This window comes from Amblyomma maculatum, chromosome 1, assembly GCF_055883805.1.
Source record: "Amblyomma maculatum isolate TAMU_Amacu chromosome 1, ASM5588380v1, whole genome shotgun sequence".
Taxonomy (NCBI): domain Eukaryota; kingdom Metazoa; phylum Arthropoda; class Arachnida; order Ixodida; family Ixodidae; genus Amblyomma; species Amblyomma maculatum.
In genome coordinates this window covers 141,953,927-142,071,415 of record NC_139344.1, presented here as the reverse complement: position 1 = coordinate 142,071,415, position 117,489 = coordinate 141,953,927, and the positions used below count along the sequence as shown (strand labels likewise).

The 117,489-nt window shown below is 46.2% G+C and overlaps 2 protein-coding genes across 3 annotated transcripts; one reads left to right on the top strand and one right to left on the bottom strand.

Annotated features, from left to right (window-relative positions):
- Positions 1-8,434: 8,434 nt before the first annotated feature.
- On the top strand, positions 8,435-71,239 carry LOC146204198 (tetratricopeptide repeat protein 5-like). Of its 2 annotated transcripts, XM_084589140.1 has the most exons (11): positions 8,435-8,720; positions 8,849-8,981; positions 19,265-19,482; positions 19,593-19,740; positions 19,827-19,918; positions 26,811-26,864; positions 37,335-37,439; positions 43,478-43,624; positions 51,715-51,884; positions 53,151-53,295; positions 68,810-71,239. In XM_084589140.1, exons 1-11 carry the CDS (start codon positions 8,631-8,633, stop codon positions 68,927-68,929), a joined length of 1,422 nt encoding a protein of 473 aa, XP_084445266.1. In that variant the 5' UTR covers positions 8,435-8,630; the 3' UTR covers positions 68,930-71,239. The 2 variants fall into 2 exon arrangements, with proteins under 2 accessions (XP_084445266.1, XP_084445267.1); XM_084589141.1 differs by lacking the exon at positions 37,335-37,439 and having other exon boundaries at positions 8,436-8,720.
- LOC146204199 (uncharacterized) lies at positions 29,575-33,837 on the bottom strand. The gene is made up of 2 exons (XM_084587536.1): positions 30,817-33,837; positions 29,575-29,748 (listed from the first exon to the last, which is right to left on the bottom strand). The coding sequence occupies exons 1-2, from the start codon at positions 33,835-33,837 to the stop codon at positions 29,575-29,577; spliced, it is 3,195 nt and encodes a 1,064-aa protein (XP_084443662.1).
- Positions 71,240-117,489: the final 46,250 nt, after the last annotated feature.

The following is a 117,489-nucleotide window of genomic DNA, read 5'->3' as shown; positions in this document are numbered from 1 at the left end:
GCTGGTTACTAGCTCTCTTCTGGCGTGGTCAACTGTGGTGGCTACCGCCGCTTTTCTCCCCAGATATGGACTGGCGCCTACGTAGAGTATGTCGCTATTGTTTCTGACGACGTTGTTTTGTATGTGGCGACTTCTCGCTTTTCGTCTTTCGCTGTTGTGTAGGGGGTCCATGTTTTTGGAATTGGAAGGACCTGGTATTCAGCTCTGCCTTCGGGAGTGAGTGTTTTTCTTACGGGTTAGTTTTCTCATCGATGGGTCCCATGATGTTCAGTAGGTGTCTACCAGTCCGACTTTGTTCTAGTCTGTGTTCTTGGCAGACCAGGATTGCTTCGTTGTGTTCTTTGTAGGTGGCCGAGATGCCCATTGCCATAACAGCCTCATTGGATGCAGGACTTGGTAATCCGAGTGCTAGTTTATAAGCTTTCCGAAACTGCGCATCAATTTTCTGTGATTCCGTTCTGGTGACGTTGTGGTACGGGAAGCTATAGGTCCACCGGGGGACTATCATTGCCGTTACTATTCTGATCGTGTCCTTCTCCTTTAACCCTCCGTTCCTGATTGCTATTCTTCGAATCATGCTGCAGACCTGACTGGTTGCCCGAGTTAGTAGCTTGATTGTGTGCGTTCTTTCCCCGTGGCTCTGTAGCCACATACCTAGTATCCTCAAGGTTTTTACTTCTCTGATTTCTTGGTTTTGAAGTCGGATTTGAATCGGCTCTGCCTTGAAGTTTTTCTTGTGGATTCTAATGAACTCTGTTTTTTCGGGGGCGCATTGCATGCCCTTTCTTCTTGCAATTTCTTCAATGCCATCCAGGGCTCTTTGCAATTTGTCTTCCTTTTCTCCCGCTGATCCTGTCGTCGTCCACACCGTAATGTCATAAGCCTAGAGTGCGTGACGAATTCCAAGTATGCTTTCCAATTTCCTCGCTATCGGCACCATGGCCAGGTTAAAGAGAAGGGGCGAGATGACAGATGGAGGAAGGAGTTCTTTCCCAACATTGTTCTCTCCTTCCTCCATGGTTTTTGCAATGCTCATCCAGCAGCTGTTAGCAGTGGCTTCTGCATGACAAGGGGCATGCACACCAATCTGTGGGCTGTGCGTACGATTTCGTAGCTGGCATTTCCTAGAGCTTGGAGCCTGTAGGGGAGTCATGGCAGCCTGAACGGTCTGAACCTGTTGTGATCTCATCTTGCAGGGTAACGAATATGCGTGCAACGTGTCAAGGTAGTTGTGATGCATATAACAGTGAAGGAAACGTAGGTTACGCTTGAAGCAGTAGTACACCAAGATACCCCATTCACATTACCCCGCCGGGGTGGCGCAGTGGTTACGGCGCCCCACTACTGTTCCCAAGGACGCGGCATCGAATCCCGGCCTCAGCGGCCGCTTTTCGATGGAGGCAAAAAGCAAGGCGCCCATGTGCTGTGTGATGTCAGTGCACGTTAAACCCAGGTGGTCGAAATTTCCGGAGTCCTCCACTACGGCGTCTCTCATAGCATGAATCGCTTTGGGACGTTAAACCCAACAAACCAACCAACCAACCCCATTCACATTATATATTACAGGCAAAGGGAATATGGGTTAAGGGAAGCGTTGATGCAGTGTGCGAGTCAGAAATAAGCAAAATTGTGCCGTGCATGAATTCTGAAGTTTCGCATATCGCACTACAGTAACAGCAGGTAGCTTTCGTGAGTGGGCATGTGCATGATTAAACACAATATGAAGGAGGCACTAAACTCGAACTTCTTGAGACATGAAATACTCGCGTAAGGAAAGCCGCCGTCCAACGGTTTTTGGTGGTCGCAAACCGCAGTGGTAAAGGTTCACAGCATATGCAGTGTACTGATACCAAGAGCGCTTGAACTTACATTAGCGGTTTCTGTTGCATACCTTATGAACCTTCCAACTTAAGTGGCATCCTTTACATTCAAAATTCACTCACGTCGCGGTATTCTGTTCTACTTTCCCAGTCAAAAAAATTCAATGGGTCCAATTGGGAATTTCCCAATTGAAATGAATTGGTCAAAAACAAATTGTGTTTTCGCCACCCATTGCGCCTGACCATTTGATATGAATTGGTGCTCCCAATTGGAAATAATTGGTCACCCATGAAGACCAAATGGTTCACCAATTCAACCAAAAATGGTTTGAACTCGCATAGCTTGAAAAAAAAAGAATGGAGATGCAATTTCAGTGTTTTCTGTCCAGAAGTTATAGGGGAGCCGACTTTTATGCAAGTGGAATGAAATTACAAGTTTTTAGAGAAATCATGAGAGACAAGCATGCATCACACACAAGGAATTAACACAGATTCAATGTATATATCCACAGGATACTTTGCAGACTTATATACTCCATTCTTTGAACAGTGCTGCTGGGACCAGTGACACATCTCTGTTATTCAGAGTTAACTTATTTAATTACTCCTGCACTTACAGTGGGCATGATATAATCAATCAATAAGGTTAAGCAGTATGTACTTTTTATAAGAACTTAAATTTTTCACTGTTGTCTCTTTATAGAGGTATGTATATCTGTGCACATCACAGTCAAGGATATCACTGACTTGACTTTCCCAATTGGGAATGTTTACTTAAGACCAATTAGAGCCAATTGGAAGCCCAGTTGAAAGCCCAATTTGTTTCAAATGTGCGTCCCAATTGGGAGCAAAGGAATCCCAATTGGGATTGAAATAACCCATTGGGCTTCCCATTAGCCTAATGGGTTTATTCGGATGCCCCATTGGTTTCTTCACTCTCAATTGGGACGCCCAATTGGTTTATTCATTCCCAATTGGGTGTCACGAAACCAACTGGGCACCCCAATTGAGATTGAAGAAACCTATTGGGCTTCCCAATTGGGAGTGAAGAAACCAGTTGGGTTGGACAAACCATTTGGGATTGGCAGAACCAATTCAGTCTGACTGGTCGTCCCAATTGGACCTGTTGATTTCTTTTGACTGGGTTGAGCACTAGTAATGGACAGTTGATACCGTAACGCTTGCGCACTCTCTGTTTTTATTGTGTGACTGGTTAATTGCCAGAAAGACAAGCACTATCAGAATGAAGAATACTCAGTAAATCACTGCGCGAAATAAGCTGACTTTTAAAGGGTCAAAAATGAGTTCACATTTATATAACTATATAGCTTTTGCACAAAACAAAAACATCTGTATAGGGAGTAGTTACAATAACTCATAATGCACTGAGCATACATAATGCTCATAATCCATATTAAAACCCATTCGCAGCACGAATAAAACGACAGGAAGAAAACACACACGACAGGGCGAATGCTGCACTTCCAACTAAAGTTTATTATGAAAAAACAAAGCTTAAGTACAGAGCTACTAGCACCACCTTTGGTTCACTCGGTGCACTACTAAGATAGTGTACAGCATTCCACTCACCTGTAATCGTGTGTACATAGGTCAAACTGGACGCTGTTTTAATCAGGGAGCAAAAGAACACCACGATCAGGTGAAAGAAGGAAAAGGCACCAATCTCGCAATTCACTGCCAAGACTGTAAGTGCAAACCCATTTTTTGGAAAACTAAGTTTCTTGGGCGGGGAAGGGATAAGGTAGAAAGAGAAATAATTGAGGCATATCACATCAGAAAAGCAGGCGATCAATGTGTCAGCACCCCATCCCTCTATCTACATGATAATGAAGTGGCTTTTTTAGACACACATGTTTGACTGTCAGAAGGTGATAGTAGCTCTGTACTTAAGCTTGGTTTTTTCATAATAAACTTTAGTTGGAAGTGCAGCATTCGTCCTGTCGTGTGTGTTTTCTTCCTGTCGTTGTTTTATTCGTGCTGCGAATGGGTTTTAATATGGATCATTACCAACTGGCCCAAACATCGGCGTTAATGCTCATAATGTGATGCAATTTTTTTAATGACTGAAATATTTGTTTGTGGAATGCCATGGTACATATACAGGCCTCCACAATTGGCTTGTGGAAGTGCCCAGCAGCATGAGAAGTCTGAACATATGCCACACTCAATTTACAAGCAAAGTAAAACTAGGGAATAGGAAGAAGGAAAAATAAAAAGGAAAAAAAAAGAACTCAAGTTTAGAACAGGCATCACGTTCTTCTAGCTGCTTCAAGAGAACATTTGTTGGCAAATCATTCAAAGCCGTTGGCACATGGAAAGCATGGACAGGTTCGCCATATCTTGTCCACACGAAGAAGTACTTTGCTTTGGGCTAGTTGGTTCATGGTTGAAGTGGATTATGAAGACGGCGCGAAAGGGACGAGGACAAGGAAGGAACACCAAGTGTTCCTTCCTTGTCCTCGTCCCTTTCGCGCCGTCTTAATAATCCACTTCAACTTGTCCACACGGTGGACAAAATAAAACAGTCATGGGGTTGTGATTGTTCGAGCACGGACATATAGGGAGGCGGAATTCCTTATTTTTCCAATACTTAAGAATAACACTTTCTTATGTAATAGTGTGAACGAGGTATACGAGAGCACAAAAAAAAGCAGTAATTGTTGGTAATTGGCATATCTACAGCAGAGCACAAATTATAGATTTTAGAAAATGATAAACCTTGTTGCATGAGTACAAGTTAAAACAAATTCCATATCGGAGCACACTGTACATCAATGCATGTACTATTGTTTTTCCTGCATTAATTAGGTAGAATGCATCAATAGGATATAGCAAACAAGCTATTCGGGCAGCTTATCACAAACATTAGCCAGATGACTGCTTGGAAGGTATGAAACAAAAAAAAGTAGGCCATATTATTGCACTGCAGAGAATGAAGAAGCAGGCTAGTGACGGGGATAAGTTTCAGTGGATCATGGAAGCATACTAATTCAGTTTTATTTTGATTGGTAAAAATTAGGTTTCAATGCCAACTCACAAACAACAGTTGCTCTGCCAATTTGCAATCCAGCCACATCTTGATTATAATTAATGCCACGGGATACTGAAAGCACATCATCTCATACTTGAAAACTTCATTGTGAAGAATGACGACTGAGATCGTTAAGTTGAATAAAAGGTTGCTAAAATCTATCTCGGAAATTATAATGACCAGCTGCCTGAGCTTGCTTTAAATATTTCCAATTACTACTACTTTGGTGTGCAAATAATTCTCAAGGAAAGCTGTGAAGTTTATGAAGCAATACATCATTGTAATGAAGATGAAGGAGTAGTACAGGCGATGCATGCACACACGTGCGCCTGAAAGAGAAATATAGAACACCTTGTTGCTGCATTACATGTACATGTTGCTTCCTGAATTTTGTGATAACATTTTGAGGACACAGGTGTCTGTTTAAAGGACCTTGACATGGCCTTATTACATCCATCATGAGCATGGCAAGTCTCTAGTAGCTCCCACCACTGTCCACGTCTTCTAGTCCACCTGCTGTCAGTAGGCGCAATTGGAGCTGACATTCTGGAACTGCATAGTGGTGTCGAGTGGTTCTACACTAGCCGTACACCTACGGAAGGCTATCCTGCTTAATTTCATTGGCAGTGTAGGTCAGAGATTCTGCACCTCACTGCCGTCATCTACTCCAACACCCCTGGCTATGTCCTTGATGACAAAGTACCGCTTCCTGACGAGTTTGATGAGGCGTTGTTTGTCCCAGAGGCTCACTATATATCGTCTGTGAATGTGATCTCCACCACTTTGAAGCTTTCAAGAAAGGTAGCCAATTGTAATGCTGTAACAAGTCAAGCTTTCTTTCAACAACTCAACATCTACTTCCTGGTTTGTTGATAGCACCACACTGTGGCAACAAAAAGCTACACTGAAAAATAGAGTAATCAGACAAGATTTGCTCAGGATTGAACGGAAGTTTCTTTTTCTGTTTTTAGGGAGCCCCCAGCATCTCTGGTTTTTCGCTCGTCTTTACTTTTTTAAGGATCTCATTACCATAGTGACCCACTGATGGGCTGTCGCATCGCCTAAAATATGTAGGACATGGGTATGATCTGGAAGTGGTGCTCTTCGCGCCCATCAAATTAGGTAGCATTTCTGAAAAGGTCGACAAAAATTTAAAGATCAAGATTTACCAAGCGTAAGCAGCAGGAGATGCCAGGTTAAGCATGCGATACGGTTCCTTTCATGTACAGGTGTTGCACATAATGCACACCCTTTGTCAAAAGTTTACAGCCGATGGTGTCTACTTCTGAGCCATACTACGTGGCTTGTAATGCATTCCCAGATTTTCAGACTTGCTGAAGGCAAGAAGATTTTTCGTCCTACCCTCTCCATGGCTAGGACTTCCACCATTGTTAAAGAACTCATAATATATGGCCTAAAAACAAACCCTCGAGACTCTAAACATTTGACAAAGGTTATACCTTTCACATGTGGGAGAAATTACATTGGCCAAACAGGTAAATATGTGAACATATGGCTACAAGACCACCAACAGTTTCTCGGATAAATATTTATCCGCTATCTTATCACTGCACCATAATACATGAGCAGAAATATCTGTTCGTTCTTGGTACAAACATTGACATGTTCTAGGCATGCAGGCACAAATTAGAGGCCCAAAATGTCGACATGTGGTGAAACATTGATAGTGGTTTCTATTCGAATGTCAAGAAGCACATTCAAGTATTCAGCTACAATGTGCTGTTCTTTTTCCAGCACACGAGTTGCCTATCACATATGGAACCAGATGGGAAGGCTAGCAGATGCAAGTCATCTACAGTCTTTTTGATACTTCAATTTGGAGGTCTAAAGGTAGTAAGCAAAGTGATGGCAAAGTTTATGTGTGAATATGAATTTCTAGCAATTCACTACTTGTAAAGGCTATGTTCAATGAATTCAAAATCTGATCACTCGTGCCATCCTGACAAAAATTCTATGCATGATAAGTTTACTACAGTTGTCTTTTCTTGACCGCGTCTATTTTCGCGCTATTCATTTCGAATAATGCAGTGTTCAGTGTGAATCTCCCAATACAATTCATATTTTTGTATACCTACAATTGCCGCAATCAACATCCTTGAAAGCTTGTAAGGTGAATAGTATAATAAAGAAATGTTATTGTTCGCAGTGCAAATGGTCTTGTGTTTTACTTTGTTATCACAGTCACAGCCTGGCAAGATTGCAGGGAACAGCAGGTAAAGGATATAGGTGAATGTGTGTGACATAATAGTAGGCTTGAGAGTGGAAGTTGCTGTGATGATGGTCGTAGCTTAAGTGGAGCTGTTTTTAATGTTGCAATGCTGGCAAAATGTGGGTGACAAGAAAAGCTTACAAAACAGACCTGCTGGCTGAACATTAGCAGCTCTTTGCAGCTGCATAAATTGTTTCTTTCAAATATGTTGCTACCTTTGTCAAAATGTCATGCTGGCTACAAATTAAGATCATTATGAGCCAACTAATCTATTCATGGCTACCTTTTCAAACAGTTACAATTAAGATTTGCTTTAGTACAGAAGCAAGCCCCAGCATTACCAAGAACGCAGGGCACACAAGGCTGACATGGAGGACGCACTGTTTTGTATTCACAGAGATGTACGTAAGCTTGAAGTACACATAGTTTTTCACTCAATGGAAGGAGCCAGGTCATAACACTTTGTGGTGAGGGTGCCAATTATATGCAAGTGAGAGGTTGGCCATCATGCAGTGACATGCATTGCAGCTTAAGGGCAATAGTAGGGATGACAGTGCTGGTGATGGAGGCACCACTGGATCAAAATTATGAGCCAATGAGTTGTGACCTGAATAGGTTTGGAGCTCCAGGTGACGTGCATCAAACAGTGATTCACAAATTTGTCAAAAGCTGAGTTCCTAATAGCACTGCGTAAATGCGAGTCAAGCTATGAATTTCAGGCCAGAGTACTCCTTGAAATGAAGTATTGAAATGCTTATCCAGCCACGCAGAAACGTTGGAGTAACAATAAGTGGTGCAATTGTACACCTAAATGAACAAATGCCACATTGCACAGGAGCACATAACATCGGAACTGAGGGAAACTAGACCATGGAGCAGCGGTTGATGATGCTGATCCTACATTTTAGTCTCTCTTCACTAGTGTCCACCTTTGTAAGCAGATGCAAGTCATCTGCTGTGTGTGTGTGTGTGTGTGTGTGTGTGTGTGTGTGTGTGTGTGTGTGTGTGTGTGTGTGTGTGTGTGTGTGTGTGTGTGTGTGTGTGTGTGTGTGTATATATTCGGCTGTGTTCATATGGATAAGTTTCCGAGAAAAAAAAAAAGCGGGGAAGCGCGCTTGGCGCTCACAGACATGGAGGATCTGTTTTCTTTTTTCTTTTTTAATCTCAAAATGCCCACGTGACTTGTTCGGATGTTATTGATGCCGCCCAAACTCTCCTATATGAAAAAGTTAGTAAAACCCTTTCGTAGCTAAAAATATATGTACTGAAAAGTTCACATCAGCGTTTTTGTTTTTCTTTTTTTGTTTATGTGACGTCAGCTAACGTAAAACTCCGCCCATCGACTAACTACGTGAAAGAAACGGGTCCCGAGCTGGGCTGCAAATGACGTCGAGTGTCCTCTCTTTACATATATGTTGCTCTATGGCCTCGCGACTCAAGCCCAAGCGACTTAACATGTCTGTTAGCATTGGTCTGTAATGGCAACGCCTCCTCTAACTAAAGAAGGCGCTAGTAATGGCCTCTAAAAATGGCAGACGACCAAGCGGGGTCTATGGCAGACCCGACACAGCCGCGACCAGAAACTAACACTGATTCATTTTGTTTGCAGTCTGTGAAGGTAATTTTTGTGTTTTTAAATGTAATACCTTACTTGTCGTGCACGCTTTTCTAACAGATGTTCAGTTTGTCTTAATGGAAGTACTTAAGTGGTAAGTGTTTGTTTTGCTGTCGCACATGCTCTTGTAGGAGGCCGTGGACGAGTTGTACACATTTCGAGACAACTATTACATGAAAAATCCGAGTGCCTCTGAAAAGCAGAGAATCGAAGATGTTGAAAAGAAGCTTACAAAGGTGCTGCACGATCTTGACGTCCACGGAGGTGAGTGAATAAGTGGTTCAGTGTTTGGGGCGATTGAGTGTTTGAGAAGGGGGGTGGGGGGTGCAGTCATATTACACAATGTATTACTAGCTCACCGTTTTCCACATATTTATTGAGAACGAATGTCGAATTAAAAATTAGGAGGATGTTTATGCTTATGTTTTGCCTTAATATTAGACTGGGAAGCGTGCGCTTTCATGGGCCCAGCTCTAATGCTCGTAGCTTGGCATCCCGCCTTCGCTTCAGCCGTCTAGCTGCCTCATGAGCCCTGTATACATGAACTCGACAGCACCGGATCGAGTCGGCGCCGAGTAAGCGAGGTCACCATTACTCGTGTCTACATGAACTCGCTTTTTAGCTGATGATGAGTTGAGGCCATTCCCTTTGTAACGGGCGGATACGGCATACATATCCTAGCCGGTTAGACAAAAAAGGAGAAAAAGAAAAAAAGGACAGTGAGTATCGCAGCGGCACGTAGCGTCGAGATTTGAAGTTATGGTGCAAGTTTCTTGCTCTTATTTGATTCCGTTGTGTTTTACTATCGAGAGCTTCGATTATTTTTTTCATCGTTGATGAGGGCTAAAAACACATTCAACTTGCTGAAGCATCTCGCCACTCCGTAGGCTTTTCAATTTTAGAGTTCCCCTTAACTCGACTCCCTGGCTGAACAGCTACATGCTTTTAGTCCCTGTATACATGGGCTCGACAGCACCGTGCCGAGTAAGCGAGGTCACCATTACTCGACCCGGTTGGTGTCTACATGAACTCTCTTTTTAGCGAGCAAGTATCGCAGCAGCGCGTAGCTTCGAGATTTGAAGTTATTGTGTAAGTTTCTTACTCGTATTTGATTTCGTTGCCTTTTACTATCGAGAGGTTCGATTATTATTTTTTATCGTTGATGAGGTCTAAAAAGCATTCAACATTGCTGACGCTCCTCGCCGCTCCGGTGGCTTTTTGATCCCAGAGTAAGCCATAACTCGACTCTCTGACTCGACAGCGTCTACATGCTTTTAGACAAGCGGGTCAAGTGAGTTAACCTACCCCCTGCAAGCGAGTTAACACGACCCACTCTACGCCTATTTTACTCAACCCGACTGCATATACATGAACCTGGCAACTGGTTTTTTTACTCGACAGGCTTACTCTACTCAACTCTGTCGAGTCCATGTATACAGGGCTTTAGACAAGCGAGTTAACCTACCCCCTGAAGCGAGTTAACTCAACCTGCTCTGCTGCCTATTTTACTCGACCCGACTGCGTATACATGAACCCAGCAACTGGTTATTCACTCGACAGGCTTACTCAACTTGACTCTGCCAAGTTCATGTATACAGGGCTTATACATGAACTCGACAGAGTCTGGTCGAGTAAGCCTGTCAAGTGAAAAAACTAGTTGTCGGGTTCATGTATAAGCAGTCTGGTTGAATTAACGCGCTTGGCCCGCTTGTCTAAAAGCATGTAGACGCTGTTGAGTCAGGAGTCGAGTTATAAAGAACTCTGGGATCAAAAAGCTTCTGGCGTGCCTGAGAGTGTTAGCGAAGTTGAATACTCTCTAGCTGTCATCAGTGATAAAAGATAGTAATCGAAGCTCGTGATAGTAAAAGGCAGTGGAATCAAACACAACTGCAGACGCTCTCACAATAACTTCGAATCTCGATGCTAGGCCCCACTGCTATACTTAATTGCTAGAAGCAAGTTCATGTAGATACCAAGCGTGTCAAGTAAGGGTGACCTCGCTGACTCGACTCGGTGCTGTCGAGTTCATGTATACAGGGCTATTGAGCGTTCTTCTCCGCCAGAATTCTCTGTGTTTCGTCTTACGAAGTCTCACTGGTAGTCGAGCACCACCATCATGGGAAGACACGCCCTCAAATGAAGCCTTACACAAGTGCACACATCTGATGCAATGTCAGAAGACGATGCCACTCGAGTACCGTTCACGGGTTCCATCACATGCGGTTAAACTCAGTGACACATGCACGAGATTATTTGTCTACACTACACAGGCTTCATTGACTAATCACCATTCGCTACTCACTAATCAATCAGTCAACCAGTCACACCATCAACCACCTCCAAATCAATGAACCAACGCACTCCACACAAGGCGTTCATCATTTTGCAGCAGGTTTTTTTACTCTAGACATGCAGCTTGCACTAGCACCATCTATCTAAGGAAAGATGTATCATATCAGTCCAGTGGCCACCGCCATGGAGGAGTTGGCTGCACCCAAATGAATGTTTCCCCGGCAGGATTTTGACTCCTCCTTGAAAGCTCCTTCTCAAACTTGGGTATAGCGGCAGCTTTTCAGCACGAGAGCAGTCCGCATATCTCAGCACTCATGGTTGGTCATGTTCAGGACACTTGTGTCGCATCATCAAATGCTGATTTATTAATTCAATGTCATGCTAATAATGGTTGTAATTAGTAATTAGAGCATGCGGCATTGTTTTTAGAAGACCTCTGCATGTGTTCTGCAAGGTTCTTACTGGGTGCCTCAAGTTCTACTGGACATAACATGCTTTCTTTGCTCTAACATGTAGCCACAAATTGCAGTGTCTGGCAGTGCACCTTGTAAAGTGCCACTGGTGCTGTAGCACTGGTTGACTTGTGCTAAACTATGTGGAAGCATCTATGTTACAATCTGATTGCGTGTCTCCAGTATGTCAGGCTTCCATTTGCTGATTCATTTGTAAAACTGATGTGAAAACAACAAAAGTTTCCTTTATCAGTGCTTCAGTGTTTTTCACACTGCTTTTCAATTAGCCCTGTTATCTGTTTTAATTCTGTGCGAAAGCCTGAGGAAAGCATGCTAGCACAGCACATCCTCCTTTCAATCTCATGTGTCTGATCTGTGAGTTAGAATGTGCACCTTTTTGAGCAAAGAAACTTGTTTTTTGTTAGTTTCATGCTGTTCTGTTACGAAGTGCTACCTGCACTGTTGAATCTTCTACTGGTTTATATTTTTCTAATGTACATTGATGCAGTGGTGACGTAGAGGTAGAACATCCGCTTCACACGCAAGAGGACCGTGGTTCGAATTCTGGTGTCGTGCAATTCTCCACCTGTTAAAAAGTCCACCTTTCGATAGAATTGCAACTCAGGTTTGGGGTGTGACCTTAGCTCGGTGACCGCCATAAGCGCACTCCCTCAACAAGGCAAGATTTGGCCACCCTGGTATAGTAATTGGCCACAACCTCCTATGAATACTCCAGTAAACCCCTGGCCCTCAGTTCCCAGTGGCTACGGAGCAACTTACCAAGGTGGCAGTCAGACGTGTGACACAGCAGAGGGTGTTAGGAATTTTTGGCTCTGGACAGGCTGCCATTAGAAACTGAACCTGGCAGCATTTAATGCTAGAACCCGGTCTAGTGAGGCTAGTCTAGCAAGGTTGTTCATGGAACTAGAGGGCGTTAAAGGGTATAGTATAGGGCTTAGTTAAGTTAGGACAGACGAAGCAGCATATAAAGGCTGGCATGTACTGTGCTGCAAAGTTTTAGGGGCTCTTGTCAAGCATATATCTGGTACCAGAGGTAACCATGAGAAACGTCCCAGGCCTCAAAACCGACCACCACCAACTTTTCTGAAAAAACGTTGAGTGCAGAAAAATCTTTTGTTGACTTAAGTTCTATTTGAATTTTCCGCAAAGAAGCAAAAGTTGGTCTCAGAATAAAAAAAAATTAAATCATGCGTGAGTCAATATGCTTTGACAGATATTATTTTAGATATTTTACTTACATCTTCTATGCCACTTCATGAATGAAACAATAGGAATTTTTCATATAGTTTTGGGTCACTAAAATGCAAAAAATGTGGCTTTTTATGAAATTGTTTTACATTCACCTCAATAACACTTCAGCCCAAGCAATTATTTGAAGTTTTCACCAGTTTGTATAGTTAATGCTAATAATAATTTGGGCTCATTGAGTGAAGCCTTTCTTATAGCATGCTCCAAACTTTGCAAAAAGTGACTTTTTCTTGATAATCAGGCTTATATTGGGAATTAAGGTCTTTGAGATAAAAAAAACTCGAGGTGGCTTATTATACACATCACCGTTGTAGCTTTAAACCTAGAAGATTTTATGCAAATAAATTTTGTGATGACTGGAGTAATTATTTTTGAAGTCTATAACCAGCCACAGTGGCAGGCACAGACTGTGACTTCACTGCAGAGCACGAAAGTGTCACCACATAATTTTATGGTTTGTATATGCACCCATGTCCTTTATGCAGCGAGCGTGTGGCTGTGTGGTTCCATGTCACTACAAATACATAGCAAGCGACACATTTTCGTCTGTTCGGCACACCTGATTTTGAGGGATTGGGGCACCCGGGTCAAATCGGCACATCGGTGTGAGCATTTTGCAGTGGCAGTCAGTGACTAGCTTTTCTTAATTTTGTAAAACGTTAAGGTAGGGCAATTTACTTTCCATTTGAGAGCAGAAATAATATGGTGCATTAAAAGGTTTATATTCTCTCATAACAGGCGATTATCCCCTACAAACTTGATTTTTTATTACACTTGTTTCCTTAGCTTTGTTTTCTCATAGTCTCATCTGAACTTTTCAGTGCTTGAATTGTTAGTTTGATACAAAGTAACAAAGTAAGGCCTTCTAAGCAATCATGTGCATTTCTTTACAGGGATTTTTTTAGTCCTTCAGTACTATATGGTTTCAGCCTGAAGTGTTGAAACCTGGTCTTAAGTTAATTTTAAAGGAAGCTCTCTTCTAATTCTTTTTATGTTATTTCTGGCTCTGGCTAATGCAATCTCTTTTAATTTACTCCTGTAATGATATTAGCTTCCCAAGCTTGCACTTGTTGCCACACCTTCCACTGTGCTGCAGGCAGCATCTAATGCACTTTATGCGTAAAGTCCTGAAGAAATTTTATTCTGCCAATAAATTATGGGTTTCCTCAAATAGCAGAGTTTCAAGCATAAATTTTTTGTTCTTTATTCTAATGAACCCCCTGTCAGAAAAGTATCATTTTATACTTCAGGCAGATCTTCTTTGTCGAATCTCAAGTATTGCACTTTGAAAGTTGAACATATTATACGTACAAAATAGTTCAAGGCAGTGTGAAGGTGGCCTTCTCTGCAGCCCTATTTATCTGTCAACTAACTCGGAACTGGCACAAACTGGCTCCAGACTGAATATGCAAACCAAAATATTAAGGGGCGACATGTACGTGTTCTGCAGTGAAGTCACAGTTCTCCAAATCGGATGACCGTGGCTGGTTATGGACTTCGAAAAATTTCTCCTGTAAAACAGGATTTACTCTATATAAGCTGACGTTGATGTACATGCTGATTTATTTCAAGTGTTTTTATCTCGGAAAGTCTTAATTCCTAATACAGGCCTGATTATCACAAAAAAGTCACCTTTTAAGTTTGTAACTAATTATTTTAACATTTGCTACAGCAACCTGTGAAAGTGAAAAAAAAAAAAAATTCTTTCAGCTGAAACATAACCGAGGTTAATGTAAAAATTTCCTAAAACTCATAAGTTATTGTAATTTCAGCAGCCAAACAAAATGAGAAGTTCCCATATTGCTCTATTCATCAAGTGACATGAAACAACATTGCTAGTAAAATATTCTAAAATTTACGTCATTACATATTGTTTCATGCATGATATAAAAATTTGTTTCTGAGACCAACTTTTCCTTCTTTGTGGAAAATTCGAATAGCCCTTCCGTCAACAAAATTTTTCTCAAGAGAAATACTTCAACGAAAGACTTGTCGCACAACTGCCAACACAACTTTTTTTTTTGTGGCCTGGGATGCTTCTCATGCAGTTTTGTGGGTTGTTACAGAAAAAAAGAAATTCATCCCTCAATTCAAGAAAAGAAACGTCCTGAGGAAATATAAAAACTAACTGACACGTGAAATTGTTAAAGCTGTTTACATCTCGGGGGCTTGGGGAAGGTTGCATTAGCACCCCTTCCATCTCACTGTCTGAAAAAGAAATCTCTTTTTCTCTCTGGTTTTATCTGAATTCATCTAGATCTTAGAGGCACCCTTATGTTGCTCTTTCTTATTTTAACTGTACTTATTGTTTCCTCTCGTCCTTTGTACCGTTAATCTTTTAACTGCTTCTTGCTTTCCCATTTTCTAGCAAAATCACGTGCTCAACCCTGTCTTTCCATCTTTTTAATCTTGTCACTCGTGCGCCCTGAACCCTTTTGTTCCATTATTTTTTCACATGTCATTTGTGCTTTATGTCATGAAATTCATTGCCTAGTAAGGTTTTGATAATTTTTCTCCTGTTACCTTTTGATATCCTGGACAATGTTTGATTCCCAGTTCATTCACACAACCTGACTGTCATGTTTCATTGGTTACTCCCCCTTGTGGGCATTTACCTGGTGTGTATAAGTGCAGGTTTTAGTTTCTTCAAATAAAGATGAAAGTTTAGCGCTCTTTCCTATCTGCATTTTCTTCCTGATTGTTTGTGCCGCTGATACAGATGAATGAATGATAATTTCAGAGAAATCATTACTGAGTGCACAGTAGTAGTAGGTGCTAGATAGTTAGACAGGGTACCAGCAAACTATCTGAGGAGACGTAGGATCTGATTAAGAAAACAAACGTCCTGAAGAAATATAAAAACCAACCGATGCATGAAATTGTTGAAACTGTCTAGAGACAGGGTAGAACTGGCAGAGCTATCGACGCTAATCAACAAGCCTAAAGTGTCCGACGTAAGAAAGTATAATATGGATAGAATTGAGCATGCTTTAAAGAACAGTGGTAACCCAAAGACGATCAAAGAAAGCTAGGCATAGGCAGAAATCACATGTACGGGCTAAGAGACAGAGGGCAGTGTCATTACTAATATGGATAATATAGTATAGTCAAAGTAATCGAGGAATTGTATACTGATTTTTATAGTAGCCGAAGTAATCGGGACAATAATGAGAATGGCAGTAATGCAGAGCAGTCAAACGTTCTGCGAGTGATAAAGAACAAAGTGAAGAAAGCTTTAGAAGCTATAAAAAGGGGAAAAGCAGCTGGGGAGGGTCAGGTAACTACAGATTTGTTGAAGGATGGGGAGGATATCGTGCTGCTAGAAAAACTGGCCACTCTGTATACACAATGAATGGTGGCATCGACAGTACCACAATCATGGAAGAATGCTAACATTATCTTAATTCATAAGAAAGGGGGATGCTAAGGGTTTCAAAAATTAGACCGATCAGCTTACTTTTCGTTACATAAAAGGTATTTACTGAGGTAATCACTAATAGAATCGGGATGACCTTAGACTTCAATCAACCAAAGGATCGAGCAGGTTTCCGGAAAGGTACTCTACTATTGATCATATCCATGCTATCAACTGGGTGGTCGAAAAATGCTCAGAATATAACCAGCCCTTGTACATGGTATGCAATGATTATTGCAAATCGGTGTAGATAAGTCGTATGAAAAAGCACTAGAAGGTAGAAGGTATTGGCTGCACATCAATGATAGTCCTGCATAAAGAAAGTAATAAAATTCCTATAAGGAAGAGTGTTAAGCAGGGAGATACAATCTCTCCGGTACTATTCTCCACTTGCTTAGAAGTGTTCAAAGCGTTAGATTGAGAACATTTAGTGTCAGTAAAGAATGCTTAGGTCATTTGAAATTAGCTGATGACATTTTCTTGCTGAGTAGCTCGGGTGACGAATTGCAAAGAATGGTTAGTGACCTAGACAGGCAAAGCAGAACGATAGGCCTAAAACTTAATATGCAGAAAACTAAAGTAATGTTCAATAGCCTCGCCAGGGAACAGCAGTTTGTGCTAGGTAGTGAGGAGCCGGAAAGGTAAGGGAATGCATCTACTTAGGACAGTTAATAACTGCAGATCTGGACCACAAAACAAATAAGATTGGACTGCAGTGCATTCAGCAAATACTATCAGATCTTGAATGGCAGGTTGCCAGTATCCCTCAAGTGGAAAGTATATAATGACTGCATCTTACCGGTGCTGTTACAAAAACACGGGAGGCTAATGAACCAGACCACAAAACAAAGTAACTAGAAGAATAGGATTGGACTGCAACACATTCGGCAAATACTATCGGGCCATGATTGGCAATGGGGCAGAAACACGGAGGCTAACTAAATAAGCACACCTTGCATGATGTAGGGATGGTGAAAGGATCACTCGGCATGTTGCACAGGTCTCTCGCGGGCCGCTCCAGCCATGCTGGCTATGCCCTACAGCTGAATCACAAACGCTTGACAGTATTCACAAGGAGCGTGTCGGTCTTGCTTTCGAGAAATGTGGGATAGTGAATGTGTTTAGAAGTACCGAAAAAGATTTTGTAGAGAAAGATGACTCTCGGCAGATGATACACGTACTGGGTGACAACGATTGTGAAAACTCTGAATCTGAGCGCACTTCCTGGGAGCAAACGCCGCTCACCTGAGTGCGGTGCTAGACGCGAACAGATGCGAGCACAGTGCATGATGGCCGGCAGCTCGTGTGCTGCCGTCCTGCGTCTGAGCTGGAAGCAGCCTTCTGGTTTTGGAAGAGCCAGAGGACCATGTGGCTTCCGCGATTGCCGGGCTTATTGTTAGCTCCTCTTCTCCTCATGGAGCATGAAATTCTCTGATCAAACATGTTGGCATGAGAAGTGTAGTGAACCAGCGCCACGGCACATGAAAGTTTGTGGCACTATTCTATGCTAGGTGTGGGCTTGTGTTGGAAGCTAAAACTCGGAGCATGTACGGTTCGCCAAGCAACTGCAAAATGTAGGGCAAATAAATATTTTTGCTGATCTTTCCTCACTCTCATTGCACGCGGATGAAAGTTTGGTGCATGATAGCCCGAGTTACTTATGTGCCATAAAACTCGACACAACACACATTTCATTGGGATTACCATATTTTCCGATGTATAAGTCACACCTTTGTATAATTCACACCCCTTCCAAACGGCAATGCTTTAGAAAAAAACACAGATAAGTTGCACTGGTGTACAATATGCACATGTAGAAAAATTGTTGAGAATCGACGTTGTGAGAAAGTGCAACGAAACTGGATGCTTGCGACGGCCGCCGCATGTGCCCATATCCCGTGATACCCAGCGCCCACACAGGTGCATGTAGCGTCGAAAGTTTGAACAGTGCTTTCAAAAAAATGTTTTATTTTGGTACATACAGATGGTATATGCACTTACAGATGGCGTTTAGGCAAACCCATAGGAGAAAAGAGAAGAGAGAAGGAAAGGAAGAGGGGCCGGAGCAGCAAGGGAAAATATGCAATGCCAGCTAGGCAGTTGCCTGGTCTTCTTGGTCGACTTCACTGTCCGGAGCTTACTGGCAGCTTTGCGCCAGCCGCGGATAATTTTTTCGCTAACCGCAAATTCAAACTACCTTAGACCGATAACATGCTTCTCGGCAAATTCAACGATGCGCAGGTTGAATTTCGCATCATAACTTTTTCGCCTCGCGGGTGACGCCATGGTTAGCGAAAAATGACACATTTGTGAAGCACGCATGGTGGTGAGGATGAAAAACATTTATTAGTATGAAGACCAAAAGTAAATATGATTACATAGTAGCATTACAGGCAGTCTTCGGGCTGCCAGTTATGGTGTCCAGGCAATGAAGCCGCTACAGCGATCAATGCAATTAAGATGTAGCGGACGGAAAAGACTCTAACGGGAGCGGCTCTAAAATTAAAACTTGTTACTGGAAAGCTACCATTTTTAAATTACCAACACATTTTCCTCCTCTGAAATTAAACTGTCTATAAAAACGTATGAGCTACATTTTATTTTTGCAATTCAATTTGATGTTACTTTTGAGTTCTTTCGAAATGCAATTAATGTGCATGCAGAACATTACGTGCAGTTGTGGTGCATAATTTTCTAGCTCGGGCACATGCCTGCACCGCCCACCTGATATTTTGTCACGTAAAAATTGTACATTTTTGGATTTAACGCCTCGAAGTGATATATGGGCTATGAGCTAATTTGCAGTTGAGGGCTCCCAATTAATTTTAACGACAAGGGTCTCTTAACATGATCGCTTAGCATGCAGACACCTTTTCGGGTGCGGGCCATGCGTAGCTGTCGCTGGCCTGGATTTCTTCCTTGCATTAGTCATATTGGTGGATAAGATGCACTGACGAACTTTACAGGGAAAAAGTAATGCGCCTTATACATCATAAAATATGGTAAGCTCGGGCTCTGTTATCTTCAGTTGCAGGTTTTTGGAAGTAGCCATGGCTCACACTACCCACCCTCTTTTGCACTGGTATTGAAATGGCTGTCTGGCTTGCTTTTTTGAACAGGTGTATCAGAAAAGATTGATCGAGCTATGCTTCAAATGCTGAAAGGAAAAGCACTTAATGTTCGGGAAGATTATGATTCAGAAGCACATGAAGCACTTTCTAAAGCTGTGAAGTTCAACCCAAAATTGGTGGAAGCATGGAATGAGCTTGGAGAATGCTACTGGAAACAAGGGCACATTACCAAAGCACGCAACTGCTTTGAAGGTGTCCTGAAAGTGGTAAGTTGTTTGTTTTTCTTTTTCTGGCATGCTTGGCCCAATATGAAGGCAACATTTTTTTTTTTTTTCAACAATTTGCCTATATTCAAGATTCACGTTTGGCTTTACAGACAAAAGACAAAGTGTCATTGCGAAACATGTCAATGGTTCTTCGACAAGTTGGGGAAACTGAAGAGGAGAGACTTCAGAACATCATTGAAAGTGTTAAAAAAGCAAAAGAAGCTTTAGAACTCGACATTGTCGACGGAAAATCGTGGAGTAAGTTGATACATATCTAGCTAGTCGAAACTCTTCCGACATTTTGACGTTAGTGGTCTGAAACATGTGATCATTTTCTTTTGAAGGTGTGCTTGGCAATGCGTACATGACTGTGTACTTTTCTAGTGCACAAAACATCAAGTCACTGCGGCTAGCTCTGGCAGCGTATTCAAAAGCTGTAAGTATTATTTTTTTCTGTCCTCTGCTTGTCTTAAAAAAAAAAAAAAAGAGTGCCCGTTACTAGAATTTTTAACAAAATAGCTGTCTCCATCTTTTCAGAGTAGCTAGCCTTCAGGTTGAGGCATAAATATGGGTGACAGATATAGTTTGCTGTGATCAGTGCGAGGGACTCCTGGATCTGACATATGTATTAGGTATTTTTTTGTGCTACTCTGTAATAAGGATCCCTTACAAAAGTTCAGTACCATAGACAAAAATGATATCAGACTACTTACTCTCTTCTTGCTTTCAACCTTATTGGCTGTATCACTTTCGCCATCCTCGAAGTCTTTCCAAGACGCAAGCAGCAGAAAGTGGTGAAGTCAAATGCAATGCAACATTAGAGGACGACTATGCTATTCAATGCTATAGGTGTAAAAAGTGCTCTCCTCCTATTGCCACAATTTGCAGTAAATGGGATTGCTAATGTTGAAGCTACAATAACTGGCATTTAAAAAAAAAAGCTTGCTCAAATTTTTCATTTCTTGTTATTAAACAACACAATTAAACATTGTTGCATGTCCTGACATTTGCTTTGGTCTACTGCAGTGCACAAACATCCATGATGCACAGGTTCTATGCTCAACAATACAGAGGAATAATGTAGGTTGCCCTTAGGGGGTTGTTAAATCTCGTTACAAGAGACACTCGGTTATAAGAGACATCTGAAAATGGTTTGGTTGGTTTTTCTATGTCTTCCATGTTATCAACATTGCATACAAGAGACATGGTTACAAGAGACACTCGTTTACTTAGGACAACTTTTTCAGGTCCCTAGAGTAAATTCTTCATTATTTAGAAGAGACACAACCCAGGTGGGCTCGTGCAATGCAGCTGAAATGTAACAACTCGTACGTGATGTACTTAGATTCCCTTAGCTAAATTCTGTTCCATATCAGCATCCTTTTTATTGTATATGTCAGGAACTGATAAGGAGTGCTACCCCATGATTGAGAAGTCAAAACGACCCCCATTGTTTCAGCCACTGGCATCGCATTACTGTCACCTGTGAAGCAAATCAAAATGCATGAATGACATCCAGCATTTTTAACTCCTTGCTGTTAAAATTTGATCACAAGGTGAAAGCTCAGAATCCTGATGTCTTTCTTTTTGTGGACAATGCTTCTTGCAGCACCAAAGTTCTCGTGTTCAAAGCCACCAAAGTTATGTTTAACCTCCAAACTCTCCACCCTACCTTCAACAAATAGACAAAGGCATTATGCACTCTGTCAAGTTGCTGTACAAAACAAGGTTCGTAGAATGCCTGTTGCTCGACAGGCAGCAAGACTGTACAATAGTAATTCATGCGAACTTTGCTGTTCAGGTGATTGCAGATGTCTGGAATAGCCTAAAAAGTGAAGCTGTGAAAAATTGTTTCAGACAAGCAGGCTTTAAATGTGGTGACATTATATAAGAGGGCCCATATATGAATACTGTGGAAAGCTTCCTTGATGATGAAGCTTGGGCGAGCATCGAAGAGACTGCTGAGGTACCAGAATCTTTTGAGGAATTCGTATCTGCAGATGTGGATCTTGTGTGCTCCCGAAGAGCTTACAGACTGTGCATTCTCGCGCAAGTAAATGGCACATAGGCCATGGAGGATGACTACGAGGACATTTCAGAGGAAAAGTGTCAGCACTTGAGGGTGACAAGCATGTAAGAGGGCTTCAAAGGTATTAGAGCTACAGGAAGGCTTGTAAAGTGAAGTGCTTTACCTCCAGAATTTGGGAAGGAATACACTCTTGCACTCACAAAAATACATGCTAGTATGAATAATTTCTTTAAGCTTTCCTGAACAATTTCTTGTTAATACATGTGAATGCATTTATATGCTGATGTGCAGTAAACTGATCAACACAGTGCTTTTAGAATTTTTGGCTACAAGAGACCTTGCTTACAAGAGGCATCTTTTTTGGATCCCTTGAGTGTCTCTTGTAACGAGGTTTTTACTATATATGTGCAGAAATCAGCACCCATGCCAACAGGCTCTCTTTATATATCTACTCAAGTGCACACATGCGGCAGAGAATGCAATGAAAAACTGGCAGGGCACCACTTATGCCCTCCTTTAGGATTATGATGCGACAGCAATAATGGCTCGCATGTGCAGCTCCGCTTGCGGATCGTCGTTATTTCGCACATGTTCATTAGAATACCGTAGTAAGCTACAATCATGTGAAAGGCCACGCGGCATAGATATAAAGCTCAGGTTTAAGCTTTATAAATGTGGCTGCGTAGCCTAGGACTTGCATGTCTTACACAGGATCCAATTAAGTATCCCAGTGGGTTCGATTTCCTTCTTATCTCGTCTCTGAAGGGAGGACCGAGTTAACAGCTCCAGCCATGTCATGTGGTCACGTGATGTCACACAACTCGACAACCAGTGCTTGGTCATGATGCCCACAATTTTTTGCTTGAAATATTTGTTGTCATGGCAGGTGAGATGGCACTTTAGGTGGGTTACAGCATAATAAGTCAAACGTATAATCATAGCAGTGAGTAGTTATGCGTTGAATTGCCAGTGTGAAAGCCGTCCACTTTCCTGCAGCTGCTCAACTTGAACAGAATTTTCTTCCTTAAAGCAAAAATTGTTTAGAGGATACTGCATGACCTGGTTTCTTAGCAATTATTGATAGCTGTTGGGATTCCTTGAGGCAAAGAAGTTTGAGAGTAATTTGGACTGCATTAGAGCCCTTTTAAAGTAAAGTCACTCAGACTGGCAAAAACCTTTACTATATCAGTTGTTGGCAAAGACATGCTCCTGAAGATGCTGTCTGGTAATTAAATGTCTACTTATTGAGCGCATTCTGTTGCTTAGTGAAAAAAAAACACTCTAAAATACCGTTTATCTCTCTCTCTCTCTTATCATCCGTCCTTGTCAATTTTTCAGTCAAGATTTTTTTAAGTGAAGTACCTCTTAAGCATGAAGGCGACGTGACTACAATTACAACTGTGTTTGATTTCATGTGAAAACCAAAGCCTTGCATGAACAAAGTATCATCTTCCATTGTTTCTGTCATTTAACACAACGATGAAGCCTGGCAAACCCACATTGCCGCATCTCCACTTCTTGCCACTGTTGCCTTGTGCTTCATGTTGCACAGTGCTGTGAATGTGCAGCCACCATTTCTTCCCTTCCTTATTTCTCACTGTACTTTCACTCCTTTGCTTTCTCAACGGATGGCGCCGCCTTCCTTCCACATTCACAACCAGCTTTTTTATTTTTTTGACCCCTACGTGCCGCATGCTTTCTCTCGGCTCCAAGACCTACGTAAAGTTGGCTACTCCTCACAGCTGTTGAGCCCAGTGGTAAAGCCATAAAAAAAAAAAACAGAAAAACATTGGGTAATGCTTTTTTTTATTATTATTTCCAAAAAGAAAAGTTTGCTTCGCGATCCTAGGCAGCCCGCATGCGGTGATGTCAGTTCGTGGGAAGTATGTCGTCGTGGCCAGACGAACTTTACTGTAACTGATTTTTATGAAAAATGTCAATATAGATGGGAAAAAATGTGCAGGCCTCTATGGGAGATGAACTGGTACTTCAGTTTCACTTTGCTATCCGAGTCTACTATGGCGATGTTCTACCGTATCAATAGAGTCATGTTTGATATCTTTAGCTGCACTGGCACTACATGGAGTCTGTAGCCAAAGTTGAGGACGATTGGTGTTTTTCGCATATTTGCTATTTTTCCTGCGAACTGATGTGCAGTTCATGACCAAAATTTGTTTTTTTTCTATTCCAACACCTTGCCAATTTCAACAAATTATTTATTGAGCCTGAAATGAAGTGCTGCTTTCTAAATAAATATGAAATTTGTAGAAAGTGTATTTTTATTCTGTGGATTATACTGGAGTATGAAGGAACGTGTGAAGATTCAAGAGAAGTAGAGAATCCTGTTTCATGCAAAATGTATGTTTAAAAAAATTATTTTTTAATGCTAGTATTCGCACCAAGCCTTATATTTCAAGACATATAGAACAATTAGAACCAATTTCTTTTCGCCAAAATTGATAAGGCAGATTACTTTTCTCTTTGTTCACAACTGCAGTCGAGCCCACTTACAACGAATCTGACAGTCATGCTGAATGTATTTGTTGCATCTGAAATTCATAGTCTGTGGACTTCTGCTATTACAGCCAAAAAATGCAAAGGACAAAAGTGATGCTTATTTCTTTAAAGGACTGTTGTGCATGTCTGCATTTACAAAGCAAACCATACCAAGCTTCTTTCTGAGCTTTTGAGTGCAGTCATGCATTCCTGGCCAAGTGCCTTCCTGCAGATGGGGGCTTTAGTGATCTGATAATACTAATAGCAAATATCTCAAACTAGGTTTTGTGAGCTCCCTCTGGACTGCCCCCCCGCCTTACTTCTTCCTTGTCCCACTTCTTGCTGTTTGTATGGACCAGGCACAGGGCACGGTTTGTTGAAACCCATTTCAGGGCAGGCTGATCTTAGCTCGTTCTTCAGTTTTGCACCATCATAACTTAGGCACCGTCCATAGCACAGACCTTGGGCTTTGCACCAAGATGCTGCGCACCGCCAGCTTGTTTACATTTTGATGGGAACACCAGTAGCAGCAACCTGCCGGGTTAACTTGGCAGTGTGCTATCCTGAAGTATATCTAGAGAGCTGATGAAAAGTTGGTAAAGGGGCATGGCACATAAGACGACACATATTTAGGTACGTGCACTTGCCCATGTGGCACCTAAAGGTGTGGGCCACACAGCCGAGCCAAGGAAGAAAAGCCCTCTCATTGGGCATTTTGTCGTGCGTTTCGATGGCGTCGGGAGTGCGGAGTGCAGTTTTGCCGCTGGTGAATTCATTTGCACCGTAAAAACCATATTTATTGAAAAAGAAAAATATACCCAAGTCACTTTGCCACTAGAGCGGTGGGCAGCAGATAACCAGGAAAAGCTGGGCAGGCTGTCAAATGATTATGGGAGCAGCCTAAGCAGTCGAGCCTTGGCTGAGTGTGTGATTGAGGTGAAACATTGCTCTTGTGGCTAGATTTCTGCGTTCTTTTGGATTTAGAGGTCTGAGCTTTAGTGTGAGATAGGCATTTATAAAAAGCTGATTGCCAAGATCCAGAGAGCAAACAAATACTAAAAAATAAAAATTCAGGACAGGTCTACATGTACATTTCAAATCGCCTGACTGTGAGGGCGTGGGTCTCTTAATGCATATTGATGGCTATTGGGGTTTTGTGAGGCAAAAATGTTTGAGAACTCCTGGATTACAGCTTTCCCGGCTACTGCTGGTAGGAAAGTTGTATGAATGCGGCGACAAAGCTACCGGCGGCGAAACGTGTGCAAAGCATTTGGTATAAGTTGGCCTTGTGTAAAGTGCTTGAGGAGTGCATTGGCCTCTAAATAAAGCCACACCTAAGTGTAGCTACTGGTTTCTTGAATCTTGAAAAAAAATTAGTGAGGAAGTTGAGTTGCATAGACCAAAATAAGGTGAGATCTGGCAGTTTCCCTGAAAACCATTGGCTACTTACTGTTTCATTTTGGCGGTGACCAATAGGCGCGCAGCTCAACTATACTACACACAAAGGTGGTGCAGATTGCCTGCGCTCTGACTGGACTCTGTAACAGTGCAGGAGGGAAAGGTGCAGTTGGGAAGGTAACGCATGCTTAGTAACTGGGTGCACAAACAAGGCAAATCCTCGTGACCTTGCATTTATCGCATTTCTTCTTTCATTCTAGACACTTTGCTGAGCCGCCACACTCCTAAGCACTGATTGACCTTGTAGCCTGTCGGGAAGCATTTGGCTAGTGGTTAATTGAAATTAGAATGCCAGATTTTATTGTCTTTAGGGTGACTCTTGCCTTCAATGAGAAGGCGACGGGAGCTAGGAGACGCTCATCAATCAGCGCACTGGCGGGAAGCAAGCTTGTTTGACTGCGGGCGCTTACTCGTTCATTGTAGCAAAGTGCTGCGAACCTTTTTATCTGGGATTCAGTGTGAAAGCCTTAGTCTATATTTTGACAGTAGCACCACTATCGTTCATAAAAAGCAATAGGTCATTATAATTGCAGCCATTAAAAGTGGGCTCGAGTGCACCACAAATGTTTTTAGAAAATTCGAGATGGTCAAGTGCCACACTTGGGACGCTTGAGATGGAAGGACTGATAACCATAACAGATGTGTGTTAGCAAACTTAAACTGTGCTTTTTTCAGGTTTTATCCGCTCTGAGAAAATGTACCAAAAGTGTAGCTTTTTTAAAATGTTCATCAGCATCCTAAATTATCTGTTTTAGTGGGATAAATGGCCACATATCTTTTACAACAACAGTGTAATGTGCGCTAGCATTTATACCAGTACTGGTTTAAGTTATTGAAATCCTTCCTTTCATGGTTTAGTGCTCTGTGAACACTTTGTGTTCACAGAGCACTAAACCATGAGGGAAAAAAATTCAGGTACTATCAATAAAAAAAAAAAGGTTATTAGGTTGTGTTAAAAGATGCACAATTTTGAGGCAGTTGTGTTTTTAAATGTGAATATTACTTCCTAAGAAACAATTTTCATCTTTGGTTTTTGATTTTATATTTTACTGATTGGTCACAGATGTCTTGTTTATCTTGTGACTATATATTTTTATTTAACTTAAATTTTGTCAATTGACAAAATTAAATTAATTTAATCATGTCTTCTCTTCTAGTTGTTGGTTGGGCATCTAACAGTAAAAGCACGTACACATTGTTAGTTGGGCATCTAACAGTAAAAGCATGTACACGTTAGTTTTTAGTGCATTGTTTTGCTTTTGCTAGAAAACAAAAAACTACTCACTTCAGTATTTCTCACCTCTGCCTATCTTCATGGATTTTCTTTGCCATTCTGCCTTTTCAGCTCGAGGATCCACGAATGCAATGCTGCTCTGACCTGTTCCAGAACTGGGCTGTGGTAAGACACACTTAATAGCACTCACACTGTTTGGTTTGACCTCAGTACTAGTGTGGATGCTTTGATGCAGTGGGACTGCAGTGCTCTGTACTTCAATCCATTAATATGCAGTATTAAGTTAGCTGGCACTTCATTTGACTGTCTTCTACAATGCTGATAAACAAGGACAGAAGTAAGGAATGGGCAGAAGGAACATCAACTGCTAACTGAAGTTTGACTCTTCTTACCATTGACTTGCTATGACATATACATCATGAAAGCCAATAACTACCAAAATCAAGGGAAGCATAGAGGAAGTTTTTTTTTTTTTTTTTTTGTGACATTGCTACATGTGCCGTGAGTAGTGGCACTCTTCCACTCTCTCTCTAGAAGGGCTTCAGCCTCAGTGGTTGTTCCGGAAAGTCCCTTCAACACTTTCCTGTCAGTGGTAAAAGTAGGTGTTTTTGAGTGGTGTCATAAATTTTTTTTTCATTTTTACAAAAGCTTGCTTGTTACAGGAGCGTATGGTAGCAAATTGTAGAGGAGGAAATTCTCTGCAGAATGGCATTAGTCACAATTAACCCTTTCGCTGTCACGAACATACCGGTACGTTTTTGCGCTTCCCCCCCATAGTGTCACCAACGTACCGGTACATTCTCTATCATGCATTCAAAACTAGCTGGCGCACTTGGACAGGCTGCGCCACCTGTCAAATCTTTCTACAAGTTATATTTTCGCCCTGCGTTGTGTTGGTACGTATATACTGAAGAGTATGGAGCGACCACGCCCACCCCCGCCACCTTCTTTGCTAGGGGGCGTGGTCGCTCCGCGCACGCTACTCTATCGCGCTAAGTGGTCATGCGGCACACACGTTTCGCAGTGCGTGTGTGCGGTTACGGGTTCAGGGGTTGTTCTGCCATCTGCTGCAGGTTTGCAGGTTTTTATTTTTATTCTGTTAGCGGGTCTGCTAGACGCGCCACGTTTAGGGGCTCGCGCCGTTGCCTCTCCAATAGGTCGACATGTGACTCGATTGCTGCTTTCGCTCTGTCTTGCGCTTGCTTGCGGCTAGCAGCAGCAAAGGAAGTTGTTCTAGCCTCTTTCCATCTCCCTCTGTCTTGATTTCACAACGTGCCATTTATCTTCATTGTGCGGGCCACCAAAAGTGTGCCCTCCGTGCGCGCAGTTACTGACCGCATTCACGGAGGGCACACTTTTCAATGGAGGGACCTTCAACTGCAGACTCGAGTGATGGCTCTTTTGACTATAAATACGAGTCGAGCTCGAATTTAATCTCTCAAGAAGTATCAGCAGTTTTTTTGTTATATTATTCTCATTTATCTAATTTATAATCAGGCTGATAATGATGATGTTGTTAATTAACAACACCTGCAGAACACTGAAATGTGCATATTCCATTGACTATGTTATTTGTATAGCAATCATAATAAAAAGAAATTGCCATGCTCGTTTGTGATATGCTCGTTCCCTGAAACGAAGCCGACACTGGGGATGCGTCACGGCAAGAAACGCCTGACAGCGAAAGGGTTAACATCTTTATTGCATGGGTGATAAAAAAAAGAGATTACCAGAAAAAAATTGCAGTTAAAATTTTAAAAATGCATAAAAGCAGCAAAATTTCTTCACACAAATAAAATATAAAAAAAATTTGAGATATACGTTTTTTAGAACAGGGACCGAGGTAACAATGCTGCAAATTCTAGCTTTCTAAGTCAAGAAAGTTACTTAAGAAAGAAAACATTAGACCATATTAGTTATGTTTCGAAGCCGCTCTCCACGCTGTCACCCGCCGTGCTCGTCCTGAGGGCGACGGTCTGTTCAGCTGTTGGCATTCGAAAGGGTTCTCCTCTCACCCGCCGTGCTCGGTTGCGCTGACCGGCGGTCTGTTGAGTTGTACCTGCTGGGCACCTTGGAGTACTACCCGGAGTCGAACCAGGTTTACAACATCTTTATTGTACTGGTCTCTCCTCTCTCCAAATTACCCCTGACAGCTTGTTAAATAGACTCCCTAAACAAAGCCCCTATCATTGCGCCAATAGGGACGCAGTAAACTCTCTGGGCGGGGCCAATAGGCTCCAGCACAGTTCCTCCTCACTCCCGTCATCCTGTACGCACAACCTCACGCGTGCACATTCCAGAGTTCAAATCCGCTGCCGTGGTCACGTACGTCCTTGCCGGACAGCCCGAGTCCCGTGGGAATGAGCTTCCTGCCCTCCGCGGCTCCTTTACACAAGAGCCCAGCGCGCGCACACACACAAACACACACCTCCACACACCGTGGATGATCTGCGGTTCGAATAGTGCTGCTGACCTTGCCGACGCGGGACATCCGGAGTCGTCTTGCGGGCGGGGTTGCGTCGGCGACTTGAAATCCGCGCCAGCCAGGCGATCCGCGATCCAGGGTCACGGGAAATGAACGAAAAGTCACGCACCGCGCTCCGGCCCTCAAGTGCATGCCCCGCAGCTGCGCTCTCGACGAGCAGGCGCCAGTCCAGAAGCCGACGGTGTGGTATGTCGCGTTGATGAGCGCAACACCTCCCCACCAAGTGTGCTGCATAAGTCTTTATACTGCAGCCACACACAACACACAAGCGAACAACGCGACGCGGCTGGCGTCAGGTTCAATACCCCCCGCCATCCGCGCCCGCACGCAATGACAAAGCCCAAACCATTCTTAGGCCCTTTACCTTTCCCTCGATGCGCTTAGCTCCATTTAGTTGGCCGCCACCAGCCTTGACATAGCATCGGCGTTGGCATGAGTGCCCCTTTTATGTTCGATCGTAAGATTGAACCTTTGGAGAGCGAGAGCCCAGCGAGTTAACTTGGCACTATGCGGGCTGGTAAGCGTAAGGTACTTAAGGGGGTTGTGGTCCGTTACCACACGCACCTGTGCACCAAATAGCCAAGCCTCGAGCTTACTCAGTACCCATATGATCGCGTAGGCTTCCTTCTCGATTGTGGCCCACCGAGTCTGGGTCGGACTGAGCTTCTTGCTTAGAAATGCGATCGGGCGTTCGTTCCCCTCCTCGTCGCACTGTGCGAGACATGCTCCTACGGCGTAGTCGGAGGCATCGGTGGATAGTATAAACTCCTTACTAGGATCTGGTGCATACAGCGATGTCGCGCGCCCTAAACACTCTTTAATGCTCTCGAACGCATTCTGTGCCTCGCTGTCCCAAGGTAGCCGATGAGGGGTCCTCCTTTTCGTCAGGTTAGTCAACGGGAGAACAATACGCGAGTAGTCAGGGACATACTGTCTATAGTAGTTTGCCAACCCGAGAAAACTCCTCAGCTGCCGCTTCATCTGTGGCGGGGGAATCTCCTCAATAGCGCTGACCTTTGCAGGATTCACGCTTTGCTTACCCGATCCTACTATGTGACCAAGAAACTCTACCTCCCCTCTTGCGAATCGGCATTTAGCTGCATTCACAGTGAATCCCGCAGCTGCTACGGAACTTAGAACATTGTCGATGTGCCTCAGATGATCCTCCCACGTCTCGGAAAATATGGCGAGATCATCAATGTAAGCGCAGGAATACTCTCTGTGTGGTGCTAATACCTCGTTAATGATTCGCTGGAACGTGGAGCTAGCGTTCCGAAGCCCGAAAGGCATCACTTTCCAAGCGTATTGCCCGACCGGCGTTACGAACGCCGTCAGTGATTGAGACTGCTCATCTAACGGTATTTGCCAATATCTCCTCAGCATGTCAATGAGGGTGATGTAACGCGCCTTTGCCACCAGAAACAAAAGCTCCGAAGGTATGCTCATGGGGAATGCGTCCGGTTCTGTAACGCTGTTGAGCCTGCGATAGTCGCAGCAGAGCCTTATGCCGCCGTCCTTCTTAGATACACAAACTATGGGATGGGCATGGGCGCTCTCTACCGGAAAAATCAGACCCCACTCACACAGTTCGTTAATCTGCCTTTCCACTTCCTTCCGAAACACCATTGGTACCTTGTACGCATGTCCGGCTACCACTTCAGATCCTGCCTTCAGCCTTATTCTGTGCATGCCAGCGGTGCACTTGCCCGGTTTACTACCAAACACTTGTCCGTGCTTAGCGAGCACCGCGGTCAGCTCCTCCCGTTGCGATTGGGTAAGGTGGCTCAAAGCTTCGCCCGACACGCTACTTCCTTCGTCAGACGGTGTTGGGAATGTGGGCACGTCGCCGAAGTCACTGTCCCCTTCGAAAAATGTGCCTACAACATTAACGCGTGCGTGGTAAGCTCGGAGTTTGTTGGCGTGCACAGCCCGACGTGTGCCGCCTTCCAACTCGATTAGGTAACTGTAGGGCCGCAACCTTTGTACAACTTTGACCGGTCCTATCCACTTTCCCATCAATTTGCCTTGGCCTTCCTTCTCCAACCACAACACTTCGTCCCCTTCCGCGAACTGTTTATCCGTCGCGCGGAGATTGTAGCGATTCGCATACTTTCTCTGAGCATCTGTGCAATTACCTTCAGCTGTTGCATGTGCCTCAGCTAACCGTTTGCGCAGCTCCGAAAGATATTCCTCAGCTGGGATTGTTAGAGAGTCCGGGACGGACCAGTCCCCACTCCACGACTTCTGCAAGATGGAAAGAGGCCCCACTGGCACCCTCCCGTACATCAGCTCAAACGGAGAGCGGCCCGTCGTTTCGTTAGGTACCTCTCTGTATGCCCACAACAGAAATGGAACAAATTTGTCCCAGTCCCTGCCGTGCTCCTCCACAATACGGAATAACATGGATTTGAAGGTACCGTTCCAGCGTTCAACCAGTCCATTGCTCTGCGGGTGGTCAGGCGTGGAGAACCTTGGGCATGTTCCAAGCCTGGACAGCATCTCTCTAGCTAACTGAGCCGTGAAGTTTGTGCCTTGATCACAGCACACCGTTTCCGGTATACCCATGCGTGCAAAGATCTGTAGCAACGCCTCGCACGTAGCCTTCGCTGTCAGCGCGCGCAAGCATACGACCTCTGGCCACCGAGTGTTAACATCAACAACGCACAACGCGTAACGGTGCCCTTGCGCAGACGGTGGTTCAATTGGCCCTATGCAATCAACGTTGATGACTTGAAACGGGCTGTCTGGTCTAGAGAGGGGTGTGATCGGCACACGATCGAGAGTGCGCGCAGGGGCCTTTACCTGGCATGCATGGCATGTACGACAGTGTTGCTTGTCATCTCTGGCCAAGCCTGGCCAGTAAAACGACCCCTTTATTCTCTGAAGCGTTTTACGTTCGCCCAGGTGCCCTGCCCACGCTGAATCATGCGCCAACCTTAAAACCTCCGCGCGCCGTTCTGAAGGTAGTACCAATTGACAACACTCGTGTCCAGCAACTGGCTCTCGATGGAACAGCAGCTCGTCCCGTATAAGCATGCCATGCGAGCCTTCTTTAGCCTGAGCCCATGCTTCTTTTAGCGATTCATCGGCAAGCTGAGCGTTCCGGAACAGCTGCCTTGCTGTCTGGTTCGTTTCGGTTTGGCTGGCAGCAGGCTCCGCCTCGACGACGCACGCCACAGCATCAGCGTGTCCCGTATCTGGCCCGTCTGGTTCATCTGTATCTGATTCCAGAGCTACTAACTCATCTGCTGGTGTTAGTGCTCTCTCCTCGAGAAGCTCATTGTAGTCATCTGGCGTAATCAGTGCATCTACGCCTGCGACTAGCTCATCGGTAAGCGCACACAGCACTCCTCGTTCGGACGGGTTGAACGACACTAGGGGAGCACCCTCCGTTACCTTTAATGGCACGTAAGCCAGCTCGGCGACTACCTCACTCCCAAACGCTCCTCTCAGCTTCAGTGTTGACCCCGCGCCTTCATACTCGCGGCAAAGTGACTTACGAAGGACAGTTACATCGGCACCCGAATCAACCAAAGCTCTGAGCTGCTGACCCGTGCTCTCTATTGTGACAATACGTTTGTCGCCTGCCTCGTTCTGTCGCCTGTCACTCCCTGTCGCCATCTCCTCGCTAACTGGAATTTCCACTCGAGCAACAACCTGTCTTTTGCCTCTGCGACTGCTACTTCCATTTTTTGTTGAGACAGTTTCTTTTCTCGGGCATTCTCTTGCAAAGTGGCCTCTCTCGTGACATTTATAGCACTGTCGCCCGGGACGCCTCTCAGCCGTGCTGCCTCCCAATTGAGATGACGTAGCGGTTCGCTTCTCGGCATGGTGGTTTGCCGTTGCGGACGCAGCTAGTCCTACTGCTGACCTACACCTCCGACTCTCTTCGAAGTTCTCTGCGAGCTCTGCGAGGTCACTAGGTTTGAGAAAACCTTCTTTCTCACTCAAGGCAACGTGTGCTCTTGCATCGGCGCTTAAGCATTCCTTCATTCGGTCTGTCACCGCCAGCTGTTTGAACTCCTCAATGGTGCGCACTTTACAGCTGTCTAGGTAATAGTCGAGATAATTCTCTAGTCGTACGGAGAACTGTTCCCAGGTTTCTCCTGCCTCTTTGCTGCTTGACGAGAATAATCTCTTGTATTCTGCGGCTGACAGTCGCAGTCCGCGAAGAATTTTGTCTTTCAAAGACGCGAAGTTTTTCCTCTCGTCTGCTGATAACCGTACGAGGAGCCCTCGCGCCCTTTCGCTCAGCCTCGGTAAAACCAGTCCGGCCCACCACTCGGTCGGGACGTCGTACGAGCATAAGGTCGCCTCCACCTCCTCAAACCATCCAGGCACTAATTGCTCTTGATTCGGCATTGGTGCCAGGACGCCTTTCAATAGGCTCGCGTATTTTAGCCTTCTATCTTCATCTGTTCCAGCATTCGCCGCGACGGTGCTGCCGCTATCGCTAAGCTCCACGCTCTGTCCATAGCGCAATCGCTCTGTTTCTAGAATCAATTTTTGATTCTCTTTCTGGGCCCCTACAATTTTTAGTTGCAATTGCAGTAGTGCCAACTGCTCTGACGTAGCCTCCACTGCGGAGTCTACCTCATCTTCGCCTGCCTTGCCGGCGGCTGCCAACTCTTCACTCTGATCCCCCTCTGCCATTTTTCCTCCTTCCTTAGCGCAATCGCTCCTCAAAACCCAGGGCTTTGACATAGCATGCGCCCGCAGATGTCAAAGGGGTACTCGCCTGACTGCCGCTGGTGTCCCTTGGGGTGGGTCCCCTTGCGCCGGATTCAAGAAGCTGGGAGCGTCTTCACGAATTGGCTTTCCAAGCGGTTGTCACGGTCAGGCGTCGTCGTTGACGAGGCTCGTAGTGTCGCCGTCGTCGTTCCCGTAGACTCCAGTTCAGCCACAGCAGATCCTGCCGACTGCGCCAGTTATGTTTCGAAGCCGCTCTCCACGCTGTCACCCGCCGTGCTCGTCCTGAGGGCGACGGTCTGTTCAGCTGTTGGCATTCGAAAGGGTTCTCCTCTCACCCGCCGTGCTCGGTTGCGCTGACCGGCGGTCTGTTGAGTTGTACCTGCTGGGCACCTTGGAGTACTACCCGGAGTCGAACCAGGTTTACAACATCTTTATTGTACTGGTCTCTCCTCTCTCCAAATTACCCCTGACAGCTTGTTAAATAGACTCCCTAAACAAAGCCCCTATCATTGCGCCAATAGGGACGCAGTAAACTCTCTGGGCGGGGCCAATAGGCTCCAGCACAGTTCCTCCTCACTCCCGTCATCCTGTACGCACAACCTCACGCGTGCACATTCCAGAGTTCAAATCCGCCGCCGTGGTCACGTACGTCCTTGCCGGACAGCCCGAGTCCCGTGGGAATGAGCTTCCTGCCCTCCGCGGCTCCTTTACACAAGAGCCCAGCGCGCGCACACACACAAACACACACCTCCACACACCGTGGATGATCTGCGGTTCGAATAGTGCTGCTGACCTTGCCGACGCGGGACATCTGGAGTCGTCTTGCGGGCGGGGTTGCGTCGGCGACTTGAAATCCGCGCCAGCCAGGCGATCCGCGATCCAGGGTCACGGGAAATGAACGAAAAGTCACGCACCGCGCTCCGGCCCTCAAGTGCATGCCCCGCAGCTGCGCTCTCGACGAGCAGGCGCCAGTCCAGAAGCCGACGGTGTGGTATGTCGCGTTGATGAGCGCAACAATATTACTATCATGCCACCGCGTGAAACCGTTCTTTGTTGCCATGAAACAGAGATTTGCTGCACATGTTTGACAGAAAACATTAGTTTTTTGTTCCACCTTGCTTTCTTCATAGCACAATTTGCAGTTCTTGTACTTCTCCATTTTTTGAGGCTTGTGCTGCAGACCCTGAGGTTGATCATGAGGCGGAAACAGAGGGCGAACATCGGGGTCTCCAGGTTGTGGCTCACCAAATCCAAGCAGTTGCTCAGCCAATTTTTTTTTTCTCATCTTTTCTGGAGTGACACCTCGCCAAGATCCGTCTTTTTCGCCATAGGAAGGTTTTTTCAAAATATGCATCCACGCATATTTGTTCGTGTTCACGCATATCTCCTTGATGATCTTTGTGGTGAAGAATAGCAGAAAGAAATCGGTGGTTCTGGAGAAGTGCTGTGCTGTGCTGCAGCGCGTAATGTCGAAGTTGACCTCTGGCTCTCTCCTAGGAGAAAACAGGACTCTCTGCGCTGCCGGCGGCAAGTAGTCCTGCCCGAATGACATTGACACCCTGCAGATAACAGTTTTGACCTTCAGAACACTGATTTTTACACATCTGCATGCAGCAAAAGCGAAACTTTTCGAAAGAGAAAACGAAGCTTACCGAGGCATGGTCGTTGACATTCCTGGTCGTTTTCATGTAGTTTCGCTGTAGGTGCTGAAGTCTGAAGAGCTGAATTTGTCTTCCGAGTCATCACTGTTGCTGTTAGCATCCACAGATGAGCACTCAGATACGTCAGTATCCGTGGGAACGGGCCGCTTCTGAGCAGCAGCGACATCGACGTCATTTTGCAAGCAAGGAGTGCCAGTTACGTCACTCCGAAATTATAAGAACAGGCGCGACGCGGTGAAAAAATTAACACCGAAAGTGAAATTGAAAAAAGGGTTGTTCTATTACCCAGTGGATGCCACCACTTGTCAAGAAGCGCTTCGAAAGCGGGAAAATTCTAATCGTGAAACCATCGATAGCGGGTATCGATGGGAATAGGCACGGACAGGAAAGTGTTAAACCTTAAGAGATGCGGCTTCATGCTGTAAAATATTTGATCGGCCTTAGGAAGGGGGTCGCACTGAAATACATAATACTAAGAATAGCAGTACCTGAGCTTTTGAAATATCTTGCCTTGTGCTCCTCCATAGCATAAAAAGCTGTCAACGACCTGTCAGTTCTGACTGTAAACACTTGAAGGCGTCATTGGAATGATCAGCAAAGCCAAAGAGCCTGGATCTGGCAACTTGCTGATAGAAGTATCAGGTAGAACATAGTGGAAAACTCATCCAGGGTTTATCAACTAGTTGAGAACAATCTTAATGTTTCCTGTTTGGAGTGGCACAAGCTAACTTCAAAAACTCGGTGTGCATCTTATTTTTGTTTCTGAACTTGGCAGCACACTAGATATAATGATACGTACATGCTTAGAAGTGAAATGCCTTTATTTTGTCCATAGACTGACACTGAAGAACAACCTGACGTGTTGGCTCAGCTTTTACAGAATTGGGCTGCTGAGCACCATCTGGCATGTTTAAAGGAGCATCGAAATGGTGTCTACTGAGGGTGAAGAAAGCCAGTGATACTGATAGATGATGAATTTTTAATCATCCTCTCTCAAAAATTTTCAATCTAGCTTGTATACGTATACCAGACATATATTCAATAAAAGAAAGTGAATTTTTCCTCTCAACTCGTACACCAGTCCAAGCAAGGGAAAAACAGATTGGTACCGCACTCCACCCTTAAGGGGACAGAGTAGGTCCCATTCCTCCCATGCATTTTAGCCCATGTTTGTGACTCTTTTTGTCATGATTTGCTGGGGTTAGAACATTCATTTTGGTATCATTATAATCAGCAATCTGAGGTAGTAATGCTGAATTAGGATTAAAGGCCTACCAAATTTTAAAGCCAAAATCTGCAATAAATATTCTTTAAATTGAAATTCCCTGCAGTAATTCATATTTCTAGTTCAGTACACTCTTCGTAGTGTTCCCTCAATACTTCTATATTTTTATCTCGCTAGCTCCAATAGTTCCTGAAAAGAAGGGTAGAATGCAGCAAAATTTTATTTTGAAATAATGGCCTTTGAAGTGGAAGAAGGAGCTTCATTACAATATTGAACCCCAGAAATACATGCTACATGCTTACGCATTTTTTGAATAGCCACCAGCCAGGTAGTCACCTCCATTATCAATACTTCTTTTCTGTGCTAGCTGCCTTGCTCTCTAGGCCTACTTAGTGCCCACTCATGTAGCCTTCTCCGCAAAGTATAGTCGCCGCAGGTCAGCTTTGCATAACCACTCGACTGTGAGCCATCAGAAACTCTGAATGATCTCAAATGTCAGCTCAAGCTATATTGCTCTATGTCCGTTTCGATGTTTCGGACCGATTTGCTGAGAAGCCCTCTACACACTGCAGGGAGAGCATGCAAGCAACAACTTGTCATGCAGCGTCTTCAGCCAGCTGCAACTCCCCACCGCATGCTTTACACTCACAGCTTTCGACGATGGCGTGCGAGAGAAGGTCAGTATCAATCAGGCCATAGCCATGGTCGCTAACACTTGCTCTTGCTCCCCCTTTATGGCTAGGCAGTAGAAGAATGAGGCAGAACGGAGCTAAACGAACCACAATTACAGTGAACTAGAGTAAATAGTTTAGCTGACAAGTCTCCGCATGTCCCCGAAGACTTCACCTGTTTTGACCAACTGTCAAGGAATGTAACGCAACTGCGAGTGTAATGCGAGGGGCGACTTTCTATACTGCCCAGTGAGAAAAAAATTAAACCACAAATGTAAAGCGAGATAAGCGCTTGAAAAAGCACCTTTAATAGACATTATGGCCATTGCAATCTAATCAAAAATGCTTATTAGTCTTCATTGTCGAAGGCAGAGTTTTCACTCTCGTCCTCCCAGACGATTTGGAAGCCTTTGCGACCAGGCTCCACATTTAAAAATCGCCTTCCACTACATCCGCCACCCACGTAAGGTAGATTAGTAATTTCTAGCCGTCTAGCTGCTGCAGAATTTTCGATTCCTTCTGCCATCATAATATTCTTTTGAAGTGAGCATCCTACCGTGCACAGGGTGTTGCTATCATGCGAAATGCGATAACAACAGAAGTAACCACGCTAATCCACTGCGAAAGATGTGCCACGCCCCACCTCCCGCCTAACGCGGAGGAGGAAGGGGAATTTGTCTTGCGGAGGCTAGACGACCTCAGGCAGGAGAGTGAAAAAGCTTTGCGAGGGAACGGAAGGAGAGAAGCATGACAAAATTGGGTGATTGCGGTGGCTGTAACTGCGTTATTAGTTACTCTTTTCAAAAACATTTTGCGGCCTTGCGTTCTAGGGGCGAAGTCTCACAGTCACCGAGGAAGAAAATATTTTCGACCGGAGGGTGGACAGTGGGCCTTTAAAGGTGCACTAAAGACACCCAAATATGGTATCAAAATCAAATAAACGGCATTTGGGGACACTGTCGCAGCATATCCGGCAGCAAAAAATCAAATTATTGCTGAGATATTGCGATAAGAAGTTGAGGTTTTTTTTTTTTTGTTCCCGTCGGTCGAATTCAAATTGTTTTCTCCTACTACGTAGTAGGGTAGGATGGCGCACACTATGACGCAAGAGGAGACTCTGTGATTGCTGGTGCGGAAAGCAGAGAATACTTCGCAAGTACTTGCCGAATTATGATCATCATTCGATATACACTTAGGGTAGGCACACCTGTTGCTCTGAGCTCGTATTTCAGGCGCTGCCGGTCCAAAACGAAACTATCCGAGCGCGCATGAAGTGCCTGAGCTGGAACATAACCGAAACTGAAGTGGACGTCTGTGGTGCCACCAAGTATATTTTTATATTTGCCTTGCAACATTTACGTTGTCTTTTTGCCATCGTTTACATGTGATAAAAGCATGCTATCATATTCGAGACAAAACCTACCACCGCATTCAAACGGGTAATGTAATTCGCATTTGTCAGCCTCCGGGATCCCTTGCACGTCACGTGATTTGTAGTTGAGAGTCTCGGCCGTTTCGGCTGTGGCGGCGGTACTTATATTTCTGTTCTTCCTCTTTACTACCTTATAACAGCTCTGTTTTCAGTAAAAGTGGCTTTTTTGTAACCAGGAACTGGTATTCTATCGATGCAAGCCCACTTCATTTTTCTCTTTAGTGTCCCTTTAACCAGGTCACACACTTACCCTCTCTGTAGTCATTCACGATACTGCACTTTGTCCCCAAATTGATAGCTGTACTCTTTCTTTTCACTGGTAACGTCCGATAATCATCGGGCGGATCAGCCATCTTCCGTTTCGGCGGCGATTCAAACGAGATGGAGAAACCATGTGGCCGGGAATGACTTCGACGCAATCAACTTGCACAAACAACCTAATTCGTTGGCAGAACTGCGCAGAATGAGGGGCGAGCGAGCAGATCAATGCTGTCGGCGCGTTGGTGAAGTCCATTCGTGTTTCGGAGGGTGAGGCGGCGCAGAATTATGGGTGCAGCCCATTTGTGTTCTGATTGGTGGAAGGGTGGTCAAAGAAAGGCGCACGAGGTTGGCAATGCAGAGAAGGCCAGAAAACAAGTTCTGTTGTATGAGCGCGCGGAGAAGAGAGTGCAGCAGCTGGAATTTTTTTTTTTTTCAAGGATTTCGCATTTCACTACCTTTTGGCACGAGCACTCAGGAGCCAGACTTTATTGTTATAACCGATGATGCGGCAAAGAGGCATTGTAGTAAGCGGGTTATTTTACCATAGAAAACATACTAAAGTGAACGATTCAGCAGCTTTTCATTGTTGTAACCGACATAATGTTAAAACCGGTATCGTTATAAGTAGACTCGACTGTATTAATGTATTCCCGTTTGTTTTCGTAATCCTTTGTGTGTTATATTCTCCTGCTTTGTATACATTATGAAGGTGTTATGAAGTTCCCTTACATACTGTGAATGCGTAATCATTAAGTACTGCTCTCATGTTTCTGTTGCATGTTTTTTTAACTGCGTTAGACGACTGTTAGCTCGGTTAATGCTTGGTTACATGGTTCTCGCATGTTTTAGTAGATGATTTTGGATTCTATTCATCAAGACCTTTTCATATGTCTTTGCATTATAGCATAAAGTTCAATTGGTAATTATGGTAGCCAAATTAACTAAATAGCTGTGAATAATACAGACCTGTGATTTCAGTGCAATTATACTCGTCATAAGCTATCCAACAATATATGACCTGGTGCTGCAGCATAAAGTTTAATGTTTAATCACAGTCAACTAACAAGAATTCAAGAGCTGCAGTTAGTCCAGTGCAATTATACTCTACATAAGCTATCTTGTGATTAATGACTGCATCTTGTATTGTAAAACTCAGTCTTTAATCACAAAAACTCATTAAATAAGACCAAATAGTTTAGTGCAGTTATACTCAACATAAGGTATCCAACAGTATATGACCTAATGATCTAGGATAAAGTTGAATATAATCAATTAACTAAGTAATTAATGGGCAATAATTTAGACCTACAGTTAGTTCCCCCCCCCCCAGTGCAATCATACTCGATATAAACTACACAGCCACATTCTGTACACACATTTCATGTGGGGCAATGCTATGTATTAAAATTGCCCATTGATCAAATGCATGCACATTCATTTCAATTTTAAAAAGGAGCATTAAATCTGATATAACTTAGCAACAATTAATGTAACAAAGTACAGTTTAATAAACAGGCCTTCAAAACTGGCAATAACCCCATTGATTCTGCCAAATTGAATGACCTCAGTTCATAACATACTATTTTTCTACTTCACTATTCCAATCACTTCGTTCATGCATTGCCTAGTGTTGCAGGGCAATCGCTGTTTGCACAGCTTGCTTGCAAAGCTTTGGAACAGCATTTAGACAGCTTGTTTTTATTAAAATTATGCACGTAGCCACTTTCTCAAAAGCAGCATCTAGCGTTCGAAGGTTCGCACCAATTGGGCAAAATATACTGGAAAAGTATCTTGTCTTCTCTGTTTGCGATAACCTAGAATCATTACCTGAGGGGCAGTCTAACATCCTGTGCTGCCACTACGCCTTCAGAGTGGTTGCCTGCATGGTTGTGCATTAATTGCTTACTTTTTTGTGACTACCAAAGTCGCAAACTGCAAAATAAAGACCAGCACTCACATTATTGTCTCAAACAAATTAATTTCTCGGAAACGCTGCCTTTCTCTCATTGCACGCTAGCTTTCGCTGCCGCTCTGCTGCATCAGTCAGGAGTCTATTTTGACTGCCGCTCCCCCTACACCGGAAGAAGCCCCATCGCCGCGGTAGACGTTCAGTGGAAGCGGAGAGTTTTCTAACTGAACCTGGTTCTAGGGACGCTGCAGTTAGGGACATTTGCGTGACACAGTGCAAGTATTTTTAGGCACTTTTTGGACCCCCTTTCAGGGACCCTTTAGCTTCGGTTGATGGGGCTGCACCTTAATGGACTCAACGTGAAAAGGCTCGTGTTCAGAAATTTTTGTATGCATTAAAGAGCCCCAGGTGTTTGAAGCTAATCTGAAAATCTTTTTATGAGGCATGCCCTTTAGTGCCCAGTATGGTTTTACTATCTAAATATTTGTTAGCCGTTTTGTTAGGGCTGATTGAGCTGCTGATCAGGTTTGTAAAACTGATTGTACTGAGAAAACCAACAAAGCTACTCTTGATAAAATACAGTAAAAGCTCGTTAATTCGAACTTCACGGAACCGGGAAAAAAGTTCGAATTATCGAATGGCCTCGAAAAAACTGACAAGAACTATTTGTATTACTGTAAATGTACCGTATTTATTCGCGTAACGAACCTGCTCGCATAATGAACCCACCCAGCCCCGATTTGTGCCACCGAATCTGAAAAAAAAAAAATAATAATAATAAAGGCGTCAGTCGTTAGCAGGTCCTTCCGTTTCGCGCCCGGTCCGCAGCACATTTCTTAGCAGTGGGCCAAGATGCTGCGCAGCGATAACGGCGTGTTTATCTTTTGACTTTAGCTCCAGCAGGGTGGGGGGAAGCGAACTTGGCAAAGTGCCAGCGCTTGTCCGGTTGTGTAAGCCTCCTTTTCAGTACGTTCGCTTTATCATGCTATGAGCGACTGGGGCGGGCGCGTCTACCGCCACTCCAATAATTGGAACGCGCGATAGTAGCCAGCGGCTTTTGAAGCGAACGGTGCTAAAAGTGGCATCATGATCGCGGCTGACTAAAAGTGGCATCATGATCGGTGCTTCCGTTGACAACTGATAATTGGAAGGACGGACAGTGCTTATCCCTATTTCCAAATTAACAGGGTTGGAATTAACGAGTACTTAGTTACGAGCTACGTTGCGCAGAAGAGAGAGCAGGCAGCCGTCGCGGCCTGACCTTGCCGCGGCCGCCGTCCCCTCCCTCCAACGCCGCCGGCCGCCGCGCCGGTCATGGCGCCGTTTAAGTTTTACCCACTTTTCCATGGTTTTACCTGGTTCCATCTTCTGACCCCGTTATGGACGTGCGCAGCCTTTAACTATGCCTTCCGATCGTGGAAGTGTTTCTTTACTTTCTTTTTTTTTTTTTTTTTTGCCTTGTGATGTGCACCAAGCCGCCCAGACGCGGCGGTGCGTAGTTCGAATTATCCGTAGCGGAACTGACTCGTGTTCGAATTAATGGGCTTTTTTATACACAGATTTCTAAGGAGCTTGGCCGGACCAAGTAGTCTTGTTCGAATTATCCGAAAATTCGAATTAACGAGCTTTCACTGTACTTATTCTCTTCTTTGTTTACAGGCTGCTTACCATGAGCTATCAGACTCAATTTCTCGGTTCCTCAATTGTGTAACTAGAAACGGGATTATCTGTTTCGTACACATTGCTATTACTTTCAATGCAATTTCATTACAAGCCTCATTTGGGGAAAAAATTTGTGAGGGACGCTTTAACTTCTTTATGAATATGACACAATTTTTCGCCCGCAGTACCAACAGTGCCAGATTTTCTGGAGAACGGGGTTTTAATGCTATTACAATAAAACGTGACATCAGTCGCATAATGCAGCAAGCCAAGAGTGACTGTAGACCTTTTAAAAAAAACTTGAAAGTTGCTGCTATGTTAGACACTGAGCTGTGATCGTAGCACTGGAAAAAACTGGCAGTTAAGCCCACTCCACAGCCAGAATAGCCAGTTTCTTTAAGGTCAAGAAAATGTCAATACAGTTCTGTGTATCTTCAATGTGTCTGCGATGGTACTTCTAGACACCTTTGGGAAAATCCTTAACAGCCAGCTGGATGGCCGAGGATGTCTAATTGTGTGCAAACCAATGTGTAGGTGTCTGAAAGCATTACCATGAAAAAATGGCACAAAACTCATTGTACAGGTGTCTGCAGGTTTCAGTGCTATCGCATTGCCAATGCATGATGTAATTAAGTGTTCCTGTGGTTTTGTTGCTTTTAGTATATGTGTAAGACCTGCAGGGCGGTGTGTGTGTTTTAGTGCACAGTCTGTACACAAAAATTTTTGCTGTTGCTGAATGTGTGACATTTTTCAAGCTAAGGTGTCCCATGATGCCAACAGGCCTTGCAGTATGAGGAGGACTACCAGTGTGCCCTGGAGCAACTGGATCGTGCTTGCTGCTTGGAGCCATATTGGACTCAGCCTCGTGAGAAAGCCCAGAATCTGATTGCACACTTGCAAAGGGTAGCCAATGCCATTTCCAATAAGGTATGTTGTCTATCAGAGCAGGGCTCTTGCACTATATATCTGTTGGTACAAAGTGAGTGCAGTACCCCCCCCCCCCCCCCCCCCTAAAAAAAAATAAAAAAGGCGGTTGCATATTTATTCTTGCAAACTGGTACATGAAAGGCCTTTGTTGGAAAGTTGCCCACATGAAGGCAGATAACATACCTTGCAGTTTGTTTTGGCATCTCTCCTCTTTCCAAGCAGCATGGGGAGCTTGTATACTGCTGTGTAAGATGGCTTCAGTGCATGTGCCTCCTCTGTCAGCACATCATTTCTTTGTGGTAGTACCTAACCATTTCTTGCCGTTTGTTCCATGGGTGTAGTGTGACTTGAGCTTAAACGATTTCTACAGATCATTGGGAAATAGTACTGTTACTCAGTACTCAGGTACTTTGGTCATCTAATGAGAAGAGAGGAGTCGCTGGAGAAAGGATTGATGTTGGGAAAGGTTGAGGGTCACCGGAGAAGGGGTAGGCAGCGAACGTGATGGGTAGATGGCATCCTCGAGGCGTTGCAGATGAAGTTATGTGATGTTAGCAAGATAGTGAGAGACCGGAAAGCGTGGCGTGATATGGTCCATAGGGTCACGAAGAGTCGGACACGACTGAACTGAACTGAACTGTTACTCAGGCAGGCAGTGATAGTGTTTGTAGAAGGAAGCACGTCATTATTCTTTGGTACTTGTCACATGTCACTGGTGTTGTCTAATGCGAGTCAACTTGACATAGACCATAAGTAGTTCATATTCAAGAACAAACATTCTTCTTATTCCACTATAAAACCATACCTGGCAACTTGTTTTCTTCTTTTTACCGATGGAAATATGGCAATTTGACTGCTTTTGGAAAAAGCTAGGCTACAGTAATAAAAGCAGCCTGGGCCACTTGGCTAACACCATGTAATTGCACCAATTAGCCCCAATTGAAGCTTTGTTGAGTCAAAATTACAGAATGTGATTTCATTTTTATTTGCTTTTGAAAGTGTGAATTTTTTCAGAAGCTGTTTATGAGTGAGTGCTATCTGGTTTGTTTCCAATGGGCTAATGTCATAGTTGAATGGAGTAAACCGTATAAAGGCAGGACACCATTGAACAGACTCAAAAGAGCACTTGACCCTAGCTTCGTGCTGTGTCGTTTCCCCTCCCCCGTCACCTAAGACTTCCGCTTTCATTCAGCTGTATTCTCGTTGGGCCAACTTCGGGCTCAACTTTCTCAGTCCTTTGCTTATTGGAAAGGCTGTTGTGGCCTAATATGCATTGCATAACAGGCAGCTCGACTGATGTATTGAGTTGTACATGTGGCCATTACAGGCAGTTTGCATTATTTATTGAAGCTTGTAATTGCTAAAAAAGAACTTTCAACAAGTTACGCACTTTCAGAGTCATCTACTGGGCATCTTCTGTGAAGCCTGAATATATCATATCTAGATATTTTAAATTATTGGCTACATGAAACATATTATCCCTTTGAAAATGCTTTGTTAAAGTCTCGCTGTATACCTATCTACACACCGTGCTCCTGCAAATGTCAGTCTTCTGGTGTTCTTTAGTCACTTTTTGCACTCTGCTACTAGTTGGCTGCCCAGCCTTGGGCACCTGCTGGCAGCAGCAACATTGTGAACTATGTGGCGAAGTGAACGTGTCATGTGTTCGTTCAGGGTGGCCTTCAATCTGTTGTGCTAATTGTCCATGCCTCATCAGTGTCATGCAGTGAAGCCAGGCTAACTTCCGAATGTTTAGTGGTGGCCCTTGCCTGGCTTGCCTCACTGCTGAAAGCATATTGGGAACCAAGCATGCTTTACTTTTAATGAGTGATTATATGTATATGCATAGAGTTCTGGTGGCAGGATTAGGGATCTCGCGATAGGCAATGGATAGTTCCAAAGAACCATTCACTGCGGCTTCTAGCACGTTTAGGTCTATGAATGCCTAGTGAGTGGTGTGCTGCTAGTTGGCTGGGAGGGGGCACATTGCCACAAGGAGCATGCCACTAACATTAGTGCAATGCATTTTTGCTTGTAGGCTACAGATAAGCTTATGTATTGTCATTATCATTCAAAGGGACACTGCAATGGTTTTCAAATGTGCCAATACTCTAGATTTTTGAAGTAGAATACAGTCGAACCCGGATATATCGAACTCGAAGGGGATCGCGAAATAGTTCGATATATAGATAATTCGATATACAGAAATCGGCTTGTGATGGCACTTACGATGCGAAGAAACGATACTGTATTTGTCACGTAATCGGCCCACTCGCATAATGAGCCCACCTTCCACTTTTGCACTCAAGAATTTGGAAAAAAAAAAAAAAAAAAATCCGTTAAGGCCAGCTCGCTCACATGCAAGCGATTGAGCGATCTCAGCGACGAGCGGCAGCGACAGAACGAAAAATTTTGAACTTGGAACTACATCCCTCTCACCGCTTGAGCCACCACGGCAGCTCAAAACAAGGTTTCTGTATTACCGTGCCAGAAATCTCGAGCGTTTTCGCTTTGCATGTCGATGGCGCGCGCCACTCCGTCGTCTCATCCACAGCTCATTTCTTGGCAGCGTGCCAACGTCACGGGGCGTTTATCTTTTGATAGCTCCTGCGGTGGCGGGGAGTGAACTTGGCAGAGTGCCCGTGATGGCTTGATTGCACAAGTCTGGTTCGATTATCACGCCGCGCTTGGGACCGGGTGTCATGATCTCAGCTGACCACGCGCTTTCGTTGATGCATACATGCAAGAATAAAGAACTCCCGCAAAAAAGAAAAAAAAGAAATCTTGCTTCTTAACGTTTGCAGCCGCCATATCTTACGCCATGCCGCGCGTACAGCACATCGATAAGAATGGATGACTTTCGCAAAAAAAGAAAAGAGAGAGATCTGCCGCTTCTTAACGTCCGCAGGCGCCATAGCCACGTCAGCTACCGCGCGCAGAGGGTTCGCACACACTGAAGAAAGTGTCAGACGTCTGTCTGAAAACGGGCTGAGCTGTCTTGGCGCAAAAGTAGCGTGTGCTACTGCGAACGAAGGTCTGGGGATAGAGGAAGGAGAGAGATAGCTCGGCAAAAGAATGGGCACACCCATGCACATGGCTTGCAAACGTCATGTGCTGGCGCACGGAAAACGATAACTGCAGATGCGCACGGCGCTGCCCTAGACCAGCCGTCGCCGAACTGTCCCCTCTCATTCCTTCTGCGTGTGGCTTGAAAACGTTAGCAGCAAACGGCCGAGGGTGATGCGATCATCTTTGGGAAAGGTACACTTTCCAGTGCGTGGTGCAGAGTTCGATATATCAAACGATCAGTGAAATTGAGTTCGATATATGACGCGGCTTTCCTATACTTTTACATGGGATTTTCAAGGGGATATTCCGTGAGTTCGATATAACCAAAATTCGATATATCCGGGTTTGACTGTATTTGTTGATCATGTCTGTGAAGTTATTTTTTCGATTATGCATAATGCACTTGCACAATCACCGAGTGAAAGCGCGCAATTCAAATCTTTCGCACCCCACGCGACTGCTACAGAGGAGGAAAGTGGAGAGAACCCTCGCTTCTCGGTCCGTCATGATGTCATTTTGAGGAGCCAGAGGTATTCAGAGCCAACAGAGGAAGCTTTCGGCGTGCGCTGTTCCACGTCTTGTGTGCGTTGCGGACGTACAGAACACTTCTAATTAGTATTGTGCACCTGATACAACACAGCTCTGCATGTGTTCGAGTGCACGAACAGCTGTGGATGCGACGATGTCGTCTTCCTTCGTGTCAAATGCTCGCGGCGCAATGCGACGCTGCTGAGAAGAGAGATAAATTCAAGCCGACCAAGCCGACATTCCACTCGAAACATTTGTGACGACATGCAGTTTATTTCTAAGGAGATTTAAAAGGCTTTGTCAAAAAGGCGTGGCTGAACCATGATGTGGTTCCTTCTATTTCTTTGCACAGAAGAGTCGTGGCAGTTACCATTCCCTGAAACCACGTTTATTAAAGGAAGAAAAGGGAGGTAAGGCTTGTACTTCATAGTTCAATTAGGTTCTGACTATTCAGGTCTCATTTGTGTGTGAACAGTTGCGTTTAGCGTTGATTGCAATCTGTTCACGGAGCGCAATCTCGCTATGGGACAGGCAGACAGCATCGGCGTATGATGCTGTCTGCTGGATATGAATGGATATGACTGGAACGCTGGATATGACTAATCTTCTTTGGCTTCCAAGCACTAGTCAGCTAACTTGCCAACACCCATTGTTATCATGAGATCCTGCGCTACTTAAGCACCTGCTTTGCCGTCCACCCTTGGGTTTTGGTGCCACCATGACGACGGGATACTTAGTATCTTGTTGTTCGGTGTCTGCAGATTTATCTCGTCTCAAGCAGTGCCCAGTTTACGCCTGCCTGAATTGAACAGTCATGGGGCAAGGAAACATGCACAGCAATTACAATCTGCTAGTCAAGCCATTCAATGCTGGATAGGAGTGGTCTTTCTTTGGCTTCCACGCACTTCAGTCAGCCAACTTTCCAACCCTGGTCGTTATCATGTAATCCTGCGCTACTTAAGCACCTGCTTTTCTATCCACCCTTGGGTTTCGGGGCCGCCATGAGGACGGGCTACTTAGTCTCTTGTTGTTCAGCTTCTGCAGATTTATTTCATCTCAAGCAGTGCGTAGTTTACGCCTGCCTGAATTGAATGGTCATGGGACAAGGAAACATGCGCAGCAATCTGCCTTTTGCGGGAGGATGTGGCGCCATCATGTGGGAGGGGCGAGAAACACATTGGACGGCAGTGTAGCAGACGACACGAAAGCCCACTATGCGAAATGGCCACGCCAACACAGGTAGGAAGCGAAAGCTCCGCTCTTTTTTGCCTTTGGGACGGAAACTAGTGACAATGATTGCAGTATCATGTTCACCCAGTATGGGGGAATGTTTGTGTTCTCACAATCCACTCATAACGCATGCATATACTATCTTCGTATTGTAAGATCGTGTAGCGCAGGTTATGGCGCGAACTGTGCTCGACGTGACAGAATGAGACGCTCTCAGCGCGCAGATTCACGACTGACTTAAATTTATTCTTAAAAAAAAAATTGAAAGGAGAGCGCGGAGGCAGAAAGAGTGAGAGGGATTTCAAAGGGCAAAGCAGCTAGGGGTTTGTTGATGCTGCAGAGCTTGATTGAATTGTCTCCTATGACTTACGAGCGACGCATATGCGTGGGGTGTCTTGAGTTACCGAGCACAATGCGGTCACCGCGGGGCCGGCATGGTGCAGTGGGCATCGCTTCCTCCTCGCGTCATCTACAAGCATGCAGCTATAGGTTTTTATCTACGAAGCATGGCAGAGAGGCACTTATCCACACCCCCTGGACAGGGCATTGTCCCGGCCGGAATGCACACCTGCAGGAAACGTGCGGCATTTTTCTGAGAATGGATGATTCAGTGCTGTAGCCGGTTTCTGCCCCCAGAACGGATGTGGTCGCAGTGGTGAAAAGGTTCTTGGTGCACAGAGAATGGTTATTTGTTGTGAAAGGATCCGCAACATTTCTGCCTCTGTAGCGATCTCTGCGGAATCAACGACCTGGTGACACATGTGCATCTCCTACATATCGGATGCGCATGTCGGTCAGGAACCAACGCTGTTCTACGTCCAGTGCGCTCCTCTCCACAAGTGCAAAAGCATGAACCCCCCAGGAGGCTCATTTGTGCCAGGCAGTTTCCTTGCCGTTGCAAACGGTTGGACGAAGACTACCACTTTCAAGCTCCCTAACTAAGTGCAGCTGATTGCATACACCAAAAGAACAAAATCCGAATGCTTTGGCAAGAACAAAGGCAAACTTATAAGGTAAAAAAAAAAATACTATTCGTCGTGCAAGAGTATCAAGTGCGTCATATACTCTGAGCGACAAAAACACGGGTGCTACAGGTATGTATGCATCTAAAGAAAATATCCATGATGAAAAGTACCTATTGCAGTTTGCACCCAGCCTGTAACGCACCAGTGATAGCTACAATGAGGATTTGTTCGGTGCGTGTTTGCCTAATGTGCGGCGGGGCCTGATGGCGATGTATTTTGTCGTTTGTTTTCTTTACGTGCGAAAGGATCGGGTAGCGCAGATATCACAGGCGGCGGCTGTGTGCGCTAGACCGTAATATTTAGCATGTTTTATTGTGACTGCCGCCTGACTAACAAGAAAAAATAATACGGCATTTGTTGTAATGCACCGCCGTTCGCGAGCCTCATGGCCAGCTCAACCACTCTGCTTGCGAACGGCGGTGCATCACAACAAACACTGTATTTCTTTATTCTCGTTAGTGAGGCGGCAGTCGCGATAAAACGTGCTAAATATTATGGTCTAGCGCACATAGCTGCCTGTTGGAAAAGATGGAGATGGAGAAGAAAGCCACCATTATGTGCAGAATTAACTGACGAGAAAATAGTTCGTCAGGTTGTGGCAGATTCGGAAGACTCCAATGTTGAAAATGAGGAGCCTGCGCCGCCTACGAGCGCTGAGTTGACATGAGCGTTGTGCGCGCTTTCATCGGTGTACGGTGCTGACATGACCCTTGTTAAGATCGAGGCGAATATGATCGCATGCAAGCGGAATGCCGTCCAAACAATGATCAAGTTCTTCAAGACACTGCAGCAATAACACCGGCTGCCCTGACAACACATGTATAATAAATCGGCTGTCGGCTGCATACAGTTTTTGAATGTCTCCTTTTCATGCTTTGGCATTTTGGAAGCCTGATACTTTGCCCTTGACCTTTTTGATCCGTGAAATATTCGTAAAATGGTACTCTTGCATGCATTCATTCTTTCAAACTGCCTGGATTTTCGGGCATTCTAGAGGGTCCGAAAAATCGGTTGTTAACTTATATTGAATTTCTTCAGGTGAAACTTTAAAACTGCACTCTTTACCCTCAAAGAAGCATTCTGTCTCACTAATATACACCCTATTCTAGATTATGCATGCCCAATCTGGGACCCACATACGCACAACCTGATTAACAAACTGGAACATATTCAGAACTGCGCCGCATGTTTCGTTACCAGCAATTATAACTTTGACTCCAGCATAACAAATAATAAAGTTGAGCTTGAGTCGCAGCCCCTGTGCCAAAGGAGAAAGTTTCAGAGATTGAAATTTTTCCACAGTGTATGTAATGGTTGCACTGGAACAGACAAAGGTATTTACCTGAAGGCCCCGCACTATGTTTCCTCTAGAAATGATCATCCAAAATAAGTTAGAAAGATTGCTTGCCGCACCAATGTTTTTGCCTCTTCATCTTACCCTTTTACGGTAAACGAATGGAATCGACTGCCCGAAAGTGTAGTCAATGTCCCATCCATCTTTTCCTCAGCCCTGGTTCAAGTGTGTTTTCTGTCAGTTTGTTACATTTTTCACCGCTTATTATGAATTTCAGTGTATATTAGATGCATTATTTCCTATTACTTTTCTTTTTTATGACATACAAGGTTTGTAATCCCCTACAGTAATGCCCCATGGGCGATGTAGGTATATATGCATAAATGAATAATTTGAAACTTCTTTACAGTAATTCTACTAGGATGAACCAAATGTGCAATTCGAATATGCGGGGGTAAAAATGGTGAAGTAATGATTTTGTCATGGCCACTGTTTTACTGCGGAAACCAAAACTTATAAACTCGAATTATAAGTGTTCTAGCGAGAGAAGTTGAATTCTGTATCAGGATCAATGCATACTAACGTATCACTCAGCATTTAAGTGAGAAAGAAATAGAAATGGTGCCTTTATTATAAAGGCACATTGCTGGCAGCCATGTATACTTTCAATATTTTAATCTTGTCATTAGAGGCTTTTAGCCTACCGGAGACATACTAACGTGGACGTATACCGGTTTATTGGGCCCCTACGCAGGGCGCAGTGGCCACACCTTGCACCACCTCTGTCGATGCACGTGCGCAGGAGTTGTCCAGTAAACCGGTATACGTCTACGCTAGTACATATCGGGTAGGCTAAATGTCTCCATTCTCTGCTTTTTTCTGCATGTAGCTTGAAAGTGTGTGGACAGTGAGAAATGCATACAAGTAAACTCTTCTGCCTGCAGGGCAACCTCAAGCCACGCAGGGTCAAGGCCCTCATAAGTGGCTTCAAGGCTCAGCCAATGGCAAATCTTGCGCCAGCAAAGTTGCGGGACCTGAGTCCAGGGAGAAACAGCAACCACGTCCTTTCTGTCAAAGTGGCTTGCAGTGTGGTTTCACAGGAGCGCTTTCCCTTGTAAGGCCTTTGCATGAGCATTACCTTGTGACAGTGTCTAACCTGCTTACAAACATTCTTCATAATATTTTTGTCGAGACTTTTTAAGCATATAGCCTGTTTTGCTCCTATACTTGGCTGCTTCAGTGGAACAATCTCCAAAGCTGAAATTTCTATCCGAGTTGTATGCAGTAGAAAAAAAAAAAAAATGCACCGCGCGAGCACTCTGCGAAGGAATTTAATTGATGCTGGCAGAAATCAGCCAGCTTCCTGGCCTTGTACCTTACACCGCTCAGTTACTGCCACAGCCATATGTGCAGTGTTTCATTTGGTATTTCTAGGAAAGACAGCGGCCACCTGTGACCAAGCTGACACACTTGGTGGCACCACTTTCAGTATGCAGAAACCTGCTACAAGCAAGCACTGAAAGCAGCCTAATGAACTTAACTAGCAGAAAATGGCATGTGCTGCCATCACCATTATGTTGTCATTCTTTATGCCTGCTATATTCGCCTACCATGTCAACTTCTTTTCTGTCTTGTCCCCTGCATAGATTTCTGCGTTCAAAATTCTGCCTTACCAACTAGCCCCTCATCGCTCACTCCTAAAAAAAACATTAAAATGTAATTTTCTTTCTTTTTTCTTTTTTAAAGGATGGACTTCTACATTACTTATATCAGTAAATATCCACATTTTATGAAAAAATATCCTGAGTTTTGTGAAGAAATGCGATTTCCAGTGAACCCTGTGCCAGTGGTCAAAGTACTGCCGAGGTTGACACCCGACAGTCTTGAAGCAAAAAAATGCGACTCTGTGTAGAGCTGCTGGCAAGGGACCCCTCCTGAAAAATGTCTACACCCTGCAAATAAGAACTGTGATCTTGAGAACACACAGAATATCTTGAGGTCAGCGTGCTGCACCGCCAAGGGATCCATAGATGAAAGTAAAACCTGTTGGCTGATGGCTGATTCCTGTTGCTGTTCTGGGTTGGTTTGACACAGTTTCACTGTCTATGATAAACAAGCACTGTTCTGGTATTTCTACACACTTTCAGAGCATAACTTGCATAACTTCAGTTTTACACAAAGGTTCATAATAAGGTGAACACACAGAAGTAAAAATTTAAACTCTACATGTGTTATTGGAGTACTATGGACTCATCTCAACTACCAAAGGTGCCTTAAACTCTAACAAAACCTTTCAGTAAAGGAATGTTTAAGAAAAGGAATTTCGAAATTTTGTTTGAGCAACTTATGCAAATGAAGAGCATAGCTTTCTTGCTTCCAGCACAATATGCGTCCTGGATGAAGATGCTGCCTGCTTTGCCGTGAACGTCTACAACATGGCCGATGGACGGGGATTTATTACAGGAGATTCTGTCTCGATTCCTCGGCCAAACTTGCGTCATATTAAAGTTAATCATCAAGGCTGTGTAAGTATTGCTGATTGCTCATAAAATTGAGCTTTTGGGGGACTACCGGTAGAGACTCACAAGTTGTCCTTGGAGGTGGCAGTAGGACACTTGTGCACTACTTGACAACAGAGGATATGCCGCAAATCATTTAAATCTTTATTTGTTCTTTTTTTCTACATCCGCCAGCATGCTGCCTTATACAGTCAAACCTGGATATATTGAATTTTGGTTATATCGAACTCACGGAATATCCCCTTGAAAATCCCATGTAAAAGTATAGGAAAGTCTCGTCATATATCGAACTCAATTTCACCGGTCGTTCGATATATCGAACTTCGCACCACGCACTGGAAAGTGTGCCTTCCTCAGACGATCACATCACCCTTGGCCGTTTGCCGCGTGACGTTTTCAAGCCATGCGCGGAAGGAATGAGAGGGGACAGTTCGGCGACGGTTGCTCTGGGCAGCGCCGCGCCCATTCACCAAAGGCGCGCGCATCTGTAGTTATCGTTTCCCGCGCGCCAGCACATGACGTTTGCAAGCCATATGCGTGGGTGTGCCCATTCTTTTGCCGAGCTACCTCTTTCCTTCGGCACGCGCTATGCATGCGCCAAGCCAGCTCAGCCCGTTTTCAGACAGTCGTCGGACGCTTTCTCCAGCACGTGTTGCGAACCCTCTGCGCGCGGCGGCTGACGTGGCTATGGCGCCTGCGGACGTTAAGAAGCAGCAGATATCTCTTTTTTTTTTTTTTTTGCGAGAGTCATTCATTCTTATCATTGTGCTGTACGCACGACGTAGCATAAGATATGGAGATATGGCGGCTGCGGACGTTAAGCGGCAGGCCTTTTTTTTTTTTTTTTTGCCGGGAGTCTTTTATTCTTCCATGTATGAATCAACAAAAGCACACGGTCAGCTGCTGCGATCATGACGCCCGCCTGAAGTGCGGCGTGATAAATCGAACCAGGCTTGTGCAATCAAGCCATCACGGGCACTCTGCCAGGGCGCATTTATCTAAAGATAAATGCGCCCTGACGTTATCGCTGCCCAGCATCTTGGCACGCTGCCAAGAAATGAGCTGTGGATGAGACGACCAAAAGACCAAAACGGAGCGACGCGCGCCATCAACATGCAAGGGAGAACGCTGGCGATTTCTGCTGCGGCGACACAGAAACCTTGTTTTGAGCGGCTGCGAGAGGGACCAACAAGTTTGAAATTTTTCGCTCTGTCGCTGAGATCGCTCAGTCTCTTGCATGTGAGCGAGCTGGCCTTAACGCTTTATTTTTTTCCAAATTCTCGGGTGCAAAAGTGGAGGGTGGGTTCATTATGTGAGTGGGTTGATTACGCGACAAATACGGTATCGTTTTTTCGCATCGTAAGTGCCGTCATAAAAGATTTCTGTATATCGAATTATCGATATATAGCGAACTATTTCGCAATCCCCTTCGAGTTCGATATATCCGGGTTTGACTGTATTCTGGTACGCATATCAGCTCTGTGTTCTTTGTTTGATCATGCTTGTTGTCACGAGACTCAGCTTTATCAGTTTGCACCGAGATGTGTCTCGAAGATTCTAGCTACTCGCGTATATTTCTGCAATGTTCTAGGTTGTGCTAGTCACCATTTGTGGCTTTATCCGAATGTTTCCTCGCCACCTATAAATTGAGCGTTTGTCGGTATGACGTAGTAGTAGATCGACGACCGCTGGGCACAACTGTTGCTATCGCTGCCGCCGAGTTGTTCAGTTCTTTTGGGGGCGCAAGTCAGCCCAATAAAGAGTTGATTCCTGTGAAGATCAAGTCTCCTCATTTGCTGCCGACGGCATTGTCACCACTACGTGACATCTGGTGGAGGTGCTGCTCTTCGTGTCCCGGTTTACCCCTTCAGGCCAAGACCATAGTCCTGTTCCTTTCATCCTGGGGGACCAGCCAACAGGCCACTAAACCAGCCGCTGACATCAAGGGCTCTAACCCGAACACGGTCTTGCCAGACTGTGTTCGAATCCGGAAGCCATCAACTTTGGCAATGGCCCAGGCAACAGCACCGGTTGCCTTCTTGCAGCCCATTGAAAATTTGGAAGACTGGATGAACCTTTTCGACTGTGTCGCAGAATTCAATGGCTGGAACGCCACTGTGAAACTCAGGCAAGTCTACTTTGTTTTTCAAGGATCTGCCAGAGTTTAGTTTGAAAATCACGAGACTTTTTTGAAGGATTGGGAGACATTAAAAGCAGAGTTTTTGACGGCCTTTGCAAGTTTCATCCGAGAAGAAAGAGCTCAGGCCCTTCTCCAATCAAGAGTTCAGCTCCCAAATCAGCCTGTCCTGGCTTATGTTGAGGAGATGAAGCGTCTCTTCGGCCGGGTAGGTCCCGGCATGACAGAAGAGACGAAGTTAAACCTGCTGATGCGCGGTGTGAAATAGCTACTTGCAGGTCTACTTCGCCAGCCACCAACAACTGTTGCAAAGTTCTGCCAGGAAGCAGCAAGTATCGAAAAGACCTTAGAAGCAAGGACACGCAACTCTACAACTGGCCTCTTGAAACGCGGTCTGCAAGCCACTATGACACCACACACATAAGTGGAGATAACCTCCATGAGATCATCCGTCAAGTCGTTTGTGAAGAACTGCACCAATTCCTGCCGCCGCAAGCGCAGCCGCAAGTTGCGTCGCTCACGGACGTCATCCGTGAGGAAGTCCAACAGGCGCTGGGCGTTTCTCAAGCGATGGCTCTGGCAGCTCTAGCACAAGCAACAGCAATGAATTGCGCTGCTGCATTACGTCTTCCTGCCCCCGACGTAACTTTCCAAGCCTGCGCCGCTACCATGTTCATGAAAGCCGAGCCTACCAACGACTTCCAAGCCCCAGGAAGTGCAACGCTCGGAGGACTGCGAACAGCTGGCCATTATGCTTCCGAGGCTGGCCACGCGGATTTGCAGTTGACGCCCAATGACCGTGGTCAGGTGAACGACTGCAAGAAATCGAGAACTATCTGCATAAGGTGAACTTGTGCCACCAAGCCGTAGGTTCAGATCTCCATTGCCTCACAGGGCCCGCTTTGCATCGCCAGGTCGCATTTATGAGGACAGTGTGTGAGGAAGGTCCCTAAGCCCCCTGTAGGGGAAACTAAATGTAACAACCTTTGGAGGTGACAGTCACGCCCCCAGCCTTCAAAGTCACATCGCCGCTACGCATGACATCAACATCCACGATGGCGCGACCAGACTCCAAGCTGACACCGCCGCCCAGCGAAGTGACGACAGTGTGCCCCGGCCACAACCTTCTTACAAGACGAAGCAGAGATCGAGCACCAAACCAACATGCAATATGAGGACACAAACAAGTGACCTCGAAGTTGCTGCTGACGGTCGCATGGTTAACGCCTTAGTGGACAGTGGAGCTAACTATTCTGTCATCAGTGGAGCATTCGCCACCCAGTTCAAGAAAGTGATGACCACTTGGGATGGCCCGCTAATCCATACCACCAATGGTAACTTTATTACGCCGCTGGGGCGATGCTTTGCAAAGGTTAGAGTAAATGGGCATACTTACCCTACCAGCTTCGTCATCCTACAGCAATGCTCGCACAACGGTATTTTGGGTATGGAATTTTTGAATCAACATGGGGCGATCATCGACCTTCGCTCTAAACTCATCAAACTATTGACGGACAAAGCCATACCTGCTGCGAGAACGTCGACGCATAACGTCGCTCTCAACGTCCTTGACGGAGAATTGACCGTACCGCTTCAATCAAGCATCATCGTTCCTGTGAGTACAAAAGAAGTCAAAATCGCTAAAGGGGTTGTCAAAGGAAACACTAAGTTGTCACTGGATAGAGGACTTGGCATCGCAAAAGGCGTTGCCCTTCGACAAGCTCGGGTGATGGTAACCAACTTACCGAAGATTACCTGCATCTCAACAAGGGAACAAAAGTCGCCTTCCTCGTTGAATTAGCAGACATCAGCGATGTCTTCACCTTCCCTGACGAGCCCGCAACTGACAAAACTGACCAAGGCCACCATACCAGGTTCGATATTAATCTAGCACTACCCCAAAGAAGGCAAGACCAGATATGAGCCATTCTTCAAAATTACAGCGAATGCTTTTCGTCAGCTTGGAAAGTGCGACAAACTCCTTTGGCTAAGCACCGCATCGTCACGGATGATTACGCCAGACCTCTGCGCCAAGCCCCCTGCCGTGTATCCTCATGAGAACGCCAGGCCATCTGTGGTCAAGTAAAAGAAATGCTTCAAAACAATGTTATCTAGCCATCAAGGAGCTCCTGGGCGGCACCAGTTGTTTTGGTAAAGAAAGACTGCACCTTTCGCTTCTGTGTCGATTACTGGTGCTTGAATAGCATAATGAAAAAAGACTTCTACCCCCTCTCCCACATCAATGCCACGCACTGGACCGATTATGCAACGCTAAATACTTCACTTCGACGGATCTGAAGTGCGGCTATTGGCAAATTGAGGTCGACAAAATTGATTGCGAGAAGATTGCATTCACCACACCGGACAGCCTATTTGAGTTCAAGGTGATGCCATTCAATCTCTGCTCCGCACCAGCGATGTTTCAACGGGTAATGGACACTGCTGGCAGGCTTGAAGTGGCAGATTTTTCTGGTATACTGTACTTGGAGGATGTTGTCTTCTCCTCAAGCTTTGAAAATGCTTCGGACAGGGCTCAAAGTAATTAAAACATCAGGGCTAACGTTGAAACCAGATAAATACCATCTTGCCTACAAGGAACTACGACTCCTTGGTCACATTGTTAGCAAAAGTAGTGTTCGCCCTGGCCCGGAGAAAACAGCTGCGATCGCACAGTTTCCACAGCTAGCCGACAAGAAAGCTGTACGCAGGTTCCTTTGGCTGTGTGCTTACTATCGGCGATTTGTCAGGAATTTTTCGTTCATTGCCGAACCGTTGACGCAGCTTTAAAAGGCTGACATACCTTTTAAATGGGAAGCGCCGCAATATGATGCTTTCAAGAAACTTAAACGCTGCTTAGTTCCCTCCTATACTCCGGCACTTCGACAAAAATGCAGAGACAGAAATTCATACAGACGCAAGCAGCATTGGCCTAGGTGCTGTTCTTGTTCAGAAAATTGACAGACAGGAAAAAGTTACCGCGTACGCTAGCTCTTCCCTTCGAAAGCTGAGGCCAACTATTTGACGACAAAGAAAGAATGCGTTGTCATCATTTGGGCCCCATCAAAATTGCGCCCCTATTAGTACGAACGACCATTCAGGGTTGTGAGCGGCCACCATGCTTTGTGCTGGCTGGCAAACTTAGAAGATCCCTCCAGCCGCTTTGCACGATGGAGCCTACATCTTCAAGAATTTGGCATCACAGTCATCTACAAGTCTGGCCGCAAGCATTCCGATGCAGACTGTTTGTCACTAGCCCCCGCTGACGCGCCACCGAAAGAAAACAATGAAGACGCCTTCTTGGGACCAGTAAGCGAGAAGTTTTGCACAACAGCAGCGCTTGGACACCGAGTTGAAAGCCTTGGTAGATTCATCATCATCATCATTAGCCTGACTATGCCCACTGCAGGGCGAAGGCCTCTCCCATATTTCTCCAATTAGCCCTGTTTCTAATAAGCTCCTAGTAGATTACCTCAAAGGAAAGATCGCTTCTCCTCCTACTGTGTTCAGGCGTCAGTTATCGTCATTCTTCTTAAACAGTGATGTCGTAGTGAAGAACTTTGCAGCTAATAAAACCGCGCAGCTCCTTGTTGTGTCAAAAAACCTCAGACAGAAGATTCTGCAGGCACTGCATGATGAGCAGACTGCGGGTCATCTTGGCTCACGTTGCGCAGGATACAAGAGAAATATTACTGGCCACGGTTACCTGCCGACGTTGCTCATTATGTGGAAACGTGCCGTGAGTGTCTGCGATGTAAGACGCCCCCAATCAGACCTGCTGGTCTATTGAACTCAATACTGCCTCCGATTAAGCCCTTTCAACAAATTAGGATGGACCTCCCCGGCCCCTTTCTAACTTCATCAGCGGGAAGAAAATAATCATCTTGACAACCGATTGTATGACCCGTTACGCCGAAACGAAAGCCCTGCCCAATTGTGTCGCAGCAGAAGTTGCTAAGTTTTTCATTTAGCGAATTCTCCTGCGACACGACGCTCCTGAAGTGCTCATTGCGGACAGAGGAACTGCATTTATGACGGAGCTCACGCAGCCCGTATGCTCTGCAGCCAAACTAGCCACCGCAGGATAACTGCCTACCATCCCCAGACCATCAGACTTACGGAGCGCCTCAACAAAACGATCGCAGACATGATTGCAATGTACTTCGACGCCAAACACAAAACCTGAGACTCTATCCTGCCATAAGTGATCTTTGCATATAACACGGCTATCCAGGAGACAGCCAGAGCGACTCCATTCAAGCTTATGTACGACAGGGAGCCCATGACGACGCTCAACATAATGCTGCAGCATGTAACCAATGAGGAGAACCTGGATGTTGACGCCTACCTTCACTGTGCAGAGGAAGCTAGACGACTTGCCCGGCTGTGCATAAAAGACCAACAATAGACTGACGCCCAACGATACAACTTGCGGCAACGTGACGCAGAGTACAGGCCAGGAAACCAAGTGTGGGTTTGGATGCCACGCCGCTGCGGACTGAATGAAAAGTTCTTGCGGCTGTACTTCGAACCATATACAGAGTCCTTCGGCGCATCGGACAGCTCGACTAATAGGTCATGCCTGACTGCCCGACCACATCCCAAAGGCGCCGGGTGCGCCCAGAAGTCGTCCATGTTGTGCGCATCAAACCCTATTACGTGTGCTTAAGTTATTTTAATATCTAGTGCTTTGTTTACCTTTCTGTGTTTATTTTGTAAGCATCTGGTTGATGTGTTTTTAAGGGGGGAGTAATGCCGCAAACCATTCACATCTTTATTTGTTCTTTTTTTCGACAGCCGCCGGCATGCGGCCTTATCACTCAGATTCTGGCACGCATATGAGTTCTGTGTTCTTTGTTTGGTCATGTTTGTTGCCGCGAGCTGCAGCTTTATCAGTTTCTTTGTCGCACAAGTTGCGCCGAGATATGTCTCAAAGATTCCGGCCACTTGCATATGTTTCTGCAATGTTCTAGGTTTTGCTAGTCACCATTTGTTGTTTTATCTAGATGTTTCCTCGCCGCCTATAAATTGAGCATTTGTAGGTATGACTGAATAGTAGATTGACGACAGCTCAGCACGATTGTTGCTATCGCCGTCACCGAGTTGCTCAGTTCTTTTGCGGGCGCAAGCCAGCCCGATAAAGAGTTGATTTCTATGAAGATCAAGTCTTCTCATTTGTTGCCGATGACATTGTCACCACTACTTGACAATATAGCCGGCAGTGTTTATGAATTCAAGCATACAGGAAAGATTTTTATTATTGTACTTGACCTTAATAACAGCTACATGTTGAAGGTAGTGCAGACACAGGCATTGGCATCTGAATGGAGAAAGTGACAAAAGCCTCGCATGCAATGCAATGCAGAGGGAGAAGTGGCAGATAAGGGTCAGGTAACTAACTGCCAATCTGTGGAAGGACACTGTAGGCATGATAGAAAACATCAACATACAAGATGCCTTATGACCTCAGGCATATCAGAATTGCAAGAATACCAACATTGCGATAATCCATCAGAAAGAGGATGCTATGACTTCCATTATGGGCCAATCAGCTTACTTGCTGCTGTGTACAAGATATTCACTAGGGTAGGTAATAATAACAGAGCAAAGGTAAACTTTAATCAGCCAAGAGGACAGGCTGGTTTTAAGAAGTGCCCAACAATAGACCATACTAGCACTATCTTCCAGGTTGTAGAAGAATTAACAGTGAACCATTCTGAACGTCCGTAGTCATGCAGGCATTGCATAACAAGAGAATGGAGAATGCATATTGCCACCTGGTGTCCCTGATGGTGGCGCCTGGAAAAAAAGGACGCCGAAGTTGACTCGCGTGCTGTGCGCGGAACTTTGCCTGCTGGTTCAGCTTCCGTCATTTTAGTCACGTCTAGCCCTGTTGTCCGTGACATATTTTGATGTCGGCGCTAGGTTTCGATCCCAGTATATGTCCCGTACACCACCGCATTGCATGCCCAGGACTCAACTCCTGTGCCAGTCGACACCCCTGTGCACCGCACTAGCCGAAGGAATCGAGGCCTGCCCCCTGAGCACGGGCCGTTGGAGTTCAACACCGCAGCCGCCCCTCGACCGGCTATGCAAGCTCCAACTTACTACACCCTGCAAAATCCATGACTGCCTTAGCCCTTCCATGCAGTCAGAGCGAAGACGTCGAAGACTGGCTTATCCAATTTGAACGGGTCGCCTCGTTTAATCAGTGGTACGACGCCGCCAAGCTTCGAAACGTCATCTTCAGCCTGGAAGATGCGCTCGTACTTGGTACAAGAACCGAGAAGATGCCCTAACATCATGGCGTGAGTTCTGCCGATGCATTCGTGAGACCTATACCAGCGCGGATCGGCGAGAACGCGCAGAAAGGGCTCTACAGTCTCGTATACAGATGCCAAATGAGACTGTGACCGTGTATGTGGAGGACATGACCCGGCTCTTCCGGCGTTTTGACCCGGCCATGACCGAAGACAAAAAGGTGCGTCACCTTATGCATGGTATTAAAGAGCAACTGTTCGCTGGCCTCTTGCGTAATCCACCAAGGACGGTTGCCGAGTTTCTTTCGGAAGCTGTCACAATAGAGAGGATGCTCCAGCAGCAGTCTACCACTTACGACAGGCCGGTGGTCGCTGCTTCGGTTGTGGAGCCGTTTTCAGCCTTCGGGGCTACCCCGAACCTACGCGACATCATCCGCTCAGTTGTACGCGAAGAGCTCCAGACGTTTTTCGGTGCTCCACAGCCGATGGTCGGCTCTGTAGCTAGCAATGTCCGCGAAGAGCTTCAAGCGTTGAAGCCTTTGGTAGCGTCTGCTGATCTACAACCTTTCCCCACGGAGTACCTGCGTCCAGCTTATGCAGATATAGCGCGACGCGGCGCCCTGCCCCTGCTTCGGCACCATTACCGCCACCCGATCAAGGCTCACTGTATTCCGCACACACTGAGCCGTTCGTCAACAACCGACTACCACCCCAGCGGTAGGCGGACCTGTGGCACGCCCCAAATCGCCAGCGCCTGTGCTTCCATTGCGGGGAACCAGGTCATCTCTATCGCCAGTGCCTTTATCGACACCTTGGACTTCACGGATTTCCCATCGACATGCGTTGCCCTCCAATAGGCCAAAGACCCCGAGAGATTGAAGACTACTTAGTGCAGCAGCGCATGGCGCCAACTTCTCAGCGGCAGTCACGATCGACGTCCCCACACCGACCATCGCCGCAGCCCAGGTCATCCTGGATGGCGCAGCGACGGTCGCCAAGTCCCCACCGGGAGAACTAAAGACAGCGACCTCCGGGGGCGAGGCCACTTGCAATCGACGTGACGAAGACCCCCTGACAACGAGACCTGTGAGCGATCTGGATTTTACGGCACCGACGACAGTTCCTACGCATGAACATGACTCTCGCTGGACATACCCATAGTTCTCGACGGCCATAAGGTTAGCGCATTGGTGGACACTGGCGCAGATTTTTCGATTATAAGCGGGAAGCTAGCAGCGCTTCTTAAAAAAGTAATGACAGCGGGGTCGGGCACGCAGATTCACACCGCTGGCGGACATGTCTTAACTCCTAGTGGCCTGTGCACGGCACGAGTTGAAATTCGCAGCTCCACGTTTATTGTAAGCTGCCTCGTTATACCCGACTGCTCCCGTGACTTTATCCTTGGGGTTGATTTTCTCCAGGAGTATGGAGCTATTATCGATCTCCGGAAGCGCACAGTGACATTTTCAACTGAGAAAGCTGCTGATACTGACACCAAGAATTGCCAACGCTGCGCCGCCCTTTGAATTTCCGCCGAGAGCGTTTCGATTCCGCCACGCGCCAGTGTTTTTGTGACTTACTCGCGACGAACTGCGTAACGGGCATGTGGTCGCGGAAGGCAACCAGTCACTTTTGCTCACCCACGGCATCTGTACAGCGCGCAGCCTCATCCACCTCCGCTACGGCCGGTCTGAGCTCCTGGTGACTAACTTCACCAACGAACCCCGGAATCTTTTTCATGCTACTGCCATCGCGTTTGCTGACTCCTTAGCGGATGTTTCAGAATGTTTTACGTTTGGGGCTGTTAGCACTGTGCAGCCCCCACTTGACCGTCTTGATATTAGTCCGGATCTCTCGGACGCACAGAATCGTGAGCTACGTGCCCTCCTACTAGAGTACAGCACTTGTTTTGCATCCTCATCAAAAGTACGGCAAACGCCTCTCGTGAAGCACCGCATCATTACTCCTGACGACGCCCGTGGTCATCCCCTGTCGTGCTGGTAAAGAAAAAAGATGGGACCCTTCGCTTCTGTGTCGATTATCGAAAGTTGAATGCCATCACTAAAAAAGACGTCTACCCGCTGCCCCGTATCGACGATTCGCTCGACAAGCTTCGTCATGCCCAGTACTTCTCCTCCACTGACTTGAAGAGTGGGTACTGGCAGATTGAGGTCGATGAGCGGGATCGCGAAAAAACAGCTTTTGTCACCCCAGATGGACTGTACGAGTTCAAAGTGCTGTCTTTTGGCCTATGTTCAGCGCCGGCTACTTATCAGCGCATGATGGACACCGTTCTCGCCGGCCTCAAATGGCAAATCTGCTTAGTCCATCTCGACAACGTTGTTGTATTCTCTGAAACCTTTGAAGAACACCTCGAACGCCTGCGCGCAGTATTAGATGCCCTCCGGTCAGCTGACTTGACGCTCAAGCCCGAGAAGTGCCACTTTGGCTACAAAGAGTTGAAGTTTCGTGGTCACCTTGTGAGTGCCGCAGGCGTTAGGCCAGACCCCGACAAGACTTCTGCTGTCGCCAAATTTCCCGTTCCTGCAAACGACAAGTTTGAAACGCTTCCTGGGTCTCTGCACGTATTACCGCCGCTTCATCGCCGATTTTTCCAAAGTTGCCACCCCCCTGACTCGCCTCACGCGCGATGATACACAGTTCGTGTAGGGTGCCGAGCAACAAGAGACTGCAAACAAGCCCTGTTCTTGCGCACTTTCATGAAGACGCTGACACCGAAGTCCACACCGATGCCAGCAATATCGGCCTTGGCGCTGTACTCGTTCAACACCAAGCTGGCATCGAAAAGGTAATAGCGTATGCCAGCCGCACGCTCTCCCACGCTGAGACAAACTACTCCACTACGGAAAAGGAATGCCTTGCGGTTGTGTGGGCAACCATGAAATTTAGGCCTCACCTCTATGGCCGCCAGTTTAAAGCGGTCACCGATCATCATTCCTTATGCTGGCTAGCTGGCTAACCTCCGCAACCCATCGGGGTGCCTAGCACGATGGAGTCTTCGCCTCCAAGAATTTGGGTACACCATTGTCGATAAATCTGGCCAGAAGCACGAAGATGCTGACGCGCTGTCGCGCGTACCTGTCAGTTTAGTCAGTGAGAGCACGGACAACAAGAGCGGTTTTCTTGGACTGGTGAGTGCATAATGACCCGACAGCGAGTTGACCCGGACCTTCGACCTGTCATTGACCACCTGCAGGGTCGTGCTGCTGATATCCCTCGGCAATTTGCTCGGAACCTGTCTGCTTTCTGTGTCCGGAATGGCGTTCTATTCAAACAGAACTCCAGCACTGTTGACCGAGCGTACCTCCTCGTAGTGCCAGCCAACCTCCGTGCCGTGCGTAGTGCCAGCCGACCTCCATGATGAGCCCACCTCTGGCCACTTGGGCTTTGCATGCACACTCGCCCGAGTTCGTCAAGCCTATTACTGGCCTAAACTTGCCGACGCCACTCATCGTTACGTCAGAGGCTGTCGTGAGTGCCATCGTCAAAACGCGCCGCTTCTCTAGCCAGCGGGTTTGCTCCAACCTATTGCGCCTCCCCGAACACCATTTGACCAATCGGCATCGACCTTTTGGGCCCATTTCCGCTGACATCGGTCGGTAACAAATGGATTATAGTCGCGACCGATTATCTCACACGGTATGCTGAAACCAAGGCGGTGAAGCGTGGCATGTCATCTGAGATCGCCCAGTTTTTTATGCAGCAAATCGTGTTGCGCCATGGCGCGCCGCCTGAAGTAATCACCGATCGAGGCACGGCGTTTACGGCACAACTTATGCACGACATATTTGAGCTGAGTCACACGGGCCATCGCAAAACCACTGCTTATCACCCACAGACGAATGGCCTCAGGGAGAGACTCAATAAAACTATCGCCGACATGATTGCAATGTACATAGACTCCTAGCACAAGACCTGGAACGACATTCTCCCGTACGTCACATATGCCTGCAACACTGCCATCCAAGAGACGACGCGTTTTACACCATTTCGCCTGCTCTATGGAAGCGATGTTCAGACAATGTTAGATGCCATGCTTCCGTTCTGCACAGATAATCCTCTCATCCCAGACGCTGAACAGTTTGCTCAGCGTGCCGAGGAAGCACGTCAACTTGCCCGCATCCACATTCAGTAACAGCAGGGAAAGGATATGCGTCACTACAACCTCCGTCATCGACACGTCACATACCAACCAGGAGAGCAAGTTTGGGTGTGGACACCGGTGCGCCGGCCCGGCTTGTTTGAAAAACTGATGTCTCATTACTTTGGACCTTACAAGGTTCTGCGCCGTGTCACAAAAGTGACATATGAAGTCCTTCCAGCGGGTACTGTGCAGACCTCTCGTCAGCAACCACACTCCGAGGTGGTGCACGTTGTCCGCATGAAACCGTATTTCACGCGGTAATGTGCAGTGTACTATGCACTCGTTTAGTTGTGTAGGGCACAGCGTCCGTTTTATATTCGGTTCCTGTACTGACTTGCATCGCCCATCGCTCGCGCCCAGTCTGTGCTTTAGTTTTTTTTAGGAGGGGGAGTAATGTTCTTAGGTAGCGCCTGGAAAAAAAGGACGCCAAAGTTGACTCGCGTGCTGTGCATGGAACTTTGCCTGCGGGTTCAGCTTCGTCCTGTCGTTTTAGTCACGTCTAGCCCTGTTGTCCGTGACAATATAAACGTGCTGCGAGACGTCTGTAGGGGCTGCATATACAGTAAAAGCTCAATAATTCGAACCTCATGGAACGGGGGGAAAAGTTCGAATGATTGGATGTTTATCGGATGTTTAAATTATAGAACGCTCCCGAAAAAACTGGGCAGAACAATTTGCATTACGGTAAATTTACTCCCTTAATGACCCCCTCGCACTGTGAATCCTTTCCCAGCTTTGCCACTGAGGATTTGAAAAAAAAAAAAGCGTTAAGCATTTCGTGTCTTTGCCGTTGCAGCCCACAGCATATTTCTTTGCAGTGCGCCAAAGTGCAGGTTTGCAGTGCAACATCCACATCACGCCATGTTTACCTTTTGACTTTAGTTCTAGCGGGAAGAGGAGGGGGGGACTTGGCAGAGTGCCAGCACTCGTCCGGTTGTGCTAGCTTCATTTTCAGTATGTTCGCTTTATCAGGCCACATTTGGGGTTGGCGCCGTCCACTGCCACACAATCATTTCGCAGTTAACCGCGTGCTTCCGTTAACCCTTTTGCTGTCACGACCGTACCGGTACGGTTTCGTGCTCCCCCCCACAATGTCACCGACGTAGCGCTACATTCTCTGCTGTTCATTCAAAACTTTGCGCCTGAGTGCGAAGCTGGCACACTTGGACAGGCTGCGCCATCTGTCAAATCTTTCTACAAGTTTGTATTTTCGCCCCACGTCATGTTGGTACGTATATACTGAGGAGTATGGAGTGACCGCGACCACTCCTGCCATCTTTGCTGGGAGGTGCGGTTGCTTCGCGTGCACTACTCTATCGCGCTAAGGGATCATGCGGTGTGCGCGTTCCGCGGCGCGTGCATTCGGTTATGGGTTCTAGGGTGGTTCTGTTATCTGCTGCAGGTTTGCAGATTTTTATTTTTATTCTGTTGGCGTGTCTGCTACGACGCTTCAACCAACCAACCAATTGCGCCGTTGCCTCTATAATAGGTCAACACATGACTCGATTGCTGCTTTCGCTCTCTCTTGCCATGCCCTTGCTTGCAGCTAGCAGCAGCAAAGGAAGTTGTTTTAGCCTCTTTCCATCTCCCTCTGTCATCTTCATTTCACAACGTGCCATTTCTCTGTTGTGCGGGCCACCAAAAGTGCGCCCTCTGTGTGCGCAGTTCCTTTTTGAGGGCTGACCGCGCGGGACCTTCGACTGCGGACTAGAGTGATGGCTCTTTTAATTATAAATACAAGTCGAGCTCGGATTCGGTCTCTCAAGAAGTATTGAGCAGTTTTTTCTTATATTATCCTCATTTATCTAAATTATAATCAGGCTGATAGTGATGATGATGTTAATTAATAACACTTGCAGAACACTGAAATGTGCATATTCCGTTAAGTATGTTATTTCTATAGCAATCATAATCAAAAATAAATCGTTATGCTCGATCCCTGAAACCAAGCAGACACTAAGGGTGCGTCATGGTCAGAAACACCCGACAGCGAAAAGGTTAATGTTGATGAGTAGAAGGATGGACTGACTGTCACAAAAAATTTTTTTTTTCACACTTAATTATTTGGTCTTTTTTTTTTTATTTGGAGACCCGTAGCGCCTGTCCGATGTAATAGCCTTTCATGGGCTTTTTCTGGGATTGCGCAGACAGAAATACTTATCCACATTTTCGAATTGATGAGTTGCAAGCTTAAGAGGTTGTGTGAAAGAGAAGAGCAGGCAGTAGCCGCTGCAGCAGTGGTGCCATCTAAACTACCACTCTTCTACGATTTCACCTAGTTTCATCTTCTGCCCCCGGTTTTGACGTGTGCAGCCTTAAACTATGCCTCCATATCGCGGTGGCTTTTTTTTTTTGCCATGGGCTGGGTGACAGGCCCGCCCAGACGCGGTGGCGCATAGTTCGAATTATACGTAGCCATACAGACTTGTGTTCGAATTTGGGCTTTTTGTACACAGATCTCTGTGGCCGTACCAAGTAGTATAGTTCAACTTATTCGAAAATTCGAATTATCGAGGTTCAAATTAACGAGCTTTCATTGTAATGGTCAGCTTTTAAGGGAGCACCATATTTACAATGGACAGTGAAGTATTGAAAGTGGTAAGAGAGAGAAGTGCAATGAAGGCAGTAGCAAAAGACCATGACAGAGAACTACCTAGGAGAGTAAGATTAGACGTGTTGGTGTAAATAAGCGGGCGAATAGGTGGCTGTTTTGCAAGGCTCAAAAGCTAAAGTTTTGCAGGAGACTGTAACTGCATGCTAGTTTGGTTTGTGGGGTTTAACGTCCCAAGCCAACTCAAACGATGAGAGATGCCGTAGTGGAGAGCATCAGAAATTTCGATTACCTGGGGTTCTTTAACATGGTGCTTACATCCACAGCATTGTGCTAAGGTTGAAAGGGAAAGGGTACCATATAGTATCTGAGTTCAATAGTTGCTTTTTATGCTTTTTGTTTTTTTGCAGGAACTGTCCTTTCCCAGCATTCGTGTTGACTCTCCCCTGGACCTCTTCGTCAATGGAAAAACCCTAGGTTATGAGAGCCAAGCGCCACTTCAGCTTAAAGTTGCTACTAAAAAGGATTAATGCTGCTACTGTCGAACCCGGATATATCGAACTCTAAGGGGATCGCGAAATAGTTCGATATATCAATAATTCGATATGCAGAAATCGGCTTGTGACGGCACTTACGATGCGAAAAAACGATACCGTATTTGTCGCGTATTCAACCCACTCCCATAATGAACCCACCCTCCACTTTTGCACCCGGGAATTTGAAAAAAAAAAAAAAAAAGTTAAGGCCAGCTCGCTCACATGCAAGTGATTGAGCGATCTCAGCGACGAGCGGCAGCGACAAAGCGAAAAATTTCCAACTTGTTGGAACTGCGTCCCTCTCGCCGCTCGAGCCACCGCCACCACGGCAGCTCATAACAAGGTTTCTCTGTCGCCGCGGCAGAAATCGCGAGTGTTTTTGCTTGCTTGTGGATGGCGCGCGTCACTCTGTTTAGGTCGTCTCATCCAGAGCTCATTTCTTGGCAGTGTGTCAAGGTGCTGGGCAGCGATAACGTCAGGGCGCGTTTATCTTTTGATAGCTCCTGCGGTGGCGGGGAGCGAACTTGGCAGAGTGCCCGTGATGGCTTGATTGCACAAGCCTGGTTCCATTTATCATGCCGCACTTGGGGCGGGCGTAGTTCACTTCCGTAAAATCATTGGAAAGCGATAAGAATGGACGACTCTCGCAAAAAAAAAAAAGAGAGAGAGATTTGCCACTTTTTAACGTCCGCAGGTGCCATAGCCATAGAGAAAGAGATTCCATAGCCACGTCAGTCGCCGCGTGCAGAAGGTTCCCAACATACGCTGAAGAAAGCGTCCGACGTTCTGTAACGGGCTGAGCTGGCTTGGCGCATGCGTAGCGCGTGCTACTTTGAACGAAGGATGGAGAGAGGAAGGAGAGAGATAGCTCGGCAAAAGAATGCTTCACTCTATCGCGTTTTCCCCTCTCGTTCCCACCGGTTCTCTCTGGTTCATTCACGCACGTGGCTTGCAAACGTCACGTGTTGGCACACGGGAAACGATAACCGCAGATGCGCGCGCCTTTGGGGAATGAGCACAACGCTGCCCTAGACCAGCCGTCGCCGAACTGTCCCCTCTCATTCCTTCCGCGCGTGGCTTGAAAACGTCACGCGGCAAACGGCCGAGGGTGATGCGATCGTCTTTGAGGAAGGCACACTTTCCAGTGCGTGGTGTGGAGTTCGATATATCGAACGACCGGTGAAATTGAGTTCGATATATGACTTGGCTTTCCTATACTTTTACATGGGATTTTCAAGGGGATATTCCGCGAGTTCGATATAACCAAAATTCGATATATCCGGGTTCGACTGTAGTTGTTTTTGTGGCATTGTTCAGAACAAGCACTAGCCAGCTGGCTGGCCAGTTTGTTAACATTGGACAACTGTGTGTAAACTGCCATACATGGACTACAAGAACCACTTGCTCCCTGTCAACCATAAATGATGGTTGCCTGTGCTTTCTGCCAAGTTGACTGTGCTGTTTTAGTGTAACGTATTGTATTTTGTTTTTGTCAGGTGAAAGTGCCTGGTTTAATGAGTATGTTAAATGCTTTCTTGGCCTGTGTCACATAGAAATGCCACAGCTAAACTTAATTCTTTTGACGGACAGCAAGTGTACATCTCATTGAGTTTGCTGTATTCATGTGCATCTTGTCTGAAAATGCCAGCCCGGTGCTCGACTGCTGTCCAAGATTGTGGAACCGAATCTCGGCTGCGGCAGCCTCATTTCGATGGAGGCAATAAGCCACACACCTATGTGTTATGCGATGTCAGTGCGCTCCGCTATGGTGTTGCTTGTAGCCCAAATCACTTGGGGATGTTAAACCCCATAAATCAAACCAACCTGAAAATGCCAAAATAAAAAAAAAATTACAGTTTATCCCAAATATAGGGACCAGACAGCTGAACAAGTGGCGCCGTCTCTCGGCGCATCGCTCGTTTCTGGCATGCGCCAGCTGCGCGCATCGCCAGCGCATTGGAGTGCACTGTTTGTTGTTGGTTTGTGTAGAAATTGGAAATCCTATTCTTTAGATAATGTTGTGCCTCATATCCTAAGGAGAGCACAAAATTGGGCTAGATGTGTGAATATGTCCAGTGAAACGAAGTTTGGCCAAACAAGGCTGGCGAAACGTGCGTTGTTGGCTGCACTGGCAGCTACGCGAACTCGTCGGATGCTTTTAAGTCTATTCATTTCTACGGGTATCCACACACAAGCATGAGTGGCGGGTCACCTAAGCAGTGTTCTTTGAAAGACAGAGGCACTGTTTGGTTACTGTGTGGTCGTGGAAAGTGCTGGGTTTTTTAAATTCTGGTTGCAGCCGGATGCTTTGTCTTCTGTTCCTCAGGAGTGATGGCACGAGAATCTCTGAGCCGTAGCCGCACTCCTCCATCTGTAGTCACTATATTGACAATTGGAAATCGAAGGAACCCAACAGCGTAAGTTGCAACACTAGCATTTCCCTGCCTGTGTACAAGAAAACCCCAGCACGGAAAAGGAAAAGGCAGCCACCATCATTGTTCAGGCCACATTGCAATCTTCAGTGATGGGCAGAGACAATGTTTGTGCGGCTACTTTTGCTGACATAGTTAGAGAATTTACTTTTTTCTCCTAATGGAAAGAGCAGATAGGAGACATAATCAATTCCTATTACCATGATCTTGTCCTTTTTTCTCTCTTCGTTTGTTAACCAATGAAAATGTGCCGAGAGCTCTGCGCTGATACTCTAAGATTTTGTTAACATTTGTTTCTGGCATGTCAGTCTTGCCTAATAAAATCACTCATTTCAGAGCTCATTCAATACCGCATGTCACAAAATCTGCTATCGGCTTCATATAAAAGGCGAACAAGAAAAAAATTTTAATTTTTGGAAACGAGCATAACCGTAGCATTTTTTTTTTTTTTTTAATTTCGAGGGCACACAGATTGTCGTTTGGAGTGTTCATAGGTTCCGCACATATTTCTTGTCAAGTAGCAAATATTTTTATTTCGCATTCGCGTTGCACTTGACACGGGTTTACTTATTTTCTCAGCAGCGCCCATTTCCTGGCCCGCCTAAATGCAGTGTTTCTCATTGGCATTTTAGTGAACGCGAGATTTCCTGATTATGGCGTAATAAGACTGCCGTTTCACCTCAGAAACTGCTTGTATGGCCAATGCTGTGAACAGATTTAGAAGCAGTCCGACAAGCTGCAGTGACAAGGTGTGTAAAAGGAATGGCTTTCAGTTATACGGAGTCCTTGGCGTGCAAATAGAAAAAACTGCCTACATGGTTGTATCCCCTCACACTCGTCAGGTATTGTGGTCAGGTATCGGCCCCGCAAGTTCGTGGTACGCTGAGAAAGTAAAACACCTTAACAAACGAGCCATCAGACAGATTCCTTTAACAATAGCACACTCTCTTTGTTGTCGATGGCTTATCTTACAACACACCACACTTTTTTTGTGTGTGTGTGTTTTCGATTGTATTTAACAGTTTGGCAGTATTGGACTACTGCTTTCAAATGCTCAAGGCAGCTGTGGTCAATCGCAGTGAACTTCCTGCGCTGGGAGAACGCCTAAATAAGCAAAAGCCAAATGCTCTCAAGAACCCTCTATCATAGCAGGTGTCCAAAAAAATAGGGCCGCTCCTAGCAGGAATTTTTTTTTCTTTTCACAACCTCCGCAGCATGTCGAGAGTAACATATTTATAGTATAACATTTTGTAAGTCGGTTATCTGCAGCAGCTCTGACGTGTTCAACCAGAGCATTGACTTATATGCAAAAACCATGCTGAGGCGGTATTACTCATTTTGCTTATATTATGATTAAGTTTGATAGTCTCAAGGCTGGGTTCAGTGAGCTGTTATAGCGTAATTGTGCAGGAAATCCTAGAAATATGTTAGCTTGCTTTTCCTATCATAAAGATAATGCTACTTTTGCCTTGCTTGTTTATTTTTCTCCTTTTCCAGCTCTCGTTGCAAAGTTGAAGCCGGAATGTCATCTGGGCCGGCTTGCACGATAAAGTCCGAGCTAAGTCCAGACTTAAGTGGTGTCTTTAGAAAGACCAAGCTTATTTAAGACGGCTCGTGTTCCGAACGTCGAACGCTTCGGGTTCATGTTCACCAGAGTGGCTTCTCAGAACGGCCTCAGCAACCACTTGGGGCATTTTTCCTCGTAACACAATCTTAAGCCGCAAAAAGTAATGGCACGGATTTTACACAACGCAAAATTGACGGAATGTGTACATCTTACAGCAGGGACAGTGCCAGCGCATCCCTGTATTTCCCTAATTTCTCTACTTAGACACCTGGCGTCCTTGTGTCTTAACCAAGACAGCACTAGAGTCGTAATCATACAAGCGACTTATTCAAGTCAGGACTGAAGCCCAGTCTTGACTCCAGTCTTAAGCGGCCATGCTAGTGGCCTATTCTTAAGACTCCAGTTAAGTCTGGACTTAGCTAAGACAGTCTTAAGATTGTTTTGTGCAAGCGGGCCCTGCTATTCTATTCTGAATTGTTTGAGCCTATTACCAAAAAAGACAGGTGCAGCATCATTTTCGAATGCGCAGTGCAGGCGCAGATCCCGTCTCTGAAGTAGTCTTCACAAGCACCTAATGAAGGCGTTCCTAGCGCATGGTGAAATCGCTCACGCGGCATTTTCGAGTATATAACAGAAATATTATGCGCCATATTTTTCACCAAAAACAAAAAAAACGCACGCCCTGCCGAGGACGGCCCTTTCCTTTTTCAAGATTCCTGGTAGAAAAATACTTGCGATTACTCAAAGTAGCTCAAAGCTCTCGCCACACCGCAGAACGATGGGTAGGGACATGCTTGAGTACGCCTCGTAGAACGGAAAGGACTGCGCCGCTCAGCTGCCTCTGCACTCTGCTGGCAAGCGTTTTCCCCTGGGCGGCGGGGTTACCACTGAAATTTAGGGTCAGTGTCCCCAGATTGCGGGAAAAATGTCGCCAAAAGTAGCAATTTTTTATTGGCTGTGGCTAAAGGTACGTCGGACGGACCCGATCAATGGTCTTAAAGGTACGTCCGACGGATCCTGTGCGTTTTTCTTCGGGATCCGTCCGACGGATCCGGGAAATATTTTTCAGAGGTACGGCGGACGGACCCGATCGGTAGGGTTCTTCCGACGGACCCAACGCATTTTTCTCCGATATGGGCCTTGGGATCCGTCGGGAAAGCCGGACGGATCCGAGATCCCCAGATGTGGTTGTAGGTGGGTTGTAGCAACAACATGGTAGCCATATGTAGCCAAATCGAAGTTGGTATGAGGTGTACGTGCGAGGTGCAAGAAGTATGTACTACATACTGCATGCGTGAAATGTGAAATTACAAAGAATAGTACAGTGGCAAGAATAGTGCCTAGAATGGGTGATATACTACGTGATGGCATGATGATAGGTTTACGTGAGTTGGACCGCGGCAGGGTGGCAAGCAGGACCAGAGCGCAAGCGCATGTAATCGCGGTGTTGACGGCCAGCCCGCGGCCCGCACGCCCGCTCATTTGGTCCTCGTTATTATGTGGATTAACGTCTACGATGGTCGTTATGTAATTATGTAGTTTTGATTCTTCAAAGTTTCCTCACTTCCATCTGTGATGAGATGCGTCACGTAACGCATCGCTTTCTGCTCGCATTGAGGTTTGGTGCTGCAAGTTCCACGTAGTACAAGCGGCGCTGAAAATGCTGGGCACCGCCGGCGTGTCTCTAGCCCAAGCATCGCGTCATTCGTGTTTGTTGTACAACTGGAGGTGTGGTTTGTGCTTACCATGAGATGCTGTGATGTACGGATTACGTCCTACTAGAGTGCTGTGATGAGTGCGCCGATGTCCGGACGGACATCATTGTGTCCGTTTATGATCGGCGATGTTGCACGTGCATGTCAGTGTTTATTAGGTGCAGTGGTAATTTATTTACACGCGCTGTGCAACAATCAGACGAAAATAAGTCATCGACAATTTGTTAGCCTGTACTACAGAGCTCAAAACGCGGAAAATGGGAATGCACATGATGCAGTTTTCGCATGTTGGAGTGGACCGAAAAATAAGTGCCCAGCCCACACCGCCGGGATGCGCATTACTACAGGTGAAATGGTTCAGGTTTCTGTAAAATAGCTGCCTGGCACAGCACCTTTTTAAATGTTCAGGCTTTGTACTATTGTTGAAGGCCACTTTATCATTAATAAAGGAACGAATATGCTTTATGTGTTAATGACTAGTGCTTTTTCAACTTATTATCTTCATTTTTTTTTTCGTTTTTCCTTAGTTTCCTTTGTTTTTCATGCTAGACAAACACAAATAGTACACTTTTAAACTTGTCAGTCCAAAGCTGAACATGAATATCTGCCATGCATGTGACAGCTTTAATGCTAGAAAGGTTGACATGTATAGCATGTACGTACACGCTGTGACATCTTAGTGGCACGTTAGGCTACTTGCCCCAAGGTCGTGATGTTTAATACCAGTGATGGCAGTCGCACTTTGGTGCAGGTGAAATGCAAATGCTTCTGTTTTCTGCAAGATGTCAATGCAAAGTACAAAGCCCGGGCAGTCAAATTAGTCTGGAGCTCTCCACTACGGTATTCTTCATAGCTACATATGTCACTTTAGGATGTGAAACCCTACATGCCACAGGTAGGCTGCATTGTTTTTTAGATTTTGTAACCTCTCATCTATGTTTTGCAACATTTGGCTAATTTTAGTTCCCAAACAGTTGCTAAAGATGAAACCGAAGCAGTTCTTGGCATGGTTTGCTGCTTAGATTAATTTGCTAATTGCAGTTCTTTGAAACTTGCATCAATGCTGGACAGTTCAAATAGCAAGCAGTTGAATTACAGAAATGATGTGGATCATGCATTTCAGTTCTGACAAGTGGAAAGTAACGGTCCCCTCCTTGCATGCATAGGTGCCTTTAGACAAATACATACTCGGGTGTGTGATTGTGACGCATATCAAGGGTCAACAGAAGGCCATGTGGAGCCAGTGTGATATTCTTCATGAAGGCTAAAGTAAAATTGTACAACAGCTGCTGTACCATGCAGAAAAAAATTGATCATTTAGTGTATGATTAACTGACCATGAATAGCATCTTACTCAGAGTATGATGTGATATATATCTGGTTTAGCATCCCAAAATAACTACGGCTATGAGGAACACAATAGTTGAGGGCTGCGGTATAATTTCGACCATCTGGGGTTCTTTCACATGCACTGACACCGCACGGTGCATGACGGCCTATTGTTTCGCCTCTATTGAAATGCTCCTGCTCTGGCTGGAACCAAATCTGCATCTTTGGGTTCAGCAGCCAAGCACTCTAACTACTGAGCCAGCACAACGGGGCCAAGTATCAAAATGCATGCCATTACATTTCCTTCTAGCCTGTGGTTTTCTTCACAGAACTAATGTATACAAGGAAAAGTAAATAGCAAGAAAACACTAGTTTTATTGCACATTATATTCACATTTCAGCAAATATTCTCTAGGAAAAAAATTCTCATAATGTTTGCATGGAAACCATGAACATCTTACAAAAACAAAACAATGCACTTACTCCACTCCAACTATTAATGGGCAAGGTTGCATCTATGCTACTACACTGCACTTATCACAAAACCACAAGCCCCATCTGCTTCGGCCAATCACTTGATGAAACTAACGGAGACAGATGTCGCACACCACAGACTGGTCGTCTCGCAACATATGTCTGCATATGTTGCATTTCAATTTCATGCCTTTCCACTTAGCTTCAACTGTTGCCAGCATTACTAGTCACCCATCTTTTCTGAAATTCCTTTTTACGCTGTTGGGATCAGCATCCTTGTTAACGATGGTCTCTGGAATTTTCGATGCTATCATTTTCACATCTTCCTCATCTGGAAGAATGAAGGAAATGACAAGCTTTGAGCAGAAAAAAAATTAGGGAGACTCCTAATCTCCACCTGTAAGGGTATGGTGTGCCAGCGTTAATGGTTTTTGTCTGCAGATCCCACTGTGGATTCCCGTTAATTTACATGCCCTTTGCTACAAACATAATTACTAATTCCTTAATTCATGTCTCTGTTGTCTCAGATATACTCATTAGCATACGGTCGTAGGCTGCCTTGTAAGGTGATAGACAACCTGGCATAGACCTCTGTAAGCCTCAACCTTTCTTAATTGGAGCTGAAACATCCCAGAACATATTTCAAATATAACTTTGTAAGCTTGACTTAACAGCTCCTGCCATGTCGTGTGGCCTCGTGAGATTTGGCTCGTGGCACTTTTGGCTTGTGCACAGGGGTCATCTGTTAAATACTGGTTAACATGCATGAAAAATACATTTTCACACAAACTGGTGGCAAATGGTCAAGTGGTGCACTGCAGATTCTGAAATGTATACCCATATGCATGCAAGGATCGCATCATCACATAACATGATCAAGAGTTTTATCAGTACCTGTAGTTACTTAGCATTTCAATGCCCATTAAAGGACCACCTCAGACAATGGTTGTTGTTACCACAAGACCTGTTCTGAGAGCGTACTGACACCATTCCACTGAGCGATGGACATATGCATACCCTAGATAGCTCATGATTGTGGATCTCATTTATTTCTATGACTTCCAAGGATTAAAAGGTGATGAAAAGAAATAACCAGGTTACCTTGACACAATGCTAAATTACAGAGGGTGAATATGCTGCATGAAGATACCAAGAAGCTTGTACAAAAAAAGTTAAAGTGAAATGGCAGGATTTTTGAAACATTGAAATAAACTACAAACTATACTTGTCAAACCTGTCATTAAGGAATGGAAATCATGCAGTAATCAGAAACACAACATGGAGGCCATTTTAGGCCATCTTCAAAAAACACATACCAACACCTCACACACAGCTTCATACTTATGAAAGAGGACAAACCAATATGCAAGGAGTGTGGAGATGAACTAACAATAAACCATATCTTACACGTGCGCCAGAGTCGAGAAAATAAGAGGAAACATTTTGTACAATTTTGCAACAGATCCCTTTCCATCCCAGCATGATCCTAGGAGAGACGTGCAAATTTCCTGCATTTTTGGTTTCCTAAAATGTTCCTAAACAAGCTACATCCTAAAAAACATTTTAGTCATTACACACAAAATAAATACATTAAACCTTGTTCTTGGTGCATGGCAGCATTAGTCGCTTATGCACCATAAAAATCAACACAATGCTGTAAGGTATACCTTAGTTAGCTATGTTATATGAGACAAGCTTTTGGTCTGGTGTGGTCTTTATTCACGTGAAAGCGCTGTCATGAGGGTCTATGTCCCAGCGATCGGAAAGTGACCTATTCCAATACTTTTACAAACTGAAGGCGATTCTACAGATTTCTAAAGACTGGAGTGCTCAACTGTTTTATCAACGTCCGCCTGCTTTGACAGCCTGGAGTGAAACTGTTGAAGAGAATACATTTTTGAGCATTTAACGCATTTCTGAAGGCGTTGCTTTCATTTACGGGGCCCACAAAAAGCAGCTGAATGTCAAACGCCGCCTAGGTAGGCTTTCTAGCAAGACAGCGGTGTAGCGTGGAAAATCGCTCCGCCGGTCCATCGCTGGCACCGCTGACTTGACAGGCGAACTGTTCAAACTTATAGCTACTGACCAAACCTGAAACACTGAATTGCGCATGATCAAGGCAGAATTTCTCTAACACTGAGCACTGGTAGCTATCGATTTCGCGCCCAATATTGTGAAAATCTGTCCTCTCTTCGATCATTGATACGTCCACGGTTGAACATTTATGCGCCTCGGGGTAGGCCAGCCTTTGGAATATGGATGCGTGGTTGTAGCAACGATCACTTGCATGGCCCACTCTGCAAAATTCCAAGAGTCAGCTTCTGCAACGAAATGTGCAGCGCACATTTTCTACCGCGTACCTAAGTCCGGCGATGCATGCATATCGATCCCGATCGTTTCAGCTGCGCGGCCGTTCAGTCGGGTCAGGCTAACTTCGAGCATGCGGGGGTTTAAACTACATGTACGCAAAATTCAACGACAAGAAAAAGATGCAGGCTAAGCACTTTAGTCTAGTCTTCCCCTAAATACCAAAGAACATTGCTGTTCACAGGGAATTCGGATCATTCGCGCTTCCGGCTTTCCGGTTGTGCACTCTTGCGGTGCGGTGCAGTAGGTCTTCGCCTCGACGAGTCGATGTGCAGCTCGCCGCAGTAGCAGCGCAGGCCTCTAGTAGATTCGGCATGTCTTCTTCCACGGCTCTGAGGTAGAATTTAAACGAATAATTTAGCTAGAAACATCCTTTTCCCTCGGTCTGCTAAGAGGAACGAGCATAATGCCATTTCATATACATACTTTGGACTGCCGAATGTTCTGCACGGCGAGGTGTGTGTGTGTTGTGCCGGCGCTAGACCTTCGGAGGTCGATGCAGGACCTAAGACAGCGTAAATGCTAGGAATAGCTCGCTCGCATTACGGGCAGATCGAGGTGATAGTTTAGTGCGAAGCGAAAGCTGCTCGTGAATGTGCGTATCTCGATGCCAGCTGGTAGAGCTGGTGCAGTACGTAGCATCGCCTGCAGCTATGTGCGTGACAGCGATGCTTGCCGTACACAATCCTGAGTGAAGACCGTGATCTATGTTAGAACGGATGCACTCTTCGTAACACCTCATCGAGAGTCGCGGATAGCTGATATGGCTGATATCCATTCACGCGTAGCACGGAATGTGGCCGCGCTCGACGTGCATACAGCCATGAGCCTGTATATCGACGTCCGCCGTATCTTTACGAGAATCGAATGGATACGTCGGACGTACCTTTAGACACTTCGTTTTTTATTTCGATTTCTATAAACTTAAGGTTATAGCAGTTAACTGTGGGACAACTGTACGTGCTGTGTGTATTACACCGCTGAACTGTAAACGAAATCATTTTTTGATACTTGACTTTACCAAACAAGCCAGATGTATCGAAAATCGAGCTGATAATTTGGTCTGGTGCTAAGCTTGGTATTTAGGTAGCTAGAAAAGGTTTCGCAGCGATCTATTTTTTGCCACGGTGGAATGGTGTGTGGCGGCTGCTGCGGGCTCTTTTTATTCGAAGGCTTGCCATGTGGCATAGAATGAAGCTGTCTTTTAACTTAAAGAAAGTCATGCAGTCTATCTTCAAGGAACCGGATCAAGTCCGGCTCTTAATATTGTTCATTAGCCACAAGTGTAAATGCAGGCTTGATTTGTTTGTATCCGACTGTCGTAAAAACAGTAGTAACAAAATCCAAATTTCGTACAAAGCCGTTTATCGGAATAATCTATCCTGTACCCATGACGCCGGCGCCGCTGTAACGCCGCCACCGAAAGCGTTTTTGTCAACTGATTTCTTGTTGTTTCCCTCCGTACCGTTATTTTGTCATCCAAGGCGATATCATTTAATGCTTTATTGCATGTAACCTGCAAGCAGTCTTATTGCAGCAACAGATCAAATATATGTAATGCAAAGAAAGCATTTGATGCACGTGTCTTTGGCTGAGGTATAATCACGGTGTAAGAAATTATTCTTACACCGTGGGTATAATAAACACTGCACAAGGCTCCTAAGGTGCACTCTCTGCGTCGGTGCGCAGGAAGTAGAGAGTCATTGAATCTGAGAAACACTTGCAGAGTGCCGTTAATATTTCTGCTTTCGTTTTCAGGAGCCTCGGAGATCTCGCAGGCTCTCCTACCTTTGCACAAAGGTTGGGCAACGAGGGACGACAGTGCATGCTCGCGAAATGTTATGATGGTGGTTCAGATTTGTCTGGTGGCTTGCCAGTCTCGATGTATACATTATAGAGCTTCAGCCAGACGCACGAGTTGTCGGGCCAATTACAGCACAAAAAATGTGAACTGCGATTGCTATCACATTCTACATTTCTTTCAAATGTGGCAATTGACATGCTTCGTCTATTTTTTTTTTTCTCTCGATCTTTGTCGAAGCTTGCTTTCAGTCATTATAGAGTAAAATACAGCTGCATTGACAGGTGTGTGTTAGCATGCGCTGCAAGATCGATTTTCCCACGCTCCACCGTGCGGCAACCACGGTGGCACTCTTGTAGAACTCATCTCAGCCGAACTTACGGCATTGCAAGAGTGGCGGCCAGCCGAACACTTGGCAGCCCATGAGTGCGCAGAAACTGCACCAGTGCCGCTGAGTCTGCGAAGTGCATGAGGCCGAAGCATTCATGAGACATGTGGCCCCACAAGCGCATCCTACTGGCCTAGAAACGCGGAGAACGTTGTTCGTTTGTTGGGTTTAGAACTTTATCGCGAGACCTTATTCAAAAATCGCCAAAAATTCGCCATGTCGCCAATAATAATATTCGGTAGCCACGGGCCTCTGAAATAAGTAGCAACCAGTGGCAACCCTGCTGGGCGGCGCTGTTCCGCTACCATGGAGGAAGTGCGCTACAGAGGTTGTGATTGCAGCGCCTATGGTGAGCGTTGAAGCCGTCTGGGGATGCCTCCGCCAGATGGCGCGCTCACCCGCTTAACCATATTATACTCGAATGTAATGGTATCCATCCGGAAGTTGGTGCAGGCACCATCACTGTTCCTGAAGCTCTGGGGTTTAGAGATAAGAGTGGCCGGGTGAATAAACCGGCGGTGGAAACTACCAAAAAACGACTGGAAGATTGGTGGCTTAAAAGCAGAGAAGTGACAATGTTAGTAATGTAGGAACAACATTTAATAAATAGAATGATGGTTTAGTTAACCATTCTAAATCAATAAGTAAGATGTAGGAAGAAAAATGAGCATGATAGCTACTGCTACCACCCCGTTTCAATGGGGACGCTCCTATATTCCATCCATCCATCATAAAATTCCTTGATAATTTGAAAGTAGCGACACACTCCTCCGCGCCGCGCTTTCCTCCTCTATTCTCCTCGCGCGGCGGCGGCGAGCGCTGCGCACGACACGCTTTTTCTCCTTGGCGCCCGCCGGCCGGCCGCAGCAGTGAGTGAAGCTCGAGCTTTTGGGCCATGTCTGCGCTCCAGGAGTGCACAAAAGTTTTGAAAAATTGCAAAAAAAAAGCATTGAGAATGCCGAAAGTAACGTTCATGAATTGATTGGTTTCTTAGAACTGTTTGAATGGGGAATACTGATAAAGCTTTCAGGCGAGTTCTGTGCTGCAGACACTTTTTAAGTCACATGATAAGGTGTTTTACTTTGTGCACCTGATCTAGTACTGCCTCTGACTTTGTCTGGGTTTGTTTTTTTAGAGTGTGAAATCTGTCACCGCGGTAAAACTTCGGAAAACGATCCAGGCTGGTGCTTTGAACTTCAAAATCAGAAAAGGTCAAAGCAGGACTTAGTCTATTTCGCTACTGTCAAGCTATCGGTCTAAGCATAGTATATGCCACGTGATCAACCATGAGAATGAATTATTGGTTAATTGTACATGTATTTTGATCAATTCAATTCAGTCGTGTCCGACTCTTCGTGACCCTATGGACCATGTCACGCCACGCTTTCCGGTCTTTCACCATCTTTCCTAACTTCACATAACTTCATTTGCAGTGCCTCGAGGATGCCATCTAACCATCGCGTTCGCTGCCTACCCCTTCTCCGGCGACCCTCAACCTTTCCCAACATCAAATTACTGGGCCAAATTAATTGATATTTAGTAAATTGCAATTAAAATCTGAATTTTAGCTGCAACATCGAACCGTATACCATTGAAAAGCTTAGGCCAAGTGTAATGGCACTGTGCTAGTTAGCGATCCGCAATAACTGCGTTAATTAGTTAATTTTCTATAAAACCAAACTTTGAGCTGTTCCTTGCCGCTTCGAGGCAAGGAACAGGTTTGCCACGGCTGTCTTGATATGATGCTGATGGAGGAATTACATAATTTTATGAGTACGCGGCCACTCACTGACTGCGTGTGGTTAAAAGACAGCAAGGTACACTGGGAGAAGTGGTGGGCCCTATTGCCGACACACTGAAGTTCTGGGGCAAGCATGCTGTGGCCTCATGCGCTATGTAAAAGAGCGTAATTTCATTGAACGCAACAATCAAATAAAAAAACCAGGAGGCACATAAGTCTTCAACGTGCGGAAATGAGAAAGCATATAACTGCCAATTAACTATCGCTATCCTATTTATCACTATATCTACTAATGCCGTCAAGTGACCTATCATAACTGTCACTATTCGCAACGAACACTATCACCTCACTATCCGGGCCTATTACTATCATATACTATTACTGTCCGTAACAGTCACCATCATTAGCTATCACTATTCATAACCATCACTTTATTCTGATGCCGTCCCATGATCCATTGATATACTTCAATTTTCATTTACTTACGTTGTCAGTCATGTCTCTATTACCTCATAATAAATGATGAGACAACTATACATTGGCTTTTAATTCTTATACTTTCTTATTTTCTCATAAATGAAGGAGGGAAAAGAGCCAGCCACAGAAATAACTGACTACTATCAGCGCGAGGTTCATGTCTGTCGAGGAGGCTTCCTTTGCTTCAGGGCGGGTCGGTGAGACAAAATTGATGGAACTGCGTTGGGCTTCAGTTTTTTTTTTTCGAGTTCGTGTAATATTGGCGGCTTAAACCGGTCTTCAGTGAAATGTAGCTAGAACATAGAGCGATGAGTTAATCACTCAGGCTAGGTGGAAAAAAATCTTGCATACAATTGAAATGAGTAATATGTTACAGTGCTAAAAATTGTTGCTCGCAAAATGTTTCCCCATTTTTACATCATAACTATAATTATTATTGATTGTTTGACTTTCGTAAATACAGAAAATTGATGCAATGATTCCGGCTGACTTGACATCGATGGGAAAACGTTTCTCGCAGTAAATGAATATGCGGAATCGCGGTTTTAGAGCTCCAGCTTTCAAAGCGGAGGTAACCTGCTAACGCCTAGTAGTCATGGTCAAAGTGAAGCGTGTGTGATCATGTGAACACCCCCTGCACATTGGCCGTATCCCTGATAAAACGAACGCATACTTTTTAACCCACGCGTGCGTCGAAGCATGGCAAGACACATTCAAGAATTGAAGAGAAAAAAAATGCCGTACGCACTAACTAGCGCAGATTACCCGAAATTCCTCGGGTTTACTTACCAGAGTTTTTCAGGGCCAGCATTCATTGCTCCTGAGTAACCGACGCAGACTACAAGTACAAGCTGGAAAGACTAGCTCCTCTACAAGCCCCAATTTAGATTTTTAGTGAGGGAGGCCAGGGATCCTAGCATAATCGCGACAAATGCAATCGAGAGACTACTTTTCCAGTTATCACTGACAGCAAAAAGCAGATTATAGTGCCGTATTTCTGACTACAGAAGTCGACAGCGTGTGAAATGGAGCCTTGCATGGAGCCTCGCAGAATATTCATCGTGCTGCAGAGGACGACCTTATTTTTATACAATGAGCATGTTGCCGCCGCAAAAATATTGAGGAGCAAGCAGGAATAGAAAACGCAGCGTCAGGTGACGCGTTATTACAGGGAGTGAGAAAGGCGCATTACGTCGCAAACAACCCTGTTCTTTCTATGAATAAACTTCTTTCGACTAAAGTTGTGAATTCATTGACTCTTGCGCAAGCCGTCACGCTTGCCTTCAGGTATCATGAATACCGCATAACCATCTTCAGGCCGCTTGCTGCAGTTGTAAGCGCAACAGCACTGCATAGAGCTTGCACGCTGCAATAAAAGCACAGCGCGCAATATTCGAGGAGAAAAATGGCGCGAAGGAAAAAGAAAACAAAGAAAACGCCGGACGCGCCGTTGGTTTCCAAGGGCAAGGGCAGAGAGACCAATCGTCGCTCAGGAAATCGGCGGAGAGCCGGCCTTCAGCGAAGGGGCGCGCAAGGGGCGAGGAGGTAGCGCGGCGGCGGCAAAGTTCAATCGTTGGCGTAACTTTCAAAGTATCAAGGGGTTTTACTTAATCAGCAGCGAAGACATTAATTTCGAAAACAACATTACGACTATCGATAGTTGTAATTTTGTTTTCGGGATTAATGTATTGCTTCGCTGCTGATTTTGCTTGGGCCTTTTAATTTGGCTGTTATTCTGTGAGCAAAAAGCAGATCTGCTGCAGAAGAGTTTCATTCCACAATTGATTAAAATGCACTCAAGCATTGAAAAAATTTCTAAATTACAGTCATTTGTTTTTATTTTGTTTCAGTCCTTCAGCGGCATTAAATTAATCGGTAAAACCTTGGGAATTGAGATGCTTCGAGTTCACGTTCTATGCTGTCAAGCTAGATATCCTGTGACACTTCAAAGCGTCTGCCCCTGAACACAGGTGCATATAAACTACTTCAGAATGCAAGGCCGTTGCCAGGGTTCTTCAATAGTTTAACTCAACCTTCTGAAACATTTGCCCTGTCGACCTGTTACATAGCGAACAACACGTTCCTCAACCGGCGCCCAGGAGATCCAGATCTGCGATTAGGAGCACACTGCTCGCTACGTTCAGTGACACTCCAATGATCTCATGAAGCTTTATGACGTGACAGAAAAGTCCATGTGTGCATGCATGTGATTAAAACAAAGTCTATGCTCAGAACTGGCCGTCGAGTGGTATCACACTCCTCACATAAGGCAGTGGCCGCAGCGCCTTGATCATTATACACCCTATTCACTATCAGGTTTAGCTGGCGGCAGTTGTAGCGACCCTGTATTGTGGAGACACCATAACGTTGGGCGATTCGAAACTAAAAGCAAACAAAAGAATGTTCCGACGCATCGGCACCTGCCTCCTCCCTGCTGCGCGAAGCTCATTTGTACGTGGGACACTTGAGACGCTCTTCGGAACGCCGCCCAACCAGAGCTCGGATTTCACCGAAGCCGTGTCATAATTCGCCGTAGGCCCTCTCTATCTTTCTTTCCCCCTCTCATGTTGCGGTGTGCCTGGCATGGTTGCCAGTAAATTGCATCAATGACGTCACGTGGATAAGTTCTATACGTCGTCGCTCTTATGGCCGTGCTTTCGGGTAGCTAGATTAGTGGCTTAGGAATTACAACTTAGGTATCCCTAAGTTGTAATTCCTAAGCCGCTCATCTAGCTACCCGGAAAAGAAAACTCAAGGCTTGGAGGAAGGAACAACTTAGGAGAGGACCTTGCCATTCCCAATGCATTGAAGAAAGTGTGGCGGATGTGACGCCAAAATTTTGGGTTCGGGCCATTAGCAACGGCAACGCTGTTGCTATGAAAACTCGGGCCGCTGGCAACAGCGTTGCTAAGGGCCCTAGGTACGTGAGCGTCGAGGAAAAAGAGAATGCGGAGGGTAAAGGAGGAGGAGAGACGTTGCACCGGCCGCGCCGGCTTCAAAAAAATGACGTCAGGGCCTCTCCTAAGTTCTTTTCTTTCTCCATGACTCAAGGTGAAAAAAAAAATCGGCGGTGGCTTACCTTGGCTAAGCATGGATATACGTGCAATGTTTACAGCCCATGTTTAGAAAAGTATTGCTCCCTATAGCTTTGTTCTACCACGCCTTGCCACATTGCAGGTTGTAATTCTTCCGCTCAAAAAAAGACCATTGTAAAGAATTATAAATTTACACTGGCATTACTTAGATATTTGGCCAATAAATAAAAATGCGGTATAAAAGTAGAAGTCGCAGTAAGAGCAGAAAGCAAGCATCGGATCTTGAAGGGGTTCTCAAACGCGGCCAATTAACCGCGCGGCGAGCAGGCGACACGCAGGGAGCGGATTTGTAAGCAAGTAAAAAGTAGCGCCACGGCCGGTCTCGAAGGAGAGCGCGCTCTCCCTCGAGACTTCTCCCTCGAGCAGGCTCTGGATGCCCTTGGAGTGACTGGGAAACTGCGCCGCTTTGTCTCGGCATTCCTTTCCAATCGTTCCTTCCAATTCGAGTTGGGCAAACACTTAGCTCTCCTCGTCCTGTTACATCTGGGGTTCCCCAAGTATCAGTCCTCAGCCCTTGGCTGTTCAACCTCGTTCTAGCTTGCCTGCCGAACTTCGTTCAGCAGATCAAAATCCGCAAGGTTTCCTGCTCCTTCTATGCAGATGACATAGCCCTTTGGATCCGAGCTCCAAAGAGACGTATTGTCTCCGCTAGGAAGGCCATGCAACAGGCACTGGACGGCGTCCAGCACTTCCTATCATCCAAGGGATTGACCCTTTCGGCTACCAAGTCTAGGCCCTTGTCTACCATCCCAGAGGAGCAAGGAGTTCCCGCCGTCTTGCAACTTTGCATATAGAAGGAACCCCACTTCCATGGAAACGCCAGGTGAGATACCTAGGTCTCACAATTCACGACCGTCTCACCTGGATCCATGCGGACAAAGCCCTCATTCCCCATCTTGACCGCGTGGGAAGAGCAGTCCAGCGTCTCCTTGCAAATGGCAATGGTTGCTCATCCACTTGGGCAATCAAGCTCTTTGAAGCAGCGGCGACATCGGTCATCCTGTATGCCCTTCCCTTCGTCTCCCTTCGGTCGACTCGAGTCATCCGTCTCGACACGATTCGAAGGCGCTGGATTAGAAGATTCCTCGGAGTCCCTCAGTCTTCACAGATTCCTGCTACCCTCGCGGAAGCTGGTATCTACCCTCTGGATCTTCTCCTCGCCCAGAGGGGACTGACCCACATTGATCGTCTCAGCCATGCTCCAGATGGTGCCTCACTCCTAGCACGGCTGCACAGCAAATCCCATTCTCGTATGGGTAAGCTGTATACAGTGTACAGAGAAATCATTGGCCTTGTCCCAGGTTTCTCAGTCCTACCCCCTCCACCCAATCGACCCCCAATTCCTGTCTTTTTGGATACGGAAGGCCACACCAAACGTCATACCCCTGCAGGTGCCTTCCAGCAGACAACTGCAGCCCTCCTAGAGGAGTGTAGAGATTCTACACTCCTCTTTACGGATGGCTCGGTTCGTCCCGCTGCCTTGCAAGCAGCTGCTGCCATGACAGCACCGCAGCTAGACCAGTCTAGGTCCTGCCGCCTGTCATTTCCTGCCAGTTCAACAGCTGCTGAGCTAGCCGGTCTTCATCTAGCCGCACTGTTCCTCGCTTCCAGTGTCCCTCTTGGACCTGTGAATGTTCTGTGTGACTCCAGATCCGCTCTGCAGCTGCTGACTATCCACCACGGCACCACCCTCTCGGTGAACATTCTCAGAGCCCGCCTCCTAGCCCTTCAGGACCCGGGATATCAACTGGCCCTTCATTGGGTTCCAGGACATACTGGAGTCCAGGGCAATGAAGAGGCGGATGCCCTGGCCAAAGCGGCGCACGACAACGGCGCCCCAGTCACTGAGGATGTCACACCTTTCGACTTTTCAAGACCCCTCTTGAGAAGGTCGATAAGGTCGCTCCATCCTGACCGTCGTATCGCCGCTGGTGAACATCTCCAACGGCTCTCTGACAAACATTCACGGAAGGACAAATCCCTCCCCCTACGACTTCGAATAGGCTGCACGTGGACTCCGTCCCGTATGTATGCCTGTGGCCGAGCTCCCAGCCCAGCATGTCCCTCTTGCGGCAACACTAGCACACTGGGACATTTGCTCCTTGTCTGTCCAGCCTCCGCTGGCCATCGCCAGAAATCTCTGACTGGCTACCGGAATCTTGGCCTCCCTGCTGATACGGAAGGACAGTTGCTCTTCCCAGCTCGGAACCAACTTTCTGCTCACCGGCTCCTCTTGATTTATGGAGGAGACTGGCCTCAGCTCTATTCTGTAGGCCTGCATGGGCCGTGCGGAAATGGCGGCGTCATCTGCGGCGTCAGCAACCTCCCCCCCCCCCTTCCCCTAATTCCAACTTCCCCTTCCCCCTGGTCACCAAGAGTGATGCCACAAAGATGGCTAACATAAGACGTGACCAGTATCCCCACCCCAAAAATAAACCATAGTCACCACCACCACCATCATCACCGGAAAGAAAACGCGGAAAACTTTCTTGAAGCCTTGCGCCGATATTTTTGAAGCGACATTTTATTCCTCTGGCCTTAATGATGCCTTATAAGAATTGCACATGAAAACTTGTGAAAAGGGCCATCATTTAAGGCGTAAAGTGTCTGCAAATTCAGAGGGCACGTTGTTGAAGCACGACGCATGCTCGCGGTATGCTCAAACACGCGCGTAATGTTGCAAAATTATCAGTTTCAAGTTGTGACTGCATGGCAGTAGGTAAATGTGGTTGGGAAGGCTTATTTGCTTGCCTGTTGTACAAGCAGAATTTTGCTCGCCCGGCGCGTGAAATGTTAACTTTCCTGGGTAATTCCTACAGCAGTTGCGCCGCTGCTGCTCTGTGACTTTTACAGATGTAAAGTTGACGCACGAGTTCTGGCGACCATGTGTGATGTTATGGGCCCAGGTCCGTTCAGGAACTCCGGCAGGTAACAGAGCAGGTTCACATACACACGCACGCTTTTCTTTTCTTGACCAACGTATCACGGGCAACACACATGCATACAACCTAGCCTGCTACCTAGTGGGACATATCCAAACACAAAACCGTCCTGCTTCTGTTTGTCCGCTCGTGCACTCGATGCCGGTGCAGGCGAGTCCGCCGGTGCTCGGCGTCCGGTTGAGGCAAGACCAGCGGCCGGGGTGTGACGCGGGCTCTGTTCACGCCAAGTCGCCCGAGGACTCGGTAGCGCGGCAGGCCACGCTCCGGCGTCTGTGTCCGGCGTCTGCTTCGCAGTCCAGGGTACTGCGGTGGTCACGCCCGGGTACTGCAAAGGCACCAGTGCGGCGGCCAGGCACGATGGAGCAGTCGAGCTGCCTCCGGAAGACGTTCGCAGGCTGGCGAAGCGCTGGGCGGCACCAGACCCCGGACCAGGTGCCCGGCAGGTGCTGGCGAGCCGGCCTTGTACGCCAGGCCCAGGAAGATGAACTCAGCTGCCAGCGACGCCCAGGAACTTCCGTCCCGTTCTCTTGCCCGAACAAACTCTCGCGCATTGGCTCGCCCCGCACGCGGCCGCACTTCACTTCTCGAATCGAGCACTCCCACACACGATCACCATCATCACACCATGAACAATGTTTTCACTCGTGGACGGCATCGATAATGCGAACAATACACAGGCTGTTCTCGCAGCGCAAGATATTGCTTATTTATTTACATTGCAAGTGATTAGAATTTGATAACAAGGACGATCTGGTGAAAAAAAGAAAACGACGGAAGTTTAAAAAAAATGATCTCCCCAATAGCACCAGTAACTCTTTGTTGAAGTGCTAATTTTATATCTGTACTCCGCGGGCGTTTGCATTCTTTCCCAATGTAAATTTTCGCCGAGAAGCAGCGTCCCCATATTTATAACACCGTTTTCGAAATGATAGAGACAAAGAATGGTTTTAATGAAAGGAAAAATCACGCGCTCGATATATATCGCGCTAACCACCACGGCACCTGGAAGCGCAATGTGCGTTCGAAACATTGTCGTCTGAAACGTCCGACGTATGGTGGCTAGAAGGGGGAGGTGACGCCAACGGCGGACGGAAGCCGCTCCTCCATTTCAAGCCGGGTGTAGGTGGCGCTGTTGGCCGTAGTGCGATGCATGGTACGCGCCGCTCGCCTTCAGCCACGGTACTTGAACATACGTATGCCCGCCGTGTGTGCAACGCGTCGGCCTTTCAGTGATGTTGTTGCAGGTAATGGTTTAGCTCATTAAACTCGAATCGAACCTGATTACGGCTGACAGAATTCAATTGCATGAAGTAAGACTAACCGGCCAAGAAGACGCACACAGGAAAAATCGACACAGAAAGTCCAGTCTCTTTCTTTCTGTGTCGATTTTTCCTGTGTGAGTCTTCTTGGCCGGTTAGTCTTACTTCATGCAATGCACCAACTAGCCCAACAACGTGTTTTACAGAATTCAATTTTAAGCCGTGGTGGTGCAGTGGTTAGGGCGTTCGGCTGTTGTGCCCAAGGATGAGGGATCGCATCCCGGCCGCGGCGACCGCTTTTCACTGAATGCGAAAAGCAAGGCGCTCGTGTCCTGTGCGATGGTAGTACAAGTTAAAGAACTCCAGGTGGTCAAAATTTAGGAGTCCTCCACTACGGTGTCTCTCATAGCCCGAGTAATTTTGGCACATGAAACCCAACAAACAAAACAATTAAAATCGATCGGCTGGTACTCCAATACTTCTGGTGTGTAGAATACGGGCATATCTATCCTTTCAGTTCCAGGAGTTGAAAGGTCTTGAATGAGTCCCGTCGGATCGAGATAGTGCATGTCGAAAGTAGAAGACAGACCAAGAGAATGAGTCTTCAAGGTATACTGCGCACACAAAACACAAAGACGAGAAAGGTACACAACAAGCGCAGCTGTTGCGCTTGTTGTGTACATTTCTCCTTGTTTTGTGTGCGCGCAGTATACCTTGAAGATATGTCTGACCAACTCGCCCAACTACGCACTATTTCAAGAGAATGAGGATGGAAGGATGTTTCGGCCCCGTGCGGTCGCATTTTTTTTTCCACAACGTTGTTTGCCCCAAGGCATAAAATAATATGTAAGAAGAAAATTAAAAGGGGTAATAAATGAAAGAAAAAAGGTTGGCTGTTCTTTGGTCGATGTTTTCCACCTCCTTCAGTTTCAAGGATACGAAGCGTCAGCATTACTCCTAAAAAATGTGATTGGGGATCCAAACAAGCAAAACGAAGCATAGCAAAAATTTATTGCACATCGTAGTAATAGCAATGTACTGCACATCATAACATTCAGGGTAATTAAAAATAACAGGTACATTTACACATGCTTCTGTGCATTGGAAAGAAAAAAAAAACATTAAACATTGATTATCAACACTGCATCCATCGCTTGGCACTAAGAAATGGGGAGGCAAGGATATCACTTCCCGTTAAATAAAAAAATATATATTACATTCGACCTTGAATAAACATGCAACTTAGAGAACCCTCCTAAGTTTCAGCACTTTCATTCTTCCCTGCTTAGCGTTGCGCTTACAGTTCTGGGCCTTAACATAGAAGTGCTGCCTGGTAAGAACATAAAATTGGATAATTTTGCTTGGGAGGGACGTACTGTGATTTTTTTTTTTTTTTCGCTGGAGTTCATCTGTTCGGCGAAATTAGGCCCTCACATTAACATGTCAGCAGCGCAACACATCTGGTCATAAACGAGAGATCACGCTGGCAGCCGCGAACAGACAGGAACGCTGCCGCACCGCCCATACACCGCGCGCGAACCTGCACACGCGCGCGATCGCGTGACTGAATCGCCAAGCTGACCGCAGCGCCACGGCGGCCTTCGCGGCAGCGCTTGAACCAGAGGATCGCACTTTCTCAGCGGATACGCCGGCGCTGGCGCCACCTCCCCCTTCTAGCCACCATAGTCCGACGACTCAAAACATGTAGCAGTGAATGTGAAAAACTGATGATAGGCTTGCGATAAAAAATAAACCAAAGCTAATTAACAGATGTATCATTATTTATTGATTGTAAAGAAGACAAATGAGAAAGATAAGAAATCACAGCAAGTGAGTTAATAAAAGATTATTTTTAATAGCGCAGATTAGAGTAGACGCTCAAATTTTCATAAGGGGCTGATTGATCTGTCAATGCAAGCAGTAAATTTGACTGCCAAAATAGCTGCCTGAACTGCAAAGGATCCAGGTAATGAAAACAGAAGGAAAAAAAATAATACTGCATTGAAAAAACGACATGACTGCTGTGCGCGCAGCTCCCACAGCGACTCCATCCGCACATCATAATAAAAAACGATAAATCTACTGTGGCAAGCTGTCACAGTGAGAGAATTCATCCCATAATGCAAGACAGCATAAGCGCATATGGCGTATAGAAACCCATTTGCTTAATCAGGCGCATTCTAAAGTAATCTGTAAAAAAACGACAATGAAAGAAAAGCAGCAAAAGTTTTAGATTACAGCAAAGCTGTTAATTCATACCAATGACCTGTGGTAATTAACAGCATTTCTCTGTTATGATATACCCACACACAAAACGTGCGAGCAGCCGCTCATCCCTCCGATTCAAGGTCGCGTCACGAAGTAGTGTGATGGAACGAAGTGCAACATTCCCACGTACTATATACAACTATAGTGCCTAGAATATACTGGCTAGTGTGACGAGCGCCCGCGCTTCCCTATGGGCGAGGATGGCGCTATTTGCAATGAAAGCCAATCGTTAGCGGCAGAGGGCGCTGCTTGTCAAGAGGGTGCCACCTGAGCAGACGACGCAGTTTTCTCTCTTCAGAATACGGCAATCTGTTGGTGTTGTGCGTGCGTGTTAAACCTGCTTCTGCGCCTCTTTTGCTTTCACGAAGGTGCAGTAGTTTATTTACGGAGTAGGTGTTTGCTCATGCGAGTCGTTCCGCACTTCTACCTGCTCGGCGACGATTGCATCGGTTTTTTTTTTCCTCGTTTTGTGCGCGCGTTCTGTGCTCGCCTGTATCCCTTCTTTTTTTACTGTGTCGCCAGTGGTGAAGCGCGGTTCCCGATTGTTGTTTCCCCAGTGCCTCTAACTAAACTGCAGAGAAAAATGCCAAAGAGAAAGCGGTGGTGCACAGAGAAGACTTTCTTTTTTGGCAAACGGGGCTACCGCTAGAACAAGGAGCGTACGTATTACTGCGCTTTCTGATGCTACGTAAGTACGCATTCTGTACAATGGGAACGAAGCATCGATAGAAATGACGGAAGGTAAACGGCAACTGCTTTTGTTGGCGAGAAACATTTTTAGAGCATGCACTTATATTCACAAGGATGCAAACCTGGGCGAGTCGGTAACGGTGCTCCATGGCAGTGTGTAGCGCAAAGAGTGTACACAGGCGCTACAGACAGCACCTGTGTTGTGTACCTTTTCTGTGTCCCTCGATTGTCATTTTGCGCTACACATATGTCATATGGATGCAGTTATATATTAGGCGCATGTTTCACCGTAAGCGCGGCATTACCAACGAGCTTCATCGCGATTAACCGGCCGCGTCTCGTGCATATTGCGTATCTGAGAAAAAAAAAAAAAAAAAAAAAAAACTTCGTCAGCTTCTTCACTCAAAAGATGGTGACTTCGGCAAAACCTTGTGCAATCGCAGGCCGCGATGTACCTTAATTAGCCGCTGTAAGTAAAGGTTCCTCGTTTGTGTTCTGCTGTTTTTTTTTTCTTTTTATTCAAATACCTCACGGGCTCCGATTGGAGTAATATGTGAGGGGGGTTACATAACTGGGGTGCGAAACAGAAGCATGTAGAAGATGGTTATTTTAACATCGTTATTTTCAAACCGTTAACATTATACCCTCCACACCTTGTGCCCAAGACGGCACCAAAAAGGAAGGAAAGAAACATATGCGAGCAGCAACCACCTCGTAAACGCCATAAGCGGGACGCAGGGACTGGACCCGGCGATTCGGGCTCGGAAATCAACGAGGGCTCCTGTTTTCTCGAAGCTGGCTTTCAAGACTGCAACGACTCCTCCGGCTCTAGTGAAGCGGGCATTGTGGGTGAACAGAGTGGCAGCCAGGCTATACTGCACACACCTAACCACCACGGAGGCCGTCATTCGTTTGAGGACATTCTCATTCCGGTTACATGGATGCGGATACCTTCCGTGGATGACAGCCTAGCTTATGCTTAAGACCCAATAACTTTGAAAAGATGAAGGTTGACCTTGCATTCCAACTTTTTGGAGATGAGGTTATTAAAGGACTTTTTTTGCAATGGCGGCATGTGGAGACTATATACACTCGGGTGCAACCAACAGAAGACTTCGTCACGCTAATCAATCGCCTGATACGAGTAATGACCTCCAGGATAACCAAGCGTGCACTTAAGCCGGGTAGCCCAGACATGCGTTTCTTGGAAGACTTTTTAGGATATCTGGACAAGTGGGAAGAACATGCCAGCATTGCCTTCCACTCGCATTGTCACCTTTGATTAAACATGCTGCCTTCGTTCTATTAAACCGAATCTGTGTTTCGTGACTTGTATTCTTTGAGTTTGAATTCCTCCAAACGCGAAAGCTCTCATGTGCGTTTACCGGGTTAGCGTGTGGCTCACGTACCGACTGAGCTTTCAAGTTCGAGCAATCTGCACAAAGCAATTCGATATTAACATTAGCATGCTAAAACGTTATATCAATCCTAAGCTCCTGAAAGAGCTCTAAAACAAAGTATTAAACGTGAGCCAAAGCAACGCGCAGCTCCCTTTCCAACTCTCAGCAGCGCGGCGCAATGTGCGCGAGAAACCGGCTCGCACCCTCTCGCACCACAGCGCCGCTATGCGGCCGCCGGCGGCTTTCATTGCTCTCCGAGCCATCCCAGCCGGCGCGCTCGACACACTAGCCAGTATATTCTAGGCACTATAATACAACCATAGCCTCGTTTATACTATCTGTGCCTGTCAACGCGCCGCGCGAACTATAGAGCGGCGCCGTCGGGTAAAGTTGCGCGGCGCTGCCGCTCCTGTCGCTGAGGGCGCCACTGACGTAGGTGTCGAGGCGCACGGGTACAACATCGGCGCGGGGCGGGAGCGCTGTTATTCGCTCGCGGGATAACTGTTCATAGGCATGATTCGTGCATGTCCAGCATATTTACTCGTAAGGCCGACATTCTCTAAGCATATCAAGTGATTATGATACTTGTTAGGCAACAACACCAACGCTATATATGACATTTTATGTGAGGCAGTTTCAAGAAATTGCGCATGGTTCGAAAAACTGCATGACTGCTCCGCTAGCGCCAATGGTAATAGAAAAATTACAATGCTAGTCTACGCTGCAGTAAAACAAAATTTAAGAAAGGCACCAGTATTTATTTACACATTTCACAACAGCAGTTGTGTTACAAGAGTACCATGTAGAAGTGGTGCGATGAATAGTTGCCACAAGTAGGGAAAAAATGTTCGCAGTGACTGCTGGCACTGATAGCACTTCAGAAGCCAGCTTGATTTACAGATGATTGGAAGAACTGCATCACAGTATCGCAGAATGCCACTGAGATCTGTAAGGAGAACAATTGTGGTATCAGCTGTTACTTTCAATGATTCAGCGTGTCGTACAAACGTTCTTTTTTTTTTTAACTTGAGAAAACAAGGAAAGACAAATATACGCGTTGCATCTTTGTTTCGCTCACTCCAAAGTAACGTCACAATAGGCAAAGCTTGTGTTTTTATTTTTTCACTGACCCCCCCCCCCCCCTCCCCCAGTTAGCGAAACAAAAATACTGCTCTGCATGGAGCACATGCAACACACCACAGAGACGAGCTAACCAGACAGGAAGTTAGCACCGCAGTCCAGAAAATACACGTGCATATTTAATAATATTATTACCTTACTGACGCATAATAAACACACTTCTGGTGCAGTCATTATTTTTCACAGGCCTTAATACGGTTGAGCACGAGTTTTGCGGTTTCCGATGCTAGAAGACCTTCCAGTCCCCCGGTATGCTAGCCTGCATACCGGGGGACTGGAAGGTCGGGAAGGTGATTCCGTTGCATAAGTCCGGAGATAAACATTCCCCACATAATTATCGACCAAGCATTCCGTGTAAAATCATGGAGCATGTTATTTACTCTCACCTTGCATCATTCCTTGATTCTAATAATTTTTTTACTGACAGTCAACATGGGTTTCGAAAGTTGTTTTCTTGTGAAACGCAGCTTTTAACCTTCACGCATGATCTAAATTCATTCCTTGACAGTGGTTTCGTTGTCGACTGCATATTTCTTGATTTTTCAAAGGCTTTTGACAAGGTCTCTCATCAACTGCTTTTTCTGAAACTAAGTAAACTTAACCTTGACCCTAACGTTCTCAGGTGGCTGCATTCTTTTCTTACAGATCGTTCATAGTTTGTCACTGCTAATAACACATCATCCTTCACTTCTCCAGTTGGATCAGGCGTGCCACAAGGCTCTGTGCTAGGGCCTCTTCTTTTTCTTATAGTATATATCAATGACTTACCTGATAACTTATGCTCAACAATAAATCTTTTCGCGGATGACTGTGTCATATACCGTGAAATTAACAGTGATTCTGACGTTGCTCTCCTTCAATCCGATATTAATCATGCCCTTGAATGGACTAACAGGTGGAACATGGAACTAAATATTAACAAATGCAAGTATATGCGTGTCTCTCGTCGTAACACTTTATTACCCTCATACCTTCTTAATAATAGTAGCCTTGAGTCTGTGCCTTGTTATACATATTTAGGTGTATTTATTTCCCATAATCTTAACTGGAAGGCTCATATAGATCACATAACCAACAACGCTAATCGCATGCTAGGCTACATACGTCGTAACTTTAGTCTTTCCTCCAGTTCCGTAAAATTGCTCCTTTACAAATCGTTGGTTCGTAGTAAACTGGAGTATGCTTCATCCATCTGGGACCCTTATCAAGTGACACTAATCTATGAACTCGAATCTATTCAGAACCGTGCGGCCCATTTCATTCTCTCTAACTATCATCGTAATTCTAGTGTCACTGCTATGAAATCAAGCTTATCACTGCCACTACTGTCTCAACGTAGAAATATATTCCGTCTTTGTCTATTTCATAAGATCTACTATAATAACCCCATCCTTAAGAGAAAATTCATTACGCCTCCTTGCTACATGTCTGCTCGGATCGATCACCGTCATAAGGTTGGTATTCCTTCGTGCCGAACAAAGCACTTCTACAACTCATTCATCCCCAGCACATCGGCACAATGGAATCGCCTTCCCCCATCGGTTGTTGAAGTGAGTGACCATTCTGCGTTTAAATCTGCTTTAGCTAATCTGATGTTAACATAGAACATTGAATTCTCCCACACTGCCATTTGTTTATTGTTTTTAGTTCATCTGCTGTTTTTATAAACTTTTGTTTTCCCTTTTTCCCCCCGAATTGTGCTGCTGGTTACGTGTATGATGGTATATTTCAGCAACTTTGTTTCCTGCCTGCTAGTAAAATTGTTTGTTTTGCTCACGTGGTATATTTTGTGTGCTTATACAATTCGCTCATACGTCTATGTCAATAGCTAATAATTTGTATTCTTATTTTGCTGTAACTTGCTTATGTGTTTCAACCATACTACTGTTCAAATTTGTTTTAATACTGATTGCTGTTCTTTTCCTTTTTTTTTTCTTTTATTGTACCCCACTCCCCTCTGTAATGCCCTCGGGCCCTGAGGGTACTGAAATAAAAAAAAAAGAAGGAACAGCGATTTAGTTGACAAGGAAAACTAATATAGGCTTTGCACGATTCGGTTTAACTCACTTTAAAGTAGTCATCTTCACAATAGGTAAATCTTGTGTTTCTATTTTATGACAATATTTCGTAATTAGCGTTTACTGCAAAAAAAAAAAAAAAAAAAAAAAAAAAACTTCGCAGGAGCACATCCAACAGTACTACGCAGACGAGCTAGGCAGGGAAGCAATTAGCATTTCAGTCCAGAAAGCACACGTGCACATCTAACATTACTACTGCAGTATTGACGCTTAATAAAGAGAGTGTTTGGTGTTGTCACTATTTTTTACAAGCCTCAAAGCAGCTGAACACTACGCAGCGATCACCTGAAGCACAAAGCAAAGCTGGCACTTACCAGTTGGTGTAATGCTGTATTCCTGCAGCACCTGAAGGCCGATTAAAGTAGAAGCATGACCTTGCACACTGCAAAACAGTCCACGAAACAGCGAAAAAGCGGCAGCGTGTGTCTATCCGGACCATTTGCAACACGGCGCACCCGGCACTCGCCTGTCGCGGGTGACTCTACGTCGCAGTCGCCATCTCTCGGCAGTCAGCGGCGTAAAGGCTGGTTCACATGCAAGCGATTGAGCGAACTGAGCGGCGAGCGGCTGCGACAAGAGCGAAAAATTTCCAACGAGTTGGAACTACGTCGCTCTCGCCGCTCGAGCCGCCGCGATAGCTAACAGGTTTTTGCGTCGCCGCGGCAGAAATCGCTAGCGTTTTCGCTTGCATGTGAACCAGACTTAAGTTTTCAACGGAGGAGGAGCGGCGGCGACGGCCTCGGAGCGCGGAGTCGCCAGGCACGGAGTGTATAAAGGAGACAATGATACAACCAAAGTGCCCGTGAAATACCCCAGGTGACCTAAATAATCTGGAGCCGTCCACTACAGCCTCCCTCATAGCTTAAGTCGCTTCGGGACCACAAACCAAATTAATACGTGTGAGTGTACGCGGAAGCTAATCAAGTGTATTCATAAGCCGAGCCTTGCAATCGTGTCGATAATGGAGCTCAAATCGGCCTGAATAAAATCGCTTTTATGTCACAGCTCTCATGAGAGAAAGGTCCAATCAAATGCGCTAAAGCCCGAGCACAGCGTAGGCATATGCAAACGCTTTTTTAAAGAGGCAGGAGTCACCAAGGTTAAAAAAAATCAATACTAATAAACCATGGCACTTCACAAAACCATGAATTTTTTTTTTCAATTTCCTTGAACTCAGCCCACCCGATTCTCTACAGTCAAACTTTTTTTCTTTTTGCGTTGCACTGGTCGGATGGGAAACAAAAAAGACGTTTTGCCTTCGCCTTGTCGGTTGCGGCAAACGAAGGCGCAGTAGCACGGCATCGCGATGAAGCTTTCACGTGCAACAGTTTCGTCGCGCTCGTTCGAAAATGGCGACCAGTGTGCGCCGGAAAAGAAAAAAATATGCAAAAGCACAACACGCGATTACACGTGACACGCACTGGCCAATGGGTGAGCGGAGGAGGCTGGGGAGGCAGGAAGCGGCGAGGAGGAAAATCTGGGGAGAGAGCGGTGGCGGAAAGATCTAATAATGGCAGTACTATAGCAGTACTTTTCGAAGGATACAGGTGTTTTATAAGCAAGCGGGTGTCAGCGCTCCCTGGATCTCTCTCCAGAGCATCGCGGAAGGGCTTCAGAGTCGGCAGCGCGGTCCGCATCGGTCGCTCAGTTCAGTTCAGTCGTTCAGTCGTGTCCGACTCTTCGTGACCCTATGGACCATGTCACGCCACGCTTTCCGGTCTTTCACCATCTTCCTAACATCACATAACTTCATCTGCAGTGCCTCGAGGATGCCATCTAACCATCGCGTTCGCTGCCTACCCCTTCTCCGGCGACCCTCAACCTTTCCCAACATCAAATCTTTCTCCAGCGACTCCTCTCTTCTCATCAGATGACCAAAGTAGCTGAGCTTTAACTTTAGAATTTGACCCTCCAATGAGCAGTCAGGGTTTATGGTCGACAATATCGACTGATTTGATCTTCTGGCAGTCCAAGGAACTCTCAAGAGTCTTCGCCAGCACCACAATTCAAATGCGTCAATTCTTCGGCGGTCAGCCTTTTTCACAGTCCAACTCTCGCATCCATACATCACAACTGGAAAGACCATAACACGAGTTATACGGATCTTGGTTGGCAGACTAAGGTCTCTGCTCTTTACTAGGCGGTCAAGGCTAACCATTGCTCTCTTTCCCAGAAGCAGGCGTCTCCTAATTTCATGGCTGCAGTCTCCTTCCGAGGTAATTTTGGAGCCCAAGAAGAGAAAATCTGTCACAGCTTCCACTTCTTGTCCATTGATGCTCCAGGACTTGATAGGGCAAGACGCCATGATCTTTGTCTTTTTAATGTTCAGTTTAAGCCCAAACTTCTCACTCTCTTCTTGTACGCGCATCAGAAGTCTCTTGAGTTCCACTTCACTTTCTGCCATTAAAGTGGTATCATCCGTATATCTAAGGTTGTTGATACGTTTTCCAGCAATCTTCACTCCAGCTGAAGACTCGTCCAGACCGGCCTTCCTCATGATGCACTCTGCATATAGGTTAAATAGGCAGGGCGATAGTATGCAGCCTTGCCTCACTCCTTTCTCGATCGGAAACCAATCAGTAAGACCATGCCCAGTTCTGACTGTGGCCTCTTGCCCTTCATACAGGTTCCTGAGGAGACAGATGAGGTGAATTGGAACTCCCATCTCTTGGAGAGCTTGCCACGATCTGCTGTGATCTACGCAGTCAAACGCTTTTGCATAATCAATAAAGCAGAAGTAGATGGGTTTCTGGAACTCTCTTGCTTCTTCCATGATCCAGCGAAGGTTGGCAATTTGGTCTCTAGTTCCTCTGCCCTTGCGAAACCCAGCTTGCACGTCCGGAAGCTCCCGATCCACATACTGCTGCAGCCTACCTTGCAGGATTTTCAACATCACCTTGCTAGCATGCGAAATAAGCGCGATCGTGCGGTAGTTGGAACAATCTTTGGCACTGCCTTTCTTTGGGATGGGGATGTAAACTGACCTCCTCCAATCCTGTGGCCACTGCATGGTTGCCCAAATCTTCTGACATAATGTATGCAGTATGTTAACAACGTCATGGTTGAGGTTTTGAAGCAACTCAGCTGGAATGCCATCAATTCCGCTAGCTTTATTCTTAGCAAGGCTGGCTAAGGCCCATTCAACTTCACTCTTCAGGATGCCCGGCTCGAGATCAGTAATCACAACCGGCTTATGTTGGGTTTGCACTTTCGGGTCCTTCTTGTACAGTTCTTCTGTGTATTCCTGCCACCTCTTCTTTATCTCTGAGACTTCAGTGAGGTCCTTGCCTCGTTTGTCCTTTATCACGCCCAGCTTAGCACAGAAGCTTCCTTTGATATCTTTGTCTTATACAGAGCTCTTGTGTTCCTTAATTGGCTGTTGTCCTCAACTGCTTGGCACTGTATGTTCAGGAAGGCATTCTTATCTCTCCTTGCTATTTTCTTAAAATCCGCATTGAGAACCTTGTATCTTTCTCTTTCCCCCATAAATTTTGCCATCCTCCTTTCCTCAGCTATTTGCAAAGCCTCTTCAGATAACCAGTTTGCTTTCTTGCATTTCTTTTGCTTTGGAACTACCTTAGTAGCAACTTCTTGTATTATATCACGAACATCGGTCCACATCTCTTCGGGCTCTCTGTCTTCTACATCTAATTCTTGAAATCGATTCCTCACTTCCATAGCATATTCTAATCGGTCGCTACCTAACTTAAACTGCCGCTTCTTCCCGAGGCTGTTGAACATTACCTTAGTCTTCTGCATATTGATTTTCAAGCCTACCTTTCTACTTTTCCTGTCTAGGTCATCAATTATTATTTGCAGTTCATCCCCCGACTTACTTAGCAAGGCAATGTCATCAGCAAATCGCAGATTACTGCTATTAAGAGATATGAACAGGATTAAGAGATAGGATAACATTAAGAGATAGGAAGCATGCAGAGTGGGTCAGAGAAATAACTCAAGTTACTGACATTCTAGTGGAAATCAAGAAGAAAAAATGGGCATGGGCAGGACATGCAGTGCGAAAAGAGGATAACCGATGGTCGCATAGGGTAATAAACTGGATTCCAAGGAAAGGAAAGAAGCGTAGCAGAGGGCGGCAGAAAGTTAGGTGGGCGGATGAGGTTAAGAAGTTCGCAGGGGTCAAGTGGATGCAGCTAGCACAGAATCGAGGACAACACGACCAGAGTGCAAGCCGACACCGCCGCCCAGCGAAGCAACGATATGCCCCGGCTGTGACCTGAAGAAACGACAGAGCTGAGATCGCCCACCAAGGCCCACGCGCAACGCGATGACGCCAACAAGCGACCTTGAAGTTGCTGTCGACGGTCGCAGAGTCACTGCCCTAGTAAACACCGGACCTGACTATTCAGTCATCAGTGGACCGTTAGTCTCTCAGCTCAGGAAAGTTACGGCCGCTTGGGATGGCCCGCTCATTCGCATCGCAGGTGGTAACCTGATTACTCCATCGGGACGATGCACATCAAGAGTAACCGTAAAAGGGCGTACTTACCCCACCAACTTTGTGGTCCTGCAGCAGTGTTCCCGCGACGTGCTTTTAGGCATGGACGTCTTAAATGAACATATGGCTATCATCGACCTGCGATCCAAGCTCATCAAGCTCTCTGCAGACAAAGCCATATCTGTTACGACGACTTCGGCGCAACACGTTGCTTTAAACGTCCTCGACGGAGAATTGACCGTGCTGCCCCGATTAAGCGTTGTAGTCTGCGTGGGTAGCTCAGACATCGAAAGCGCTGAAGGCATCGTCGAAGGAAATATCCAATCGCTCTTGGAACGAGGTGTCGGCATCGCAAGAGGCATCGCGAAATTCCGGAGAGGACAAGCTCAGGTGCTGGTAACAAACTTCACCGAAGAAAACCGAAATTTCAACATGGCACGACGATCGCTTTTCTCGACGAATTAGCTGACCTCCGAGATTTGTATTCGCCATCCAATACCAACCCCTGGAAGACGCATCTGACCAATTTTATCAGCCCATATTTGACATCAACCCGGCAATAACTCACTGCAGAAAAGACCAGATTCGCAGTCTTCTTCGAAGCTACAGTGAGTGCTTCTCGTCATCATAGAAGGTTCGACAAACACCACTGGTCAAGCACCGCATTATAACGGACGAACACGCCCGACCTCTGCGCCAATGCCACTACCGCGTATCGCCGCGAGAACGCCAAGCCATCCGCGAGCAAGTCGATGAAATGCTTCGTGACAACGTTATCCAGCGATCAAAGAGCCCCTGGACGGCACCAGTCGTTCTGGTGAAGAGCAGAGACGGGACACTTCGCTTCTGCGTCGATTATTGCCGCCTAAACAGCATAACGAAGAAAGATGTTTACCCTCTTCCTCGCATCGACGACACACTCGACCGGCTCTGCAATGCAAGGTACTTCTCATCGATGGACCTGAAGAGGGGATATTGGCAAGTTGTGGTCGACGAAAGAGATCGCGAGAAGACAGCATTCATCACACCGGATGACCTTTGCAAGTTCTAGGCGATACCATTTGGCCTCTGCTTCGCACCAGCGACGTTTCAACGAGTAATGGACACTGTGCTCGCGGACTTCAAGTGGCAGATTTTTCTGTTATACTTGGGTGATGTCGTTGTCTTCTCCTCTAGCTAGCTTTGAAGACCACCTAAAAAAGCTTCGGACAGTCCTAGAAACTATCAAGTTATCAGGGCTAACTTTGAAAGCAGAGAAATGCCACTTTGCCTACGAAGAACTGCGGTTCCTGGGTCATATCGTTAGCAAGGATGGTGTTCGCCCTGCCCCTGGGAAAATGGCTACGATCGCGCACTTTTCACCGCCCGCAGACAAGAAAGCCGTGCGCAGGTTCCTTGGCCTGTGTGCTTATTATCGACGATTCGTCAGAAACTTTTCGCACATTACCGAACCGTTGACGCAGCTTACAAAGAGACGTAGCTTTTCGATGGGAATCGCCGCAAGAAGCCTTCGCCGAACTTAAGCGCCGCCTTTAGTCCACTCCTGTCCTGGGCCACTTTGATGAAAACGCCCATATACCGAAATTCACACCGACGCAAGCAGTTTGGGCCTAGGCGCTGTTCTCGTTCAGAAGAGTGCCGGACAGGAGAAGTTATCGCCTATGCTAGCCGTTCCCTGTCGAAAGCCGAACCAAATTATTTGACTGAAAAAGAATGTCTTGCCACGTGTATGTTGTTAGTGGGCCCAGGTTCGTTCAGGAGCTTTGGACAGGTACGAGATCAGGCTCACGGACACACGCACGCTTTTCTTTTCTTTACCACTAGAACACTACCACACGCACACAGCCTAGCCTATAGGTCTAATGGGCATGTCCAAAATACGTCCTACTGTAGTTTAGTCCCTGGTTGAGTCGATGCCGGAGTAGGCGACCCCGGCGGTGCCCTGCAGTCCAGTTGAGGTGCTGGCCGGCCAACGGTAAACGCTCCCCCTCCTGTCATGCTGTGCAGAAATCAGGCCCTGGATCTGGTGCCTAGAGACCAGCGGCCGGGGTATGACGCTGGCCCTGTTCACACCAAGCGGCCAAGTACCGGGTTCTGCGGCAGGCCACGTCTAGGCATCCCAGTGCTCGTACTGCAGTGTGTTAACCCGGGTATTGCAAGTGCCAGGGGGTACTGCGGCGGGTCACACCCAGGTATTGCAGCGGGTCACGCCCAGGTACTGCGGTGGAACATGTGCGGCGGTCAGGCGCAATGGTGCAGTCGAGCTACCTCCGGGAGTTGTCCACAGGATGGCACCAGACCACGGACCAGGTGCCCGGCAGGAGCTGGCGAGCCGGCCTTTGACGCCAGGCCCACAACGGTCAAGTCAACCGCCCAGCGACGCTCTGGAACACCCGTCCCGCTCCCCTGCCTCGAACAAATTCACGCGCACTGGCTCGACCCGCACGCGGCCGCACTTCACTTCTTTTTCCACGAGCAACCCGCGCACTCGCACGCACGATCACCATCATCACAACCTCCCCTCGTTTCAAGACATTTTCTTTCAACTATTCTGGCGCCGGGGAGAGGGAAGACTTGGCGGCGGGAGTATAAACTACACAAACAATAACCACAAATCAGAAGCACATAAAACTCGTTCACACCCAAACACACGAATTCGTTTTTAAATGACTCCTTTTTGTCACCAGAAACGCACTATTTCACACTTCACACAAAGCTCACCAAACTTGCAACGATGTACTTCATGAGGGTATGTGAACCTTGCATGAGCACAGCTGCCATCTGGTTGTGGTGACAACTTAGTGGTGACTTGGCCTTCCTCGACGCTCTTGACAGAATCGTACGACGCAGACCAGAAATGCAGGAAGTTGCTAGTGTAGTCACCGTCGGATTTCTCCAGGTCCACCGAGGTGCGCTCTAATTCCGTTGTAGTCGAAGGCTGTTTGCTATTGTAATACTTTTCCTGCTTTTGTTTCCGCCGTGATAATCAGTCATGAGTTGGTGTCGTTGGTGCCATACCTTGGCACTTATCACAGGCCCTAACAAGTCTCCTGGCATCTCCGAGTATGTTAGGCCAATAAAACACCTCGCGGACGCGATCAGTTGTGCGCCTGATTCTTTGGTGTTCGGACGTACCACGTTCATGCGCCATTCGTAGAATTTGATGCCTGAATGCCAGGTGCACAACAACCTGTTTGATTATTCTTCCAGTCGCTGTGGAGTAATAACGGTATAGGAGTTTTCCTTCTTCACGGAAGCAGTACTTGTCACCCTTACCGGATCTGGACTCCTTATTGATCTTAGAAAGATTTGTTTAAGCGTCGCATCCTTCCGCTTCATTTATAACAAGCAAACAAAACAACACATTTTCAAAAAACAAACAAAAAAGAAACGAACAAATTGCCCACCCGCCGAGACAGATGTCGGTGGCTTCTACGACCGGCAGGGTACGTGCTCACCGTTTCGGCTGCGCACCTAGCCTATCCGAAAACCGTACGTGTTAGTGGATGACCAACACCAGCTTTTCATTAATTACGAAAAATGCAAGCCTACCAAACATTTCTCGACGAACGCAGTCTATATAACGTGCTTTGTGAATATATCTGTTGGACACGCTGCCTTTTCCTTGCCTAATGCCGTTCATTTTTGTCGCTATATATACTTTATGCGCAATGTTTATTTCCGTCATTATGATAAAAATAAATGCATTATTATTGTATTTGGGATAAGGGTAAATGGAGAATACCTCAGTAATCTGCGATTTGCTGATGACATTGCCTTGCTAAGCAACTCGGGGGATGAACTGCAAATAATGATTGATGACCTAGACAAGAAAAGTAGAAATGTAGGTTTAAAAATCAATATGCAGAAGACTAAGGTAACGTTCAACAGCCTCGGGAAGGAACAGCAGTTTACATTAGGCAGCAGTTGATATATATATATATATATATATATATATATATATATATATATATATATATATATATATATATATATATATATATATATATATATGTGTGCGTGTGTGTGTGTGTGTGTGTGTGTGTGTGTGTGTGTGTGTGTGTGTGTGTGTGTGTGTGTGTGTGTGTGTGTGTGTGTGTGTGTGTGTGTGTGTGTGTGTGTGTGTGTGTGTGTGTGTGTGTGTGTGTGTGTGTGTGTGTGTGTGTTGGGCTCGACTGGTCAGGAATTTGGACAGTTGGCGCCAAACCAACTGAGTTATGGGAAAAGCGGCCTGTTGCTGCAGAACAGAGTGTGTGTGCGTGTTTACTCTCCGGCATCCCGTTCGGAGTAGTGTTTTCGTCGCGCGCACGTGTTCCCGAACGATGGCCAGTTTCTTTGAGGTCCAGAGGCTGCCTGCGAACCCCCCTTCTTGCGGTCCGGAAGCGGCTGGCGCCCGCTTTGCGGCGACGAGACCGCCTCCACTTGATTGGGAGAGGCTGCTCGCGGACCGCACCATCGCCACTACCGCTGCCTGGGAAAACGGCGGCGGCGTAAAAAGAAGTGGGCGACAGGATTGCGGGGCCGGAGGCCCATAAATCGACAGTCTGCCGAGACGCGGCCGTTTGAAAGCTCAAGTTCACTTGGACAGCGGGCTGACAGCGGAGAAGCATGGATCACTTTCGTCGGCTCCGAATAATTTGCCAGTCCAAGGAGTGATCAATCGACCAGACGCTTGGTGGGAGGACCGGCGAGAGTGTGAAGGCACCGCCTTATCGTGGGCGGGTTTTCTTCAACGGATGTGATTGGTTGATTACAATACAGCCAATTTTTCACTCGCAATTCGGAAGCCTTAAAATGAACCTCTAAAAAGTCTTCAGACATCTTGATTCTCATCGTGATCCTCGATCCTGATCCTCAATCTGGATCCTGACCAGTAATTATCTAAATAAATTGTGTCTATCTCGTCTAACTTTGGTGAACCGGCTGCATCTTATTCTGCACTTCGTTGGGGAACCGAGAAACTTCGGAAACCATCAGAAGTACGAACCATTACCTGCTGTGGTTTCCTGTGCTAGCCTTCTGCCCCGTATCATCTTGGTGGAGGTGACCAAAGATCCCCGTGCGCACAGATTACCCCTTGCGCTGCCAAAACCTGGATTTGCGCAGTGGCCGTCATCTACCTGAGCTTTCAACGACGTCAACAACTGCCACTATGACCTCCGAGGCAGCCCCTACCACTGCGGCAACTTCGGCTCAGCCAGTCGTGCTCACAAACATCCGCCACCCTCCCATATTTAATGGCGAAGACAAGACAGACGTGGAAGATTGGCTGGATGAGTACGAGCGTTGCAGCAAGAACAGCCACTGGGACGCGACCATTATGCTGGCCAACATCATTTTCTATTTGGCGGGAACCGCTCGCACGTGGTTCCAAAATCACGAACAAGAGCTGATGACGTGGGCAATCTGTAAGCAAAAGCTTCAGGACCTGTTCGGGAAGCCCATTGGTCGAGCTGTCGCAGCAAAAACATAACTTTCATCTCGCATCCAATCCTCCACGGAGTCCTACCTTGCGTATATTCAAGACGTGCTTGCGTTGTGTCGCAAGGTCAACTGCTCAATGACGGAAAATGACAAGGTAGGCCTCCTCAAGGGCATTGCGGATGATGCGTTCAACATCCTGTTCTGCATGGATTGCTCCACCGTCGACTCGGTGCTTCAAGTCTGTCGAAAATTCGAGCAGGCTAAACAACAACGCCTCGTACATCGCTTCGAGCGCCTTCCAAACACCGCAGCTACATCATCCTGCGATGATCTGGCCCCTTTGCAACAGCCTTCTCATCCCACGAACATGACTCGTATCGTCCGGAGAGAACTCGAGGCCTTAGCTCCTACACCACTCATGTCTCCGCTACCCGACACCGTGTCCATGATACAGGCCGTAGTTCGCCAAGAACTTGCAAACGTCGGCCTCTCCTCCAGCCCCGTGTCGCCCACGCCACCATCCCACTCTGTTCCTGTAGTGGCTGCTGCTACTGTCAGCCCACCTTCCCCACGTCGCTACCTTAGTCGCAATCCTGCAGAGTGGCGCACCTCAGATGACAGGCCAATTTGCTTCATTTGCTGTCGCGCCGGTCACACATCGCGTTATTGCCGTAGCCGTACCTTCTTCGCTCCTCGATCCTATTACAACGCCGACCGCCGATACTACCAATGACCTCGACGCTTCCCTGTCCAACCAGAGGAGCTCCGTCCCGTCTACGATGGACCAGGACATTATCTTTCTCAACAAGATGAGACTCGAAACGAAACCGTCCCCCCTGCCCGTCGCACCAGCCGATCTCCATCCCCACTGGCTCGTCGATCCCGTTCACCGATATCTCGCCGCAACTCCTCCCCATCACACGCCGGTACCTACTCGGGAAACTAGAGAGTGCAGCGCCCTGGAGTGACGCTGCATTCCCGACCCGGACTGTCAACTCGGAACTGACCCCCGCACCTAGACGAAACCTCATTGATATTCTTGTGGACGGATCGAGTCTCCGTTTCTGCCCTTATTGACACTGGAGCCCACATTTCTGTTCTCAGTTCCTCGCTCCGTCGACGCCTCAACAAAGTCCTCACACCTGCTTCCTCGTCTACCGTTCGTGTTGCTGATGGCAACACAACTACTGTCATTGGTATGTGTACTGCGAGAGTTACCATTGCCGACCGCCACATCCCTGTGCTATTTACAGTCCTCGGCAGTTGCCCTCATGAAGTTATATTAGGACTCGACTTTTTAACAGAACACTCCGCTCTCATTGACTGTTCTTCTGGACTGATTCATCTAGACGTGCCGCTCTGCCCTGGCAACAAAGCTTCTGAAACTTCAACGCTTCGTCTCCGCTCCGCTACATTTAGTCGCCTACCACCAGAAGCCGTAGTGTATGTGCTGATGTCGCCTTTTCCCTCCGTACCGGATGGCGACTACGTTGTTTGCCCCATAACTGACGTGACACTTGAGCGTAGCATCGCTCTACCTCACAATATAGTGCATGTGGCGAATAACAGCACTTGTATTCCAGTCCTTAACTTCAGCTCTTTTGTGCAAGTTCTTCCTGAGGGCATTTCTCTCGTCGAACTGACCCCATTGTCAGAGTTTATTGTGGCTGCTCTTTTATGTGACCCTATTGCCGCAGTGCCGACACGACCTGCACCGTTCCCACCTCAGGAGGTCCGTATATCCGGCATGGTTGCTCCTGACTTGCGCCCTGATCGTGCTAAAGCACTTACGACCCTACTGACATCGTACAGTGACATTTTTGATTTTGGTGACCGACCCTTGGGTCAAACGTCCCTCGTTACACATCGCATCGATACCGGAGACGCCAGCCCAATTCACAGACGACCTTACCGAGTCGCCATTTCTGAACGTCGCCTCATACAAGATGAAGTCGACAAGATGTTGGCAAGGAACATTATAGAGCCTTCCAGCAGTCCCTGGGCATCACCTGTCGTGCTTGTTAAAAAGAAGGACAGTACCTGGAGGTTCTGCGTTGATTACCGACATCTCAACAAAATTACAAAGAAGGACGTTTACCTGCTCCTTAGGATAGATGATGCCCTTGACTGCTTGCACGGTGCCAGCTATTTTTCTTCGATTGATCTCCGTTATGGTTATTGGCAGATTGCTGTTGACGAACGGGATCGAGAGAAGACCGCTTTCGTTACGCCTGATGGCCTGTACCAATTCAAGGTGATGCCATTTGGTCTGTGTAATGCGCCCGCAACATTCGAGCGCATGATGGATTCTGTTTTGCGCGGTTTCAAATGGACGACGTGTTTATGTTATCTCGATGACGTTATTGTCTTTTCCTCGACCTTCGAGAGTCATCTCCATCGCCTTGAGGCCATTCTTGGAGTCTTCCGAAGAGCTGGCCTTCAGCTTAACTCGAAGAAGTGTAGCTTCGGCCGACGTGAACTCAAGGTGCTCGGTCACGTGGTCGACGCACGTGGCGTTCGACCCGACCCAGACAAAATACGTGCTGTAAGTGCATTTCCTACACTCCGCTGTACCAGTGACGTGCGTAGTTTTCTAGGCCTTTGCTCCTATTTTCGGCGGCTTGTCCCCAACTTTGCGGAGACGGCTCGTCCAATCACCAATCTTCTGAAGAAAGACGCTCCATTTTGCTGGGACCAAGAACAATCTCAAGCATTTTCTGCGCTCATTGCGGCCCTCACCCCACCCATCCTGGCACACTTCAATCCCTCTGCACCAACGGAGGTACGCACCGACGCCAGTGGTCACGGTATTGGTGCCATTCTTGCCCAACAGCAGATGGGTCGCACTCGCGTCATTGCTTATGCCAGTCGCCTCCGTTCTGCGGCTGAGAGGAATTACTCGATCACAGAACGTGACTGCTTAGCCCTCGTGTGGGCCATTACAAAGTTTCGCTCTTACTTGTTTGGCCGCCCGTTCTCCGTCATCACCGACCACCACGCCTTATGTTGGCTTTCTACGCTGAAGGACCCTACTGGTCGCCTGGGGCGTTGGGCCCTCCGCCTTCAGGAATACACTTTTTCTGTCGTCCACAAGTCCGGCCGATTGCACGCTGACGCCGACTGCCTCTCCCGCAACCCGGTAGATCCACCACCCACCAGCAAGTGTGGCGATGACACATGTGTGTTGGCCATCTCTGACCTTTTAAACATTCGCCATGAACAGCGCTTAGATCCCAAGCTTTGTAGTATTATCAATCGCCTCAGCACTAATCACCTTGATGCAACCCTTGCTTTGTTCGTGCTCCACAACGGCACCTTATACCGGCGGAATATGCGACCAGATGGCGCCGAGCTTCTGCTCGTAGTCCCCGTACACCTGCGTGCCACCGTTCTACAGCAACTGCACGATGTGCCCACTGCGGGTCATCTTGGTCTATCTCGCACGTACGACAGCGTCCGCCGCCGTTTCTTTTAGCCGGGCCTCTATCGCTCTGTTCGTCGTTACGTACGTGGCTTCTTGTGACCGGTGTCAGCGACGGAAGAAGCCATCGGTGGTGCCTGCTGGATACCTGCAGCCGATCGACATTCCAGTAGACCCGTTTTCCCGAGTTGGCCTTGATCTCCTCGGGCTTTTCCCACTCTCTTCGTCGGGGAATAAATGGATTGCGGTGGCCACGGATTATACTACGCGCTACGCTGTCACCCGCGCGATACCTACCAGCTGTGCAACTGACGTGGCTGCGTTTCTTCTCCACGACGTCATCCTGCTCCATGGTGCTTCACGCCAGCTGCTCACTGACCGTGGCCGTTGCTTTCTTGCTCGAGTAGTCGACGAAATTCTCCGGTTCTGCTCCATTAAGCACTATTTCACCACCACGTACCATCTACAAACGAACGGCCTCACCGAACGCCTCAACCGCACGCTCACGGACATGTTGTCAATGTATGTATCGGATGATCACCGTGACTGGGATGTTACTTTGCCGTTTGTAACGTTCGCATATAATCCCTCCCGTCACGACACAATGGGCTACTCCCCCTTCTATCTTCTATACGGCCGCAACCCTCCCCTTCCGTTTGACAGCGTACTGCCTCCCACCGTTAATGCCAGCTCCTATGTTCGTGACGCCATATCTCGACAGCCCAAAGTTTGTTCATGCCCACGCTTTGCCACTGTGAAGCCGATAACTTAGCCCTTGCATTTTCTATTCAGGTCCCATAGGTCGAAGGCGGCCATACAAGATTCTTGCCCACGCAGAACTCGCATGGCTCCATTACGGTGCTGCATGGGCAGCCCTTTTTAGGGCTTCCTGCGCTTGATCATTATATAGCCCGCATCTTTGCCCGCATGTACCTTTTGAGGGACCCGCGTAGGCTGTACAGTATGTTTTAGCCCACGCATAGCCGATGAGGGGCCCACGCAAGCATAAACGGGCAGCCCAATTGTTTTTTGCCAGCACTATACCCACGCGGGGTCCACGTAGGTTTATTTAGGGGAGCCCCTTGCCCTCATTGCCTATATTGGGCCCGCATAGACCCGACACCTTGTGCTACTGGGGGCACTGCCGGATATTTCACCAAACGAAAGTACTGTGTTTATCTCCTACAGATGTAGGCGAAGTCACTTCCACAATAATGAATTTAAATAACAGCAACACGTGCGACGCTGAAAATTTACAAATAAAGCCCTTTAAATACGTGGTAGGAATTATAAAAGCCCTATTAACGCTTGTTTTCAGTTTAGTCCTGTCAACCGGCATTTTTCCTGAGTAAATGCAAACTACCAAAGTGACTTTGGTATTCAAAGGTGGGAATAGAAACACAATGAAAAACTACAAGCTCGATTTCGCCTATCTTTTCCAAGGTGTTAGAAAAGCTTATACACTCGAGGTTATCCAGCTACTTCACTAAACATTCAGTGCTTAATGATTTCCAGCACGTGTTTCGCAAGTATCGCTCTACCGAAACAGCGCTACTGATGCAAAATGAAATAATATTAAAAAGCTTGTTGGAAAAGAATTGAACACTAGGAATATATATCGACCTCTCTAAAGCTTTCGATTCTTTGCGACATGAAAACCTCCTTCTTAAACTAAGGTCATACTGTCTTCGTGGTGTTTCGCATCAGTTACTAGAGTCTTACTTAAGTCGACGTAAGCAGTTTGTATCAATTGGCAATTTTGTTTCAGACATTAAAGATATAAAAACAGGAGCTCCCCAGGGAAGTATTCTAGGGCCACTTTTATTCTGCTTATATGTCATCTATTTGCATTGCTTGTTTCCAAACCCACGGGTTTCTTTGATCTGTTATGCCGATGATACAAGTTTATTAATCACAGGAAAAACAACCCAAGACATAAAAGCAGCCAGTAATGAGTCACTACGGCTGTTCACAACATGGACGAAGCATAATTCACGATATGTAAATGCAGAAAAATCTAGGGCGGTCCTATTCTGGCCCAAAAACAAATGTGTTTCCTCACCTAAAATAGCGCTTGGTAACAGTCCGATTGAAATTGTAGAGAATATGGAGGTTCTGGGTGTTCATTTTTTCAGTAACCTAACTTGGGATCAACATGTTGATGGCACCCGCAAGAAAGTCTGCAGAGCTATTGGTATAATAAACAAATACAGGCATGTGTACAACGGAAGATAAAGCTACTGCTTTATAATCCGCTCCATCCATGCAAGCGGCACTACGTCACGGCTCAAATTGCAGAGATCTGCACGCTGCACCACGCCACAATATCCAAAGGCCACGACATCATCTACCAGTGGTTGCCAGGACACTGCGGCATTGCAGGAAATAACCAGGCGGACGACGCTGCCCGTCCTGCCCACGACGACGGACTTCCAGTCCAAATTCCGTTAACGAGAGCCGACGCAGCGAGCGGGCTTCGGAGTTTGGCTGTGGAGCTGACACATTCAGCGTGGAACACCGGAGAGCTTTCCAACCGTCGCCTCAAGGCATTGGACCCCGGACTGCGCCTGCGTATTCCTCACCACACAAAACGTCGTGAAACAACGTTACTGTGCCGCCTATGGCTTGGCGTTGCTTTCGCAAACAAATACGCCTTCCTTATCGGGATGGCTGACAGCCCTGCTTGTGAACGATGTGGCGTTGATGAAACGATTGAGCACCTCCTTTGTGATTGTCCTGCTTTTGCAACTGAACGACATACGTTGCGTACTGCATTGGATCGTCTGGACGCTCACCCCTTAACAGAATGGAAGATCTTGGGGCCATGGCCACAAACGTCATCTGCGCTCAAAGCCTACAAGGCACTTCGCTTTTTAAGAGATGCTAGCCTGATTGATGGACTGTGACTTTTTCATCTCCTCTCCTCTTCTGCCCTTCCCTTTTAATCTCCCATTCCCCTTCCCCAGTGCAGGGTAGCCAACCGGAATTCATTCTTTCTGGTTAACATCCCTGCCTTCCGCCCTCCTTTTTTTCCTCCTCCTCCTTCTCCTCCATTATAATTCGCTAACTCTTCCCCAACTGACGTATGCCCACTTGGTGTGGGGAACTGCAACCAAAGCGAACGTAAACAAATTATTGTTGTTGCAAAAGAAAGTAATTGAAAATTGAATTGAAATTGAAAAAAAAAATGATTTCCAGTAATATACAGGAAATGGGCCTCGGGCGAAAAGCTACAACGATAGCTTGAGAGATACCCGAGGCCCAGTAATGGCAGAGCAACAGGACGTCTCACATTAAGGCGAAGAATTATAGCTTACGTGAAGTATCATTCCCACACAGAAGTTTTTAAACAATTGACACTTATTGAGGTTTGTGAATATTATAACTACCGTCTTACCGTATCGCACGCCGCAGCTGTAAAAAAGAATAACCTTTTTTTACAACATCGCCACACTGAAGTGAACTGTTCAGAAATATAACAAACGTCAGATGTGTTCTATACACCAACCCCGGAAAACAACTATGTCCTTCAGTCATTAACCTATACTCTGCCAGTTCTCCTCAACAATTATGCTCATCAGTCCGTCGATATTACTATCGGATGCCTAAAAGATGTTTGAAACATTTGTTCTTGGGGTATATATAATTCAACAATGTGAAATGTGAACTCAGCTTCATTTTCCTCTTGATACTGTCAATCCCGTGTTTCCTTCTTGTGAGACTGTATACGTTGCCTCGTATGACAGTATATTTGTAACGCTCCTTTTTATTATGACTGTAAGATTTCTCCATATTATGCCTCTGCTGCTGTCAGGAGTTGAAGCAGTCGCCTCGTCAAGCTGCTGGTAGCAGTAGCTTTTTGCGGCTGCTCCATCCTTAACACCCTGGGTAATGTTCTTTTCTAGTGGTATTTTATATGCAATAGAAAATATGAGGCTCTCATCATCATCTGGAATCGACGGAATTAAGTCCAAACTGCTAAAAAAACACTAAGCATATTTCTGTTGTATACTTGTTGTTCACGCAGTCACTCGCTGCAGGAAGCCTCCCGGATCATATTGGAAAGTGGGGAAGGTGGCTCCAGCATACAAATCAGGTGACAATCTCCCCTTAATTACCGTCCTATTTCTTTAACAAGCATGCCATGTAAAGCCATAGAACAAGTTATATACTCAAATAAATCTTCTAGATGCTAACAATTTTTTTCATCCGTCACAACATGGCTTCCGCAAGCGCTTCTCTTGTGAAACCCAGCTCACACTTTTCATCCGTGATCTGCATGCTAACCTCGATCGTAATATGCAAACTGATAGTATTTTTTTTAGATTTTGCAAAAGCTTTTGATACCGTACCCCACGAACGTTTACTACTAAAGCTAAAGCAATTAAGTTTGCTCCCTAACTTTCTCGCATGGATCAAGGAATTTCTGACTAACCATTCATAGTTTGTTTTTGTTAACAACCAAGCGTCTACCTTCCTTGATGTAACGTCAGGCGTCCCACAAGGCTTTGTTCTTGGTCCGCTGTTGTTCCTGATCTACAATAATGACTTACCAACACATCTAGCATGTAAAATTCGCATGTTTGCCGATGATTGCGTCATCTACCGCACAGTGACTAACATATCCCACCAAGCAGCTCTCCAAAATGACCTTAAGCACATTCAGCTATGGCGTGACCAGTGACTTATGAACCCCCCCCCCCCCCCTCGTATCTAACTACACTATCATCACCTCCACTATTAAACACATGCAATCTTATAAATACCTTGGCGTAACCTTAAGCAGTGATCTTACCTGGCGCGCTCATATCTCTAACGTGATATTATCTGCTAACAAATCTCTCGATTTTCCAAAACGTCATCTAAGGCATGCATCACAGCACGTAAAGCTACTCGCGTATAAATCGCTAATCAGGCCTAGGGTAGAATATGCATCCTCAATAAATCACCCGCATCAAACCTATCTAGCTAACGCACTTGAAGCTTTACAGAATCGCACTGTAAGCTTCATTCACTCTGATTACTCGTTTAATACCAGCGTAACAGCATTAAAACTTCAATCCGATTTTACCAGCCTTAGCGCCCATCGTCGCATCGCTAGCCTTTGCCTATTTCATAAACCTTTTCATAGTTCGTTCAATCAACCCATTAACATAACCCCGCCATCACGTATATCTCACCGCATGGCGTATCCTTTTCATATTGCACGACCACTGTGTAGAACAGCCTCATTTGCTGGCTCATTTCTTCCTCGAACAGCCATCGACTGGAACGACCTTCCCCTTCTCAGTGCTGTCATCAATTGCCCATCGACGTTTGCGACAACTGTAACTTCCATCGACGTTTGCGACAACTGTAACTTCACACATACGAACATTGTAAATCTCACTTATTTGTTAACCTGCCTCTTACTTAATACCACTAGAGGGGTTTTTAAGGTAATAAAATGAAATGAAATATGGCGCACGCTCTCGAGGGAGGCGGCACCGACCCTTTGAAAGGATGTCCTAATTTAATTACTTTTTCGCTAATTTGTAATGTAATGAATTATGTTTGGTAGTAATTTCGCAGCAAATGTAATTAATTCCTTTCGAAATTACTTTTACTAAAGTGACTTCGAAAACTTCAAATCCAGTTCGTCTCTCTCTATCAGCCACCCCACTACAAGAAAGTCCGAGCATGAAAATTCTGGACCTAAAGATTCACCAATCAGGATCAGCGACTGCTTGGCTTTCTCAGACATAACAAGCAAGCAATCCAGACTATGAGTTTGATAAGAATTGCGCCTAAAATGGGCGGCGCTGGCTCGTCTGTTGCACGCCAGTTAGTGAGCGCGGTTCTGCAGCCACGTATTGATTATCAAGCCCAGTTCCAGCATCTTACAAGAGCACAATGGGATCGCCTTGAAGCCGTAGACGGAGATGCGATGAGGACCATAACAAGCCTTACACGACTCACACCGGTCGTGGCGTTACAAAAGAATGCGCAGCTCAACACCATCGATGAGCTTGTGCAGCAGCGCCGTGATGCTCGCAGACTTGAGGCCTATATCGCGTTCCACGCAAGCACCGAGGGCGTATGCAACGT

Bases quoted from the DNA above. Each gene is read 5' to 3' on its own strand.
- LOC146204199 (XM_084587536.1), bottom strand. From the start codon at position 33,837: ATGGCAGAGGGGGATCAGAGTGAAGAGTTGGCAGCCGCCGGCAAGGCA. The intron at 29,749-30,816 runs GTACCAATGGTG...TTTGGTGCACAG, and splicing joins TAGCCGGACATGCGTACAAG to GTGCGTGTGGTAACGGACCA.
- LOC146204198 (XM_084589140.1), top strand. From the start codon at position 8,631: ATGGCAGACGACCAAGCGGGGTCTATGGCAGACCCGACACAGCCGCGA. The intron at 26,865-37,334 runs GTAAGACACACT...TACACACTGCAG, and splicing joins TGTTCCAGAACTGGGCTGTG to GGAGAGCATGCAAGCAACAA. The intron at 43,625-51,714 runs GTATGTTGTCTA...TTCTGCCTGCAG, and splicing joins CCAATGCCATTTCCAATAAG to GGCAACCTCAAGCCACGCAG.